Source organism: Rhamphochromis sp. 'chilingali' (genome assembly GCF_963969265.1).
Source record: "Rhamphochromis sp. 'chilingali' genome assembly, chromosome: 20".
Lineage (NCBI taxonomy): Eukaryota > Metazoa > Chordata > Actinopteri > Cichliformes > Cichlidae > Rhamphochromis > Rhamphochromis sp. 'chilingali'.
Genome location: NC_137947.1, coordinates 10,630,597 through 10,752,492, shown reverse-complemented (window position 1 = coordinate 10,752,492; position 121,896 = coordinate 10,630,597). Strand labels below are relative to the sequence as shown.

At 42.0% G+C, this 121,896-nt stretch overlaps 3 protein-coding genes across 5 annotated transcripts; 1 reads left to right on the top strand and 2 right to left on the bottom strand.

Annotated features, from left to right (window-relative positions):
- Nucleotides 1-997: 997 nt before the first annotated feature.
- Nucleotides 998-64,262, top strand: tasp1 (taspase, threonine aspartase, 1). Of its 2 annotated transcripts, none has more exons than XM_080868839.1 (14): nucleotides 998-1,170; nucleotides 1,652-1,856; nucleotides 2,050-2,117; nucleotides 3,426-3,494; nucleotides 5,717-5,837; nucleotides 6,579-6,663; nucleotides 6,740-6,819; nucleotides 6,980-7,086; nucleotides 10,793-10,912; nucleotides 13,536-13,614; nucleotides 52,880-52,990; nucleotides 55,639-55,746; nucleotides 57,023-57,096; nucleotides 64,035-64,262. In XM_080868839.1, exons 2-14 carry the CDS (start codon nucleotides 1,694-1,696, stop codon nucleotides 64,125-64,127), a joined length of 1,278 nt encoding a protein of 425 aa, XP_080724965.1. In that variant the 5' UTR covers nucleotides 998-1,170; nucleotides 1,652-1,693; the 3' UTR covers nucleotides 64,128-64,262. The 2 variants fall into 2 exon arrangements, with proteins under 2 accessions (XP_080724965.1, XP_080724966.1); XM_080868840.1 differs by having other exon boundaries at nucleotides 998-1,174.
- Nucleotides 64,263-69,226: 4,964 nt separating this feature from the next.
- Nucleotides 69,227-79,293, bottom strand: ism1 (isthmin 1). Its single transcript, XM_080868070.1, has 6 exons — nucleotides 79,017-79,293; nucleotides 73,785-74,000; nucleotides 72,696-72,957; nucleotides 71,149-71,292; nucleotides 70,914-71,003; nucleotides 69,227-70,607 (listed from the first exon to the last, which is right to left on the bottom strand). The coding sequence occupies exons 1-6, from the start codon at nucleotides 79,152-79,154 to the stop codon at nucleotides 70,090-70,092; spliced, it is 1,368 nt and encodes a 455-aa protein (XP_080724196.1). The 5' UTR covers nucleotides 79,155-79,293; the 3' UTR covers nucleotides 69,227-70,089.
- Nucleotides 79,294-83,026: 3,733 nt separating this feature from the next.
- sptlc3 (serine palmitoyltransferase, long chain base subunit 3) lies at nucleotides 83,027-103,603 on the bottom strand. Of its 2 annotated transcripts, none has more exons than XM_080869835.1 (12): nucleotides 103,394-103,603; nucleotides 99,925-100,116; nucleotides 99,041-99,195; nucleotides 97,587-97,735; nucleotides 94,118-94,242; nucleotides 92,799-92,892; nucleotides 90,793-90,898; nucleotides 89,290-89,509; nucleotides 86,891-87,017; nucleotides 85,007-85,142; nucleotides 83,821-83,950; nucleotides 83,027-83,735 (listed from the first exon to the last, which is right to left on the bottom strand). In XM_080869835.1, the coding sequence occupies exons 1-12, from the start codon at nucleotides 103,493-103,495 to the stop codon at nucleotides 83,622-83,624; spliced, it is 1,650 nt and encodes a 549-aa protein (XP_080725961.1). In that variant the 5' UTR covers nucleotides 103,496-103,603; the 3' UTR covers nucleotides 83,027-83,621. The 2 variants fall into 2 exon arrangements, with proteins under 2 accessions (XP_080725961.1, XP_080725962.1); XM_080869836.1 differs by lacking the exon at nucleotides 103,394-103,603 and adding an exon at nucleotides 102,918-103,067.
- Between the last annotated feature and the right edge of the window lie 18,293 nt (nucleotides 103,604-121,896).

Sequence of the window (121,896 nt, the reverse complement as noted above, 5' to 3'; positions counted from 1 at the left end):
TTTCCTTAATGTTTGTAGGCAACTGTCTTTACAACTTGGTCTAAAGGTATTATTATTACGATGACCACAGGGACATGTAAATGCTGAGCTAGTGACACGAACACATTAACAAGACTGCTGAGCTGTTATTACTCAGTCAAAAAAAACTGTTTGTCCTATTCTCTCAGTTTACAAACTAAAAGTTTGTAGAAGTAATATTGCTGACAACTGTGATAACAGGTTGTAAATACCTCAATTTCTTCTTAATGTAATTTATTATTTAATTAATCAGTTTGACTGAAATAAAACACTGATTTGTCCAGGGCTACAATATGTGCACAGACCCTTAAAGCAGGTCAGCTACTGTATATACTTTATTCAAGTATTATCATGGAAGGGAAATACTGCATCAGTATTCATGCCACTAAGCTTTATTATACATCAGCAGAAACTATAAGGACATCAGTTCATAGGGGAACAACACCAACATTGTTATGAACTTCTTCCTTAACCAGACGCTCTGCAGTATTGTAATTAAAGGAAATCCGATGATTTTTCAAGTAAGTACCTCAAAGATATAACAGAGTTCCTTCATCTATGTATTTCTGAAGTGGTAGATTCTGAAAAAGCACATAACATGGGCAAATAACAACAAAAACAACAATATAATAATACACAAAAACTAATCAGTTGAGTGAATGGCACTTAACCATAGGTTGCGGACGTTAACGCATGCGAGAATTAGAATAATTCGTTTTAACATTAGTTTCTGAATTGCATGAGAGACTAAATGAACTGAAATTGCTCTTGCTTTTCAAATGATAAAAAATATTGACGTCAAATTAATTTAAAAAAGCATTCAGCGATGACCTTATTTTCCTTTATTTTAAAGCTGTCACAAAGTTGCCAACATCAGTACCAGCGTTTACTCTTTATTCCTCTAAAAGTGAGTCTCATCCACGTGTACCAATGTTTGCGCTGAACGTACTTCCTTAGCAACGTGTATCTGAACCAGGAAGCACTTGTGTCCTTTAGCTAACTAGCTAGCCGTGGATAGCACAGAGTGAAACTGTCTGACAGTAAAGTTTGTCTCAGTTTGATTCATGCTACGTTTTTGCCTGTAAGACATATGCCAGGTGAACGTCGTGATTAGCAGACAGTCGTGTCGCTTACAGGAAAGAAGGGCACGTTGTAAGTAAGGATTGTTTTATTGGTGTGTTAGCGAGCTAACAAGCAAAACACAAGACTGCTAGCTTGACTCGAAGTAACTTATTTGCCTGCAGTGTCCTTCTTATCAACCGTGCACGTAACACAAACGGAATAACGCCTCTTTATTATAAAACAACGCAAATCATAAAGTGGCATGCTTTGCATTAAGTGAAACGACTGTTTTGAAAGTTATTGATAACGTGAACGTTAACGAGATGAGTGATGTCATGGGTGAGAATGGGTGCATGAAATGTGTTTTTTTTTTATCCACCTCTGGCCCCTGACGATTCAGGATGATCCCCGAAGTTGATTGTTTTTTGTAAATGTGCAAACAGTAACATTAAAAAGAATACAGTGCACGTGAAATTATAGTTTTAAGTCAATGGGAAATCTGTGTAGTTTAGAGCTACTTTGCTGGTATACAAGAGGTATACAAGAATGACAATGTCCTTTCCTCTTCCAGGTATGCGATGAAAATGATTTTCTTACCACTGTGTGATAGGCAATGATAGGCTTGACAAATTATGCGGGGGTTATGGAAAGTCTAATGAATTCTGCTGAAGAGAAGCAGCCCTCCTCTCCACTGACCAACTCATGGGCCAAAAAACAGGAATCAAGCAAGAGTCAAAAGCCAAATGGCGTTGGTGGCTTTGTTTTAGTGCATGCAGGTAACTATATATACCATAATTAGCAGGCAGAATCAAGCACAAATATAAATGCAAGTATATTTTTGTTGTATGATATTCACAAAACACCTGCTCACATTTTCTCTTTTCTCAAAAGTATTTCCTGGTTTTAGGGGGTCGTCTATGGTATTTTTAAAGCCTCTTTTGTTCTTTTTCTTTAACGATTTACTTTTAGGTGCAGGATACCATTCAGAATCTAAGGCCAAGGAGTACAAGCATGTATGCAAAAGAGCCTGCCAGCGAGTAAGTTTACCTTTATGCCTGCTATAGCAAACTGCAAACTTGCTATGCTACCCATAATCAGTTCAATGTTAGTAAATGTATTTCTTCTGTCTAAATAACTTGGCACTATTCTGCAAAATACTAGCTGATTACAGATAACCTCAACATGGACCATAATTTGAGGTAGCTTTTTATAAAGAATGACCTAATTTGCATGCACATTTACTTTAAACTGTAAATAAATATGTTGGTAGTCATATTTTGTTGACACCTTAGAGTCAATTTTTTTTACTACTGGTTTTCTACTCTTAATTTACTTTATGTAGAGATAGACTTAGTTGTTTTCTGTTTGAGATTGTTTACCAAACTTTTAGCATTTCATCCTAAAAATCAATTTATTGGGATTTTTTGTTTGCTCAGTTTCTCTCTGGTCAGATGGGGAGTCTCTCAGAGCACCTGTCTCCGCATATTTTTCTGTGTTTTGACTGTAGTACTCATACAGAATCATTCCAGTTTTTATTTGCCTGTGTTAATTTCATTTTACAGTGGGAAAGCCTTTGTTGTTTTGCATTCTAAAGCACCCTCTTTTACTTATGTTGAGTTTTATTTATTGTGCTTCCATCCTTAATATTGAGCCCCAGGTTATTTCCAGCACTGTTACAACAAAGCAATACAATAAAGCGGTAGATGCATAAGAAGCTTGTTTCAACAGGATGCAGAAACAGTTCCCTTTGAAAATGAGTCTTTTGCTTGTATGCCAATGATAATTTCTTTCCTTGTTAAAAGATTTTAGCAGTCTGTCTGAGTTCTTTTCCTCTCATACACAGACAGACGTGTATCTTTTGATTGATTTTACGGGGCAAAGTGAAAAACAGCATTTATCTAATCAAACGCATTCTTCATCAAACGAAAATGATGTGTCATGTGACAGAGATATTGTCACACACACTTAGATTAGAAAGAGTGATGTGTTATAATGTTCCATTATGAAATTCCTAATAGTTTCTTTAAGTAGTAAAACATGAATTGTGAAAACATAGTTTTGCCAGTTTTGAAGCAATGTGACTTTTAGACAAGTTGTGAGTCTTTTTAATCTAATGTTTACATCCTTTATGCCTCTTTTTACCTAAACCTGTTAATGTAGAGAGTTTTTTTGTATCTCTTTAGGTTATATTCAAAGTGTATTTGATAATTGCTTTAAGTTGGGTGCTTCAGGGATATTAAAAAATGTCTTGCTCATATAAATAACTGACATTATTGTTCATATGAACTGAGTTTAGTTATATATTTACTGTTTTTCACTATAAACCTGTTTTGTTTCTTTTGCAGGCTGTTGACCAGCTCAAAGCTGGGGCACTTGCCGTGGAGGCAGTGGCTGCAGCACTAGTTGAACTTGAGGTTGGTTGGTTCTGATCCAGATGATAGAAAATTAACTTATATTGACACAGTTTTCAGTTTCACGAGATCTACAAGTATGTTATGTCCCAGATACACCTTAAAAACAAGTTAACTTTGAAATCCCAGATCACTGGAATGGTTTGCCTTTCAGGTTCTTGAAATAGTCAGACTATTGAGGGGTGACCACTGCACAAATAAATGCTTATTGAGACTAACAACAGTGTCAAGAAAATGGCAGGAGAAGACAAATTTTAAATAAGTCCACTGGGAACCTATTTGACTGCCACCATACTCTTGAAATATACCCTCCCTGGAGTGTTGAGAAAGTACAAAGTCTCAAGTGTTTGGAGATGTGGCCAATGAAAGAAGGGTGAAACACAACTGCCACTAAATAAAATTCGTAACTTGAAGTACACTAGTAAGACCTGGCCAAGAAATACCCAGCGACAGATTTTCTTTTAAAAGATTTTATGGTCAGATGGCAAGAAAGTGAGTCTTGATGGACCAGACGGATGGGCTCCAGTTTGGATCACTAATATCCGCAGGGCAGCACTTTAAAGCGTAAAGTGTGATGGTATGAAGTGCTACCATTGAGGATGAGCTAACTGGACCTTTTTGTGTTGAATAGCGACTAAAATAAACCCCCAGTCTTACTGACAGTGTCTGGATAATACTTTCTTTAAACAGTAATACAAGTTTGCATTATTCAAGATAACCATAATCTTTGCTGGCTGTGGCAATCCTCCATTAAGATGAAGTTAAGATATACTTGAAGAAAAGCTTTTTTTAAAGTAGTAAAACAAAAAGCTAAAATAAGCAGAATGTATATATAGCTTAATAAATATACATTATATGCATTCAAATAATGGTCTTTTGGGCTGTTCTCAAATCCATTTGAAAGCCTTTGATTGGAGTGCTTCAGTGAAAGACAGTCTTACAGCGTGAGTGCTTTTAGGGCTCAGAGCAGCTATTCTATATAAATGAAGTGTGACTACACAAACTGTACTGACTGTTTTTGAATAACTGGCAAAATATTAAAAACTGTATTTTTATTTTGCATTATTTATTTGTTAAACTTCCTCTAAAAATTGAGCACAGCCTGTCTGGAATAAATGTATTTATGAACTGAACTATAGGCTTTTAAGGCAACAATAGTTGAAGTTATTACTTTAGCTCTCTTAGCAAATTATAGGCTGCTTTCTAACCTTCCTTTTATTTAAAAGAAATCTTGAAAGAGCAGTTGTTTCCTTTGCAAACTGATCATTTGCAAAGGAATGGTTTATTTGAAGAGTTTCTGTGCATCATAAGACAGAAACAGCAGTTACAAATTGCTGGACTTAACCTCGAGTACAGTTTGGATGAAGACCCACTGTGTGCAAGTTCTGACCAATACTGTAAAAGGAGTAGCGATTCTTGTGAATTGTGAATGGAATGATTGATAATGGCCGTCTTGCCACAGCATAAGCTCATCAGTCCTTTGGCCAAATGAGCTGACTCTTAATGAAACACTTTCCTCTTGATGTGTCCATATTTCATATTACATACTTGTTATTTTCTGATTTAAAAAATTATTTTTTGTAAGCTTTCCATGCTAGCTGAGATAGACGTACCCTTTTTGTCTTTGCGAAACTGAATACATAAGAAATTCCTTAGAAAGCAGGCAATTAAGAAGTAAATCTAGAATGAAATCACTGAATTGGCCTCAAAAACAAATCATAATTGGATGGTATGAAAAAACACAGGCATCTGCTTTATCATTCTCATTTCCCCAGAATCTCACAAAATGTACAGTCAGCAGAGTAATAACAGTGTGCGTGTCCCAGGGTCTGATTGCTATTGTGTCACAGAAAGAAGTTTCACAACAGCGGTTTTTGGTTCATAACACTTAAAGTGGTGCTAATTATCTTTCTTTGATTGTTGGTTTTTGGTTGATCATTGTAGCAGTTTTCCTTTAGCAGATCTGTTTTGAAAGTATCCGTGTGTTTGTAAGTGTTGTTGCCTAACCTTCTCTGTGGTAAACATGCTAAATCTGAACGATTTGACAAAGTGACATAGACTTACAATGACCAACTGAAGATCATAAAAAAACAAAGAATGAAGCTTTCTTTTGTGGTTAAAATTAAAAAAAAAAGAAAAATTTTTCTTCATCATATTCACACTGACAAAACGGTTCATGACAGGCACTGTCTTATTCTGGACTCTGTTCTTTTAATTGTCCTTAGGACTCTCCTTTCACAAATGCTGGCATGGGCTCCAACCTTAATTTGTCAGGGGAAATTGAGTGTGATGCAAGTATCATGGATGGAAAGTCTCTGCATTTTGGCGCCGTAGGAGCTCTTAGTGGTGAGTTACTACATGTGTGGTGATACTTGCATAATACTCATACATTATTGTGCTACATGCACTTCAGTCACCTGGACATATTGACAGTAAGACAAGAATCTAGGTCATATTTTCCTGACAGACTTTTCTACTATTTAAAAACCGCTGGCACCATTAATCATTCCAGTGTGGGATCACCTCATTTTTTTTTTTTTTTTAGATGAAGGGCAACCAGGAAGTGTTTTTAATATGTTAATGTTAATACAATCACTGTATTCTGTGTTTTTCTTTAAGGCTTTCAGCAAATGCTTTTTTTTCCCCTTCCTTTTTTTTCTGCTTTTGCAAGAACTCCAAACAACAGATAAGGTGTGAAAACTGACACTTACCATGCAGTCCAAAATACAACAGATTGTTTTGTTTTTTTTAGCCAGGTCTGCATCATGTTAAGCATTTGGCTTAGCTAGCCAACATGTGCTTTTTATAAAGTCTCGGAATTCTGAAAAAATGAGTTTAAATGGGCTGAAAGAGATTCAGAATTCATAGCTCTACATGTGTGACGATTACAAAACAAAAATATGTTACAAAGTAAAAATGTATATATTCATCTTCTAATCTGTTTAGTCTTTTTATTGATTTGCCTCAAGGGTCACAATGATATATGATGTTTAAAAAAAAAATAGTTTTGGTGTCTTGATTTATTCACACAGTAATACCATCACTTACTGTGAACTGCAAGCCCTGTAAAAATTCTTCTTCTTTCAGGTATAAGGAACCCAGTAATGGTTGCAAACCGTCTGCTGAGTGAAGCACAGAAAGGGAAACTTTCAGCTGGCAGAATACCACCCTGGTGATTATTGCGGTTAATGAATAACTTTGCGTTAATGTGATGGTGTCCACCCCTAATTTAATTGTTGTTTTCTCAGCTTTTTAGTGGGGCGGGGAGCACATGATTGGGCTGTCAGCCATGGAATACCGCCATGCCCTTCAGATAAAATGGCCACCAGTAAGTACTTTTGCACTGATTCGCAAACATAAATTATCCAAGACGCGAATTAACCGCAGTTATAAAGTGACCCCAAAATACTTGCATTTAAAAATATCTAGAAAAACATGGTTGAATTTCTGTGGATGCAGGAAAAAAAAAACTATTTTGTCACACCCAGAGTTCAGTTTATCTGCATACAAGAGGAACAAGCGAAAGATGGAGCTGGCAGAGAAAATGGACACAGGACATAATCAGACAAAGAAAAGACGACAATCAAGTGAAAACGTGAGTGATATGTTGTCAGTTAAAATTTTAACAGTAGTAAGTATATTCTTTCTCAGCTGTGTTATATCCATTCTAACAGTCAGCATGGATAGTTTGCTTTTATTCAGGTAGTTTTTCCTCTCAGCAATCAAATTGTCTTTTCTTCATTCCACAGATTTGACTGTTTTACCATTTATGTCAAACAAAATGCTCTGAACAAGTAGCATTCATTATAATAACAAGGTTATACAGACTTTAGCACTAGCAGTTTTAAAGTGATGGCAGGAAGGAACAGGGACTTTAAAAAATAAGACAGATGGAAAAGTAAGAGCAAAGTAGCAGTTTAACAAAATAAAAGCTTTCAAAAGTGGGATAACAGCCACATATCCACAAAATTCCTTCTGAATAATTCTGAATTTTATAAGACATTTGAAAAATGTAGCAGCTAGAACTGTTAAATAAACTTATAAAGGCAACATCTAATCAATATACTTGGAGCTGTTTGTAGCATTGAACAGAGCAAGCAGTACTCGGACTGTGCGCTGGAATGAAACCTAATGTGATAAACCCAAACCTTCAGACTAACAAAGGCTAGAAAGGGCAGAAACGACAAGAAAAAAGTGCATGTGATTATTATATCGGCAGAAAGTTGAGTCTTAAATGGTTTAATTAGAAATCAGCATGACTCCACATATGACGACTCCACTTGGTGTGTGTTTTTGGTGGTGATTGATGTGGTCAGAAACTCAGGTTATTAAAGGTTATGCAATAAGATATACAGTTCCTATAAAAGCTGTTTACCTATTTAGATTTTCCCCCTTTTGTTCATTAAAAAAAAATAATGGTCATTATAATTTGGCTTTTTTGTTTTTTATGAGAATTTACAAAAACACCTCTTTAATTTATTAAAAACACATGATGTAAAATAACTGAATATTTTCACCCCCTTTAAAGTGACTGACCTATTTCAACTGAGATCCAGCCAGTTGGTGCTAGCAGTCTCACAATTAGTTAAATGGAGGTAACCTGAGTACACTGAATGTGTCTCATGTGATTGTAGAATATAGACATCTGTATCTGGACTGTCCAGGCATAGGTTAATTGGCATTCCTGGCTACAATAACACCATGAAAATAAAACACTCCAAGCAGCTCTGAGAAAATGCAGTTAAAGAAGGAGTTCTTTAAGAAGCGGAGGATATATGGCATGTGTCGTCATAAACTGATTAACAAGGAGGAGACAAATGTGAGATGCCACTAAGACACCTGTGACTGCTCTGAACCTGTTGCCCAGGTTCTAATGGGACAGCAGCACAAACAAAGCCAGTCTGAATTAAAGTTTACCCAGAGGCATGTGGGAGACTCAAAAGTCAAGTGGAAGAACAGAAGGGGTTGTCTAAGAAAGAGTTTTGCGGGCATCAGACTCAATGCTGACACCAAACACCAAACACGTCTGCAAACACGCCACCCCATCGTGAAGCATCATGATGTGGGGATGCTTCTCAGCAGCAGGCCCTGGAAGGCTTCTAAAGGTAGAGAATAAAAGGGAAATCCTGGAGGACATTCAGACTCAGTCTGCAAGAGAACTGCTACTTTGCAGAAGATCTGTTTCTCACCAAGTCAGTCTCTTGAAGCACACTGCGAAAGCTACATGGAAGTGGTTTAAAGACAAAGTGAATGTTGCGGGGCGTCCGAGTCAAAGCTCAGATTTCAGTCTGATAGGGAATTTGTGGCGGTTTTTGAAAAGGGCTGTTCATGCCTGACACAAAGATACATTTTCTCAGTTCTCATGTTCTTCCCGGGGCATCAAAGACAATTGCATTACGAGACAGCTGTGTGGACATTTCCAGGAAAGATTGTTGAGAGTTAGTGCTGACTTTCAGGGCTCCTAGGAGCACAGCTGAAGGGTGGCCTCATGATGAGCTGAAACGCTAACTCCCTCTGCTCCAAACTCACGAGCAGAGGAAGCAGCACAGAAGAGGGTGGGAAAGTTTATCTTGGTTCAGATGTGATTTGTGTTAAATGGAGTAAAACGTGTAAACAGACACAGCCTGATTTGCTTCATTGGATCTGTTTTTGAATTCTATTGTGGTTTATTTAGTTCAGTTACATCAATCGTCTTTATTAATGATATATCCATTAAATGAAAGACTAACATCTAGGACCAGCTGTTTGTTGACTTAGCCGTGATCAAATGGGGTTTGATTCGGTGATTGATTTTTATGTCAAATAGCTAGTTTGCTTAATTAGAGTTAAAAGATTGAGTCACCCAGTTTTCATCTGTCTGCTATGTTTATTTAAAACTTACATATGACAAACACTTAAGATTAATAAGTGGCCATTTGGTGCAGTTAAAGCTGATCTGGAAATAGCTTGTACTCTGATGGGGACGGTCCATGTTGAGAATTTTAATATACTTTACCTCATCTTTAATGTTTCCTCTGCCACTGACATGTAAAATCAGCTAATAGGAAATAACATTATGTATCAAGAATGACTTATGAGAGAGGGATCTCAGAAAAGAATGTTATTGCAGCCTGGTTTTAATTTACATGCAAGGCCTTTTCTTTATGGCTCTGTCTTTTTGCCAGCCAGTAAAATCTTTCCAGGGTTGGTACCTGCGTCCTCATGGCGAGATTAAGTGTTATTTTTCCAAAGATGTTCACAAGTGTTACGGTCGTCATTTACTGTGGGGTTCAAATACACTGATCATGTATGACAGGATGGTGTCTGTAGCATTTGAAAATAGCTGGCCTTGGATCTTTTTGGCCTCTGGAGCTCAGGTCCCAGGGGTGATTTAGGAGAGCTGAAAGCAGAGGAGACAAGCTGATCCATTGTTGGTTTTTTTTAACTGTTGTCTTTTTAGTCCAAGGTGTAATCTTCAGTTTCTGGTAGAAGCTGGGTTGTGATCATGTGTAATAATGCCAGTTTGCACATTTGCCCTGTAGAAGTTCATTTGTCATGCAGTCTGACTCATGATGGTTCACAAGGAAGTCACTTCCAAAGCAAACTGCAATCAAGGAAGAAAACAGAGGACTGGAATTCCAGCAGCACATCTTTATGAAATGTGAAGAAAGTGCTGTCTTAATTTTGGAGTCAGTTCCCTTTTAAAATAGACAAGTAGGCAGCTGTTACCCACTAATGATAGCATTTACTTGAGTTTAGCACTATTGCCAGCATGCACAGTGTAGTGATATTCCATTTTCATTTTTTTCCCTATAAATTCTTTTACTGCGGTGCTAAAATTTGTTGATGTGTTTTCTAAACGCTTGTTAGTTTACGAGTGTTGGTGGATAACACAACATGTGCAGGGAAGTGTAGCCTAGGTCATTTTATGCCGTGCCCTAAAAACACATTATTGCAAGGTGCTAATATTTACTGAAATGGTGGTTAAAAAAGCCTAATAGAAAACAGTTTTTAACAAAAAATAGGAGAACAGCTCATTGACACTGTCACTTCTTCAGGACTGGACTTAAGAGGTGCGAATTAATGAATAGTTGTGAAGACGGTACAAGCAAACAGATGCATACAGAGGTTCCTTCACCTACTAGTGTGATTGTTAGTCAAAAGTTAACATCTCAAGTTCAGAAGGTGATGTTTTTTTGTTTTTTCATTTTGCCACCTCTTATAGTTATAGTTACTTAAAATTGTCATTTGAAGATGTCCTTTTGAATTTCTTAGCTCCTTTTTTGCAGTTCATGTGACTCTTTTCCTTTACTGTCATATAGGGAAATGGCTCAGGGTGCCTCGACACAGTTGGAGCTGTTGTTGTGGACCTGGAGGGGAATGTAGCTGCAGCAGTGTCCAGTGGAGGCTTGGCTATGAAACATCCCGGCAGGGTTGGCCAGGTAATGAAGCCCTTTCCTTCTTTTTATTACAATATCTTTGTCCAGATAATGTCTTTAAATAAATGTTTAATGTAACTCAATTAAATGATAACTAAAATTATATTTGATGCAGTTATTACTATAGACATCATTTCTTCTGTAGTGAAATATTTCAACATTGTGAGATATCGTTTCTATGTCGTGCATACAGGGCTCTATTTAGAGAACAAAATAAGTGCACTGTGCACCTACATACTGTTTGCGTTTAATGCTAATGTTATGCTGCTGCCTGTAATTGAAGCTCAAAAGATGTCTGTCCGTATCCAAATTATTGCCGTCTAAAAGAGGGAGAATTATTATTATTTTTTGCTCCAAATTATGGGCCTCTGGCTTGGGGATAATTTCAGTTTCATGTGTGGCAAGTCAGTAAATCCATTGGAAATGTTTGTTTTTAGTTTGCATGTTCTCCCCGTGTTTGCGTGGATTCTCTCCAGGCACTCGGGCTTCCTCCCAAAGACATGTAGTTAGTGGGGTTAGGTTAATTGGTATTTCTAAATTGTCCATAGGTGTGAATGTGAGTGTGAATGGTTGTCTGTCTCTTGTGTTAGCCCTGCGACAGACTGGCAACCTGTGCAGGGTGTAACCTGCCTCTCACCGTATGGTAGCTGGGATGGGCTCCATCCCCCCCATTGCGCCCCTGACAAGGCTAAGCAGGAGAGAATGGATGGACGTATGCCTGTTTGACTTTAACAGGCAAACATTTTCCTCTTCTTTAATACAGACTTCTTTTCTTCAAATAAAGGTGATATACTAATATAAAAAAAGGCTGAAAAGCTGTAATGTAACATTCTTCCGTGGAGGGGTAAATCTTGGTCTCAAAGCTAGTGTGCCTCCTTCAATTCTCCATAAATGTCCACTGGTCATTGATATTGTTGTAAGTAATTTTACCACCAATTTTTTTTTCAACATTTAGTTGGAAGAGATTTTGTTTTTATTGTTTGTTTGTTTGTTTTTTTGTTTTTTTTGCAAGTAGTGCCTGTTTAAAATCATCCAATTCATTGGGATTCAAATCTGGACTTTGATGGTGTTTGCATAACCTTCTATTTCTTCTTTTTTGACCCATTTCTCAGTGAATCTGTTAGACCCCTTATGATCATTATTCTGTTAGAAGAGCCAGCTTTGCTTTAACTTCAACTTTTGAACAGATGGTCTCACATTATCTTCAAGCACTCTTTGATACGATGCTGGTTTATAGTAAAACCGATGCCTGCAAGCTGTCCAGTCCCAAGGGCATCAAAGCACATTCACACCACGATGTTTTACAGCTGGCATGTAGTTCTTCTTTTTGAAAGTCTGTCTTTGCTCTGTGCCGAACATGTCTCCTCTCACTGTGGCCAAAAAAAACCTCACTCTTTGTTTTTCTCTACCTAGGTCACGTTATTCCCAGTGGTCTGTTCTTAGTTGTCCAAAAACAACAACAGAGCAGTACTATAGTTTTGCCAGTGAACATATAGAGACTTTTTCCTCTTTTTGACATCAGTGTGTTTCTGCAGCTTTTGTTTAATTTTTTTGTAATCAGTCAATTTTCCATGCTTATGTGTTTTTTTTTGTCTGAAGAACAGTGTTGCTTGAAAAAAAGTGTCATTTTTGCTTCAAATTTGCTGCAAGCTGTTAAAAGAATTCCAACCGTTAAACGCAGATATTTTTGGGCGACTTTGGTGGGGACCAAAGCAGAGCTAAAAAAGAGTTGTATATTAGCTTTTGCATTAGATTCCAATCCCATAGTTGGTGGGGAATCTGGGTATAATGAAACTGAAAGCTCAGCAACCATTAAGGACATGCTCTTTAAATGTAACCTGCTTTTGGAGGAAAGTCAAAAAGGATAGAGTTGGAGTGCAAAAAATCACCCTGGGCTTTTTAGACTTGACCAGAAATGTGTTATCAGTAGAGAGGTGGCGCGTCTGCAGTATGTTCTTTGTTAACTCACTATCCACTAAAATCATAGGAGGAAAACAGTGTGCCAGGGTTGTGTGTTACGTGAGTTTTGATCCCCTCTAGTGGCCATAAGTCTAACTGATCAGTGCACCTTATGAAGGGTTAAGGGCAGCAGATTGGACTTTTTCAGGAAGCAGCGGTTGCCAGTAAAGACCCCCAGAGTTTGGTTCCCTTTCTTGTATTTCTCCCATTGCTGCCTGTAATTAACAGAGCTGAAATTTTACTTTTTAATGGAGATAGTCAAAAATAACAACTAGTGGTCTGGGCTCTACTTAATGTTAATTCAAAACTTTTCTTTGAAGAAGAACTTTTACTTCGAGGAAACAAAGGAAGTTGTCATTTTCTATTAAAAGCAGCTTTACGGGAAAAAACAGCCATGTAACAGTTGAGGCTGAACAGAATGAATGAATCAGTGGGATTTACTGCCTCAACCTAATTATCACTTGTAGTGTTAGGAAAACCTGAAGCTCAGAGCAATAGAGCTAGAAAGCCTGGCATGCTGCTTTAGTTAAAGATGTGCAAATATAAATAAGTCTGCTATAACCAACCAGTAACCAAAGTTACTCTTTAAGAAATTATTCTGCTTATTTCAAGGCAAAAGCAATAATCCTTTTCATCTAAGATGTCTTTTTTGTTTTCCATTTCTCAGGCTGCTCACTATGGATGTGGCTGCTGGGCTGAAAATGCCTGTCATATGAACTCTTACTCTACAGCAGTGAGTACCTCAGGTAAACCAGCACATTCTCTGTAATCCACTTTTACAGTTGTGTGTGTTTGTGTGTGTTTGTTTCCACTCTGTTCACTCTGGGTTCACTATTAGCCTCTCTTTTGTTGTTGAGGATGATATGAATCAGTCCGAGCGAGTCAGGCTTCAAAAAGCCTGATAATACTTTCCGATGACCTTCAACTGTTCCCGCTGAGTGATTTCTCATCAGTCACTTCCTCAACTGATTGAGTCATCTTTCTCTACTCTGTGTTAGTCAGCTGCACGCCAGGTGCATTGCAGAGCTCTTTGGATTTTCAGTGACTTGTGACATGGGACACCTGTTGTAGATATGATTGAAGGAGAGCTGCTGGAAGGGCATTGCAGTGTTAAAATGGTGAATTTGTAAAGTGTACTTGTCCAGATTTGGATCATAACTTGACTGGTATAATAGTTGGCAGTTAAATCAAGTATCAACTTCTGCATTTCATGTACTTTTACTTAGCTTTTACTTAGAGTACATGTATAATATAAAAATCTAAATAAAACTAAAAACAAATGCCCCCCCCCCCCCCCAAAAAAAAACAACAACAAAAAAACAAACAAAAAACTATGTGGTCGAGCAGCACTCGACAGGACTTTTACTTGACATCATTATTGTAGTTCAGGATGGCCTAATATGCTTTCTGCTGTCCACAAGCCCTAGAATTTATGATTTGGGTGGTTAGTTCTGCAGTTATCTAGAACATTTCACTTAAATTATTAGCTGTCTTGTGGTTTTTATTGGAGCAAACAGTCATGTGAAAATGAATGCTTTTTCGAGGTTTTCTCTATCAGCATATAATTTAAAAAAATCATTTGGTCCTTATCAGGTTATCAGGTCTAAAATTATTTAAATACAACATCAAATAAATTGCAAACCATGACATACACACACAGGGTCATTTTTTATTTAACAAAAATGAAGCCAAAATGCAGAAGCAGTGTGTGAAAAACACACGCACACAAAATGATTTGGTATCTTGTAGAACCACCTTTAGCAGCAATAACTTAGTAACTTATAAGTAATCATTTTCTGTTTGTTTTTATCAGTGTCTCTTATCGTTGTAGAGATCATTTTGGCCACTTTTTACGCTTTTCAGACATTCCCACTGTTTTTTTTTAAGGTCCTTGCACAGTATTTAATTCAGGTTGAGGTTCAGACTTTGACTGGTCCATTGCAACATCTTGATTCTTTTCTTTTTCAGCCGTTCTGTTGTAGATTTGCTGCTGTGTTTGGAATCACTGTTTTCTCACAATATCCAATTTGGGTTAAGTTTTAGCTGTTGGACAGATGGCCTCACTTTGACTCCAGATACTTTGATATACAGAAGAGTTCATGGTTGACTCAAAGACTGCAAATAGCCAGAATCATAACTGTCGTTTGGTTATTGCTAAATGTGGTGCTGTGCATTAAGTCCAGACGTCTTGGTCTCGTTCTGTCCAAAGAACATCATTCCAAAAGTCTTTGTTCAGATCTAAACTGTGTTGCCACAGTGTTTTTAGAGAGAAGAGACTTTCTTCTGCAAAGCCACACTTATTCAATTTTTTTCCTAATTTTATTGCTATGAACTTTAACATTTAACATACTAACCGAGGCCTCTAGAGTCCGAGATGTAGCTTCATTGGGGCTTTTGCAGTTTGGTTTGACCTTGGGGTAAATTTGCTGGGAAGATCGGCACAAATGTTTTCCACTTGTAAATAAACTTTCTCACTGTAGAATTGATGGACTTTAAATTGTTTGGAAATGGCCTTATAACCCTTCCCAGATTGATAGGGAGCAACAGCTGCTTCTCTAAGATAATGGCTGATGTCTTTCCTCCTTGGCATTGAGCTAACATGCACCTGAATGCTCCAGACCAGCAAATTACCAAAACTTTTGCTTTTATAGAGGTGTCACACTACCTTAATTCCTATAGAAGCAGTAACAATTTACTTAGTTTTTCACAAATGCTTTTGGCGTCATTTTTGTTAAATGAATAAAGACATTTGACAAGTTTCATGTGTTGTTGTTCATCTGAAAGTGTATTTAACTAATTTTAAGACATGCTAAGGACTTTATGCTTTTTCATCCAGTCTGGTTTGGTGAGGATCTGTCATTTGCTTGCCGTCTGTAGGTTAAAGGTGATAGGCCGGATACATTTCAGCAGCTCTGTTCAGCATTTCTTACATTAAACAAGCAGTATATGACAACTGTTGTGGTAGTGGTCTGTTGTTCATTAATTATCCAAGAAGATCAAGTGTAGGCTGCATGTTTGATATTTGCGCTGTGTGCATTCTCACCCTGTCTTCCTATATTGTGGCTTTGTCTTTGAAGTGAGTGAAAAAAAGGAGCGAGCCGTATGGGTTCAGAGAGCATAACGTGTGTTCCAGTACAACACCTGTCTTTCATTTCCTAACATGAAAGATGTTTCCATCAAAAAGAAACAGAAAGAGTCATTTCCATTCTGACACAAGGAGTGTGATCCTCACCCCGAATGTCCCTTTCTTCCCTCCACCACACCAACACATTGCCCGTCCACGCACCCGCCCTCTCTCCTTCCCACCTCTTCCACTGTAGTCAGTTTTGTAATATGCGGCTCATGTGTGTCTTTGTTTTATTGCTTCATCTGGCCTTTACTTTGCTGCGGCCAGCGAGACAACAACTCACAAAGTTTACTGTTTACTCGTGCCGCTGTCGGCTGTCACATACTGTGTCCACATTTGTTGGTCTTTTTGGGTTTTTTTTTTCCTGGTGAGTTGCTGCTTTAGGTTTCTTTCTGCCGTCCTAATTCAACTGTGTTTGCGCTGCCATAATATCCAGTTCCCTTTAGACTCGTGGGGGTTTATGGTAAACACAGCACAAAAGGCACAGTACATTGCCAATACAGTTTTCTACTTGCCTTAAAAAAAGGACTTCAAATTGCTCCGGGCGTTTGTTCTCCACAGTTACTGACCTGCATTCAGTTCTGTTGTAGTTACCTGTTTTTTATGGGGCCTTCATTTGTGTTTACAGAAACAATGAGGCCATATTCTTCAGTCTTTATGGGTTTTCACAGGAGCCTTTGCCAGATGTGTTTTGTTTACAATTTAAGATTTTTTTGTCTTGTTCTCCGGTACGTGCAAACTTTACATGTGAGAAAGGCTTTATTGTAAGCATGCAGTTTGCATTCAGCAACTGTCTTTTCCTTAAAAACAGCAATATGTTGGATTTAATGTTTGCTCTTTAAGGAATAAGTAGCATATTATCTCTGATATAAAAAGGCACACCTGCTATGTTTTGACTTGGAAGTGGTCGAAGGTAATGTGAGAGACTGAGCAGGCTGCCCATGCTTTTATGGTTCCTGGTTTCCCTGAATTCTTAACAAAATGCTTTGTTTCTCTCCTTGGAGTATTTACCGCATGCACCATGAAGGAAGCACATCAGACAGATTCAGGTGGCTACCACAATCAATTGGAGCTAGCAGGGTTAGCGGGGTTAGGTTTTTCTTATAGCAAACAACCTCTATACTGCAGTTTTATTTCTGTGTACTCTAAAATTATTAGGGCCCGAGCACTGACAGTGCGAAGGCCCTATTGTAATTGCTCTGTTTATTATTTAGGGCCCGAGCACTGACAGTGCGAAGGCCCTATTGTAATTGCTCTGTTTATTATTATTATTATTATTATTATTATTAGGGCCCGAGCACTGACAGTGCGAAGGCCCTATTGTAATTGCTCTGTTTATTATTATTATTATTATTATTATTTCGGCAAATGAATCGGCCTTTTGAGGACCTAAACATGCTCGAAAACTCATGAAATTTTGCACACGCGTCAGGTCTGGTGAAAATTTACGTATTTTAATGTTCTCAGACATGGCCAGGGAAAATTAGCTCAGTAGCGCCACCTAGAAAAATGAAAAACGCGAGCCCCCGGTATGGGTATCACCTACATGTTTGAAAGTCGGTACACCTATATAACGTTCAGAGTCGAACAAAAAAGTCTATTATGGCAATGTCCTAAACCCAACAGGAAGTCCGCCATTTTGGATTGAATGTGACATTTTGGCTCTGATTTTACCGTTTCCATGCCTCGAACTTTAACGAACTCCTCCTTGGGGTTTGATTTCATAACCTTCATATTTGGTCAGTGCCAACTACACCCTTATGCCATGTTAAATTGCGGAGCTTTTGAGTTTTCACAATACCATGAGGCCGTGGCGCCACGGCGAATTTCGATGACTCGCCATGAAAATCTTATTGCCTCTCATTTTGTCATAGATTTTCTGACCTTGACCAAAGTGAACACATATGATAAGGCTCCACCCCTGAACATATTACAACTGCCATATTTTACATCAGGGACAGCGCCACCTAGTGGGAACAGGAAATGTCATGTTTTACACTTTGGGGTACAGTATAGTGATGGGTGACATCTGCAGCCTCAAATTTCTCCAGGAAAGCCTTAAGGAGTTGGTCTTGGGGTACAGTGAAAACTGTGGCTTTTCACAAAAGGGTGTGACCTCAGCAGCATGGCGAACTTTGATATCTCGCCATGAAGAAACAAATTAGTATAACTCCATGAAATCCAGTCTGATTAGTACCAGACTTTACAGGCATGATGTCACACCCGCCCTGAACAGATTGATGTGCCCATTGTCAGGAATATGAAGAGCGCCACCTAGTGGGAACAGGAAATGTCATGTCTTACACTTTGTTGTACTGATTTTCACAGGTTCATAGTGGCCACCTCAAAAGCGGTGAATATCACCATCAGTCCTTGATGATGCTTTAGTGCAAAAATTGTGACTTTAAACTGAACGGCGCACCCTGGTGGCAACGCTGTTCACCATGAAAAATGAAGTGTCTTTTGAGGGGCTTGGAAAGTTTATAGAGGCTTGAAATTTGGCACACACCTCCAATGTGATGAAGGCTTTGTTGTCATGTGATCATTTTCATTGAATAGCGCAAAATGGCTCCACAGCGCCCCCTACAAAATTTCAAAACATCAGCCCCAGCTCTGTGTTTTATGTATGAGTCTGAAACCTGGGAAGCTTATAGGAGATATCAAGATGTACAAAAAAGTCTCTTGGAGCAATATCCCAAATCCAACAGGAAGTCAGCCATTTTAAAATTAATGTGTAATTTTTGTGACATTTTCCCCTCTTTCCAGGCACCGTTCTTTGACGAACTCCTCCAAGGGATTTCATCATATTGAACCAATCTCCAGTGTGTGGAATCTAAAGACCTTTGTGATGTTAAATTGCGAAGGTTTTTACGTTCAGGGAAACGGGGTGGTCATGGCGGCATGTGGAGTTTCAGTCACTCGCCAAAAAGCAGTAATCTGCTGTCACTCAAAATCAAAATGTCCAATATGTCCCAAAGGTCGCAGGCGTGATGAGACTCGAGCTCGGAAATGTTTGTTATGCCATTTGTCAGTAATGGTTAGAGCGCCACCTAGTGGGACGACTATAATCATGATTGAATGAGATGAAATGTTAGCTGGTGGTTGAATGCATGAATGTCATTAATGTGACATCAGATCGGAGGTGCTGGTTGTAGGTGTTGGGCGTAGCTCGACGCGATGGGGTGCGAGGGCCCTCATAACGCTGCTTGCAGCTTTAATTATTATTATTATTATTATTATTATTATTATTATTATTATTCACCCCAAACAAGGGCCTTTTTGAGGGCCTAAACATGCTCAAAAACTCATGAAATTTTGCACACATGCCAGGTCTGGTGAAAAATTTTGTATTTTAATGGTTTTACTTATGAGCACTGGGAAATGGCTCTAGAGCGCCACCTATGCCTTGTTAAATGCAGCCCTACGACCACATGGTTTGAGCTACATGTATGAAATTTGGCACACATGTGTATCATGCCAAGACGAACAAAAAAGTCAGTGGGCCCATTGACGCAAACCCAACAGGAAGTCCGCCATTTGGAAGAGAAGGTGACATTTTGGCTCTAATTTTGCCATTTCCATGCCTCGAACTTTAACGAACTCCTCCTTGGGATTTGGTCCTATAAACTTCAAATTTGGACAGTGTCAACTACACCCTTGTGCCATGTTAAATTGCGGAGCTTTTGAGTTTTCACAATACCATGAGGCCGTGGCGCCATGGCGAATTTCGATGACTCGCCATGAAAATCTTATTGCCTCTCATTTTGTCATACATTTTCTGACCTTGACCAAAGTGAACACATATGATAAGGCTCCACCCCTGAACATATTTCAACTGCCATATTTGACATCAAGGACAGCGCCACCTAGTGGGAACAGGAAATGTCATGTTTTACACTTTGGGGTACAGTATTGTGATGGGTGACATCTGCAGCCTCAAATTTCTCCAGGAAAGCCTTAAGGAGTTGGTCTTGGGTTACAGTGAAAACTGTGAGTTTTCGCAAAAGGGTGTGACCCCAGCAGCATGGCGAACTTTGATGTCACGCCATGAAGAAACAAATTAGTATAACTCAATGAAATCCAGTCTGTTCAGTACCAGACTTTACAGGCATGATGTCAGACCCGCCCTGAAAAGATTGATGTGCCCATTGTCGGAAATACGGACAGCGCCACCTAGTGGCAACAGGAAATGTCATGGCTTTAATTTTGTTGTACTGATTTTCACAGGTTCATCGTGGCCACCTCAAAAGCGGTGAATATCAACATCAGTCCCTCGTGATGCATCAGTGCAAAAATTGTGACTTTAAACTGAACGGCGCACCCTGGTGGCAACGCAGTCCACCATGAAAGATGAAGTGGCTTTTGAGGGGCTTGGAAAGTATATAGAGGCTTTAAATTTAGCACACACCCCCAAATGGAGGAAAGCTTTGTTGTCATGTGATCATTTTCATTGAATAGCGCGAAATTGCTCCACAGCGCCCCCTACAAAATTTCAAAACCACAGCCCCAGCTCTGTGTTTTATGTATGAGTCTGAAACCTGGTAAGCTTATAGGAGATATCAAGATGTACAAAAAAGTCTCTTGGAGCAATATCCCAAATCCAACAGGAAGTCAGCCATTTTAAAATTAATGTGCAATTTTGGCAACATTTTCCCCGCTTTTCAGGCACCGTTCTTTGACGAACTCCTCCAAGGGATTTCATCACATTGATGCGATCTCCTGTGTGTGGAATCTAAAGACCTTTGTGATGTTAAATTGCGAAGCTTTTTACATTCAGGGAAACGGGGTGGTCATGGCGGCACATAGAGTTTCAATCACTCGCCAAAAAGCAGTAATCTGCTGTCACTCAAAAACACAATGTCCAATCTCTCCCAAAGCTCATAGGCGTGATGAGACTCGAGCTCGGAAATGTTTGTTATGCCATTTGTGCATAATGGTTAGAGCGCCACCTAGTGGAACGACTAACTAATCATAAATGAATGAGTTGAAATGTTAGCTGGTGGTTAAATGCATGAATTCCATCAATGTGACATCAGATCGGAGGTGCTGGTTTTAGGTGTTGGGCGTGGCTCGACGCGCCGGGGGTGCGAGGGCCCTCATAACGCTGCTTGCAGCTTTAATTAGGGCCCGAGCACTGATAGTGCGAAGGCCCTATTGTAATTGCTCTGTTTATTATTATTAGGGCCCGAGCACTGACAGTGCGAAGGCCCTATTGTAATTGCTCTGTTTATTATTATTATTAGGGCCCGAGCACTGACAGTGCGAAGGCCCTATTGTAATTGCTCTGTTTATTATTATTATTATTATTATTTCGGCAAATGAATTGGCCGTTTGAGGGCCTAAACATGCTCGAAAACTCATGAAATTTTGCACACATGCCAGGTCTGGTGAAAAATTTTGTATTTTAATGGTTTTACATATGAGCACTGGGAAATGGCTCTACAGCGCCACCTATGCCTTGTTAAATGCAGCCCTACGACCACATCGTTTCAGCTACATGTATGAAATTTGGCACACATGTGTATCATGCCGAGTCGAACAAAAAAGTCTGTGGGCCCATTGATGCAAACCCAACAGGAAGTCCGCCATTTGGAAGAGAAGGTGACATTTTGGCTCTAATTTTGCCATTTCCATGCCTCGAACTTTTGCGAACTCCTCCTTGGGATTTGGTTGTATAAGCTTCATCTTTGGTCAGTGTCAACTACACACCTGGGCCATGTTAAATTGCGGAGCTTTTGAGTTTTCACAATACTATGAGGCCGTGGCGCCATGGCGAATTTCGATGACTCGCCATGAAAATCTTATTGCCTCTCATTTTGTCATACATTTTCTGACCTTGACCAAAGTGAACACATATGATAAGGCTCCACCCCTGAACATATTTCAACTGCCATATTTGACACCAGGGACAGCGCCACCTAGTGGGAACAGGAAATGTCATGTTTTACACTTTGGGGTACAGTATTGTGATGGGTGACACCTGCAGCCTCAAATTTCTCCAGGAAAGCCTTAAGGAGTTGGTCTTGGGTTACAGTGAAAACTGTGACTTTTCGCAAAAGGGTGTGACCCCAGCAGCATGGCGAACTTTAATGTCACGCCATGAAGAAACAAATTAGTATAACTCAATGAAATCCAGTCTGTTCAGTACCAGACTTTACAGGCATGATGTCAGACCTGCCCTGAACAGATTGATGTGCCCATTGTCGGGAATACGTACAGCGCCACCTAGTGGCAACAGGAAATGTCATGGCTTTAATTTTGTTGTACTGATTTTCACAGGTTCATCGTGGCCACCTCAAAAGCGGTGAATATCAACATCAGTCCCTCGTGATGCTTCAGTGCAAAAATTGTGACTTTAAACTGAACGGCGCACCCTGGTGGCAACGCGGTCCACCATGAAAGATGAAGTGGCTTTTGAGGGGCTTGGAAAGTATATAGAGGCTTTAAATTTAGCACACCCCTCCAAATGGATGAAGGCTTTGTTGTCATGTGATCATTTTTATTGAATAGCGCGAAATGGCTCCACAGCGCCCCCTACAAAATTTCAAAACCACAGCCCCAGCTCTGTGTTTTATGTATGAGTCTGAAACCTGGTAAGCTTATAGGAGATATCAAGATGTACAAAAAAGTCTCTTGGAGCAATATCCAAAATCCAACAGGAAGTCAGCCATTTTAAAATTAATGTGCAATTTTGGCGACATTTTCCCCTCTTTTCAGGCTTCATACTTTGACGAACTCCTCCAAGGGATTTCATCATATTGAACCATTCTCCAGTGTGTGGAATCTAAAGACCTTTGTGATGTTAAATTGCGAAGCTTTTTACGTTCAAGGAAACGGGGTGGTCATGGCGGCACGTGGAGTTTCAATCACTCGCCAAAAAGCAGTAATCTGCTGTCACTCAAAGACACAAAGTCCAATCTCTCCCAAAGGTCGCAGGCGTGATGAGACTCGAGCTCGGAAATGTTTGTTATGCCATTTGTGCATAAGGGTTAGAGCGCCACCTAGTGGAACGACTAACAAATCATGAATGAATGAGTTGAAATGTTAGCTGGTGGTTAAATGCATGAATTCCATCAATGTGACATCACATCGGATGTGCTGGTTTTAGGTGTTGGGCGTGGCTCGACACGCCGGGGGTGCGAGGGCCCTCATAACGCTGCTTGCAGCTTTAATTATTATTATTATTATTATTCACCCCAAACAAGGGCCTTTTTGAGGGCCTAAACATGCTCAAAAACTCATGAAATTTTGCACACATGCCAGGTCTGGTGAAAAATTTTGTATTTTAATGGTTTTACATATGAGCACTGGGAAATGGCTCTACAGCGCCACCTATGCCTTGTTAAATGCAGCCCTACGACCACATCGTTTGGGCTACATGTATGAAATTTGGCACACATGTGTATCATGACAAGACAAACAAAAAAGTCAATGGGCCCATTGACGCAAACCCAACAGGAAGTCCGCCATTTTGGATTGAAGGTGACATTTTGGCTCTGATTTTACCGTTTCCATGCCTTGTACTTTAACGAACTCCTCCTTGGGATTTGGTCCTATAAACTTCAAATTTGGACAGTGTCAACTACACCCTTGTGCCATGTTAAATTGCGGAGCTTTTGAGTTTTCACAATACTATGAGGCCGTGGCGCCATGGCGAATTTCGATGACTCGCCATCAAAATCTTATTGCCTCTCATTTTGTCATACATTTTCTGACCTTGACCAAAGTGAACACATATGATAAGGCTCCACCCCTGAACATATTTCAACTGCCATATTTGACCTCAACGACAGCGCCACCTAGTGGGAACAGGAAATGTTATGTTTTACACTTTGGGGTACAGTATAGTGATGGGTGACATCTGCAGCCTCAAATTTCTCCAGGAAAGCCTTAAGGAGTTGGTCTTGGGTTACAGTGAAAACTGTGACTTTTTGCAAAAGGGTGTGACCCCAGCAGCATGGCGAACTTTGATGTCACGCCATGAAGAAACAAATTAGTATAACTCAATGAAATCCAGTCTGATCAGTACCAGACTTTACAGGCATGATGTCAGACCCGCCCTGAACAGATTGATGTGCCCATTGTCGGAAATACGGACAGCGCCACCTAGTGGCAACAGGAAATGTCATGGCTTTAATTTTGTTGTACTGATTTTCACAGGTTCATCGTGGCCACCTCAAAAGCGGTGAATATCACCATCAGTCCCTTGTGATGCTTCAGTGCAAAAATTGTGACTTTAAACTGAACGCCGCACCCTGGTGGCAACGCGGTTCACCATGAAAGATGAAGTGGCTTTTGAGGGGCTTGGAAAGTTTAAAAAGTCTTCAAATTTGGCCCACGCCTCCAATGTGGTTAAGGCTTTGTTGTTATGTGATCATTTTCATTGAATATCCCAAAATGGCTCCACAGCGCCCCCTACAAAATTTCAAAATCACAGCCCCTGCTCTGTGTTTTATGTATGAGTCTGAAACCTGGTAAGCTTATAGGAGATATCAAGATGTACAAAAAAGTCTCTTGGAGCAATATCCCAAATCCAACAGGAAGTCAGCCATTTTAAAATTAATGTGCAATTTTGGCAACATTTTCCCCTCTTTTCAGGCATCGTTCTTTGACGAACTCCTCCAAGGGATTTCATCATATTGCACTATTCTTCAGTGTGTGGAATCCAAAGACCTTTGTGTTGTTAAATTGCGAAGCTTTTTACGTTCAGGGAAACGGGGTGGTTATGGCGGCACGTAGACTCTCAATCACTCGCCAAAAAGCAGTAATCTGCTGTCACTCAAAAACACAATGTCCAATCTCTCCCAAAGCTCATAGGCGTGATGAGACTCGAGCTCGGAAATGTTTGTTATGCCATTTGTGCATAAGGGTTAGAGCGCCACCTAGTGGAACGACTAACAAATCATGAATGAATGAGTTGAAATGTTAGCTGGTGGTTAAATGCATGAATTCCATCAATGTGACATCAGATCGGACGTGCTGGTTTTAGGTGTTGGGCGTGGCTCGACGCGCCGGGGGTGCGAGGGCCCTCATAACGCTGCTTGCAGCTTTAATTATTATTATTATTATTATTATTATTATTATTCCGGCAAATGAATTGGCCGTTTGAGGGCCTAAACATGCTCGAAAACTCATGAAATTTTGCACACGCGTCAGGTCTGGTGAAAATTTACGTATTTTAATGTTCTCAGACATGGCCAGGGAAAATTAGCTCAGTAGCGCCACCTAGAAAAATGAAAAACGCGAGCCCCCGGTATGGGTATGACCTACATGTTTGAAAGTCGGTACACCTATAAAATGTTCAGAGTCGAACAAAAAAGTCTATTATGGCAATGTCCTAAACCCAACAGGAAGTCCGCCATTTTGGATTGAAGGTGACATTTTGGCTCTGATTTTACCATTTCCATGCCTCGAACTTTTGCGAACTCCTCCTTGGGGTTTGATTTCATAACCTTCATATTTGGTCAGTGTCAACTACACCCTTGTGCCATGTTAAATTGCGGAGCTTTTGAGTTTTCACAATACTATGAGGCCGTGGCGCCATGGCGAATTTCGATGACTCGCCATGAAAATCTTATTGCCTCTCATTTTGTCATACATTTTCTGACCTTGACCAAAGTGAACACATATGATAAGGCTCCACCCCTGAACATATTTCAACTGCCATATTTGACCTCAAGGATAGCGCCACCTAGTGGGAACAGGAAATGTCATGTTTTACACTTTGGGGTACAGTATAGTGATGGGTGACATCTGCAGCCTCAAATTTCTCCAGAAAAGCCTTAAGGAGTTGGTCTTGGGTTACAGTGAAAACTGTGAGTTTTCGCGAAAGGGTGTGACCCCAGCAGCATGGCGAACTTTGATGTCACGCCATGAAGAAACAAATTAGTATAACTCAATGAAATCCAGTCTGATCAGTACCAGACTTTACAGGCATGATGTCAGACCCGCCCTGAACAGATTGATGTGCCCATTGTCGGAAATACGGACAGCGCCACCTAGTGGCAACAGGAAATGTCATGGCTTTAATTTTGTTGTACTGATTTTCACAGGTTCATCGTGGCCACCTCAAAAGCGGTGAATATCACCATCAGTCCCTCGTGATGCTTCAGTGCAAAAATTGTGACTTTAAACTGAACGGCGCACCCTGGTGGCAACACGGTTCAACATGAAAGATGAAGTGGCTTTTGAGGGGCTTGGAAAGTTTATAGAGGCTTTAAATTTGGCACACACCTCCAATGTGATGAAGGCTTTGCTGTCATGTGATCATTTTCATTGAATATCCCAAAATGGCTCCACAGCGCCCCCTACAATATTTCAAAACCACAGCCCCTGCTCTGTGTTTTATGTATGAGTCTGAAACCTGGTAGGCTTATAGGAGATATCAAGATGTACAAAAAAGTCTCTTGGAGCAATATCGAAAATCCAACAGGAAGTCAGCCATTTTAAAATTAATGTGCAATTTTGGCAACATTTTCCCCTCTTTTCAGGCATCGTTCTTTGACGAACTCCTCCAAGGGATTTCATCAGATTGGACCGATCTGCAGTTTGTGGAATCTAAAGACCTTTGTGATGTTAAATTGCGAAGCTTTTTACGTCCAGGGAAACGGGGTGGTTATGGCGGCACTTAGAGTTTCAATCACTCGCCAAAAAGCAGTAATCTGCTGTCACTCAAAAACACAATGTCCAATCTCTCCCAAACGTCTCAGGTGTGATTAGACTCGAGCTCGGAAGTGTTTGTTATGCCATTTGTACATAATGGTTAGAGCGCCACCTAGTGGAACGACTAACTAATCATGAATGAATGAGTTGAAATGTTAGCTGGTGGTTAAATGCATGAATTCCATCAATGTGACATCAGATCGGAGGTGCTGGTTTTAGGTGTTGGGCGTGGCTCGACGCGCCGGGGGTGCGAGGGCCCTCATAACGCTGCTTGCAGCTTTAATTAGGGCCCGAGCACTGAGAGTGCGAAGGCCCTATTGTATCTGCTCCGTTTCTTATTATTATTATTATTATTATTATTATTATTCACCCCAAACAAGGGCCTTTTTGAGGGCCTAAACATGCTCAAAAACTCATGAAATTTTGCACACATGCCAGGTCTGGTGAAAAATTTTGTATTTTAATGGTTTTACTTATGAGCACTGGGAAATGGCTCTAGAGCGCCACCTATGCCTTGTTAAATGCAGCCCTACGACCACATGGTTTGAGCTACATGTATGAAATTTGGCACACATGTGTATCATTCCAAGACGAACAAAAAAGTCTGTGGGCCCATTGACGCAAACCCAACAGGAAGTCCGCCATTTGGAAGAGAAGGTGACATTTTGGCTCTAATTTTGCCATTTCCATGCCTCGAACTTTAACGAACTCCTCCTTGGGATTTGGTCCTATAAACTTCAAATTTGGACAGTGTCAACTACACCCTTGTGCCATGTTAAATTGCGGAGCTTTTGAGTTTTCACAATACCATGAGGCCGTGGCGCCATGGCGAATTTCGATGACTTGCCAAGAAAATCTTATTGCCTCTCATTTTGTCATACATTTTCTGACCTTGACCAAAGAGCACACATATGATAAGGCTCCGCCCCTGAACATATTTCAACTGCCATATTTGACATAAGGGCCAGCGCCACCTAGTGGGAACAGGAAATGTCATGTTTTACACTTTGGGGTACAGTATTGTGATGGGTGACATCTGCAGCCTCATATTTCTCCAGGAAAGCCTTAAGGAGTTGGTCTTGGGGTACAGTGAAAACTGTGAGTTTTCGCGAAAGGGTGTGACCCCAGCAGCATGGCGAACTTTGATGTCTCGCCATGAAGAAACAAATTAGTATAACTCAATGAAATCCAGTCTGATCAGTACCAGACTTTACAGGCATGATGTCAGACCCGCCCTGAACAGATTGATGTGCCCATTGTCGGGAATACGGACAGCGCCACCTAGTGGCAACAGGACATGTCATGTCTTACACTTTGTTGTACTGATTTTCACAGGTTCATCGTGGCCACCTCAAAAGCGGTGAATATCACCATCAGTCCCTCGTGATGCTTCAGTGCAAAAATTGTGACTTTAAACTGAACGGCGCACCCTGGTGGCAATGCGGTCCACCATGAAAGATGAAGTGGCTTTTGAGGGGCTTGGAAAGTCTATAGAGGCTTGAAATTTGGCACACACCTCCAATGTGATGAAGGCTTTGTTGTCATGTGATCATTTTCATTGAATAGCGCGAAATGGCTCCACAGCGCCCCCTACAATATTTCAAAACATCAGCCCTTGCTCTGTGTTTTCTCTATGAGTCTGAAACCTGGTAAGCTTATGGAAGATATTAAGATGTACAAAAAAGTCTCTTGGAGCAATATCCCAAATCCAACAGGAAGTCAGCCATTTTAAAATTAATGTGTAATTTTGGCGACATTTTCCCCTCTTTTCAGGCACCGTACTTTGACGAACTCCTCCAAGGGATTTCATCAGATTGGACCGATCTGAAGTTTGTGGAATCTAAAGACCTTTGTGATGTTAAATTGCGAAGCTTTTTACGTTCAGGGAAAAGGGGTGGTTATGGCGGCACTTAGAGTTTGAATCACTCGCCAAAAAGCAGTAATCTGCTGTCACTCAAAAACACAATGTCCAATCTCTCCCAAAGCTCATAGGCGTGATGAGACTCGAGCTCGGAAATGTTTGTTATGCCCTTTGTCTATAATGGTTAGAGCGCCACCTAGTGGGACGACTATACTCATGGTTGAACCAAATGAAATGTTAACTGGTGGTTAAATGCATGAATTCCATCAATGTGACATCAGATCGGACGTGCTGGTTTCAGGTGTTGGGCATGGCTCGACACGCCGGGGGTGCGAGGGCCCTCATAACGCTGCTTGCAGCTTTAATTAGGGCCCGAGCACTGAGAGTGCGAAGGCCCTATTGTATCTGCTCCGTTTCTTATTATTATTATTATTATTATTATTATTATTCACCCCAAACAAGGGCCTTTTTGAGGGTCTAAACATGCTCAAAAACTCATGAAATTTTGCACACATGCCAGGTTTGGTGAAAAATTTTGTATTTTAATGGTTTTACATATGAGCACTGGGAAATGGCTCTAGAGCGCCACCTATGCCTTGTTAAATGCAGCCCTATGACCACATCGTTTGAGCTACATGTATGAAATTTGGCACACATGTGTATCATGCCAAGACGAACAAAAAAGTCTGTGGGCCCATTGACGCAAACCCAACAGGAAGTCCGCCATTTGGAAGAGAAGGTGACATTTTGGCTCTAATTTTGCCATTTCCATGCCTCGAACTTTTGCGAACTCCTCCTTGGGGTTTCATTTCATAACCTTCAAATTTGGACAGTATCAACTACACCCTTGTGCCATGTTAAATTGCGGAGCTTTTGAGTTTTCACAATACTATGAGGCCGTGGCGCCATGGCGAATTTCGATGACTCGCCATGAAAATCTTATTGCCTCTCATTTTGTCATACATGTTCCGATCTGGACCAAAGAGCACACATATGATAAGGCTCCACCCCTGAACATATTTCAACTGCCATATTTGACATCAAGGACAGCGCCACCTAGTGGGAACGGGAAATGTCATGTTTTACACTTTGGGGTACAGTATAGTGATGGGTGACATCTGCAGCCTCAAATTTCTCCAGGAAAGCCTTAAGGAGTTGGTCTTGGGTTACAGTGAAAACTGTGAGTTTTCGCGAAAGGGTGTGACCCCAGCAGCATGGCGAACTTTGATGTCACGCCATGAAGAAACAAATTAGTATAACTCAATGAAATCCAGTCTGATCAGTACCAGACTTTACAGGCATGATGTCAGACCCACCCTGAACAGATTGATGTGTCCATTGTCGGAAATACGGACAGCGCCACCTAGTGGCAACAGGAAATGTCATGGCTTTAATTTTGTTGTACTGATTTTCACAGGTTCATCGTGGCCACCTCAAAAGCGGTGAATATCAACATCAGTCCCTCGTGATGCTTCAGTGCAAAAATTGTGACTTTAAACTGAACGGCGCACCCTGGTGGCAACGCGGTTCACCATGAAAGATGAAGTGGCTTTTGAGGGGCTTGGAAAGTTTATAGAGGCTTGAAATTTGGCACACACCTCCAAATGGATGTAGGCTTTGTTGTCATGTGATCATTTTCATTGAATAGCTCGAAATTGCTCCACAGCGCCCCCTACAAAATTTCAAAACAACAGCCCCTGCTCTGTGTTTCATCTATGAGTCTGAAACCTGGTAAGCTTATGGAAAATATCAAGATGTACAAAAAAGTCTCTTGGAGCAATATCCCAAATCCAACAGGAAGTCAGCCATTTTAAAATTAATGTGTAATTTTGGCGACATTTTCCCCTCTTTTCAGGCTTCATACTTTGACGAACTCCTCCAAGGGATTTCATCATATTGAACCATTCTCCAGTGTGTGGAATCTAAAGACCTTTGTGATGTTAAATTGCGAAGCTTTTTACGTTCAAGGAAACGGGGTGGTCATGGCGGCACGTGGAGTTTCAATCACTGGCCAAAAAGCAGTAATATGCTGTCACTCAAAGACACAAAGTCCAATCTCTCCCAAAGGTCGCAGGCGTGATGAGACTCGAGCTCGGAAATGTTTGTTATTCCCTTTGTCTATAATGGTTAGAGCGCCACCTAGTGGGACGACTATAATGATGACTGAATGAGATGAAATGTTAGCTGGTGGTTAAATGCATGAATTCCATCAATGTGACATCAGATCGGACGTGCTGGTTTCAGGTGTTGGGCGTGGCTCGACACGCCGGGGGTGCGAGGGCCCTCATAACGCTGCTTGCAGCTTTAATTATTATTATTATTATTATTTCGGCAAATGAATTGGCCGTTTGAGGGCCTAAACATGCTCGAAAACTCATGAAATTTTGCACACGCGTCAGGTCTGGTGAAAATTTACGTATTTTAATGTTCTCAGACATGGCCAGGGAAAATTAGCTCAGTAGCGCCACCTAGAAAAATGAAAAACGCGAGCCCCCGGTATGGGTATGACCTACATGTTTGAAAGTCGGTACACCTATATAACTTTCAGAGTCGAACAAAAAAGTCTATTATGGCAATGTCCTAAACCCAACAGGAAGTCCGCCATTTTGGATTGAAGGTGACATTTTGGCTCTGATTTTACCGTTTCCATGCCTCGAACTTTAACGAACTCCTCCTTGGGATTTGGTCCTATAAGCTTCAAATTTGGACAGTGTCAACTACACCCTTGTGCCATGTTAAATTGCGGAGCTTTTGAGTTTTCACAATACTATGAGGCCGTGGCGCCATGGCGAATTTCGATGACTCGCCATGAAAATCTTATTGCCTCTCATTTTGTCATACATTTTCTGACCTTGACCAAAGAGCACACATATGATAAGGCTCCACCCCTGAACATATTTCAACTGCCATATTTGACATAAGGGACAGCGCCACCTAGTGGGAACAGGAAATGTCATGTTTTACACTTTGGGGTACAGTATAGTGATGGGTGACATCTGCAGCCTCAAATTTCTCCAGAAAAGCCTTAAGCAGTTGGTCTTGGGTTACAGTGAAAACTGTGACTTTTCGCAAAAGGGTGTGACCCCAGCGGCGTGGCGAACTTTAATGTCACGCCATGAAGAAACAAATTAGTATAACTCAATGAAATCCAGTCTGATCAGTACCAGACTTTACAGGCATGATGTCAGACCCGCCCTGAACAGATTGATGTGCCCATTGTCGGAAATACAGATAGCGCCACCTAGTGGCAACAGGAAATGTCATGGCTTTAATTTTGTTGTACTGATTTTCACAGATTCATCTTGGCCACCTCAAAAGCGGTGAATATCACCATCAGTCCCTCGTGATGCTTCAGTGCAAAAATTGTGACTTTAAACTGAACGGCGCACCCTGGTGGCAACGCGGTTCACCATGAAAGATGAAGTGGCTTTTGAGGGGCTTGGAAAGTTTATAGAGGCTTGAAATTTGGCACACACCTCCAAATGGATGTAGGCTTTGTTGTCATGTGATCATTTTCATTGAATAGCGCGAAATTGCTCCACAGCGCCCCCTACAAAATTTCAAAACATCAGCCCCAGCTCTGTGTTTCATCTATGAGTCTGAAACCTGGTAAGCTTATGGAAAATATCAAGATGTACAAAAAAGTCTCTTGGAGCAATATCCCAAATCCAACAGGAAGTCAGCCATTTTAAAATTAATGTGTAATTTTGGCGACATTTTCCCCTCTTTTCAGGCTTCATACTTTGACGAACTCCTCCAAGGGATTTCATCATATTGAACCATTCTCCAGTGTGTGGAATCTAAAGACCTTTGTGATGTTAAATTGCGAAGCTTTTTACGTCCAGGGAAACGGGGTGGTTATGGTGGCACTTAGAGTTTGAATCACTCGCCAAAAAGCAGTAATCTGCTGTCACTCAAAAACACAATGTCCAATCTCTCCCAAACGTCTCAGGTGTGATGAGACTCGAGCTTGGAAGTGTTTGTTATGCCATTTGTACATAATGGTTAGAGCGCCACCTAGTGGAACGACTAACTAATCATGAATGAATGAGTTGAATTGTTAGCTGGTGGTTAAATGCATGAATTCCATCAATGTGACATCACATCGGACGTGCTGGTTTTAGGTGTTGGGCGTGGCTCGACACGCCGGGGTGCGAGGGCCCTCATAACGCTGCTTGCAGCTTTAATTATTAGGGCCCGAGCACTGATAGTGCGAAGGCCCTATTGTAATTGCTCTGTTTATTATTATTAGGGCCCGAGCACTGACAGTGCGAAGGCCCTATTGTAATTGCTCTGTTTATTATTATTATTATTATTATTATTATTTCGGCAAATGAATTGGCCGTTTGAGGGCCTAAACATGCTCGAAAACTCATGAAATTTTGCACACGCGTCAGGTCTGGTGAAAATTTACGTATTTTAATGTTCTCAGACATGGCCAGGGAAAATTAGCTCAGTAGCGCCACCTAGAAAAATGAAAAACGCGAGCCCCCGGTATGGGTATGACCTACATGTTTGAAAGTTGGTACACCTATATAACGTTCAGAGTCGAACAAAAAAGTCTATTATGGCAATGTCCTAAACCCAACAGGAAGTCAGCCATTTTGGATTGAAGGTGACATTTTGGGTCTGATTTTACCGTTTCCATGCCTTGTACTTTAACGAACTCCTCCTTGGGATTTGGTCCTATAAACTTCAAATTTGGTCAGTGTCAACTACACCCTTGTGCCATGTTAAATTGCGGAGCTTTTGAGTTTTCACAATACTATGAGGCCGTGGCGCCATGGCGAATTTTGATGACTCGCCATGAAAATCTTATTGCCTCTCATTCTGTCATACATGTTCCGATCTGGACCAAAGAGCACACATATGATAAGGCTCCACCCCTGAACATATTTCAACTGCCATATTTGACATCAAGGACAGCGCCACCTAGTGGGAACAGGAAATGTCATGTTTTACACTTTGGGGTACAGTATAGTGATGGGTGACATCTGCAGCCTCAAATTTCTCCAGGAAAGCCTTAAGGAGTTGGTCTTGGGTTACAGTGAAAACTGTGACTTTTCGCAAAAGGGTGTGACCCCAGCAGCATGGCGAACTTTGATGTCACACCATGAAGAAACAAATTAGTATAACTCAATGAAATCCAGTCTGATCAGTACCAGACTTTACAGGCATGATGTCAGACCCGCCCTGAACAGATTGATGTGCCCATTGTCGGGAATACGGACAGCGCCACCTAGTGGCAACAGGAAATGTCATGGCTTTAATTTTGTTGTACTGATTTTCACAGGTTCATCGTGGCCACCTCAAAAGCGGTGAATATCACCATCAGTCCCTCGTGATGCTTCAGTGCAAAAATTGTGACTTTAAACTGAACGGCGCACCCTGGTGGCAACGCTGTTCACCATGAAAGATGAAGTGGCTTTTGAGGGTCTTGGCAAGTTTATAGAGGCTTGAAATTTGGCACACACCTCCAAATGGATGAAGGCTTTGTTGGCATGTGATCATTTTCATTGAATAGCGCGAAATGGCTCCACAGCGCCCCCTACAAAATTTCAAAACCACAGCCCCTGCTCTGTGTTCTATGTATGATTCTGAAACCTGGTAAGCTTATAGGAGATATCAAGATGTACAAAAAAGTCTCTTGGTGCAATATCCCAAATCCAACAGGAAGTCAGCCATTTTAAAATGAATGTGCAATTTTGGCAACATCTTCCCCTCTTTCCAGGCACCGTTCTTTGACGAACTCCTCCAAGGGATTTCATTATATTGAACCAATCTCCAGTGTGTGGAATCTAAAGACCTTTGTGATGTTAAATTGCGAACGTTTTTACGTTCAGGGAAACGGGTGGTCATGGCGGCACGTGGAGTTTCAGTCACTCGCCAAAAAGCAGTAATCTGCTGTCACTCAAAATCAAAATGTCCAATATGTCCCAAAGGTCGCAGGCGTGATGAGACTCGAGCTGGGAAATGTTTGTTATGCCATTTGTCAGTAATGGTTAGAGCGCCACCTAGTGGGACGACTATAATCATGATTGAATGAGATGAAATGTTAGCTGGTGGTTGAATGCATGAATTTCATCAATGTGACATCAGATCGGACGTGCTGGTTGTAGGTGTTGGGCGTAGCTCGACGCGATGGGGTGCGAGGGCCCTCATAACGCTGCTTGCAGCTTTAATTAGGGCCCGAGCACTGATAGTGCGAAGGCCCTATTGTAATTGCTCTGTTTATTATTATTATTATTATTATTATTATTATTATTATTATTTCGGCAAATGAATTGGCCGTTTGAGGGCCTAAACATGCTCGAAAACTCATGAAATTTTGCACACGCGTCAGGTCTGGTGAAAATTTACGTATTTTAATGTTCTCAGACATGGCCAGGGAAAATTAGCTCAGTAGCGCCACCTAGAAAAATGAAAAACGCGAGCCCCCGGTATGGGTATGGCCTACAAGTTTGAAAGTCGGTGCACCTATATAACGTTCAGAGTCGAACAAAAAAGTCTATTATGGCAATGTCCTAAACCCAACAGGAAGTCCGCCATTTTGGATTGAAGGTGACATTTTGGCTCTGATTTTACCGTTTCCATGCCTTGTACTTTAACGAACTCCTCCTTGGGATTTGGTCCTATGAACTTCAAATTTGGACAGTGTCAACTACACCCTTGTGCCATGTAAAATTGCGGAGCTTTTGAGTTTTCACAATACTATGAGGCCGTGGCGCCATGGCGAATTTCGATGACTCGCCATGAAAATCTTATTGCCTCTCATTTTGTCATACTTTTTCTGACCTTGACCAAAGTGAACACATATGATAAGGCTCCACCCCTGAACATATTTCAACTGCCATATTTGACATCAAGGACAGCGCCACCTAGTGGGAACAGGAAATGTCATGTTTTACACTTTGGGGTACAGTATAGTGATGGGTGACATCTGCAGCCTCAAATTTCTCCAGAAAAGCCTTAAGGAGTTGGTCTTGGGTTACAGTGAAAACTGTGAGTTTTCGCAAAAGGGTGTGACCCCAGCAGCATGGCGAACTTTGATGTCACGCCATGAAGAAACAAATTAGTATAACTCAATGAAATCCAGTCTGATCAGTACCAGACTTTACAGGCATGATGTCAGACCCGCCCTGAACAGATTGATGTGCCCATTGTCGGAAATACGGACAGCGCCACCTAGTGGCAACAGGAAATGTCATGGCTTTAATTTTGTTGTACTGATTTTCACAGGTTCATCGTGGCCACCTCAAAAGCGGTGAATATCAACATCAGTCCCTCGTGATGCTTCAGTGCAAAAATTGTGACTTTAAACTGAACGGCGCACCCTGGTGGCAACGCTGTTCACCATGAAAAATGAAGTGGCTTTTGAGGGGCTTGGAAAGAATATAGAGGCTTGAAATTTGGCGCACACCTCCATTGTGCTTAAGGCTTTGTTGTCATGTGATCATTTTCATTGAATAGCGCAAAATGGCTCCACAGCGCCCCCTACAAAATTTCAAAACATCAGCCCCTGCTCTGTGTTTTATGTATGAATCTGAAACCTGGTAGGCTTATAGGAGATATCAAGATGTACAAAAAAGTCTCTTGGAGCAATATCCCAAATCCAACAGGAAGTCAGCCATTTTAAAATTAATGTGTAATTTTGGCGACATTTTCCCCTCTTTTCAGGCTTCATACTTTGACGAACTCCTCCAAGGGATTTCATCATATTGAACCATTCTCCAGTGTGTGGAATCTAAAGACCTTTGTGATGTTAAATTGCGAAGCTTTTTACGTTCAAGGAAACGGGGTGGTCATGGCGGCACGTGGAGTTTCAATCACTGGCCAAAAAGCAGTAATATGCTGTCACTCAAAGACACAAAGTCCAATCTCTCCCAAAGGTCGCAGGCGTGATGAGACTCGAGCTCGGAAATGTTTGTTATGCCCTTTGTCTATAATGGTTAGAGCGCCACCTAGTGGGACGACTATACTCATGGTTGAACCAAATGAAATGTTAACTGGTGGTTAAATGCATGAATTCCATCAATGTGACATCAGATCGGACGTGCTGGTTTCAGGTGTTGGGCATGGCTCGACACGCCGGGGGTGCGAGGGCCCTCATAACGCTGCTTGCAGCTTTATTATTATTAGGGCCCGAGCACTGATAGTGCGAAGGCCCTATTGTAATTGCTCTGTTTATTATTATTAGGGCCCGAGCACTGACAGTGCGAAGGCCCTATTGTAATTGCTCTGTTTATTATTATTATTATTATTATTATTATTATTATTATTATTATTATTTCGGCAAATGAATTGGCCGTTTGAGGGCCTAAACATGCTCGAAAACTCATGAAATTTTGCACACGCGTCAGGTCTGGTGAAAATTTACGTATTTTAATGTTCTCAGACATGGCCAGGGAAAATTAGCTCAGTAGCGCCACCTAGAAAAATGAAAAACGCGAGCCCCCGGTATGGGTATGACCTACATGTTTGAAAGTCGGTACACCTATATAATGTTCAGAGTCGAACAAAAAAGTCTATTATGGCAATGTCCTAAACCCAACAGGAAGTCCGCCATTTTGGATTGAAGGTGACATTTTGGCTCTGATTTTACCATTTCCATGCCTCGAACTTTGACGAACTCCTCCTTGGGGTTTGATTTCATAACCTTCATATTTGGTCAGTGCCAACTACACCCTTATGCCATGTTAAATTGCGGAGCTTTTGAGTTTTCACAATACCATGAGGCCGTGGTGCCATGGCGAATTTCGATGACTCGCCATGAAAATCTTATTGCCTCTCATTCTGTCATAGATTTTCTGACCTTGACCAAAGTGAACACATATGATAAGGCTCCATCCCTGAACATATTTCAACTGCCATATTTTACATCAGGGACAGCGCCACCTAGTGGGAACAGGAAATGTCATGTTTTACACTTTGGGGTACAGTATTGTGATGGGTGACATCTGCAGCCTCAAATTTCTCCAGGAAAGCCTTAAGGAGTTGGTCTTGGGTTACAGTGAAAACTGTGACTTTTCGCAAAAGGGTGTGACACCTGCGGCATGGCGAACTTTGATGTCACGCCATGAAGAAACAAATTAGTATAACTCAATGAAATCCAGTCTGATCAGTACCAGACTTTACAGGCATGATGTCAGACCCGCCCTGAACAGATTGATGTGCCCATTGTCGGGAATACGGACAGCGCCACCTAGTGGCAACAGGAAATGTCATGGCTTTAATTTTGTTGTACTGATTTTCACAGGTTCATCGTGGCCACCTCAAAAGCGGAGAATATCACCATCAGTCCCTCATGATGCTTCAGTGCAAAAATTGTGACTTTAAACTGAACGGCGCACCCTGGTGGCAACGCGGTCCACCATGAAAGATGAAGTGGCTTTTGAGGGGCTTGGAAAGTTTATAGAGGCTTGAAATTTGGCACACACCTCCAATGTGATGAAGGCTTTGTTGTTATGTGATCATTTTCATTGAATAGCGCGAAATGGCTCCACAGCGCCCCCTACAATATTTCAAAATATCAGCCCCTGCTCTGTGTTTTATGTATGATTCTGAAACCTGGTAAGCTTATAGGAGATATCAAGCTGTACAAAAAAGTCTCTTGGAGCAATATCCCAAATCCAACAGGAAGTCAGCCATTTTAAAATTAATGTGCAATTTTGGCAACATTTTCCCCTCTTTTCAGGCACCGTTCTTTGACGAACTCCTCCAAGGGATTTCATCAGATTGATGCGATCTCCTGTGTGTGGAATCTAAAGACCTTTGTGATGTTAAATTGCGAAGCTTTTTACATTCAGGGAAACGGGGTGGTCATGGCGGCACGTAGAGTTTCAATCACTCGCCAAAAAGCAGTAATCTGCTGTCACTCAAAGACACAATGTCCAATCTCTCCCAAAGCTCATAGGCGTGATGAGACTCGAGCTCGGAAATGTTTGTTATGCCATTTGTACATGATGGTTAGAGCGCCACCTAGTGGAACGACTAACTAATCATGAATGAATGAGTTGAAATGTTAGCTGGTGGTTAAATGCATGAATTCCATCAATGTGACATCAGATCGGACGTGCTGGTTTTAGGTGTTGGGCGTGGCTCGACGCGCCGGGGGTGCGAGGGCCCTCATAACGCTGCTTGCAGCTTTAATTATTATTATTATTATTATTATTATTAGGGCCCGAGCACTGATAGTGCGAAGGCCCTATTGTAATTGCTCTGTTTATTATTAGGGCCCGAGCACTGATAGTGCGAAGGCCCTATTGTAATTGCTCTGTTTATTATTATTATTATTAGGGCCCGAGCACTGACAGTGCGAAGGCCCTATTGTAATTGCTCTGTTTATTATTATTAGGGCCCGAGCACTGACAGTGCGAAGGCCCTATTGTAATTGCTCTGTTTATTATTATTATTATTATTATTATTATTAGGGCCCGAGCACTGACAGTGCGAAGGCCCTATTGTAATTGCTCTGTTTATTATTAGGGCCCGAGCACTGACAGTGCGAAGGCCCTATTGTAATTGCTCTGTTTATTATTATTATTATTATTATTATTATTATTATTATTATTTCGGCAAATGAATTGGCCGTTTGAGGGCCTAAACATGCTCGAAAACTCATGAAATTTTGCACACGCGTCAGGTCTGGTGAAAATTTACGTATTTTAATGTTCTCAGACATGGCCAGGGAAAATTAGCTCAGTAGCGCCACCTAGAAAAATGAAAAACGCGAGCCCCCGGTATGGGTATGACCTACATGTTTGAAAGTCGGTACACCTATATAACGTTCAGAGTCGAACAAAAAAGTCTATTATGGCAATGTCCTAAACCCAACAGGAAGTCCGCCATTTTGGATTGAAGGTGACATTTTGGCTCTGATTTTACCGTTTCCATGCCTTGTACTTTAACGAACTCCTCCTTGGGATTTGGTCCTATAAACTTCAAATTTGGACAGTGTCAACTACACCCTTGTGCCATGTTAAATTGCGGAGCTTTTGAGTTTTCACAATAGTATGAGGCCGTGGCGCCATGGCGAATTTTGATGACTCGCCATGAAAATCTTATTGCCTCTCATTCTGTCATACATGTTCTGATCTGGACCAAAGAGCACACATATGATAAGGCTCCACCCCTGAACATATTTCAACTGCCATATTTGACATCAAGGACAGCGCCACCTAGTGGGAACAGGAAATGTCATGTTTTACACTTTGGGGTACAGTATAGTGATGGGTGACATCTGCAGCCTCAAATTTCTCCAGGAAAGCCTTAAGGAGTTGGTCTTGGGTTACAGTGAAAACTGTGACTTTTCGCGAAAGGGTGTGACCCCAGCGGCGTGGCGAACTTTGATGTCACGCCATGAAGAAACAAATTAGTATAACTCAATGAAATCCAGTCTGATCAGTACCAGACTTTACAGGCATGATGTCAGACCCGCCCTGAACAGATTGATGTGCCCATTGTCGGAAATACGGACAGCGCCACCTAGTGGCAACAGGAAATGTCATGGCTTTAATTTTGTTGTACTGATTTTCACAGGTTCATCGTGGCCACCTCAAAAGCGGTGAATATCACCATCAGTCCCTCGTGATGCTTCAGTGCAAAAATTGTGAGTTTAAACTGAACGGCGCACCCTGGTGGCAACGCTGTTCAACATGAAAGATGAAGTGGCTTTTGAGGGTCTTGGCAAGTTTATAGAGGCTTGAAATTTGGCACACACCTCCAAATGGATGAAGGCTTTGTTGGCATGTGATCATTTTCATTGAATAGCGCGAAATTGCTCCACAGCGCCCCCTACAAAATTTCAAAACCACAGCCCCTGCTCTGTGTTCTATGTATGATTCTGAAACCTGGTAAGCTTATAGGAGATATCAAGATGTACAAAAAAGTCTCTTGGTGCAATATCCCAAATCCAACAGGAAGTCAGCCATTTTAAAATTAATGTGTAATTTTGGCAACATTTTCCCCTCTTTCCAGGCACCGTTCTTTGACGAACTCCTCCAAGGGATTTCATCATATTGAACCAATCTCCAGTGTGTGGAATCTAAAGACCTTTGTGATGTTAAATTGCGAAGCTTTTTACGTTCAGTGAAACGGGGTGGTTATGGTGGCACTTAGAGTTTGAATCACTCGCCAAAAAGCAGTAATCTGCTGTCACTCAAAAACACAATGTCCAATCTCTCCCAAAGCTCATAGGCGTGATGAGACTCGAGCTCGGAAATGTTTGTTATGCCATTTGTACATAATGGTTAGAGCGCCACCTAGTGGAACGACTAACTAATCATGAATGAATGAGTTGAAATGTTAGCTGGTGGTTAAATGCATGAATTCCATCAATGTGACATCAGATCGGAGGTGCTGGTTTTAGGTGTTGGGCTTGGCTCGACGTGCCGGGGGTGCGAGGGCCCTCGTAACGCTGCTTGCAGCTTTAATTAGGGCCCGAGCACTGACAGTGCGAAGGCCCTATTGTAATTGCTCTGTTTATTATTATTATTATTATTATTTCGGCAAATGAATTGGCCGTTTGAGGGCCTAAACATGCTCGAAAACTCATGAAATTTTGCACACATGCCAGGTCTGGTGAAAAATTTTGTATTTTAATGGTTTTACATATGAGCACTGGGAAATGGCTCTACAGCGCCACCTATGCCTTGTTAAATGCAGCCCTACGACCACATCGTTTCAGCTACATGTATGAAATTTGGCACACATGTGTATCATGCCGAGTCGAACAAAAAAGTCTGTGGGCCCATTGATGCAAACCCAACAGGAAGTCCGCCATTTGGAAGAGAAGGTGACATTTTGGCTCTAATTTTGCCATTTCCATGCCTCGAACTTTTGCGAACTCCTCCTTGGGATTTGGTTGTATAAGCTTCATCTTTGGTCAGTGTCAACTACACACCTGGGCCATGTTAAATTGCGGAGCTTTTGAGTTTTCACAATACTATGAGGCCGTGGCGCCATGGCGAATTTCGATGACTCGCCATGAAAATCTTATTGCCTCTCATTTTGTCATACATTTTCTGACCTTGACCAAAGTGAACACATATGATAAGGCTCCACCCCTGAACATATTTCAACTGCCATATTTGACACCAGGGACAGCGCCACCTAGTGGGAACAGGAAATGTCATGTTTTACACTTTGGGGTACAGTATTGTGATGGGTGACACCTGCAGCCTCAAATTTCTCCAGGAAAGCCTTAAGGAGTTGGTCTTGGGTTACAGTGAAAACTGTGACTTTTCGCAAAAGGGTGTGACCCCAGCAGCATGGCGAACTTTAATGTCACGCCATGAAGAAACAAATTAGTATAACTCAATGAAATCCAGTCTGTTCAGTACCAGACTTTACAGGCATGATGTCAGACCTGCCCTGAACAGATTGATGTGCCCATTGTCGGGAATACGTACAGCGCCACCTAGTGGCAACAGGAAATGTCATGGCTTTAATTTTGTTGTACTGATTTTCACAGGTTCATCGTGGCCACCTCAAAAGCGGTGAATATCAACATCAGTCCCTCGTGATGCTTCAGTGCAAAAATTGTGACTTTAAACTGAACGGCGCACCCTGGTGGCAACGCGGTCCACCATGAAAGATGAAGTGGCTTTTGAGGGGCTTGGAAAGTATATAGAGGCTTTAAATTTAGCACACCCCTCCAAATGGATGAAGGCTTTGTTGTCATGTGATCATTTTTATTGAATAGCGCGAAATGGCTCCACAGCGCCCCCTACAAAATTTCAAAACCACAGCCCCAGCTCTGTGTTTTATGTATGAGTCTGAAACCTGGTAAGCTTATAGGAGATATCAAGATGTACAAAAAAGTCTCTTGGAGCAATATCCAAAATCCAACAGGAAGTCAGCCATTTTAAAATTAATGTGCAATTTTGGCGACATTTTCCCCTCTTTTCAGGCTTCATACTTTGACGAACTCCTCCAAGGGATTTCATCATATTGAACCATTCTCCAGTGTGTGGAATCTAAAGACCTTTGTGATGTTAAATTGCGAAGCTTTTTACGTTCAAGGAAACGGGGTGGTCATGGCGGCACGTGGAGTTTCAATCACTCGCCAAAAAGCAGTAATCTGCTGTCACTCAAAGACACAAAGTCCAATCTCTCCCAAAGGTCGCAGGCGTGATGAGACTCGAGCTCGGAAATGTTTGTTATGCCATTTGTGCATAAGGGTTAGAGCGCCACCTAGTGGAACGACTAACAAATCATGAATGAATGAGTTGAAATGTTAGCTGGTGGTTAAATGCATGAATTCCATCAATGTGACATCACATCGGATGTGCTGGTTTTAGGTGTTGGGCGTGGCTCGACACGCCGGGGGTGCGAGGGCCCTCATAACGCTGCTTGCAGCTTTAATTATTATTATTATTATTATTTCGGCAAATGAATTGGCCGTTTGAGGGCCTAAACATGCTCGAAAACTCATGAAATTTTGCACACGCGTCAGGTCTGGTGAAAATTTACGTATTTTAATGTTCTCAGACATGGCCAGGGAAAATTAGCTCAGTAGCGCCACCTAGAAAAATGAAAAACGCGAGCCCCCGGTATGGGTATGACCTACATGTTTGAAAGTCGGTACACCTATATAACTTTCAGAGTCGAACAAAAAAGTCTATTATGGCAATGTCCTAAACCCAACAGGAAGTCCGCCATTTTGGATTAAAGGTGACATTTTGGCTCTGATTTTACCGTTTCCATGCCTCGAACTTTAACGAACTCCTCCTTGGGATTTGGTCCTATAAGCTTCAAATTTGGACAGTGTCAACTACACCCTTGTGCCATGTTAAATTGCGGAGCTTTTGAGTTTTCACAATACTATGAGGCCGTGGCGCCATGGCGAATTTCGATGACTCGCCATGAAAATCTTATTGCCTCTCATTTTGTCATACATTTTCTGACCTTGACCAAAGAGCACACATATGATAAGGCTCCACCCCTGAACATATTTCAACTGCCATATTTGACATAAGGGACAGCGCCACCTAGTGGGAACAGGAAATGTCATGTTTTACACTTTGGGGTACAGTATAGTGATGGGTGACATCTGCAGCCTCAAATTTCTCCAGAAAAGCCTTAAGGAGTTGGTCTTGGGTTACAGTGAAAACTGTGACTTTTCGCAAAAGGGTGTGACCCCAGCGGCGTGGCGAACTTTAATGTCACGCCATGAAGAAACAAATTAGTATAACTCAATGAAATCCAGTCTGATCAGTACCAGACTTTACAGGCATGATGTCAGACCCGCCCTGAACAGATTGATGTGCCCATTGTCGGAAATACGGACAGCGCCACCTAGTGGCAACAGGAAATGTCATGGCTTTAATTTTGTTGTACTGATTTTCACAGATTCATCTTGGCCACCTCAAAAGCGGTGAATATCACCATCAGTCCCTCGTGATGCTTCAGTGCAAAAATTGTGACTTTAAACTGAACGGCGCACCCTGGTGGCAACGCGGTTCACCATGAAAGATGAAGTGGCTTTTGAGGGGCTTGGAAAGTTTATAGAGGCTTGAAATTTGGCACACACCTCCAAATGGATGTAGGCTTTGTTGTCATGTGATCATTTTCATTGAATAGCGCGAAATTGCTCCACAGCGCCCCCTACAAAATTTCAAAACATCAGCCCCAGCTCTGTGTTTCATCTATGAGTCTGAAACCTGGTAAGCTTATGGAAAATATCAAGATGTACAAAAAAGTCTCTTGGAGCAATATCCCAAATCCAACAGGAAGTCAGCCATTTTAAAATTAATGTGTAATTTTGGCGACATTTTCCCCTCTTTTCAGGCTTCATACTTTGACGAACTCCTCCAAGGGATTTCATCATATTGAACCATTCTCCAGTGTGTGGAATCTAAAGACCTTTGTGATGTTAAATTGCGAAGCTTTTTACGTCCAGGGAAACGGGGTGGTTATGGTGGCACTTAGAGTTTGAATCACTCGCCAAAAAGCAGTAATCTGCTGTCACTCAAAGTCACAATGTCCAATCTCTCCCAAAGCTCATAGGAGTGATGAGACTCGAGCTCGGAAATGTTTGTTATGCCATTTGTCAGTAATGGTTAGAGCGCCACCTAGTGGGACGACTATAATCATGATTGAATGTGATGAAATGTTAGCTGGTGGTTGAATGCATGAATTTCATCAATGTGACATCAGATCGGACGTGCTGGTTGTAGGTGTTGGGCGTAGCTCGACGCGATGGGGTGCGAGGGCCCTCATAACGCTGCTTGCAGCTTTAATTATTATTATTATTATTATTATTATTATTATTCCGGCAAATGAATTGGCCGTTTGAGGGCCTAAACATGCTCGAAAACTCATGAAATTTTGCACACGCGTCAGGTCTGGTGAAAATTTACGTATTTTAATGTTCTCAGACATGGCCAGGGAAAATTAGCTCAGTAGCGCCACCTAGAAAAATGAAAAACGCGAGCCCCCGGTATGGGTATGACCTACATGTTTGAAAGTCGGTACACCTATATAACGTTCAGAGTCAAACAAAAAAGTCTATTATGGCAATGTCCTAAACCCAACAGGAAGTCCGCCATTTTGGATTGAAGGTGACATTTTGGGTCTGATTTTACCGTTTCCATGCCTTGTACTTTAACGAACTCCTCCTTGGGATTTGGTCCTATAAACTTCAAATTTGGACAGTGTCAACTACACCCTTGTGCCATGTTAAATTGCGGAGCTTTTGAGTTTTCACAATAGTATGAGGCCGTGGCGCCATGGCGAATTTCGATGACTCGCCATGAAAATCTTATTGCCTCTCATTCTGTCATACATGTTCCGATCTGGACCAAAGAGCACACATATGATAAGGCTCCACCCCTGAACATATTTCAACTGCCATATTTGACATCAAGGACAGCGCCACCTAGTGGGAACAGGAAATGTCATGTTTTACACTTTGGGGTACAGTATAGTGATGGGTGACATCTGCAGCCTCAAATTTCTCCAGGAAAGCCTTAAGGAGTTGGTCTTGGGTTACAGTGAAAACTGTGACTTTTCGCAAAAGGGTGTGACCCCAGCGGCGTGGCGAACTTTGATGTCACGCCATGAAGAAACAAATTAGTATAACTCAATGAAATCCAGTCTGATCAGTACCAGACTTTACAGGCATGATGTCAGACCCGCCCTGAACAGATTGATGTGCCCATTGTCGGAAATACGGACAGCGCCACCTAGTGGCAACAGGAAATGTCATGGCTTTAATTTTGTTGTACTGATTTTCACAGGTTCATCTTGGCCACCTCAAAAGCGGTGAATATCACCATCAGTCCCTCGTGATGCTTCAGTGCAAAAATTGTGAGTTTAAACTGAACGGCGCACCCTGGTGGCAACGCTGTTCAACATGAAAGATGAAGTGGCTTTTGAGGGTCTTGGCAAGTTTATAGAGGCTTGAAATTTGGCACACACCTCCAAATGGATGAAGGCTTTGTTGGCATGTGATCATTTTCATTGAATAGCGCGAAATTGCTCCACAGCGCCCCCTACAAAATTTCAAAACCACAGCCCCTGCTCTGTGTTCTATGTATGATTCTGAAACCTGGTAAGGTTATAGGAGATATCAAGATGTACAAAAAAGTCTCTTGGAGCAATATCCCAAATCCAACAGGAAGTCAGCCATTTTAAAATTAATGTGTAATTTTGGCAACATTTTCCCCTCTTTCCAGGCACCGTTCTTTGACGAACTCCTCCAAGGGATTTCATCATATTGAACCAATCTCCAGTGTGTGGAATCTAAAGACCTTTGTGATGTTAAATTGCGAAGCTTTTTACGTTCAGTGAAACGGGGTGGTTATGGTGGCACTTAGAGTTTGAATCACTCGCCAAAAAGCAGTAATCTGCTGTCACTCAAAAACACAATGTCCAATCTCTCCCAAACGTCAGATCGGAGGTGCTGGTTTTAGGTGTTGGGCTTGGCTCGACGCGCCGGGGGTGCGAGGGCCCTCGTAACGCTGCTTGCAGCTTTAATTATTATTATTATTATTTCGGCAAATGAATTGGCCGTTTGAGAGCCTAAACATGCTCGAAAACTCATGAAATTTTGCACACGCGTCAGGTCTGGTGAAAATTTACGTATTTTAATGTTCTCAGACATGGCCAGGGAAAATTAGCTCAGTAGCGCCACCTAGAAAAATGAAAAACGCGAGCCCCCGGTATGGGTATGACCTACACGTTTGAAAGTCGGTACACCTATATAACGTTCAGAGTCGAACAAAAAAGTCTATTATGGCAATGTCCTAAACCCAACAGGAAGTCCGCCATTTTGGATTGAAGGTGACATTTTGGGTCTGATTTTACCGTTTCCATGCCTTGTACTTTAACGAACTCCTCCTTGGGATTTGGTCCTATAAACTTCAAATTTGGACAGTATCAACTACACCGTTGTGCCATGTTAAATTGCGGAGCTTTTGAGTTTTCACAATACTATGAGGCCGTGGCGCCATGGCGAATTTCGATGACTCGCCATGAAAATCTTATTGCCTCTCATTCTGTCATACATGTTCCGATCTGGACCAAAGAGCACACATATGATAAGGCTCCACCCCTGAACATATTTCAACTGCCATATTTGACATCAAGGACAGCGCCACCTAGTGGGAACAGGAAATGTCATGTTTTACACTTTGGGGTACAGTATAGTGATGGGTGACATCTGCAGCCTCAAATTTCTCCAGGAAAGCCTTAAGGAGTTGGTCTTGGGTTACAGTGAAAACTGTGACTTTTCGCAAAAGGGTGTGACCCCAGCAGCATGGCGAACTTTGATGTCACGCCATGAAGAAACAAATTAGTATAACTCAATGAAATCCAGTCTGATCAGTACCAGACTTTACAGGCATGATATCAGACCCACCCTGAACAGATTGATGTGCCCATTGTCGGAAATACGGACAGCGCCACCTAGTGGCAACAGGAAATGTCATGGCTTTAATTTTGTTGTACTGATTTTCACAGGTTCATCGTGGCCACCTCAAAAGCGGTGAATATCAACATCAGTCCCTCGTGATGCTTCAGTGCGAAAATTGTGACTTTAAACTGAACGGCGCACCCTGGTGGCAACGCGGTTCACCATGAAAGATGAAGTGGCTTTTGAGGGACTTGGAAAGTTTATAGAGGCTTGAAATTTGGCACACACCTCCAAATGGATGTAGGCTTTGTTGTCATGTGATCATTTTCATTGAATAGCTCGAAATTGCTCCACAGCGCCCCCTACAAAATTTCAAAACAACAGCCCCTGCTCTGTGTTTCATCTATGAGTCTGAAACCTGGTAAGCTTATGGAAAATATCAAGATGTACAAAAAAGTCTCTTGGAGCAATATCCCAAATCCAACAGGAAGTCAGCCATTTTAAAGTTAATGTGTAATTTTGGCGACATTTTCCCCTCTTTTCAGGCTTCATACTTTGACGAACTCCTCCAAGGGATTTCATCATATTGAACCATTCTCCAGTGTGTGGAATCTAAAGACCTTTGTGATGTTAAATTGCGAAGCTTTTTACGTCCAGGGAAACGGGGTGGTTATGGCGGCACTTAGAGTTTCAATCACTCGCCAAAAAGCAGTAATCTGCTGTCACTCAAAAACACAATGTCCAATCTCTCCCAAACGTCTCAGGTGTGATGAGACTCGAGCTTGGAAGTGTTTGTTATGCCATTTGTACATAATGGTTAGAGCGCCACCTAGTGGAACGACTAACTAATCATGAATGAATGAGTTGAAATGTTAGCTGGTGGTTAAATGCATGAATTCCATCAATGTGACATCAGATCGGACGTGCTGGTTTTAGGTGTTGGGCGTGGCTCGACGCGCCGGGGGTGCGAGGGCCCTCATAACGCTGCTTGCAGCTTTAATTATTATTATTATTATTATTATTATTTCGGCAAATGAATTGGCCGTTTGAGGGCCTAAACATGCTCGAAAACTCATGAAATTTTGCACATGCGTCAGGTCTGGTGAAAATTTACGTATTTTACTGTTCTCAGACATGGCCAGGGAAAATTAGCTCAGTAGCGCCACCTAGAAAAATGAAAAAGGCGAGCCCCCGGTATGAGTATGGCCTACATGTTTGAAAGTCGGTACACTTATATAACGTTGAGAGTCGAACAAAAAAGTCTATTATGGCAATGTCCTAAACCCAACAGGAAGTCCGCCATTTGGAAGAGAAGGTGACATTTTGGCTCTAATTTTGCCATTTCCATGCCTCGAACTTTTGCGAACTCCTCCTTGGGGTTTCATTTCATAAACTTCAAATTTGGACAGTGTCAACTACACCCTTGTGCCATGTTAAATTGCGGAGCTTTTGAGTTTTCACAATACCATGAGGCCGTGGCGCCATGGCGAATTTCGATGACTCGCCAAGAAAATCTTATTGCCTCTCATTTTGTCATACATTTTCTGACCTTGACCAAAGAGCACACATATGATAAGGCTCCACCCCTGAACATATTTCAAGTGCCATATTTGACATAAGGGCCAGCGCCACCTAGTGGGAACAGGAAATGTCATGTTTTACACTTTGGGGTACAGTATTGTGATGGGTGACATCTGCAGCCTCATATTTCTCCAGGAAAGCCTTAAGGAGTTGGTCTTGGGGTACAGTGAAAACTGTGAGTTTTCGCGAAAGGGTGTGACCCCAGCAGCATGGCGAACTTTGATATCTCGCCATGAAGAAACAAATTAGTATAACTCAATGAAATCCAGTCTGATCAGTACCAGACTTTACAGGCGTGATGTCAGACCCGCCCTGAACAGATTGATGTGCCCATTGTCAGGAATATGAAGAGCGCCACCTAGTGGGAACAGGAAATGTCATGTCTTACACTTTGTTGTACTGATTTTCACAGGTTCATCGTGGCCACCTCAAAAGCGGTGAATATCAACATCAGTCCCTCGTGATGTTTCAGTGCAAAAATTGTGACTTTAAACTGAACGGCGCACCCTGGTGGCAACGCTGTTCACCATGAAAGATGAAGTGGCTTTTGAGGGTCTTGGCAAGTTTATAGAGGCTTGAAATTTGGCACACACCTCCAATGTGATGAAGGCTTTGTTGTCATGCGATCATTTTCATTGAATATCCCAAAATGGCTCCACAGCGCCCCCTACAAATTTTCAAAACCACAGCCCCAGCTCTGTGTTTTATGTATGAATCTGAAACCTGGTAGGCTTATAGGAGATATCAAGATGTACAAAAAAGTCTCTTGGAGCAATATCCCAAATCCAACAGGAAGTCAGCCATTTTAAAATTAATGTGCAATTTTGGCGACATTTTCCCCTCTTTTCAGGCTTCATACTTTGACGAACTCCTCCAAGGGATTTCATCATATTGAACCATTCTCCAGTGTGTGGAATCTAAAGACCTTTGTGATGTTAAATTGCGAAGCTTTTTACGTTCAGGGAAACGGGGTGGTCATGGCGGCACGTAGAGTTTCAATCACTCGCCAAAAAGCAGTAATCTGCTGTCACTCAAAAACACAATGTCCAATCTCTCCCAAAGCTCATAGGCGGGATGAGACTCGAGCTCGGAAATGTTTGTTATGCCATTTGTACATAATGGTTAGAGCCCCACCTAGTGGAACGACTAACTAATCATGAATGAATGAGTTGAAATGTTAGCTGGTGGTTAAATGCATGAATTCCATCAATGTGACATCAGATCGGACGTGCTGGTTTTAGGTGTTGGGCGTGGCTCGACGCGCCGGGGGTGCGAGGGCCCTCATAACGCTGCTTGCAGCTTTAATATTATTATTATTATTATTATTTCGGCAAATGAATTGGCCGTTTGAGGGCCTAAACATGCTCGAAAACTCATGAAATTTTGCACACGCGTCAGGTCTGGTGAAAATTTACGTATTTTAATGTTCTCAGACATGGCCAGGGAAAATTAGCTCAGTAGCGCCACCTAGAAAAATGAAAAACGCGAGCCCCCGGTATGGGTATGACCTACATGTTTGAAAGTCGGTACACCTATATAACGTTCAGAGTCGAACAAAAAAGTCTATTATGGCAATGTCCTAAACCCAACAGGAAGTCCGCCATTTTGGATTGAAGGTAAAATTTTGGGTCTGATTTTACCGTTTCCATGCCTTGTACTTTAACGAACTCCTCCTTGGGATTTGGTCCTATAAACTTCAAATTTGGACAGTGTCAACTACACCCTTGTGCCATGTTAAATTGCGGAGCTTTTGAGTTTTCACAATAGTATGAGGCCGTGGCGCCATGGCGAATTTTGATGACTCGCCATGAAAATCTTATTGCCTCTCATTCTGTCATACATGTTCCGATCTGGACCAAAGAGCACACATATGATAAGGCTCCACCCCTGAACATATTTCAACTGCCATATTTGACATCAAGGACAGCGCCACCTAGTGGGAACAGGAAATGTCATGTTTTACACTTTGGGGTACAGTATAGTGATGGGTGACATCTGCAGCCTCAAATTTCTCCAGGAAAGCCTTAAGGAGTTGGTCTTGGGTTACAGTGAAAACTGTGACTTTTCGCAAAAGGGTGTGACCCCAGCGGCATGGCGAACTTTGATGTCACGCCATGAAGAAACAAATTAGTATAACTCAATGAAATCCAGTCTGATCAGTACCAGACTTTACAGGCATGATGTCAGACCCGCCCTGAACAGATTGATGTGCCCATTGTCGGAAATACAGATAGCGCCACCTAGTGGCAACAGGAAATGTCATGTCTTACACTTTGTTGTACTGATTTTCACAGGTTCATTGTGGCCACCTCAAAAGCGGTGAATATCACCATCAGTCCTTCATGATGGTTTAGTGCGAAAACTGTGACTTTAAACTGAACGGCGCACCCTGGTGGCAGCGCATTTCACCATGAAAGATGAAGTTGCTTTTGAGGGCCTTGGAAAGTTTATAGAGGCTTTAAATTTGGCCCACGCCTCCAATGTGATGAAGGCTTTGTTGTTATGTAACCATTTTCCTTGAATAGCGCAAAATGGCTCCACAGCGCCCCCTACAAAATTCCAAAATATCAGCCCCTGCTCTGTGTTTTATCTATGAGTCTGAAACTTGGTAAGCTTATGGAAGATCTTAAGATGTACAAAAAAGTCTCTTGGAGCAATATCCCAAATCCAACAGGAAGTCAGCCATTTTAAAGTTAATGTGTAATTTTGGCGACATTTTCCCATCTTTTCAGGCACCGTACTTTGACGAACTCCTCCAAGGGATTTCATCAGATTGGACCGATCTGCAGTTTGTGGAATCTAAAGACCTTTGTGATGTTAAATTGCGAAGCTTTTTACGTCCAGGGAAACGGGGTGGTTATGGCGGCACTTAGAGTTTGAATCACTCGCCAAAAAGCAGTAATCTGCTGTCACTCAAAAACACATGTCCAATCTCTCCCAAACGTCTCAGGTGTGATGAGACTCGAGCTTGGAAGTGTTTGTTATGCCATTTGTACATAATGGTTAGAGCGCCACCTAGTGGAACGACTAACTAATCATGAATGAAATGAGTTGAAATGTTAGCTGGTGGTTAAATGCATGAATTCCATCAATGTGACATCAGATCGGACGTGCTGGTTTTAGGTGTTGGGCGTGGCTCGACGCGCCGGGGGTGCGAGGGCCCTCATAACGCTGCTTGCAGCTTTAATTATTATTATTATTTCTATTTAGTTGTACATGCAGTCACTACACTGCTTTTATAAATATTAAACAGTGATCTGATCAAAAATAGTTTCTTTTCCTTAGACAAACTTGTAAAATCTTGTTTCTAAAAATGCATATTACAGTAACATAGAAATTCTAAACCTGTTTAAATAAAAATGATGCGTGAATGTGTCATGACGATAGAAGTAAGTATGGCTCTCTGCACACCCTGCAGTTGTGCCGGGAGCCAGCTACAGCACAGGATTTACAGAGGGGGAATTAATACTGGGTGTTTGGCAGTTTTAAAGCTCCAAAACTAGCTGGGATCAAGGCAGGGAAAACTGAAACAAAAACCCTCTCTTTGTAATCACTGTCAGTGTACCCATGAGCAAGGCAGCTGTACTTTAGAAGTGATTTCAGTATTACCTGAAATAAAAACTGCCTAATTACACTTGTGAGAATATGCCAAAGGATTGCATTATCATTTTTATTTTTATTTGAACTCAATAAACAAAACGTAACCCTTTGATATTTAGAATAGCTTCCATTATATACCTAATAACCAGATAAATAATATAATCTAATAATAAATAAAGATATTTTTTTTTACAAGTTTTAAAAGACTTTTTTAAGACTTTCACGTGCTTTGGATTTGAAAGGAAGTTGTTTAGTCTAGATGTGCCAAAAGTCTCTAAAAGTTAACTCTGTTTATTATGTGTGTCATTTTGTGTCTTTTGCCAGGCTGCGGGGAGCATCTGATTCGCACCATGCTGGCACGGGAATGCTCTGCTGCCATGCAGTCTGAAGATGCCCACCAAGCCCTGCTGGAGGCTATGCAAAACAAGTTCATCAGTGAGTCACACACATGTAGCCTGATTACCGCTCTTTTCCATACACACAGATTTGTCAGCCAAGAACGTGTTTGTGAGAAACACGTGGAGAGAATTATACAAACAGATGTTGCATAACATAAGAAATGAGAGAACAACTGGAAACGTTGGAAATTATAGAATCAGAGACAGCTTTTGATTTATGGTTCCTTTTCACTGTTTAAAAAGGGCCTTCAAATGGTGCACACATCATAGCTGACAGCCACAGATAATTTTGGAAGACATGCTTGTTTTGTTGAAAGTTTATAGGTTTATATGAAGAGCTTTTTTTAGTTTTTTGACTTATTCTCAGAAGTGGTCAGTTTTTGAAAGCCTTGTTAACCGTGTTTGCTGTGCCTGTGAATGACCACTGGGATAGTTCAGAGCAGAGGGAAAAAGGACATATGGAAACATGTGGTGGTTTCTGCCTTGTTCCGGCCTTCTTTAGAAGTCCGTCTCGATTTGGCTTCGTCCGTCTCAATTTATTCAAACAAAGCTGCGCAAATCCTGTCTTTGCAGAACGCATGTTAACAGTAGGAATGAGACAGGAATGTTGTTATGTTATTAATATTGCCACAACATCATATTAATGTTGCTTCTGTACAGTCATGGCAATTTACCCGTTGCATTGTTAAGATGTCATAGGTTTGTGTCAAATACAAAAATGTGATTTATGCAGCAGTGGGACAATGACAAACTCAGCATGTTCCTGTTGGATAAATGGATCAAACAGGACTTTCGCCCTGGACACTGCGGTTTGATTTTGATTTGCATTTTTTTGCATTTTTAAAATGTTGCCTGGTTAAGGTTAAGATCCTGATTTTTCACTCTCTTTGTTCTTGTATGTGACCATTTTCAGAGGAATGTTTTGTTTGTTTGTTAAGCCATGGAAGTTATTAAGGGATGAGCAATTTTAAATAGTATTTTTGGGCAAAAACACATCATTTGTTCCCATTTCTTTAGTTGAATAGATGCAAAATCCCAAATCTAACATAGTTTAACAGGCATAAAAAAGTTTTTTTTTTTGTACCAAAAAGGTAATTTCCAAAGAGTTATATACCCAAACCTTGGCATATCTCAGCGTTGTGTGCAGTGTGCCGTTAAAAATTTTGATGAAACTCGTCAAGTGGGTTACAAAAGAAAAGTGAAAAGAAAGACAAAAGAAGTGGCAGGTCTAAAAAAACAGTATCTATAGCAAATGAACAGCATCTGAAAGTAAGAAACAGGAAAAAATCCAACACAGACCTGACACAGGACCTGAGGGATACATCTGACTAACAGCTGATCCATCTACTGTTCACCAAAGCCTCATCAGAAATTGTCTCAGTGGAAGGGTGGTTGTCAAGAAGCCATTCTTAATGAAGGGAAACGGGGAGAAAAACTGAAAATCTGCAAGAAGTGGACTGAAAATCAGTGATAACAGGTCTTATGAAATGTTACATTTCTGGTTCAGTGTATGAAGTGTCAGAAAAGGGAGAGTGAGTTTTGTGTTTTACAGCCATATTTAAAACATGATGGTGGCTCAAAACCTTTACACAAAACCGTAGATAGAACACGGCAATGTCAGGTGATTCAGTCTATAGCAGCGGTCCCCAACCCCCAGGCCCTGGACCGGTACCGGTCCGCTGGTCTACAGAATAAAACACTTTTAAACACTTTAAAAAAATATTTTGGTTTAATGCTAATAAAAGATTGTAGTGCCATAGACACACCTGCCAAGTACATATCGAATGGGGTGATATTTCAAAAATGTTCATTTCTGTTTATTTATTGTTAAATTCTTGCTGCAGGCTAAATAATGGAGTTTTTGATGGAATATTTTGCCTTTTTGAAAATGTAGAACAAATATCTGTTCTTGTGTGTGAACGCTGTCCAAGCTACACAAACACAGACACACACACACACACACACACACAGTGTTTTATAGAGTGAAGGGAACATTACGACATGGAACCAAAATCTGAGTGAAATGCAACAAAAGAACAATGGTATGCAGACACAACAATATTTATATCAGTTGCACCAAATAGTCCTGTTTTCCTTTGCTCATTGCTGTGTTGAGACATTTCAAGTCATGCTATAGCTGTTTATAGATTGTTTTTTTCCAAACCGAGCCCTTTCTTCTTTTATTGCGCTAGGCTAATGGCCGCGTCCAAGTTTTTCTGTATATACAACACCTCATTGAAGTTTGTCTCTCCTGGAATTTAGTCAGGGAGCAAGAACGGCCCTTTCTTTATGTGTTATTAAAGTCAGCTGAAACATATTTGAGCATTATTTAGATCTTAAAATGAAGCCTTGTGTTATAACAGTACATACAGTATGTAGAGTTAAAATGACACTACCTGTTATTCACTATTTCTGGGTTAAATCCTGATAAAACTGATGTAATTATTTCAATTTGTATAATTTGGATATAAAGGGAGAGAATTGGATTGGAAAGTTTTGTTGCTCGTACATCAAAGGTTGTGTATTGCCTAATTATGTCATGCTATGCTTGGTTTTATGTTTTAGGGTTGGAAAACGAAAAAAGTATGAGACATTATTGATTAACGAGAACCTTTCTTTTCCTTTTTTTAAACACATATGCCATTTTCAATCATCTTAAATGTATTGTTTTTCCTCTGTGTCCAGGTTCACCCATTCTGGCCAGTGAAGATCGTGTTTTGGGGGGAGTAATTGTCTTGCGATGTTGCAGATGTGTGGAGGCTCAGCCGTCTCAAAATTTTCAGGGTATACTGGGTAAGATGTTAATAATTTCAAGACTTGGCTGGTTAAATTGACAGGTTGGTAATAAAATGGATAAACAGACAAAAGTCGTCTCTTTTCGTGGCAGCTGCCAGCATCAGATGGTTCGTGAGCCATATATAAAAACTTTAAATCCAAGCAGACGGTAGTAACACTGGTGTCCAGTCCATCTCCTCCGTGCCTGCGACGGCATCATTACAGAAAATTACGTTACATTTTTTTGATTGGCAGCTGGAATTTAATTTACAGCTGTTCCCTAAATGCCGCACATGACTGCAGTAGTTATGAAAGTACAAAAACAAGAAAAAGACAACTTTGATCCAGACTTCAAACTCGACACTGCAATTCTTTGGGTTCCTTGTAGTGCACCCACCAAGAGTGAAGTGGTTAGGATGAAGTGTTGTTGAGAAATGTGAAGAAAGCACAGACATAGGGTGACTCCTTGATTTATTAGTGAGATGTTAAGACAGAAGAGAAGGCACTGTGGCTTTCCTGGCAGGTGGTCTGTGTTTTAACTTGCACAATCAGGCTTTGGTTTCACACCCTTCATCTCAGATTTAAGCAGAGACCTCCCACTATGGAATCAACCACTAATCTTCAGAGAAGTGGAGGCCTTCTGAATACTGCCAACTGATTGTATTGATAGATTTGGTTTCTCTGCCCAGAGCTTAGGAGAATGATCCTACTTTCTGGATTTCTACTATTATGGAGTTGACCTCAGTGCTCATTGTGTCCAGTTCAAAGTTTGGGCTCTTTATGTTTTCATAAATCTTTTGTTTTAACTCCAAATCATGGAGTGCAACATAAAACATTAAGTCTGCATGGATAATAAAATATTTTCAGTTGACACTGAATGATGTGCAGACCCCGTTTTGATGTTGTGTACGTAGCGCAGCTTTTGTGCTGTGTCACCTACCACAGATTGCTGTTGATTTACATGAATAAACATCATGTCGACCACATCCTTTTGGTGCAGTAATTGAGTTTACATTTCACCTCTCAAGTTCTGCTATTCTATGCAATTATGTCACAACTGCCAGTCATATATTTTCATTGTAATGGGCATGTTCGGTGCTAAGTCCACCGGCTCACCCGCCTGATGTTCTTCTTCGGCAGGATTACTCATTTCTGTTCGCTTTAGGAAATCGAACCTTTCGTTCTGTATGGTTTCCTGTTTCTATCAAACCTTTGCTCCGGCTGCTAAATCTGTGTATGGATATTTGTGTATGAAGACTTGGTGTTTGTAACCTGTATCTGTCTTTATTTACAGTGGAGTTCCTGTGGAGTCACACCACAGAAAGCATGTGTGTTGGCTACATGTCTGCTCAAGATAGCAAAGCAAAGGTGAGATTTGAATTAGCCAACCAACTAAACTGAAACATATTATAATTAAATACAGTCTTAAAGTGAGCTTACAATGGTTGCATCTTTGACCAATGCCAAAGGCTGGCTTTAAATAGCTTGTCTCCTTTTTTAGCTTTCAGTTCAAAGATTTTTTGGTAGTTTGTGGAATATGCTTCGGTCCTGTGCATTGTGACGGGAACTTTTGCCCACGTTCACCAAACAGGAGCCACATGGGTCCACCCTCCTCCCTCAAGAGGGTCCAGTGCTTTATGAGTTGAGTGAATGAAATGAAGCATATTTTTGTATTTTAGCCGAGCACTTTTTATTTAATTTCTTATGAAAAACAAAAAACTTTTTCTTTTCTTTTTTTTGCGGTGGGGTGCATTGTGTATTGGTATGGTATACTGGGTAATAAATGTCACTTTTATGTCTGCTGTCATAGAATGATATTTAAAAAAGGCATCTCTGAGCCTTTTTAAGATATTGTTTTACATAAATGCTGTGGTTTCTTAAGCAGTAGGGGCCAGTGGCCTGGTCTCCTGGCTCTAAGTGGAGTCTCAGCTCGCACTGATTTGTTTGGCTAATGTATCTTTGTCACTCTGTATGAAGAGAGGGCACTGTTGTTGAAGTCTGGTTCAGATTTCAAAGTGTTTGTCCTGTGTCCCCTGGCTCCACCTCACTCACCCGTCTTTTCCACCCTCTCTCTCTCTCTTTCTTTCCCTTTATTTCTCTCTCTCGTGGTCTGCCTCTCTCATCACCCTCTCTCTGTGGCCACTACCTGGTCTTAAAGTACCATAAAGTTTACAGAAAGTCATGCGCCACTGGGGATATCAGTATCAATCTGCATATTTGTCAGATGTGCTCTGTGCATGGGGCTCTGGGATGGAATGTGAGCTTGCACGCTGTCCTGTCATGGCAGTGCCAATAGAGAGAGGTAAGCAGAGGACAGTGAACATAAAGTCCCTGTTTGTAACTCTGTTTTGTTTGCTTTGTTATAATCAATTTGCAGTCCTCCACCCGCTCTCCCTCCGCCCCACACACTCACATAAAGTTAACATGTGGGGTGGGTTTACTGCTGCTACAGCAAAATGTCAGTTCCATAATCATTTGTGAATGATTCAGCCATAAATAAAGTACAACATCAAAATCCATCTGCTGCTATTTTTTTAATGTCAGTGACAGGTAGGAGGCATTAAATCATCACGTGACTACTGAAGCACAATATGTTTTGATATTAACCAGATAATAGAGAAGAATTTGATTCCCAAGACAGCTAGCGTCATGAAAGCAGGATTCAAATGTGGTGGTCTTTTACTGTTCCACACATTTTCTTTTTGCCCCTTTGGCTCAAGCTGCTGTGTTGACAGAGTTCGAAGTAGTGCAGTGTGCTCGGGAAGAGCATTTGTAGGCTACCCTTTAATCGAAACAGCAGAAACGTCTAGGGTCTGGGTCCCAAAGAAGCACTCAAGTAGCTTTAAAATCTACTGTGGTGAAGTCACCAAGCATCACTCCATTGAGATATGCATGCAAAAATGTTCTTTGTAAAGTGCTTGTGCTCAGTGGGTGGAGATCCAGAAATATCATCTGTCAGTAGTGGTTTCTGGGTCTCTTGGGGGAGGGTATCCACTTCCTCTTGTGGGGCGATTGGTGATACAGTGATATTGGAGAGTGCAGCCAAGAAGACAGCTGCTCCACCAAATCTCACACGGCTCTAACAGAGACTGAGTAGCTTGTTGTTGTGAAACTGAAGTTATGATGTGTCTCTGTGCCTGACCATCTGCATACCAGAGCAATGTGGCAATCCTGTCCTTTATGCCTACTGAGAACAGAGCCAAAGAGGAGCACTTTAATGCTGCCGGGCTCCAGTCGTGTCTCCTGTGGTCTCTAGAGTATGGAGGCACAGGAAGTGCCACCTGCGTGTCTTTACGGCAGACCTGTGATGATTCTGGCTAACAGGCAGGAAGCAGAAGAGAATAGGCTATGAGTTTGGGGGACATAAGTCATCTTGAGAGGGAGTATTCAGTTCAGTTTAGGTCTTACTTTGTAAGAAGAAAATTTTTAATTTTAATAGTATTTTGGATTTATCAAGGAGCCAATTGAGAGAAGCTAATATGGGAGAAATATGATTTCCTTTTCACGTCCTGCTGAGTACTTTTGCTTAATAATGCATTACAGTAGTCCAGTTTAGAATTTTAAACCTTCGGACCGAACAGGATGTTTCTAATTTTAGCAGTAGAGAGCAGATGGAGGAAGGCAGTCCAGTGTATTTGTTTAATGGGACTGTTATAGGATATATCCTCGTCAAAAATGCTCCAAAGCGCCTCACACTAATATGGAAGGCTAAGGTCAAGCTATCAAGAATTAAGAACCAGGTTAGAAGGCCAAGTCTGATAACTTTTGTCTGAATTTGAAAGCAGAAAATTAAACATCATTCAGGTCTTTATGCCTTTAAGAGTTGCCCGTACTTTAACTAATGTATTTGTAGCATTTGACTTCATAGATAAATACAGTAGGGTGTTATCTGCATAGTAATGGCATTTTCAAATAAAATTGGCTAGGGGAAGCAAGTATAATGCAAAGCCTTAGTCTTAGAGTCTAAATCTTGCTCTTTAGCACCAGGAGCAGAGCAAGTAACAGGGAATGAGTGCCTCTAGTGAAGATTTGGCTGACTGTGTTGCTGTAAATCTGTTATAAAGAAAATCAGTTGTATGGAGTCATATTTTGATTTGATTTTAGTCGGCTGGCCTAACATTTCTGAGTTTAAGCCAATTTTCTGTGCATTTGGTTGCCTGTTTTCTAAGCATAAAGAGTCACAGCCTTACACTGACTCAGCTGCTGTTCAGCAGACATTCCTCCCATTCCTATTCGCTGGGCATTTCAAACCACCCAGAGTCCATCTACCGCTGCTTTTCCATGATAAGAACATGAAAGAGCTGAGCAGGAGTATTTAGGCCAGAGGTCAGGTTGGATTTCTATTCTTTTACAGTGTTTTAGTGAGATTTAAATGCATGTATTTTTTATGACCGATCAATATCTAGATTGAATTGCTGCAGGCCAGTCAAAAAAAATCTCAGGCCAGATTGTTTGACACTGCTGGAAACTCTGCTCCGGTTTTTCTTTCTTCTCAGTCAGATGTTGTTTCTAAGGAAAGTCGAGTCTGCGTCCTAATCTTTTAGACGTTAGACTGTGAAATGGCAGCGGTGCAGAAGAGTGAGAGCATCTGGTTTTATTCAAACACTCACCTTTGTTTGCATTGGATAGACATCAGAACATCAAGCTGTGTTTTACAGAAACACACAAAACTGCACGGACAAGCCAGTGGCGGTACTTCTGAAACGGACCATTGTTATATGATGATTGTCATGATTGGACAGATGAAAGAGAAGTAAAGGATCCACAACACAGCGAATATGGCTCGGTTTCCTCCTTGTGGACATCATTACCACTATAAAGATTTTTAAGGCCAGACACAATCAAATGGCGTGCAACTCAGGCCTTATGGTTATTGTCTGCTTTGTGTATTACACGACAGACGTCTTTTCTTATGTTACATGCTGTTTTTATTATCCATTTTGCAGGGAGAATAAATAGCATATGATTGTTTTTGTTATTTATTTTTATATTTTCAAAGAATGTGGAAACCACAAGAGAAAAACAACAGCGTAGTCATAGAGCTAAATTTACCCTTTGGTCTATGCTGTGGTGTTAATGAGTGGCTTCTCCTCACTCCTAAACACATTCATATCTCCAAAGAATGTTGTTTTTCTCTGACAGATACAATGGAAATGTGTTTTTCATGTGATATTTTAACTCAGTCGTAGTCCTGTCATGTGGTCACTTTAGTCACAGGGTAACAAACTGACAAGAGGCTCACTGTAGGTTTGCATGCTGTCATTTTCTTTCTGTCTGTCCTGCCCCGCTGTCACATAATTCTACATCTCATTGCTTTACTTTTAACCTGTCTGGCTTTTATATTTAGCTTGTGCTGCTTTTTGCAAGCCTGGGTTTTGCATCAAGGAATCATTGCAAACTAAACTGGAAGACAAGTTATGTTGGGGATCGCCAACAGATGGTGTTACAATCACAGTTACAAGCTCCTGTTTTTAATTAAACTGGTTATCACCGGTTGCTGTGAAGTGAATTGGTCACTGATATTGACTAGCACAGCGACAAGGTTTGAGTCTTAGCATTTGTATTAATGAGCATAATAGCTAAAAGAATGTATTGTTTTTGTTCTTGTGAGTCAAATTACTGCTGCAGACTAAAATAAGTTATTATCAAGGTGATAAGGAGTATTTTTTCAACTGATGGTAGTCACTAAGTTTGGAAAAGGCCTGTATACACTCACCGTCCACTTCATTGGCTACTTTTGCCAATGAAAAGTCTGAAGGCAAAAGGGCCTCGTGGCGTAGATTCAACGAGATGCCGGACATTTTTCATCAGAGAGCATTTTTTCAGTCTTCTATTGTTCCATTTTTGTGAGCCCATGTGATCTCTAGCCCTGGTTTCCTGTTCCTAGCTAATTGCATTGACATCGAGTGTGGTCTTGTGCTGTTATAGCCCATCTGCTTCAAGGTTCAGCAGTCAAAGATGCTCTTCTGCATACATTGGTTGTGGTTATTTGAGTTACAGTTGCCTTAGGTCAGCTTGAAGCAGTTTGACTATTCGCTTCTGACATCGACGAGACCTTTTTACCCAAAGAACTGCTGCTCACACGATGTTTTCTCTTTTTCAGACCATTCTCTGACAACCCTAGAGATAACTATGTGGGAAAATCCAAGCACATCAGCAGTTTCTGAAATGCAGGCCAGGCTGTCTGGCACCAGCAAACATGGCACATTCAAAGTCACTTAAACCACGTTGCATTCTGCATTCGTCAACATTCTGCTGCTCAATTTGAATTTCAGCAGGTCGCCTTGACCATGTCTGCATGCCATGTGATTGGCTGATTAGGTATTTGCATTAATGAGCAATTGAAGTACCAGCCCATAAACCGTTAAGCATTTAACCAAACATCGAGGTGGAACGGTTGTTTATTTACAGTATTTCTGTTTGCAGTTGTTTCTCCACACTTCACAGGTTGTAGTGTATTTTTTTTCATTCATACCTCCCTTTTTAAAAACGAATATTTATACCTTTTTAGTTTTTGATTATTCCTCCAGATAGAGAGAGACCTTTTAAATATGAGTGAGCTTTTTATTGTTTGCACATAAGGCTGCAGCGTTATTTGTCCGACTTGTGCCACCAAAGTGTCGGGACATCTGTTGTGTGATTTCTGAGCCTGAAGCATCCTCGCTACTTTGTCCCAGTTCATGTAAAACACATGCAGTGCTCTTGGCCCTGCAGTGCTGTCATTACTCACTTGTTTGGTTTACTGAGCCTTTGACTCTTCCTGCTGACTAAGTCGCGCTGTCCTTTCTGTCAGCTAAAAGCAAAATTAAGATCTTAACATGTGGCACGAATTTGAATCGGAGTGGGAGCAGGGCACAAGATCATTGTCAGACACAAGCACGGATATATGCATTGAGAAAGCTAGCAGGTAACTGCACACAGTTTGAGCTGTATAGTCAGTGAGGTAAAGACGTGTTTTTTTCTCCTTGGCATGCAAACATCTGAAGGAAAACATTTAGCTTGTCAACATTAGTTTATTATAACTCACTACAGACCTTCACTCAAAACCATTTAAATTAGGGCTTTCCTTAACCTTGTCCTCAGAAAATGAAGGGAAGAAGATGAGTCCAGAAACGTGTACTGGAGGCAGAATGGGCCCCTCAGAGTGTTACCATGTGTGCGTGGCCTTGTCTGGCTGTTGTCCCATTGAAGTGACAGTTGCCCTCAGGGTGCTCTGGGCCATAGTCGCTGGCTACACAGAAAAAGACCAGTAGAGTCCTGGAACTGAAAGAGAGATGTCAGGCCAGTTCAGTGCCCCGGTAAATAAGTGGCTGTATTATTCCCCTAAGGCTAGAGCCAGCGTTACCCTCTGTGGGAAGAGAGGAAGGAGCATGACAGCCATTATTGGCGCAGGGAGTGTCGGTCACCTTTGATCCCCCAGTGGAAGTATCACTCCCGTCTTCACAGCTGTGTTTGCCCCTTCCCTCCTCTTCTTACTCCTTTTCAGTGTTTGCTCAAACGAAAGAAAAGAAACTCAAAAAAGAAAACACCAGCAGTTTGTTCTCTTTCTCCGTTTACTCTGTGTCTCTGCAAACACCGACTTGGCACCTTTGGACTTCAAAGGTAAAATTGCATGATGGCACAGTAGTAGTGTGTGTTTTTGCTCCCTCTGATTGCATTGTATTTATTTTTTCTAGCTTCTACTTAGATGTGTCCTTTCATGTAGCGGTTTACACATTTGCCTAAAAAGGGAAAGATCCTTGGTTTGATCCCAGGAGGAGACACGAATTCCTTGTGGGATTGTGTCAGGAAGGGCATCCAGCGTAAAGATCGGTCACATCAAACACGCAGAGCTATCTGCTGTAGGGACCCCTTGAATGATCCAAAAGTAGCTTCTTACGTAGATACTTTCTCAACATTTCTGTTTACCCACCAAGCAGTTAAAAACTTCATTGTGGTTGTGTGGTTTGGTTGTGCCACTAATCTCCGGGAGCTGTGCAGCATCAGGCGTAATGGGTTTGGGTGCTGGTGTTGGATTTGGAGTTCACTGAGTGGGATGCAGTAGTTAAGCTCGGTGCTAAGCCACTCTCACCAAATACTGGCTCAGAGGAAATTGTTGGGCTTTTCTCTGAAATCGGTATTAGAAGACCTTAGTTTGTAAAGTGCCCTGATAAAGCTTATGTTGTTCTTTGGTGCCAATTGAACTGAACTTTGATGATTGTACAGGAATCTAAGAAATCAAAATCCTATCAGCATTTCTTTTTCTCCATATAGATCTGCCTTTTTCTTTTTCTCATTGTGTGAATGTTTTCTTTTGCTGCCTGCAGACACACATATCCAGATTGCCACCTGGGACAGTTCCTGGACAGTCTTTGGCCATCGAGGGAGGGGTGTGTCGGCTGACGGGTGTAGTGGAGTGAAGCGTGTTTTCCTTCCTTCTGGGCTTCTTCAGCAATACTCCAATATAAACTCTTCCATCCACCCTCAAATACACACACACACACACACACACACACACACACCACCCTCACCTCCCCATGGCCTTTGTGATGCCAGAAGTAATAAGGTTTCGCTGTTTAAACAGGTGTCCAGGAAGGAGGGAGGAGTGTTGGCTTCTACTTAGTGCACTTACAGGACTTCCCTTTGCCACTGTCTGCCTCCAGCATGTACTCTATGCCAATTTATCCCCGAGCTCTCCAGTGTCACCTGGACTAGACTTGATGCACCATTGCCTTGATGCGCCGTTTTATGTTCTTTTCTTCGTTACTGTTTTTCAACTAAAAGTGGCTTCTTTCCTTTTGTATATAAGCTATAATTTTGTTTTTTTTGGCAAAACAGGGTGGATATTCATATTATTTTATATTACTGAACAGATGTGACTATTTTCAAACTTTTAGGAATTTCAAATGCAAAACCTTGTTGCGTTTTTCAAATACTTTTCAATGTTAAAAAGATGTCAGATTGCACCGAGTGGAATGCCTGCGACTCGAGGTTATCAGGAATTAAGAATTAAAGCTGCAAGGGTTGGACGGTGACACAAAGCCTACTTAGTTTTCCACGTACAACTTCCACACATACTCGTACACACATGCTCTTATTAATCCTCCAGCGTATTGTTTAATGTAGCATCATGTGCATCTTTGATGAACTTTCTAACCGTTTCAGCCATAGACTTTGCTTTGCTTTATTTTTGTTTTTTAAATGTGAATACTTAGATACTGCATGTGCAAAATCCACAATAAGCCACTTTCTTTTCTCTGATGTGCAGAAATGCTCAAGAAGCAGGAAGCTATGCACTTCCAGAGTGATGCTTATATATACATATATATCTATATATAGTGCTCAGGCAGCAACATTTGACCCAAGCGCCAAACAGGACTGTTAGTCATCATATAGAAATCGCAGTTTATATTTGTACAGTCCCAGTGACAGAGACGTGTATTTTCTTGCTAAAACAAAGTACAGTTAAAAACTAATGTATGCATCAAGCCCATGAAATGGTGCCGTCGAGAATTGTACTTGAAAAGAATAATGGTCTGAATTGAAACTTTTGTTGGGATATTTGGTTTCTCTGGTTTTGCTTCTTTTCTTTTTTTCTTTGCTCAGACTTTCAGTCCCAGCGAAACCACGGTATAGCTTGTTTATTGTTTACTTGAAAAAATGCAACTAATATAAAATGGTATAAGCTATGTAAATCATACGTGCACCGCTTTCTAAAGTGCTCAGAAGGTAAAATAAAATGTATGTTGCTACGTATCCGCGTCTGTCTTTGAGTCCTTTTAAACTCCATGGCATGAGGCGTATTCTCCCAGCCGTACCTTTTTTCCGCAATAAGACGCTCACTGCTATTTGGAGAGCAGTTTGTGTAAGCCCTCGCAGACAGAATAAATATAATCTAAAGTGTGGACTCCCAAAAATGTATAGTCTGAGAATAAATTACATGCTGGAAAGTAACTGAAATGGGAACAGAAAATCTGCAGGAGGAGGAAAGAAAAAGTAGAAGAAGAAAAGAAATCTGTGTTGGTGAAGGCATTGAAATTTTCCATTTTAAATGTTTCTCAAAATGTGTTTTCTTCTTAAGTTGTATTGTTTTGATCCCTCATAAATAAACATTTCGAGCCTCTGATTGGAGAGAGAAGCTATTTATGTGATTTGTATCAGGCTCCGGGGCAGGGTTCGTCAAAGTGCTAGCCCTCGCTCTGGATTGTGGTCACTGTAGTGTCTAGGAGGAATGTGCAATATAGCTGCTCAAGAAGATAAATATATATTTGTTGTTTGAAGGCTGAAATGCCTCCCTGTCAGTGCACCGTACCTGCTTGTGGAATGCTTCCCAGCCAGTTTTCCAATCACATGGAACAGGTTACAGTCATTAGATGTTGGTGAAGTGGAATAATATGCAGGAGTTGGATGGCGAGGTTGCTTTGGGAGGTGCTGTGCGTGTTTGTTTTTATTCCACACTTGCCTCACCCTGGGTTTCATCTCGAGAGTCCATCCAAATGGACACGTGTTACCTTTCCCCTCACCCACCCTCCCAACATTGTCCGTCAGCTCGATCATGTGTTATTACAGAGCGCCCCCCTTTTCATCAAAGCTAATCTGTGTTGCCGGGAGACCCTCTGCCCCATTCAGCTCCAAACCTTCGCCTTCAAACATCATCCCTCTTCGTCCTGAATCCCCTTAGCTTTGAAAAAGGATCCTGGGTCTTTAAAAAGTGGACCGTGATCCTGAGCCATTCAAGGTGTATCCAGTGCCTCGCGCTCAGCAAGGCTCTTAAATGCAAAACAGACGGTGGAGCAAATAAAGATCAAAGGCAGCAGCCTTGCCTGTCTGGCTTGCTGTCCTCACATGCCAAGCGGTGCTGTCACAGTGAGTCATGGCCTTGCAGCTTCCGTGCTCATGCTGACTCCCCTCCTTCACCACCTCAGGGACACCATCCCGTCGACACCGCTTTTGCTACTTTGTGCCAGTGTCTAACATCAACACGTATTCACAGAGGGGGTTGAAACCAGGCAGTGCACGTGGCTCCCTTAGAAACGAGCCACGGTTTCAATAGTTCTGCAATAGTTTTACTCACTGAGACCTCACAGCTTTTATTTCCCTTGTTTCCTATATTGATTTCAAAGATGTTGTGTGTGGTACTTGCATTATTATTATTTCTTTGTTAAGATCCGATTGATTTAAAATGAACTCTGTCTTTTCAAATACTCTACGTTTGCTGTTTTTTTTAAAAATGTATTTATTGTCTCATATCATTTTTTTTGTTTGTTTAAATTGTGCATCTCTTAAAAAATCAGTTCTGCAAAGTTGTGATCAGTGCACAGTTAAAACCAGCAGATCTTCAAGTGGACCAGACTTTGCCAGTACAGAGCTTGTATGTCTTTAAGGCACTTCCAGTGTCATCTCTGTAACTGGAAGACCGTACTCCATGTATGTTTTGTAGAAGGTGTCTGTGGGATGGACACGTGCATGTGGATTTACTTTTGACCTATAGAGGGAATGAGACAAGAGCAGGTGTCACAAAATGTGTGTTCATGAAGTTGCTCTGTCATCGTTCTGCCTCAGATGCTATAGCCGAGGATCATGCCCTCTCAGCAATGTCATCGCAGCAGGGGTTGAGCAAGGCACCGTTCTCAGAAGTTCCATATCTGCTCGACCTGTTTGTTCAGCTGTACGAGCAGGCACTTACGCCCCTATGCCCCCATGACCCACTCCCTCCTGTGTCGCTGTGCCACAGATGAGAGCCTGTGACGGGCAGAGTGCCAACGGCCCGTCCTGTGTTACAAGCGGAGCATTGCTGGCGAAGGTTGGGGTTGGGAGGTGGAGGGAAGGTGGCTGCTAGATAAGCAAACGCCTGATCCAGGTCAGCTATTCCAGATTAGAAGACGAAAGACTAACCTTTTAATTAAGTTTGCCGTGCAATTAGAGCCCTGCGGTATTGTGGCCCAGACACTTCCTGCATTGTGCTACACCACCCATAAAGTAGCAGAGCTAAGGCGGCGAGTGAAGGAAAGTGAGAGAGAGAAAGAGAGAGGCTAAAAATGGCCCCACCACATCTGCACCACACCACAAAACAAAGAGATGCCCAATTGCCACCATATAACCGGGCTCTTTAACTCCCAAAGCATGGCAAACAAACCACCTGAACTTGTCTTAATGTGAACCATTTCTAGGAAAAAACCCACAGCAGAACACCTAAAGCTTATCTTGATGTACTACGTGAACACATCCAAGTTTCCACTGCTTTCTTCTTTCTTTCTTTTTTGTTTTGTTTTTTACTCCCGCAGTTCGCTGAGAACTCCCAGAGCCGACCCTGTCAAACTTGGTCTAAAATTGTTTAAGTACATTGGACGTGATTTCCTTCTCATAACAAAAATAGAGACAAAATCCCAACAATCATATCTTGGTGATGCTTAATGAGCCCTTTCGGATCCTTGACAATATACCACTAATATGGTGCTTTGCGTCCTTTGAAACATACCAGAGTAGACTCGTGGAAATAGTAACACAAAAGCGAGGCCTCGCTGACACCCTACGGTCAGCACAGTTTATACATTTTCATGCCAGTTACTCTCACAACACTCAATCTGCTACGCGGGCCAAAATTGTGCCTTGTGTTCGCGGGGGAGGGGAGACAAAACGAGAGATGAAAAATGAGTCGGGTGTACGAGTAATCGCCTGCTCTGGAGACAAGTGGAGCCTGTCTGGAGAAGAGATACTGGGTTAAGGTGGGGTTGGAGGTATGTCATCAATTTGAGCTTGGCACTAATGGTTCAAAATAAAGACGAACACCCCGCTTTGATCTTCGTGGCCTGTTCACTAGACCTGCTGCTAAAGATAACGATCCATGCAGGTTACTGTAATCTTAGCCTTAAACCGCTCAGGAGGAGGACAGGAGAACAGGGGAAGAATATCTACATTTTAATGGAATGTAATTTGCAGCGAGTATTTGAAGGTGGGCTGCTGATAAAGCATCGTGTTTGAGGAAAAACAAGACGAAAAAGGCGTGCGGAGAAAATTTCTACGAATAGTGGGAGAAGAAAAAAAACTAGGCGTTTGCGAGTTGTGCCTGAGGGGTGTGGAACGTGCTGGGGCCTGCTGCATTATAAAGACAAGCCCTACACCCAGCCAGCTGTGCTGCACACAAAACTGCAGGAATGAGGGCACCATGAATGGCTTTCACTGTGTGACAATGACTGCAGCATTCAGTGGAAAGGCAACGGTCAGGGGTCTCAGCTGCAGAGATGCAGCACCGAGTGTGTGTGTCTGTGTGCGTGTGTACACTGAGAAATTACCCAGGAATGTGAGGATACATGCCAAAGACAAAGAATTTGCATTCTCCTCGCCCTCTGAAGAAATATCACAATCCCATCAAAAAGCCTGTCCCGACAGCCACACTGGATAGAACTAATTAAAGTCTTGTGATCGGCTAAAGATGCTTTTTCTTTTCCCGCTGATGCCAAGGGAGAACTGTTAGGACTGTGTGATATGGCTTGAAATTTCAATTTTCTATCATCTTACACATTCACTGGCTTTAAAAAAATTTATTTATAGATTTATATCTCAAAATAACAAAAAAAGAAACATTGTCGCGTACAGTTCACACATTCTTTCTGCTCTATTTAACCCTAACTTGAGACATGGATACGCACCCTGATGGCGAAGCATGAGCCAGAGAGGAATCTCAACTTTGGCCACAGACGCTCGACTTAAACTCAGCTACGACTTAATAAATACTTTACAAAAATAATGCAGGCTTTTTTTTTTTACAATGAAGATCTGCCTCAGAGACACACAGTTAAATTACGGGGGGGTAAATGAATGAAAATGAAAACGTGTGCATGCTAAATAAACAATCAAGCGTACAAAAAAACCTGGATAACTGTGAATGACAAAGTTAAGGGAAACTGGGTAACACATTCCTGAGGGAGGTGTCGTTATTCTATTACCACAGGTCTCTCCGATCCGAACGAGCCACACGCACACAATCGACACGGGCACGATAACAATAACAGTTCTACAATGACAGTTTTCCCTTTTAAGAATATGAAGTCAGTCCTCCCTTTAGTAACCAAATCTCGAGTTACAATTGGCAACATAATTACTGACAAAATTTCATTTTCATTTATTAAAAGTGTAAAAACCAAATAAAAAAATAATCAGATAAAAAAGACTTTCACGCCTGGTTGTGATGATGTTGAGAGAAGTTCCTTGTGAGAAAAAACAGGTTCTGACTCTGTTAGAATTCTTTGTGGTTCAATAAGAGCAGTATGTCTGTCCTCAGAGCCTAAAAGTTCATGTGTTAATTGACCTAAAACAGAATTAAAAAGGGTTTCAGCGCCATTTCTGAGGTTTAGCTGGATATATGGGCAGTGTTTTTGCGGGCTAGAATTCCCTTGCCTCTTCAAACTGTTTGTAATAGTCCTCATCCTGAGGGTTTTCTGGACACGTCTGCCCATTGTTTGGTGGCCTTGCCTGGTTGTAGCGGCTCCAGTCACCTTTGCAGATGATCCAAGGCAGGATGTCCACCTTGTAGTGAAGGTCGGCAGAGAACTCGGTGCTGATTAGATTGGGTGTGCCGGCTCCTTTGCCGCGGGTGATGAGCTTCATGTTGTCGTCGTAGCAGCAGTGCTGCGCAGCCAGCGTGGTGGATTCAAGGGTCAGCATGGAGCGGATGCAGTAACGAGCCGTCGGCTTGTAGATCTCCAGCTTCTCTTTGGGACCGCTGGCGTCTTTCCAGCGGAAATTTCTGCGCGTGGGGGCGTCGTATACGTCCGCCGTGCTGTAAGCCACCTCGGTCGGGTAAGAGCAAGGGCAGCTGGGAAGGTCGTTTGCCACCTTGGTCATGTATTTCTTCAAGAAATCACTCTTGCAGTTCATCCAGCGCTCACAACTGTCTGTGTCTGGAAGAAATCAGGACACAATTTCTAACACTTTCCAACTGCAGAGGATGAAACCAGAAGTGAGATGTTTAAAATCAAGGTGTGCTCGCTGAGTTTAGTAAGAACAGAAAGCAAAGAGGGAGTGGGCAGCTGCATGCTGTGCTCTTCCTGTCCTGTTGCACAGTAATGGAGCACAGCATGAGCATGAGGAATGCTGAGAGTGTGCAGGAGCACTGCTGCCAGATGGAAGAAAAATACCTTTGATAGAGTAAGAACATCTGAATGAAGGATAGTGTGGAGTAACACATGAGGAGGCAAAAATCTTACCAACTCCAAAGAGCTCTGTGGCATTGAACTCATCTGTTCCAGCTAACAGGCTCACTTCAGTAGCTGCCGTCCTGAAGGCATCTTCAATACCTTCAGAGAGATGAAAGTACAGTGAAAGCTGGATCAAAAGATGAAAGACCACTAAATCAACACATGGACATACATACCATGTGTCCTTACTATGAATAATGTATTTAGTGATGTGGGTTTTTGTCTGCTATTGATAAGATTTTACCTGGGCAGTTAGGCATGTCGCAAGTTCTGGACTCGGTGGCTGTGCAGGCATAACCGCATGACCTCGTTCTCTTCTGGTTTCCGTTTCCACAAGTGACACTGCACGCTGACCAGCTACTCCAGTCCCCCTCTCCATCCATGTAGTCTTGGATCAGAGAGAAAGAAAGAAACATCCTCAGCCCTGTTGCAGGCCATATGCTGAACTTACATCAGTCTAGCCTGGACAGTTTTGGATACGGGCAAGTGAGGGGGTTCGCTCTATAGTGTGCTCCTCAAAGCACATACAACATACGCTCATCTATCCACATGCACGTGCTCTCTGTGCTGATGCAAAATTATTGTGTCAATGTGCAATTTCAGTGAGCCAGTTAAAGCATTTTGGAAATTCCATAAAAAGCTTCTGTGCATCCAGGAGACAATTTAAAAATCAACGTTTTCTTTGCTACCTAAGCATCCCAGGCACAAAAGCACCGGATGCCACTGAGCTGCTCTGTCTGTGATATATTAGTTTGAAAATGGGAAGTGAAATGGGAAGAAATTATTGTTTAAGTTCAATTATCATTGAGCCCATCACCGTTATGCACATAATGTGGGCATTTTGAGGTGGAAGTATTTCTGGCTTGGTTCCAACCTTCCTATAGGCCCCCCGCTGCCATCTGCCCCTCATTATGAGCTTTTTTTGTATGAATACAGGCCAGATAGGCTTCTTCTACTGCTGCCCTTTCTCCCCTTTTAAAGCATATTACAGAGCTGGGTGCCAACACTAACCAGAAATCAAGGAAAAAAATAGATAATAACCTGTGCTGAGACCACAGATGAGACGATTGAGTGGATGATCCTCACTGCCTGTCCACAATTATGCTTATAAAGTTTAAAGCCGAGACAGTAATGATGATAAAATATTCCCTCGTCCATTTGTGTGGTATGAAATGACCGACGAATGAGATCTGACCACAGCGATAAGCCAGAAACATTAATCGCGGGCTTTGGTTTTACAAAAAAACAAAAAACATTATATCTCTGGCAGCCTAATCACTGTAGTGCAAGTGAATAAAATGAGATTTTCCACAGCACACGCATTCCTGTTCAACCACGTTGGTTTGGGCATGCTACAACACGGGCCGGACGCATACTGCCTGACAGCGAGCGTAAATCCTTCACCGGCAGATTTATCTGTGGGGTTACTTTGGGAGAGTCTTGCGAGGACGGTGTGGCGACTTTAACGGCGCCTCTGGCCCGGCTCCTGCTCCCGAACTTTGATGTAGCGAGGCGTTCAAACCGTGTCACATAGCGAGCTCCACAACACAGAGGAATCCATCTCATAAAAGAGTGTTAAAGGCTTCAATCAAGGGCTCCCAAAGGCTCGCCTGGGATGACTGCACTTATTATGGTGACAGCTTAAATCAGCAAATCTGCAAATTACAGATTCCACGTCAGACGACAGCCATGTGTTGAAACGCCGAGGACTGGTGCTCGAATAAGACGCGGCCAAATATTGTGCAGCGTGCGTAAATTTCCCTGTAAACACACACACACTGTAATCCTCACCATATTCCGTTTGAGCTTTGCTTCCCCTCCTGTCCCAATCTGCCGGTGGCCTGAGGAAGTTGCTGTCCTCTGTGTTGCTCCCATAAGAGCGCTCATTCTCCTCTGTTTGATGAGTGGAGGAAGACGAGGAGTAGGAGGACGACGACGAAGTGTGAGGCCACCAGTTCCTCCAGTTTGGCGAAGCCCAGTTGGGCTTGGTTTCCTTTCGGAGGCCTTTCTCTGGTTCATGGCCCTCTAGTCCATCCACCACTTCAATGGTCACCTGCATTAAGAGAAGTCGACTCAAAGTCAGTAAGAATTGAAGAATTGAACTATCGATGGTGGCACTTCCTGGTACCCCGACACACAGAGTTACCCACTCCCTGTTTTCTGTCCTCACACATGTGCCTCCCAGATGAGGGGGGAACTCTACCCCTGCCCCGCAGTCACCCTCCCACCTCTCGGGCTCTCTCCACCTAAACACAAAGTTCAAAGGGCGATTCAGCCTCCTCCAGACCATGAAAGCCAGATGAATCTCAGGATCAAAGACACCCCCCCACCCGACCCCCCCTTCTCCCATAGCCTCACGCCCTTGCTCAATTGGTTGCTCTGCTCTCTTCCCACATCTTGAGATGTTAATACACTTTGTTCGTGCTCAGATCTGGCAGCGATGCCCTCAGAAATGGAAAGACCCCCTTGCTAGATTAGACAGGAGAATGATTTAAACATGGCAGCGGTTACTCGACCATCTGCATCACTGAGGGACTTATGGGCAAGGGTCTGCCGCACATTTACATAAGCTGCTGTCTGTCTCCCATCACACGGGTTAGCAGTGAAGCATTGCCGGTTAGCATCTGCTTTTCAGCTGTCATTATGATCGACGTGAGACTTCACCGTGTCTCTTCAGCTTTGCTGCGAGCCAGGAAGTGTGAAAAGGGACAAGGGGGGCAAAAGGAAGGAGGAAAGGCGACAGAAGGGGGTTAACGACGTGCGCCAAACTATCCTCCTTCTTCCTGTTTGATCTTCCTGTCCTGTGTGCTTGAGTAGTCTTGTCTTAAGCGGCAAAAAGCGGCAAAGCATGCTGGCAGATGGGGAAACACGTGCGTTTACCTGAATGTTGGGATTCTGTCCGTTGATGTCAGCTTTGGAGAGGTCGGGGAAGTTGTGCAGATCTAGGAGGAAAGCGCCGGGGCCGTCCTTGTGTACGCTGCCGCCCTGTGCCCAGGGGAGGGTTGCAGGCCGATGGGCCAGTCGGTGTTCTGGACCAGACCGTCGGTCTTGAGGGGCCAGCTGGGCTGAGGAGCTGCTTTTTGCATTTATGTTGTTCTGTTGAAGACAGAAAGGAGGGAAATGTTAATTTGTCATCACTTCTTTAAAAAATCGAATTGGTTTGGTTTGGCTGTAAAAACTAAGTAGCCCTATATGTAAGAAATCCAGGGTTTGCACACTCAGCAACATTAAGATTGATCTCTCGTGTTGACAGAGGTTCACTCAACCATGACCTCTGTCATAAATCCTGCAGACAGTGGACTACTGGGAGCCCAGAAAGAAGGAGCCACTGGGATAAACATTCTGTGTGTCTGCCTGCTTAAACCAAAATATAATCTGTCAAGAACTTGCATTCAGAGCCAATGTCACAGCTAGACTGTATATTTTTCCATTTTTAACTGACAGAGTATACTTCTGCTTTACCATAGAAATATAACGTAGACATATATAGCATGTGCTGATGGTGGCTGGGAGAAAAGAGCCATGTAGGACCTATGGTTTTCCTGCTTTGGGGCTACACAGAGAAACCTAAGCAAACATTGCAAAAATAATTACATCTGCCATCTTGTAGGCAGAAAAACATTTGGTGCACTGACAGGAGTGTTGTAAATTCATCCCAGAAGGACACTTGAGGCGTTTGTCCCCTATCAGGTATGCACAGAAGGAGCAATTGGACAGCCGTAAGCAGTCGGCAATCATCCCCGTTGTGGGGTGGCAGAAAATAAGATCAAAAAAAGCCATCAATCACGCTCCTTGTTTTCTTTTTTCACGTCCCGTTTCTTCCTGCCTAGTGTTTTTGTGGCCAGGCTGAAGCCTGAGAATATGGCAGCGGCGCTGTACGGTTGCGGTGGCCAGTCACAGACAAAGTGTCAGTTCAGCCACATTGTGGTGGGTATAAAAGCCCCCAGTGGAGCTGTTTGTGTCCAGCCAAGGTGCACTCCGGGGCAATATAGGCGCTGTAAATGGAACGGCACAGCAAGGGAGGAAGGATTATAAATGTAACTTGTATTCAAGCGAGGCGGCTGCACAGAAAGACTTCCACATCCACTGAGCACTGCGTTCCTTAGTTCAAAACCAGATGGAGATAATGTGATAATGGATTTCAAAGAATTTTAAAACGTTCAAATCCCATCTCTTAATTTGAGCGATTGCTTTAATTACAACGATTATACCGCTGGCCATAACTTTGAGAAAGAAGAGCAGATGCATCTAAATTGTTGCTTTGAACCACACACACAAAAAAAAGGTTATAACTTACATATGACGACAAGGTTTTAATGACAATTTATGTCCATAATTGTAAAATTTGACATTCTGAAAAAGGAGATTCCAGCTAAAAACCACAGACGTCTTCACAACCAGCCAATTACGGCAGAGAGCTCAGTACTGGAAAACATCATTCCAACAGCGTCGGCTATCGACCCTTTATGCGAACATCACAGGGCTCTCTTTGGATGTATCACAAGTACTTGGACTTTGAGATGCCCATGTGATAACCCTGCCTTTCAAGTTCCCAGTCTTCAGATTTCAGTGGCTGTAATTGAGCCCCGCTGAGGGAGGAGGAGGAGGAGGAGGGAACGAGGGGGGGCAGCCCTGAATGCAACACTCACAGCTTCAGTCCACTGTGTAAATGCAAGCACACATCTGTAAACAAATTAAACAGGTGTGGTTGATCTTATCTGGGAGGCCACCTCTTTTTTTATACAAATGCTACGAAAAGTTACTTTTTTGCCGTTTCCCTACAACTCATCGTTTATGGAAACTTATCCAAAGACTCTAAGACGATTAATCAAAGCACAAAAATGACTTTTCCCCACGTGTTTGTCTTGCAAAAGAAAGCATGGAGGTAGAAATCTTTTTTTTTAACCATGAAAACCCAGTCGCAGTGTTTACAAAGAGATTATTCCTCAATTATGCCATCTAGTCATATCAGAATCTTCTGTTGTTTCATATTATGGGTATTTACAGACTTATTATTTAGTCTTGACACAAATATGAATACTTTACAGTCAAGCTTTAACATGTTCTCCATTATGCTGGAGTCACTGCTGCTCAGTGTTGAAGCTTGCTGAGCTGCAACTCGATTGTAAACACAGAGTTTGGCAGCTAATAGGCAAATATTGGTAGTTTATCAGCACTAATTCCACCTAATCTATGGCTTAAACATTAATTATATTGCAAACAAGGGGGGGGGAAGCACTATATTACAGAACTTTTTTCCATTTTTTTCCATTTCAAACTGAAATAAATGTGAACTATTGTGCTGCACTAAAAATAAAAGCAGTCATTTACTATCAAATTGCATTCAGTAAATTTTCCACTGTATCCATTTGCAGTAAGAGCCATCTTAAAGATAGTTTCCAGACTAGATCATTTAAAGATTGTTGCTCAAATGTCACAGAAAATGGAAGGAGAGCTTTTGCTTTGCTGTGATGGCAAATTGTGTCTCTGTACATGTGGTAGACCTGCAGTAGATTAAAAACTGAGCTAGGATCACATACAGAAGTTAAAAACGTGGAATTCCCAGCCTGTAGATACTTCACTTCAACATCTCTGTTATTTACAAATCACTTGGTCTTATCGTTTCTCTCTCTGCCACCAAAGACCAAAGAAACATTTACTTTTTCTGGCCGTCCTCACAAAGTTGCAGCCGTCAGCTTGACTTAATAATTCATGTTGTTTCATGCTTTCCTTTTGCCTTTGAACAGCCGGCTTCTCGCTTTCCTTGGTGCCACGAGCAGAGATGATGGTTTTCTGACTGCCATTGAGCATTGAACAGCATTCTGACATCATCGGTCACCAATATAAGCTGCTTTTTGTCGCTCTAGATTTCCGTGTTATGAGCTCGGCAGTGTTGAAGGACAAGTCATGAAATGTTACACCCCCAAATTATTGATTTTATGTTTTTTTCCCTACTTGCCACTCCAAGAATGTGCTTTTTTTCTACGTCTAACTTTGCTCTCATACAGTAACAGTACACAGAAAAAACTCATTTGAATGTTAAAAAAATCAGCAGTGTTCCCGATCACTCATCTGAGATCTGCCTCGACAAAGTAAAATGCTTTAATTTGAAGATCAAAAGTCACACACAAGTCTTTGGTTCATCTGGGGGGCCTCCCAGGATGCCCCCACCACCACCCCACCCCAAAAAAAGCCATTAATGAACACTTGCACACACAAGCCACCCCCTTTACATCCTCACAGTATCTCTTCTTCTTGTCCCGCTTCCCCCTTTTTCACTTTGTGAGGGCTGCTTAAAGGGGCATGACTCTATTTTCAATTGGGAGCAACTCAGGGGTCCTTCCCCCTGGGAAGCTGGCAGGAAATGAAGGCCGTCCACATTGTGCCAGATGCTTTTCAACACTACGCTTCTGTAGGTGGAAGAGAAAATCATCCTTTCCCTAGTCACATGGCGTACCCAAATGTTTGCTTACATGAAGAAACGGTGAAGATACAAGCCATGGAGGACCTCTTGAAAAGAAAAGCACAATTTCATAAAATCTGACTGCATGCATTTTCATTTTTAAATTTAACTGATTTCCCGCAGCCACAGAGGCCTTCCTGCTCCAGCGATGATAATAAGCCTCAGACAAAAGAGTTTTCTCTTTCCACTTCAGGTGCATGGAGCTGCATCCTGACAATTGTTCTTCTGTGAATGGCACTTTAAATATGACACCTCGGGATGACAATACACCCCTTGGGCTGTGACAAGCACGGCTGAAAGATGACATCACGGTCTTCAGCGGAGGGTCAGTGAAGCGTATCTGCAGTTAGTCGCAGCGTTCGTGAGCAAAGAAAATTTACAAAAAAGAAACCTCAAGGCTCGTCTGGCTTCTTCTCCCTTGTAAATCTGGACGAATGTCAAACGGGATCCTGAAGCTGGGATATAAGTTGGCATGAATGAAGTTTATTTATTTATTTTTACTGCGATTCAGCTGGAGAAACTCCCTGCTACTCCTCATCCGATCCAGCATTTGGCCATGTGACAAATATTCAATAAATTCCTGGAATATTTCCTCAGCTTTGCATGGCCTTATATCCCACACAACACGGGCTTGTTTGGCATATACGCGGGTGTCACAACGATGGCAGTGATCTGGTGAAGTAAAAATTCTTTCCATTCATTTCCCCTAAGCCCCATTAAAGCATTTACACAGGGATACCATTCCAGTAGGCATAAATACCCATTTATCACCAGGAGAAGAACAAAGTATTTCAGTAGCATGCTAAATATACATCAAAAAGCAGCTGAAGGATGCTTAACACTCTCTAAAAAAGCCTGTTGATCCCAGACCCGTCTTAACCCGCAGGTCAGGATTTGGGGCTCTGCTGGAGACTGTGCGCTTTATGCTTTATGTTAAAATGGGCAGTTAAAACCATTAAACCTGCCTTAAGTGCTGTCGTGTTGACAAATGTCTCCTCCAGTGAACTTTTGTTGGGACGCCTTCTAAAGTGGACCATAAGCTTTTAGCAAAACTGTCTTTTGACCATAGTGTCTTGAGATTTCCAAACTTTACAGTCTTGCTTACACTAGATTACACCAGATTTAAAAAGTGAAGTTTAAGGTTTGACCTGAAGCGGGTAAATGTCATGACTTGTCCTGCAAACACACCCTGGGCAGGAAGTGGGCACCTTTAGGGCTTCAGCTCTGACCCCTCTGCCTTATCAAGTGTTGGCCTGGATGACAGTGATGAGCCTGTGATGACAGAGGAGTGCCTGCAGCTAGCATTTAAATCCCCGACAACAGGGAGGTGTGTCTGGTGTGGGGCACTGATCTCTGACCCTGCCTCATCTTCTACCCCTCGGCTGGCTCACCACAGATCCCCGGGGGACATCCCGTGCGTATGTCAATCTCCATTCACTCATAGGACAACCCCCCCAGGTAATGAAGGTTTGTTTTACCTGGGCTGCATAATCATATGAACATTTGATCAGAACCATCTGCGAGTGGACACCCCTCAGATTTCCCAAATTTAGTGTCAAATTTCCCTGAAGATGTCTCCTTATGGAAAAACTAAACTAAACAAAACAAAAAAACAGCAACGAGGCTACTCACAGATTTCCCCCACTCACCTCTGTAAGCGCTGTGCTCTGATCCAGGCTCACAGTTACATTCCCTTGGGGAAGCGGATTGCTCCGCAGCACCGTGATGTGCAAGGTAAGGAGAAGAAGTCCCAGGAGCAAGAGCAGTTCCGCCGCCAGTCGCACCATCCTCTTGACGCGACCGCTCTTTGGAGCCCGCGGTGTGGTCGGAGCTCCGACTCCGCCTCCTCCCGGTGCAGAGACTCCAATCTCCGGATCCGCCGGGGACGAGGAGCCGCAACACCACTTCGAAGCCACTTCGGGAATCACAATTGCAAAAAAATAAAAATAAAAAAATAACAAAGAATGAAGGGAAACGGAGCGGAGGTGGGGCAGCAAAAATAGTTGAGAGAGAGAGAGAGAAAGAGTTTTTAGTTTGGATCCAGTGTTTTTTCTCTGCAGATGTTTGTATTGTCCTGCGTGAAGGTTGTCCCTCTCACTGAAGGTTCACAAAGTTTGATCTGAAGACAAACGCGGTGAGCCAACGCTGATGTGCCAATCAGTGCGGTGCAGCGAATCCTGCAGGGCCGATCCAGCGTGCAGCATTAACGCTTTCCTTTCTCCGAGCTCGGGAAACTTGCAGCCCCGTGTCTCCCCCACACGCTGAGCCTCATGCTTCAGTTTCCCCAACTTCCACCTCAGCCGCTTTACGCATTTCTCGTCATGTGCGCGCTCCGCGTTAACCGGCGCATTCTCCGGTGAGCCCTAACTTTGGAGGGAATAAAGCAAAGTGCAGGTAGTTTAAAAAGTAGCTCTTCACTGTTCAAACTTCTCAACGGAGTTGTGTCTGCTTCATAAACAGCGCGCATCCATCCCGCGGGCCCCGCAGAAACGGAAGACTCAGGCTCGCGTGCGTCTTAACGAGTCGTAGGCCGCTGGTGGAGAGAAACCGAATCACACTACCGACACACGCTGTACTTGTTGTGCGCTCTTGAGGTGGTTTTATACCAAACGCCCCCGTGCAGGCGCCCTCCCCCCGGTTAACTCTTTCGTCCCTCTGAACCAGTCCTCGCAAAACTGAAATCCGGTGGAGCTTTTCACGTCCACAGCATTCCTGAGAAAGGTGAAAACTGAAACACCCAGAAAGTATATTGGTACCCTCTGCTTTCCGCTGCAGGCGATTTCCAAAAGTGCGCTCTGGTCACCTGATCAAAATATTTAAAACAGAAGTAAATTTTATAAGTTACATTTTCTTAAAGGAGCATGTTTGATATGTGAGATTAATTAATATGACATAATTTCTTATCAAATCAGACAAGCAGGAAACCCCCCACTATGTTTGGACAATGGAGACTTTAAGTATCCACGGTGGTCCTGGGAGGCTCTGTGGTATACGCAAGCGCCTCGCAGCGCAGAGGTAGACACCCAAAGCGGCTCTGCAGGAGGTCTGCACATGTTGGCGTGTGTGCAGCAACAGCAGCAGCAGCCACGTCTCAGATTGTGGAGAAGGTGTTGTAACATCTCACTTAAGCAGGACAAATGGTACATAATGTGATTAGCTGTTGTGAGACTATTTATTGTCCGCTTCAAAGGACAGGCCGCTGTGTCAAATTATGCACCAAGCAGGGCCGCTCGCTGCTTTAACGTGGGTGACAGCTCTGCTTGATCCACTTGGCCCGGAAAAGACCACGCTTTCCGTGTCATCTATCACCTGACGACGACTAACAAGATCCTATTACCTAGCGGTCATAAATGATTTGTAAGCGCCGTAACAGCTAAAATAAGAATCATCCTGACATTGGTTTTCGTGGCACAATTCAACCCGCAGGAGAAAGACGCTTTATTTCTGTGCATGCGTAATCTGGGATCTTGGTGTAGGATAGCGATGAGTTAGAAAAATCCACAGGTCTGGTGAACTGAAGCCTTGAGTTTACCTCTACTGGTGTAGCTGCAGAGTCTCCTGATGCCCGTTTGCACCAGAACGCATCATGGTCATTCCAAAGAAATCTAATGACCAACGTTAGGGAATAAAGAGCAGGTGCTTGAGGAGTTCAACAACTTAAATATTTAATAGAGTACCCCTGACATCATGTATAGAACCCCATGAATATCTGATGAGGCTGAGTTGGGTTTAAAACACACAATAAATGCTTTCAGCTGTCTTCTGCATTATTGCCCCAACCTTGACCTTTTTCATTATTTTCCCTTATATCAGTAGTTTCCAGCCCAGCTCTATTCCAGGCTTCAGTCTTTCTTAGCCCAGGAGAAGCATAGCTGTCCAAAGCGTGCAAGTTCTGTCCTGTTTCACTTCAGATCTCTCGCTCTCTTTTTTAGACTAGAAAAATCTCTGTCTAAATGGAAAACAGAGAGCGGTAAGAATGGCTTGCCTGCTTTGGACACAGTGGTGGACATCAAAGGCGTAGCAGAGGATCCCTCTTCAGAATAGCAGCTACATGCCGTTCCAATAAGTGCAGTGTATTTGGATCTGCAGTTCAAAAGAGGCTGGTGCAGGCAGGCAGGCAGGTCTCTGGGGCCTTGCCACCAGTAGTCTGGCTGCACAGATGTTTTGAATGCCAGCGCAGACCATTTGCCACTTTTGCTGAAGCTGAAGGCAGTTACAAGTGACTGGAAAGAAGCTCGGAAAGACTCGCGCTCCCCACCTTGCCTGGCAGTCAGTGTGTATTACTGAACTCTTGTCAGTTTGCCTCAGGAGCCTGTTTGAACTTGACATTTTTTGGAGTAGATTTTTTTTTTTAAAGTCCATATGTCAGTGACAGCTGTAGCTTTAAAAGTAGGTCGATTGCCAGCATGATTGCTTTTTTATCTAAACAGTCTTTTAAAGATTAGGACACATTTAACTAAAAATGACAGTTTTGTTGCTCATAGCTGTAGGATTTTACAAAAATAAATAAATAAATAAAATAAATTATGCAATCTGCTTCAAGTAAAGTAGAACTTTTCTTTTTTCATGTTTTAGGGCCATGAGTCCGTTGAAATGTATCCTGCAGCAGTCACTGTCATTCAGTTTCTTAACATGTTAGTGTTGCATAATGAATAATGCAACAAAAAGATGGGAAAAAAAGCCACAGATAGGCTGTCCTCTCCCAGCTTAATTTTAAGCTCAAAAGTCATCGTCAAATATCAGATTTTTGGAGTAAACCTTTCTCCAGCTGTGCAGCTATGCAAAAATATTGCCGGTAAGTCTCGGCACGTTAGAGTTTGCCTTTCTGCATAATAACACTGGAGCTTAGTATTTGAAGACTCCATGTCTGTGACGCACCGCGTTAGGGCAGAGGATGAATTCAAGCTTTTCAGCTTCTATCTCCACACGTCTCCCTCCTGCTGCAAACCCACGCTGAATTTTTAACACTGCTCACGTTTAGAGTTAAGGTGAATGCAAACAAAAATGAATAACAGGCATCCGTTAGACGTTAGAGCACCCCGCTGGGGTGAGGCCACCTTTCCCCATCTCCTCCAGATCTTTATGAAACAGCACATTGGTATGACATCACAGATTTGCGGATTAAAGAAACTGTTTTCCATTGTTGCTGGCTATAGGAGCCAGATGTGAGATATTCACTTACAGCACAAAGCGATCAAGTACAGAGAACAGATTTCAAGAGTTAGCTGGTTTTTTTTGGAAACTTTTATCTATGTTTGTACTTCATTATGTTTCCCAAGAACTGCATATTGTTTTTTTTAATCTCCTCTTGTAAAATGTTATCACTATGCTGTTTATGGCGAGGTAAACACAAACATAGAAACATCCCGAGGAAAAACAAGTGCAGACAAGACCAAATCCGACACACTGTGAACACACATTCATCATCTATCTATAATCCTTCCTGTGTTAATCAAATGATTACCACATACCACGAGAATTTAGAGTTCAGAGCTAATTGCTGGGTAAGGTTTCTGTTGGCTCAGGTGCTGCATGCTCGGCATGCTTACCTTCACGACTGTAACGCAGTGTTGTGCATGAAAGGGAACAGCAGGTCTTTAAAACATCAACAATTAAGCTGTTAAGACGTGGTGAATAAGAGCAGTCTCGCCACAAAACAAGCCATAACACCTTTTTTATTCTGCACGCGGGCTGTTGAGATTTAACTGCATGTCAAAGAAGTAATTGCTGCATGATCTATTATTTACAGAAAGGCTATCATTTACTGTGGAGATGAAAGTGGTGTTTCACTGGGGACGTTTTTATAAAAACAGTTCACCGTGGAACACAAAATCTTCCTTTTGCTTGATCTGTTCAGCCACAAGTAGTGTAAACATTCATGCATCAGGATATAAGTTACAAAGGGAAGACTCTTTGGGAAAAAAACAAAAGAAAACATGCCATCTGGAAGGTGAATTTATTATTTGAAAGGCATTCGTGCACAGCATTTGGGAACAATGGGTATAATGGCTCGTGCATTCATTTCACATATACATATATTCATAAAGAAACGGCATTTCAAGAGTTCAAAACATTTGTCTTTTAAAAAAGAACGAATACACAGTCCAACATTATGATTTAACACACATAAAAAACAAAAAAAAAACCCAAACAGCTGCCAAATATTTGGCTCTTCTCCTGCTGGCTGATGAATTCACTGTGTGCTTATGATTGCTCAGTTTAGACACTGTGAAGTCAAAGGGTCAAAGATCATATCAGCTGTCCAGCTCGAAGTCTGTCTCATCGCACAGGTCGGGCTGAGGGGAATATTTCCGCCGCGAGAACTTCAGGCAGAGAAGATCTCCCACCTCATTCATACAATCGAGCACCTGAGGACAATGGAAAGTCTCAGAGCATGTATGTTTCATATATATCCAAAGTATCAAAGTGGGAAACGCTCGTGTGTGTTTGTACCTGGTTCAGCATATCCCGGGTGTGTGCAGCAGATACACAGAAGCGAGCTCGGGCCTCTGTGATCGGCGTTGCTGGAAAGCCGACCACAACTACGCCGATTTTTCTCGCCAGCATTTCTCGCGCAAACGCCCTGATCAGCATAAAAAAAGAGAAACGGGTTAAACACGAAGCACACAAATGACTTTAGCAACAGGAGGGCTTTTTTTCTACTTCTACTTCTTCTTTTTTTGAGTCCTCCTTTTCCGACTGAATGCAGTCAGTTATAATGTTGTCACATATTTGTTACAGCACCTACATAACACGGCAGTGTAACTCATATTTACGAGTTCTGAGTTCACCGAAATGAGCATGCAAGTCACATTACGATGGGAAATGTTTTGGTGCTATGCCTCATCAAATGTAAAATCCATAGGAACGCTGTTCCTTCTAGCCTTTCCAAATGTTTAAATATGCAATCGGGACGTGTGGTTTGCGAGGCTTGTGATAATTTCTGCAAAGTACCATAAATTAAAAAGGGTGCAGTAATTGTTTTGACGACCTCAGAGCAAGTCTGTTCATTTTAACAAAGCCAACCTGCTCTGGCGCACTTTACCGTGGACAGTTTGAAGAGGTAAAAACCTTCAAACAAGTTCTGAAAGTGGTTTGATGAATCTGACCCGGTATATTTTATATAAACATGGTGATGAGTATCTACAGAAATATGTTCAATGCTAATAAACGGACTTCAGTGTTGTTATAGGAATAAATATTATGGCTCTGGAAAAAAAATCATTTTTTTTTTTGAAACAAGGTTTGGGGACCTGTGAAATTTCAACTTTATTACAATTAACACTGATACTCACGATAGCAGAGCGATCTAAAATCACAGGCTATATGATGATGCCATCTGATTAAGGCAATAACTGAGCAGAATTTGTATTTGTGCAGATATTAATGTTGACTGTCATATAATCAAGGACACTTGATTATATACCAGCGTGGGAGTCTAGGGTTATACCAAATCAGTACCCGATGTTGCCTCTTAAGAGGTTAAAGACATCATAACACTGCACAAATGATTGATGGAAACTCTGGAGACACAGCTGATCAGAAGACGCACGTGATGCTATACTGAAGCTAAGAACAAGGAACATCGTGATCATCTGGCTCTGTAAAAGTGTTTTCATGAGTGTTTCTGTGTGCTTACACCACTTTGGCTGGCATGTAGAGCAGCACTGGAACCACAGGTGAGTCATTATTGCCGTAGATGATGAAGCCCATCTCCTTCAGTCTGGATCTGAAGTATTTGGTGTTCTCTGCCAGTTGGCGAATCCGTCTCAATCCTCCAATTAAAACAAGGACACCAGCAGATGTACATGAGTAAAGCACCTTTTTTCACTGAATTTCCCCTCTATATTTGTACCGCGCCCTGTAGGGAAGGACATTAACTGTCAGTAGTAGCTAATGTACTGTGAGTCCTGTGCAGTGCCATCTCATTTTGAGTCCTGCACCTCCATCTGGGCCATTCCAGCCTCCTCTATGAAGTTGTTCATGATTACAGCTCAGCTGCAGCAGCAGATGGTTCAGTTTTGTCCGCCTGACAGCATGGTATATGCGCTTGCATGTTGCCAGAGTGGGGGTCTCGCAAATTGGATATGATGGATTTTGCGTGGAATTAGTGACTGTGGGCTGCCACGTGAATGTAGCCGTGACATATAGTGAACACGAATAATGCTTAAGCATCACACGCATTTCCTATAAATTCACTGCACTAGAAGATAAATCACAGGCAGCAAAGGCGGCTTGTTCTGCTGACCCTCTGTGTTCCCGAACAATGCGAATCACTGGGGAGCCCGCTTGCTCTGTAGCTGCTGCAGAGTTTGGCATGGCCGGCCTTGGAACACAGCTCTGTTTCCCTCTGATTACCTGGGAACAGATTGGCAGTTCTTTCAAAGGGACGTAAGAGAGCACTTTAAATCCCCTTATCTCAGAAGAGGGAGAAGGAGAGAGAGGGAGAGAAAAGGGGGGGGGGGCATAACATTCGGACATCTGCCAAAAAAGCCCAGGCCCCATTTTGTAAATTGTTTCTCTCTGCTAAGATAGAGGTCACGAAGGTCAAAAACCTGCTGCCAGACACAGGAATCGTACGAGCAGGCGAGAACGTGTGGACGTTGCTGTCTGTCGGACTTGTGTGAAATTCAACATCAAAGAGAAAAGATGAAGAAGACAGAGGAGGACTTGGAGGAAGAGGAATAAAGACTTATGACACAGATATTCAAGGGCTCTGTTAGGTTTCTTGTCACAGTGAGATTTTAAAGTTGTTGTTTCTTTTTTTTCTATGGACACTGGGACTGATGTTTAGAAAAACTGCCTTCCCTCTCATCTATAAGACAGGTCAAGGCAATTACTACGTCAGATACAAAGCATGTCTGCTTCAGAGTCAGATGAAAAAGTTACTCATCTCAGCAAGAAACTGCAGCATCTACCTCGACCGCAACACAGCAGGGTCTAGTCCTTGAAGTGATGACAGAAGCGTTTCATTTTGTTTGTCACGGCTGCCTAGCTTTGCCTCATGGCGCATGCTGTAAATACTGTAAATTTGGTATAACTCTAATGTGTAATCTGTCATTACTTACTAGGCACTAGATGCACTAATGCTACTCCCGTTAGCACTCCTTCCATTACCAGGAGCACAGCTACAATAACTCAAGAGAGAATTGCCCCGGTGGTATCGCGTCTGGTCTGGTAACGACCGCTTCCCCTGCCCTCGTGTCTGATGCCATTAGAGCAGCAACTTTTCAGAGCAGCAGCGTTCTCTACAACACACACATGAAAATGATTTCCTCCACGATAGGGTCACGTGTGCTCAGGGACTGCACGTCTCCCTGCTCCTTACCGCTGCAGACCCCTGTAATTGCTTCCACATTTTCTGACCAGCTGTTTGCATTTCCCTGCAGGTCTCACTGCTAATGTTAACATCGGTGGTGTCCTCTGGATTCCGTTTGCTGTTGTTTCCATAAAAATTATATAAAGGTGTAGAAATTTTTTTAAACCAGACATGCAAAGAACGTGTGACGGCTGCTATACTTACCCTCTGTGCTTCCATCTTTTCCCATGATGCACTTCATTGCACGTATTATCTGCTCAGTCGCAGGAGGGGACATGGCCGTGGCGTATACTGCACTGTGAGAATGTGTCCGCAGGTAGTCCACCAGTTCCTGCAACATGGGATACAGAGTCAAACGCTGAAAAAGCACAACTGCACAACTATTCACAGAAAACAAAGCAACAGTTCTGAACCTCTTGTGTGACCCTGCAGTATATTCAAACACCACTAGGGAGAGCTCATGTATAATCAACACCTGAGAAGCAATTAAAATACTTCAAGTCGTTTCTCTGTCACTGTGACTGTCTTGGCACTGACTGTAAAATAGTCCTGGATCCTTTCCTGCTCTCCACTCTGGGGTGGGGGAAGCCAACACATGAATATGAGAAAGAACCAAAGTCAAAATGAGCCAGAATGAGGTCTGTCGTGCTCATTATTCCTAAATGTCAGCAGGAGATTAATTCTGCTAGTGGCTGACAAGAGAAGAGGAGGATTTCAGGAAACCGATTTGGTCACGGGTCCCTAGAGCGTATGTGTGTAAGCGGCCTGAGGTTGGGGAGCTGTGACGGGCTGCTGCTCGGTGGCAAGCCGGGGTTGCGGGGTGATGACACGTAAGCCGGAGATGCTGTCTGGCCACCGCTTCCACTCACCACCATCTGTCCCTGCTGGGCGGTGGCTGCGGCTTCCTCAAGCGCACGAGGGGGAAAGGATTTCAGGGGAAGTGCTTGAATGTAGGATAAGAACCCTGAAACAACCTGACATCTGTTTTCGTTTAAGGCGGGAGATTTTCACAGCTTTGTGGTCCTGCAGGATTACGGTGCAACCAAGATAAACCGTTTAAGAGGACACGTCCAAAATTCATCTCATGCTTGGGGCACAGACTGACAGCTCAGAGGGTTTCCTCAGCCGCACGGTGGCCACAGCACCGATGTGGGAATACGTGTTCACAAAGCCCTGGAGTAGAGGCGCTTCCAGAACAGCAAGCCCACTTGAACTTCAACAGATTTATTTAATAACCTAATTTCAATCTCATCCACATTTTCAGAGATGGCCTAATGAATAAAGACTCCTAAATATAAGTTTGCAGTGACATAGAAATAACTCTGGGTGTATTTATTGGGGTATTTATTTTTGGTACCCTCATAAAATAGCTATAACATGACTGTTTTCCAGAGCACATCTGCACAGTCTTTTGTTGGTCAACCCAAATCCAGTTAATGTAGGACTTGGGGTATTTCACCACAACAACAAATACGTCAAATCTAAAGGTTCTCTCTCTTTTCCTGCCTTTTTTCCTTTAGGACTTTACTGCAGCCAGCTGTCACACCAGGAAGAGTGTTCATACTTCAAACATTATCATGCTTGTTAAAAGTCATCCTGTTAAATCTGGAGCGCAGTTCTGATGCCTGCCACAAGAAGGGGCTGGCCCTCTGCCAGCTTTACCTTCTTATTATGGCAGAGCAGGGCTGGGGGAAACTGAAGGGGAAAGAAGGAAGGGTCCCTCTCTGAATACCTAATTCAAACAACATGGTCGTTTCTGTTGTTGCTTTCTAATCAACTGCCACAAAACTGGTGTGGTTATGTACCAAAGTGTACTATTTAATGGAGTAAAAAAAAAGAAAAGGAAAAAAAAGTGCCCAGAGACGCAGCCTGGGGAACATTTGTGGGACATGTGAGGGCTAAGCGAGAGGGAGTGCGTATAATTGACTTCCATACATTTTTAATAAACAGCCGTGGCGCAGAATATAACATGCATCATAAAAATTTACATTTCAAAATCTAAATATTTGAAAATACTCTTGTGTGATGTTTAAACCTGCTCCGGAGCCAGAAGGGTTAATTGTGTTACACAGTGCTTGTCAGGTTATTTAAACCATGTCAGGATTTAAAAAGCCGGCTCATTAATTTGATTTTCTGTGATGCTAATTCACCCAAGGCTGTTGGGATTGTTTCAGTGCGATTAATCCAATCAGCTTATTTTCTTAAAACATTCTGTCACGACCCTATTTTGTCCAAGGAGTGTTCTTTCCATTTTTAATTCTTCTGTAAAGCAACAGGTCTGCAGCAGTTCTTCCCTTTCACAAGATTGCTATGAACTGGCGATGTGGAGGGAAATGAAAACAGCGATGATGGATCGTATTCTTTTGAGAAAGCCAGGGAAGCTGATAAATGTAACAACATCACTGCCGTGTTGACGATAGAGTCTTATCTGTCCAGTACCCCTAAAAAGGTCAGAAAAGTGTCAAGTCTGGAGTGTCCTGGAAAGCTTATATGCATTGGGAAGCAGCACTGAGGACCATGACTGCTTACTTGGTCCCTTGTATGTAACATAAATACACGAATACTGAGAAGCACTGATCAAATGAGAGTAAACTTGCAGTAACCTTTTTCCCTGCGATATAGCCTCCAGACGCCCCGAAGCTCTTTGTAAAAGTCCCCATCATCACGTCCACATCAGCCGGGTTCACATTAAATAGCTCGGTCACACCCCTCCCTGTTTGGCCCACTGCTCCGATGCTGTGGGCTTCATCCAGGTACAGGTACGCTTTATATTTCTTCTTCAGAGCGATGACTTCAGGCAGTAGCACCACTGAACCCTCCATGCTATTGGCAGAGAATCGCACACACACACAAAGCATACGTGTAAAAAGGGATCAACATGGACACACACTTTTAAGAAATTACAAATCAAATTGTTAAAGTGATTAACTTTAAAAGGAAAGAGTCTGACCCTGAACTAACCATATCCACAGCAGAGCATCTCTGCTTCTACAAATGCATATTATATAATCTGACACGCCACAGTCTTCCAAGAATCTTTCCTGCTGGCCTCTTTCACTTTACTCCCACCTTTCTTCCTTTTCTTCCTCCCCTCAGATGCAAACCTTTTAAGGCTACAAATAGACAGCATGAGTGATTATACGGCTGGGGACTGGAGCAATCCCAGACCTGCTCTGGTTGCTATGGCTGAGAACGTCTGCAGCCCAAATGACATAAGACAGGGTTTCACCAGGACCGATGTGGACATCAAAGGCAGACTCGGGCTATAGCTAAAGCATGCGTACTCTTTATCCAAGCCTTTTGATGTTGCTGGGAGGTGATAGACGGAGCATTAGTTCTTTCTGTGCTTTACTGAAAGGCGCCATTTCATTCTCATGTCTTAGACATTACTGTCTGACAAAGACAGTCTGAGGATGTGCAATTAGGTTGTCTTTCAAAGTACCAGGATTGTTGTGGGACTAATTACATTATATTAAGACCAGCTGATGGCCACGTTTAAGGCTTTCTTCTTTTTTTGATGAAAAAAAATTGACATAAAACAAGTAATTTTCACAGCATCATATTTTACTTTAGGAGGACTAAAATGCAAGTGCAGCTGAGAGCAAAAAGAGGGAAGAAAGGAGAACAGAAAATGGCCATGATAAACAGTTGGAGCTGGGGGTGTAGCCAAGTCAATCTCTATGGCTCCATTTGGCCTTGATTTGGAGCTAATGAGCAGATGGAGAGGGTCACTAAGACTCAGGATAGCTCACTGGCAGGAGAGGCAGACAATACCTTTCTCCTTTCTACGGTAATCAAATGGTACCCGACCACATGCACATGCACACACACACCCATGCACTGCCATACGCTTGCATACACACAGACAATCTATTATTCAAGAGCGCAGAAAAGGAAGCGATTGAAAAAGAGACCATAACAGGGACGGCTAAGCACAGGATCACCTCAGGTTATAAATTACAATTTCTACTCAAATCGGGCTGTGCAAAACCCTCCGATAGACCACCCGGAAGCTCATAGTTAGAAAGACTGATACAAGAGACCCAAGACATGTGTCTGTGAAAGTAGCTATGTTATAATGTGTGTGGGGTGTAATGATGGCTGACCTGTAGATGCCTTCCACCACGATGAGAATCTTTTTCCAGGGCCTGTGGGTCCGAGGCTGTCCTGAGCAAACTGCTTCTTTTAGCATCTTCTCCAGACTCTGCATGTCTGACATAGGTGCACACAAAACATCACATAAGGGAGAATAAGAGGAAGAGACACAGCAAAAGAAGACAGACCCTAACAATAAAAAAAAGTATGCCGGCAATCCTAGTTTGGATATGTGTTATGACACAGCATACAGGATAGCACTCCAGTGCTATAGCTTGTGCGGAACACCGAACATCAACGCAAACCCGAGAGTGGGAAGAAATCATTTCCACTGGGGCAGATAGTTCACGGATTTCACAAGACACTACTTTATTTGCCAAAGACACCTTTCACAAACAACACACCGGAAATACCCTTGCACTGTGACGCTTACAAACACCTGAGATATCTAACTAGGTTAAAAATGTGGCTAAGCCTGTGCGATCTGCATATCTGCATTGTTTTTGTTACAAAAAATTTACATGGCAAAAACATTTCCCGGTGACTAAAACTCAGTTATGACAATACTAATGATCCTTTAGTGCATACCAGCAGATGGCAGTATTAAACAGCTCCAGTTGTTATGAAAGTGTGTTATTCAAAGTATGACTGCAATCCAACCATTTCCTGCTGAGGAGTGAGGAAAGCTGTCGTGGCTAATAATCTTTCATAGATGATTGATGCTCCTACTTCAAAACAAAAACAGGTTCACTTAAGAGGCAACAGATGCTCCGCTGCTAAAATTCCTTCCCGAGGCTTAGCAGAACAATGTCTCGGCTGAGGAAAGCAGAAATGAAAAAAAGGAATTCACTGTGGCTTTCTGTCTGCACAGTCAAGAGTGAGCAAAAGATTATTTCACAGTGAAACACTGATATAAGATAAGCCACAGCGTGATATGAGATACTGTATGACTGAGGATGGTTATCTTCCGCTTCGATCCATAAAATGATTCCACGATATCTTATCTGTGCTCTCACCTTCGGGGTACACACCACGCTACTGGCTTAATAAATAAAACATAAATACATTTGATTATTCGAAAGAGTAGGACTACTGTCTGTGCATTATAACTAAACAACGTGGTAATTCTCACGCACATGTATGACAAATCTGCTGGACAAACCAGTTTGTCTGCTCCATAGTATGAGTTCCATCTCTGCTAAAAATAATCCTTGAGAGATTTTAGAGAGTGCTTGCACCAATAAGTATCACTACAAAAAAATACAAGCATTGGAGTTGTTCATAAATCTTTTGTTGTGGCATAACCCTCTATGCAAATATTAGAAATAAAAGAGTTTCTGAGTGCCTAGCGCAGGAGGATTAGTGGCAAGGAGGGGTCAGCAGCTCAGGTGCCTGAGGGCTCTTTGCCTTTAGACAGGCCTCTGGGATCTGCTTTGAGGACCCATAACTGACTCTGCTTGTACCTGTCAGGAAAAATTTGCTGCCAGAGGACTGGCTCATTTGTGCTGTCTGCTGAAAGGACAGGGATGTATCTAATGCGAGCAATGGATGTTGTACCATCCACGCTTGATATTTTTCCTCTTGACAATATACCAGAGAACAAAAAGTTTAAGTAAAGATGATGTTTTGTTTAAAAAAAAAACCTCAACCCCCCCCAACCAACTTCACTATTGCTTCACGGCTGCTGCTGCTGCTGCTGCTGAATAAAACATAAGCATGATTTCAAACCAAACCTATTGCATTAAACACAGAATGTAGGTCTTTCCTAAGGTAAATCCTGTACCACACAAAAGAACAGGAACTTGCTTCTCACAGCAGCACCAGTATGCAATTAGGTGAAGAAAACACCCGATACTGTGAGCAGAAGTGGCTGCAAACAGTAACTGAAACTTTCTCAAGAGTCAGTTTGATGACAAAAAGGCACAAAAAGGTTAAACGTAAGAATAATAATAATAAAAAAGGTGTTGTTTTGTACTATGATGCATGGACTATTTATGTACTAGGTGATTGGACTCACTGTTATGTTTGAACACTCGGATGGTTGCTCCTGACAGTCTGGCTCCCAAGATGAGAGAAGTGTGATTGAGCTCATCGCTTAGTATCAAACAACCCTGGAGAACAGCAAAGAGAAAAGACTTTATTTAAATTTCACAAGGTATGCTTTGTGCTTTTGGGGTAATAGTCAATTGTTTTGCTACTGCAATGCTGAATCAAAAATTTCTAATCTAATGCTCAAAATGCCTCTGCAAACACATTAAATGGGGTATATGACATACATTTTTCATTACAGATAAAAAGGTAAAACTTGATCTGTTGATCTTTTCTTTCTAACTGAAGAATGTGTGGCTAAATAAAGGTAGTTCACACCTCTTCACCTGCCCCTTAATCCAGGCCTCAATCATAATCAGGTCTGGTTCTCTGTGCAAAATAAGTTGTATGTACTGCATGTTAGCAGTTTTTTACTTCTTTGATGTCTGAAGTTCTGACCCACAGACGCATTGCAATTTTCATAACCGACAGCACAGTACTCCATGTTCCTTAAAAAAATCAGTATGCAAATTAATTCAGTTGTTCCACTGAAAACCTCTCTGGTGCATTAGCATATATATACGGCACAAGCTCTAAGCATTTGACTTCATTAGTCTGAATGAGTCTTGTAGAGGCTATGTTGACACTGTCTCAGTGACAGATCTGCTTGGTTTGGCCTCGGGTCCAGCCAGCCTGCTCCCTGGTCTACCAGCAGCTGTCACTCTAATGTTGTTCTGCCTGCACAGCAAGGCCTGTCCTGGCACAGCCTGTCCCTGTAGGATAGAGCTGGCAGTGAGGGTTGACCTCCAGCCTCTGCAGGGTTACTGCGGGGGGCTGCAGCCTAAGGGGCTGCTACACCTCTTGAGCTGCATAAACGACCCTGTTCTCATCACTTAAACAGTCAACCTCCTCTTCCTCCTGTCCAGTCCAATCACAGATATTCATGCTGTGTGTTGCCCCTGGTAACCCACAGGCCTCTGCATCAGCCACTCTGGTGCACCGAGAGGCCAGAGGATGGGTAATCCCACCCTTGAGGAGTGCTCTTAACAAAAACTGCCCTTCCTTGTATATCTGACTGAAAGCAGCTATGCATGCCCAGATCCTCATCCTTCTGGCTACTGTTTTGTGTAATTATGATTTTAATTAGCAGCTGTGGGTCAGACTGTTTGCAGTTAAGTTTATTTGACTGTTCATTAATTGAGACAATACCACAGAAGAGAAAAAATCCAGACTGATATCTGCTGCATTGTGAAAATTACACTTGCAAAGATGTTCTGTATAATGCTGAGTGTATAAAATCTCACATACCCTGCCCACAAGTGCTGGAATATTCATTGAGTTGGTGGCGAAACCCATCCCATAAGTCATAGCGGACTCGACTCCAAGGAAATTGGCCACAAGTTGTTCTAGCATTTCATGGATGCTCAGGTTGCCTATATGATAGAAATCAGAAAAAGATGACTCACCCCGACAACATCACTGTACCTGTTGGCACATCTGGTAATCCTTTAGTCTCTAGGCTTTGCCGGTCTTTGTCACCCAATCACAAGGTTTGTCAGAGATGAATGTCTCCTGATAAAAAAGTAAGAGACCCAGAAGCAAACGCCTGGATCAGCATCAGCGGCTCTTGCTGTCTGGGGATCTGAGGAGATTTATAAAGATCCAAGATGGGGTAAATTTGTAATTTAGTTCAACTGCCGTATTTCATCCCAGTAATATTAAGGGAGGTCTAGCGAGGACTGAAATGGTTCTGTTGTACATTTTAGGACTGAGCCAGCTCAGGTGGTGATAACCCTATGTGACAGGTGGAGACCAGAATTCATTTGGAAAATTGATGAGATTGCAATCTGTCACCTGATGTGGCATTTTTTCAATTTTGTACAATAAAGTGGGATTTTCAGGTACCTGCCCTTGTGCTTATCTGATAAACAGAAGAATTGCTGTTATAATTGTGAGCTATGGGGGGAGAAGTGGGCAATAAAAGGTGCACGTACACTGTATTTTATCTCTGCAGGGATGATGTTGTATTCTGTACGGCACAAAAACATTACAACATTTCAGTGCATCTGTGTTTACTGTAATACTACATTGTAGTTACCAGGTATTGCACACTGAATTAAAGCTACTTTGTAAAGCAACTTTCTAATGAGTGCTTATATAATACAATATATCACTACTGCATTAACATTTAAAAAACGGGGCATTAATTGCACACACGTGGGACACTAATCAATAACAGTCAGTAACCACAGAGAGCGAGCTTCAAACAGCCAGGATGGTTTAGGAAGGACTGGAGAAATGGTTATTGAGTTATGTGTATAAAAAAAACATAACGCAGAGAAGCAGTTCTGTCTTTATGGCGATTCCTATTCACTGCTTTCCATCAGGCCTTACGCCAAAATCGATTCATACATTTCCTCGACCGCTCAGGCTCACAGGCCCTGCCGGCATGTGCAGCGTCTTCTTCTTCTTCTTCTTTTTTTTAAATCAGGCTGCATTGACATTTGCTCTCTTAATACAACATTTTACTGAGCTGTGGCTTTTTAAGCGTGCCATGCCTTCTTATTGATATGTTAACCTCAGAAGGCCACTCTAGGTCCCGATACTCTACAGATAAGACAGTCAGGACGTAGCCTGATCACTTTGCTTAAAATAAAACCTACACACCTTTTAAAAATTGGTCACTGTTCCTCTGAGTTACCATGGTCACCTTTGTGCTATCAAGGCTGGTTGATGAGAAGGGCAGCCACAGTGAAGACTGTGCATGCAAATCTGATAGTTCTCATAGTTAAATCTGTTCCTTTTATTGGGAACTATATGACCGAGGAATTTTTAAGGACAAGAAAAGAGACAGAATAACAAAGGTTAATCATTTCTGACACAAACCTTGAGTCAGCGAACCATTATAAAGTTAGTGTAGCATGTTTTAATATATAAAAAGGCACAACAGCCCTATTGCACTAGTATACTAATACCAGAATTTTACTACCTTGTGTTTGATAGCTGTACCCAGTATATTTTTATGCATCTGAATGTTTGACATTATTATCTATTAATGATTACAGGAAAAGCAGTGCCAATAAGCTACCCATTAAGGTAACTCTATGAATGTTTGACATGGGTGTTTATTCACAGGGTGTGCTTTCAGTGCACTTTGTGTGTAGTTCAAAATGCCTTATTGATAATAAAAAAAAGAAAAACACTCCCTGTGTGGGCTCGAACCATATTGTGAGTCATTTTTATTTAGATGTTCGGAACTGGAAGTTGACCTAAGTGTTTAACTGCATTTTCTAAGATGATTTAATATTGGAAAAGGTGAGAGGCGAGATGAGATGAAATTAAATTAATGATGTCAATGACTGACAAGAGTGAAATAGAAAAAAAAAGAATTACATGTCTAAATGTTTTTTTAATTGCATTTTTTGTATTTTTTCTAAATTGCTGACAATTCAGTCAAAAGCAATGCTGACAATTTGACTTTGAAGATTTTCCACATGTCAACAGTAAAAACTGCTGTGTGTGCATCACTAGTGCAACAGAGACGCTGGGATCTTTAATAATTTATGCACAATAATGTCTCATGGGAAGAACGCTTGTTATTTCTTAAGCTTCCCGGTGAGCCAGCTAAAACACGCATTAGAAACCCAGGCTAAAACAGTTGAATTTTGAAAGGGAAATAAACATATAAATAAATCACATAGATGAATAATAGATGGTGTGAAGTGTGCATGTGCACACTCCACACCATCCATGTGTGTGTGTGTGTGTGTGTGTGTGTGTGTGTGTGGGGGGGCTTCAGCTTGTAGTCATACTTGCTCTGCCAAACATACGCATAACTAACAATCACATGTCCTTAAGTTCCTCTGATTTTCTCTCCTCTTGTCAAATAGCTGGTATCCTGCAACGCTCAGTGACTCCGCTTGATCTGAACTTGCATGTCAGCTAACCTACTGCTAGCCTGCTCTCTGCAGAAATAGCACATTGGTCTCTGAAGTGTCACAACGCAAACCTCGCTGAGAGGTTTGCTTTGTGAGAGAGAGAAACACTTTTCTGCGTCGCCTGTTCCTCAAGCTCTGTAAAGTGTATCAGCGGGGCTTTGGTGAAGAAACACCCAATTGATGGCCAATCATTCGATTTCCTCGCCGCACCATTGCAATTCTAGAATGTTACATCCACATAGACACTTAAATACCATCAAATCCAGAATGAAGTTCAAAGGACTTTCATCAGAAGCCACAGATCCCATTTACTTTCTGATCCTTGCTGTTATAACGGTTCCTTTGCATGCATGTACATATAGGTTTTTAATGTCAAGAGTGCTTTACAATGTTAGGTTCCACAAGACTGTAGCCCCCCAGCTTCTCACTTTGGACCGATATATAATGATCTCAACATATGCCCAAATGCTATATAATTTAGCAAAAGGTGAATAATTCATACAACACTGAAGCCACTGGCAGATATTTAAATGTGCACGCCGTATGCAGGAAACCTAAAAAATGACGGTGACAAGTTTCATTTTCAGTTTGATACTCTGACCATTCAGCGTCAACAAGGCCTGACAGATAGCTTTTTTAAATAGAGGCACATATAAGATATGTAAGGATAATAAACACTACCATATAGCTGTTATGTTTTTGTTGTATGGTGGACTTTTTTCCTCCCTAAATCAAATCAACTGCCACAAACCAGCTCACAGAGAGAAGTGACACAAAGCAAAGTGGCAATAGTTTTTTTTTTTTTCATCATTACAACAGAATCTTAACCACAAACTCACCTATTTCCTGTCTTGTGCTGCAAACCCCAACCCCATACTGGCGCACTTTGTCTGCCACAGTTTTCAGGAAATCAGCATTGTTCTCAGCAAAGCCAAGGTAGTTGTACGAGCCCATATTGATAACATTGTGTATTGTCTTCCCGGTAAACCTGCAATTACACAAACATCAGGACTCAATTAGTTTGTCTGTTTTTTCCTGATTCATACACATGCCCAGTGAATTCATTACATATCAAATTTTTAAATAGCATATTCAATTAAATATGTTATTTGCTAATCAAAAACTCCACTTATTCTATTGATAGGAGTCTGCTAATGGGAAATAGAATTATAAAACATGTTTTGAAGACAACAGTGGCACTGACTGGATCCACAAGCAGTAGTAGTTATGTATTGTACAAAGAACATTTTAGTGTTAATTAAGAGATTATGCTTCACTATAAAATGTAGGATTGTGTGTGTACACTGGGAACTGTTGTAATCATTTCAGGCACTAAAGCAAGTTCAGGTAAACATCACACGAGTTCAAGAGTGCGCATCCCTATCAGAGGTAATCTGAATCTAAAACTATCTAAAAAGAATTTTTCCTTTTTGTCATCTGACCTACTTCTTCTCAAACTTCACGTACCCCTTTATACCGCTACGAAACCAATCAAAACTATGCACCACAGTACCACGTCTCTACTTTTTCCAGTCACATTAAACATGTTTAAATATGTAATCCACGTTTACGTCACACTCATAATGTCATATTTCTACCCTGTGGCTCCCTTCATACTCTTTTCCATACTATATTTCTCCAACCCTGTTCTGTAGCAAAGAGGAATATCAACTATGACCCAGATTCTTTGGAGTGGCATATCTTTACTGATGACAAATAACCATGTTTCCACCTTTGCAAACAGCTTATAGAGGTTACCAAGCTAGTTAAATCTGGGATGTCCACTCTTTACCCTCAGAAGAGAGATGATTTTGTGCAAAAAGACTGTCTGGCGAGTTTTAAGCATTTTTAAGGTGAGCGGTATACACTGATAAGCCAAAACACTTTAAGCCAGCATGCTATTAGCCTTTTGTGTGCTGCCCAAAAAAGGTCCACCCCACTGAGCTATGGACTCTACGAGACCTTGGCGGATGCCCTGTGGTATCTGGAGCTAGGATGCACCACATCCTTTCAGATTTTTTCCAGCAAATTACCCAAAACCCAGTGGGGTCAGCTCACAAGCCTTGTCGTTTTGGAGGTGCTCCAACCCAGTCGACTGGCCATAACAATTTGGCCCTTACTAGACTAACTCAGTTCTTCACACCTGTCCATGTATCTCAGACCTCGACATGTGCTTTTAACAGGACACAATGTTTTTCACCTTATCTGTGAGTGATCGTAATGACTCACCTCCTCCATGATACTGTTTATGCTATTTACAGTATGTCTATCATAGATCAATCGATTGCAGTACCTGAATGTCCAGTTGTAGTCATCAGATACCCTTTCCATCAGGTCAAAGACAGGTCCTGGTAGGCTGCATATGGGGCGGTTCCAGTTGTCTCGTACCCTCATGTACAGGTTTCGAGTGTAAAAGTTCTCAAAATCTTGATAAAGTGGGACAAAATCCTAAGGAGGAAAAGCATAAGCAGGATTCATTTAATAACTGGTACTAGATCTAGCATTTTTGTGTTTTTATGTTTTCATTCTAGTCCAAGAAATCTTCATTGATCCAATATCCAATGTTTGAGTATTTTCAAGATTATGTGAGACTTAGTCTTTACGGTATGCCCATATGCCATATCATAAAGTGACTCCTGTCCAAAAACAGGGCAGAACTCACTGGTTATTTCTTTTTAGGTTTCTGACTAAAGAAATAGTCACAGAAATAAGGACAGGGTACTGCTTCAGATTTTTCTTAAAGGCTTTTACCTTTTTAATAAGGCCTAGACAAAAACAAATCTGACAACAACAAACATCCTAACTCTAATTTCTGGATTTGGAAAATCAAATCTGTGGCAACACAAAGGCTACTATGGCAATGCCAAGGCCTTATCTAAAATCTGAAGCACAGTAACAAAGAAGGCGCTTGAATCCTCTGAGATTTAATTAGATCTTCAACAGATATTCTCTGTGGTGTCCTGCCTCACTCATGGCAACGTTATAGTGTAGAGGAACACAGAGGATGAAAACAGAGGGAGAGCTTAAGGAAAAAATTGACATAATTAGAGGAAAACAAAACGTACTGACACCACATGCATGTTACTCTACTCCAACTGTCTGCATGGGTATTTGTGTCTGCATTTTGTGTGAGACCCTACAATATGCCTGTTTGTACTATTTGCATGTGTAACCTACCTTCTGTTTCTCTCTTTCCTGGGCAATGTTGCACTTCTCCAAACCCACAGCTCTGAGGAAGTCTCTGAGGTAGCCAAACAGGGTGACAATGCCAAAGCCCAGGTATGTTAGCACGGCAACATACATGGGAGCCTGCTCAAAAGGCTCATGCTTGTGGCATCTGGAGGCAACGTCGGTCCCCTGGCCGTTTTTCTATACAACAAAAAGCCCACATAAGCTGTCTTACATTCTACACAAGAACACAGACACACACTTTGAGTTCAAATAAAGGGTTTGTAGTTAACGTGCCAATTAACCTGAAAAATAGAGAGACTGTGGCCTAGTCTTCAGTAACATGTAGACTAGGCCTATTATTACAAAAGAAACCCCTACAAGATCATCCACAGAAATGATAACTGGACAAAAATACATTTTTCTGGAAATGTTGAATTTGTTATAATATTATATACTACATGTAATAGGTTTTTCCTTCACAAAAAGAGTTCTGGCAACTGACTGTCGAATCTATGCCTAAAACTGGAATCACAAGGATAAATATTGTAAATGTTTTGTTATGAAGAATACATTTTAAATAGATAATATTCAGTTTATACATTTTGGTTTAATAACTTTGGTCTAAGTACTGTTTACCAATTTAATGCTGCTTTACTCTGTGGACATGTTTGTCAGCAAAATCGTGAAAGAAGAAAGCAATGCCATACATACGTCATACCAGAGGTATTTAGTAGAAAATTTGATTATGCCTCATTACATATATTTGCATATTAGTGAGATATGTGCATATTGAAGTACTTGTGCTGCCTTTGTGCAGGAAGACAGCAGCATGAGTTAAAGGAAAGGTTTACAAGATAGTAGTGAAAACTCCTGTGATGTATGGTTTGGAGATGGTTGCATTAACAAAAAGACAGGACACCGAGCTGGAGGTGGCAGCGCTGAAGATGTTGGGATTTTCATTGATTTTCAATGGACAATATTAGAAGTGAGTATATCCGGGAGGCAGCTCAGGCTGAGCAGTTTGGACATGAGAGGCAAGGTTGAGATGGTTTGGACTTGTGCAGATTAGAGACAGTAGAAACACTGGACAAATAATATGGAATTGGCAGCTCCACATTGAATATGGAGCTGCAGGCAGGAGGAAAGGAGGAAGACCACAAAGGAGGTTTATAGATGTAGTGAAGGAGGAGGGCTGAGGCCTGATGAGACCCCTAAAGGGAGCAGCTGGAAGAAGAAGGATTACTTCTCCTTCACTTTGTGTTTGTATTTAATTCAATTCAATTTTATTTATATAGTGCCAATTCACAACACCAGTTGTCCCGCATCCCCAACTGGTCAGGGGAGTTGAGGGTGAGGGGAAGAAGACAGGAAAAAGACACGCTGTGGAAGAGAGCCAGAGAATAATAATAATAAATGCATGCATGGGTATAAAAGGTGAATGAAAAAGAAACACTGTGCACATCAGTGCATGATGAGAATCCTCCATCATCCTAGACCTATTGCAGTGTAACTACATGGGAAGTCAGGTTCAACTGATCCAGCTCTATAAGCTTTACCAAAAAGGAAAGTTTTAAGCCTAATCTTAAAAGTAGAGATGTCGTCTGTCTCCTGTCTCGGGTTCCACAGAAGAGGGGCCTGAAATCTAAAGGCTGCTCCTCCCATTCTAGTTTTAAATAAATACTCTAGGAACCACAAATAAACCTGCAGTCTGAGAACTAAGTGCTCTGTTGGGTTGACACAATAAGGTCATTAAGATAAGATGGCACGTGATTAATCAAGATGTATGTACGTGATGAGAAGGATTCTGGATTTAACAGGAAGCCAACAAAGATAAGCCAGTATAGGTGAAGTATGCTCTCTCTTTGTAGTTCCTGACAGTAATCTTGCTTTTTGGACATCCTGCTGTACATAATAACGAATTAGGCTACGTTCACACTGCAGGTCTCAATGGTCAATTCCGATTTTTTTGATCAAATCCGATTTTCTTGTCTGCTTGTTCACACTACAAACAAAATATGACAGCAAACGCGCGCTAGTGTGAACGCTCAAAGCGGCCCGCATGCGCAAAAGAAGACGTCACTCACGCGCTCTGTTTAGACCCAGAGCAAACAATATTGTTTGACTGATGGCCCTTAATATAAAGACTATTTACATAATAATGTAAATAACATTATAATTGGCGTCTGTCTCGTGTCAGTGACGTAAAAGACGGATTTAAGGCGACATGACCGTTCAAACAGCAGTCGCTTTCTAAAACATCGGATATGTATCGGATTCAGTACCACATACGAAAGTGACCCAGATCGGATTTGAAAATTTGTACCATTCACACTGTCATACCACGATCGGATGTGGGTCACATAGGGTCAAAAAAAAAAATCGGATTTGACGCGCTTTCGCCTGCAGTGTGAACATAGCCTAGAGTCGTCCAGCCTAGAAGTATTAAATGCATAAACTAGCATTCTTAATAACAAACTAGAACAAGCATAGTGGTTGCATGTGTGTCATTGGGGTTTTTGAAGGGCACAAGGCAACCAGAAAGTCTTGTTTTACGTTGTAAAACCAGCACGGAGGCCTTGTTGAAGCAATATGGCCGACAGCTAACCCACTACACCACAAGCCAGCACAGATATTTATCTTCAGGCAGGTTATGTCAAGCTAAAGACATTTTTTAAATTCTTTTATGACATTTTAACAGAAACATTTTCAGGAGTGCGAAGAACCCTTAAGACAGTGACTCAACAGTAGGTAGTACTGGAAATAGCTACAAAAAAACTAGCAACCACAAAAATGATGCTAAGCCATAGCTTGTATACTGTATACTGTCAATTTAGCAAACTATGCTACGACATAGATTGTTTGTATGTAGGGTTATACAAACTTAACTTGTAAGGCAGTTAAGACTGTCCACGTTTTCAATTATTCAACTATTAAACAATATGGACATTGCTTGAACCTTCATGTAGTTGGCTCAGATAAATCAGCTACATCTCACTCACCAGCGACTCACCAACCAGCATCCTACACAAGGTTTCAGGGCGGGGTATTGCATTATTATTGCTCTTTACATTGTCCATTTTTATATGCAGGGGAACTAAACAGCACTCATCATCCTGCTGTCGATATTTTACAGTTTAAATCGATTGTAAACTAAGCACTGGCACATTATAAAACTCGTATGGCATATTACAGTTGTAACGACACAGTTATGCTGTTGCAGTTGTGGGTGTTGCCTAACTTTCGTAGTGGTGTGATACTTTTTTTTTTAAAGTAGGTGAACACTTACAAAACATGCCGACGTCATATTTGTCTTGTTTAGCGAAGAAGAGCTCAAAATAAAAGCAAACTTCCTGTGTTATTTTTATTGTGTTAAAATTCTTGCCACTGCTGTAAAGCCGGCAGTCACGCATAGAGCGCACGAAATAAAACAAATTATCTTCATAAATACACTGCGCTGACAGGCAGACAGACATACCTCCTTGTGGTTATGATAGCCGTTTTTCCCGATATGTTCGCGTTTCACTCCATTCTTTCTCAAGTATGGTTTTAAGTTTCCGTCAGCAGCAGTTGTTGCCATGTTCTTGAAAGCACGGGCTCAGCTCTGACTGACAGGTATAACCGGTGTGCTGTGCCCAACTTCCAAAGGTGACTTCCTCCTTCTCTCTTACGCTGGTTAAGCCTCTTTTGAAACGCTTCAGCTTTTACTGACGGCTTCTCCAAAACAAAGTCACGCTTCCGATTCTTACTGTTTCGATTTTGTTTAAATAGGACGACTTCTCCCTTATTTTGAACCCCCCCCCCCCCCCCCCCAAACTTCCGCTTATTACAAAATGCTGCATTACAAAATGAACGCTATACAACTGCTTTAATTCTTAAAATATTATTTTTATTAAAAAATAATTGGAAAGTAAAACACATTTACTCAGGCTGCGTTAGTGATTAGAGTTCTAGTAATTTGAGTACTTACATTTAACGGAGCCTAATAATAGAATACTAGCTAAGCATTGTGGTGGACTGGTAACGTGTACTGGTAATCTGGGACAAGCTCCAGCACCCACTGCCATTCTCAGTTAGATAAATTCTTATGGATAGGTGCAACTTAATATATACTCTCATATTTGCACTCTTCATTTACTACATTATTAGTTATTTGTTACCTAGCAGATGAATAGTCTACATATGGTAACCTGTTCAGTAGTTGTCTAACATTGTTTTACAACAATATAACCTACTTGAAATGAACTCCACCTACTTATGACACCTTAATGCAGCATCATCATCAATGAAATCCAGAAATATAACTGATAATACAGCATAGCTATCAGTGTTGACATTCATATCAAGTACTTGTCCTTTGCTTTTGATGCTTAACTCATATTTTGCTAATTTTAATCAGACTTTTAGATTAACAAGCTTTTAAAAACAGTCCTTTTACTGCAATATAGCATTTTGACACTGAGATAGTTGTGTAAGAGTAAATATTAATAGAGGTTTACGGTGGTAGTCATTCAGCTACACCAGACAATGAAATAACACATGATTAGAGTGTAGCAAAGCAATTTTTATATCTTGTGTCTAGTTTGCAGACGTCATTTCCTCTAGCTTTATCTTACATTTGAGTGTGTGGTGTACTAGCATTGCTTAACAACTTTTATCATTAGCAGCTTTATTGCCCACATTAATCTGATCACAGTGTAATAGTAGTAATAAAATTCACAATCATGCTAAACACATTACTTATTACGTTTAGGCTTTCTATCAGCATTGCACAATTCAGTACCAAACTGTATTATTTTGACATAAAACAGCTCAAAAAAGAATATATGATAGTCAACATGGGTTTTTTTCTCAGCGCATTCACGGGTTAGAAGACCTGTTCAGGTTCATCTCTAGCTGATAAACTGTCTCAATCTGACTCAAGGATCATCGAGGCGCCATTCTTCCTCATACCCGAGCTTGAACTTGTTGGACTGTCACTAAGCAAGTATTAAGTTTGCAGAGCACAGAGAGCCGAAAAGTGCGCGACAATTATCGGTCACCGCAGTTAGCCTTGGTAGTTGATGATCTACCAAAGCGTCATAAATCAGACACACTGTTTCTGACATAAGCCAAATCAAAACAGCCTCGTAAACGTACTGCTGCATGCGGGCTGCTGACAGTTTGGTGTCTGCCTGCATTTTTGAGATTTTCCCCTTTGGGCAAACACAAAGCGATTGTTTGTTGGTGAAAGGTCAGCACCTACACAGTGGTCTTGTGGCGGACTTAAGTTTTCTGTGCATTGTAAATCAGAATATCGGAGGTGCTGTGGCAGTAAATGTGATGAGAGATATAATGAGGGTTTTTTTCCTTGGCGTGTTCTTTAGGAGAGTTTGTCTCAGTGGGTGTTCACAAGCTGAACATGTGAACCAGAACAGTGATAGTGTTAAGAGGAACTTGTAGTTTGGAATGCAAGTGCGTGTCTGAACATTATGCTAGGAAGTGTTTTGTATACTAGCTTCTTTCTTTCTTTCTTTCTGGCTCTTCTGCTGGCAGTGTTTGAACTGCAATATGGGGCATTTTGCACCATCTGATACTTTTCATTTTCATGTCATTTAAACACCAATCACTTATAACTATAGATATGAGACTATAGCTTTCACATTCATTTGACAGACATCATTTCTTCCTTTCCCAACCCAGGGCAATCAGAAATTGTGCTGTCTGTTTGACGTGTGTCTAGATTTCTTAAAGTCTTCATTTAAATTGCAAAGCTGCTAGAATCAGATCTTCTTTGAATGCATTGTGTGATGTTTTGGCTGAAAACACTAAAGCCCTTTGGGATGACATGTGTCATCCACCATCATCTCAGAGCTGCCTTTTCATGACACTAACTGATGAGGTTTGGTGTTGTCTAATAACTCAAGACTGCTGTCAGGGAGGGAGGGGGGGAAACACAGGCTGACACTTGCATGAGGGTAAACTAGGAAAGCTGACAGAAGAGTGCTGGGAGACGGTGGGTATTGCAGTTTGAGTGAAGCGTAGAGAAAAGGACGTGATGAATCCAGACCAGTCAGCCTTGCATCCAATCGTTACGGAGAGAATGATTGAATGGAGGGTAGCATTCAGCAGGCTGAGTAAATTAAAGGTATCCGCAGCTCTCACCTCCTCTTAGCTTAGCTTGGAGTCTTAAATGGAGGATTGCTTTTTACCAGTGGGACCAGATGTAACCTACATCTGTCAGGCTTCATTAGCTACGTCAATCTGGAAAGTACTGTTCCTTTTGGGTTTACAAATATTATTATTTATTAATTTTTCAATCAGTTCGCACTTTTAGGCAAACACAATTTACAGTTTGAAGTTTCCAGCACTGAACCTTTAGATATATTTCAGCTTGCACTTGAGCGTGCTGTCGCTCTGAGTTTAACTAAAGGTGATCAGTCTTTAAGGAGGATCACAGAATTAGACTAATTTCCACAGGGAGAACTGAATGTTACACTTCACTGAGCATTTTTCGTGCTATGCGGTGTGACTGAGGATTGGACTTAAATTCGTCACTTGAAACCTGTCCTGTTAAATACCCTATTGATGTTTTAGGTCTTTTACAGCATGTCTTCTTGTATTCATCACCTTGACGTCTCTTCTCTCAATTCCACATTATTGCATTACTGGTGTTTTGTTAATTAAGATTTGGTGGTTAAACCATTTTTGAGGCTCAGCACATGAGTTTTCCTAACATGAATACAGATGATTGGTGAGGCACTATACAGGGAATAAGCTGCCTGGTGGGTTTTTGAACACACTGATTCCATATGAATGTAAAATAAGACGGGTTTTTCTTAAAAAAACAAAATAACATGATGAATGCTAATCCATATTTATTCTGCTTGCATGTTTTTCAATAAACCTTCATTCACTGGGTTACTAGCTTAACTAATTACATTTTTTCTCATTTATTTCTATGTGACTCTTGTGAAAGAGGAGCAAGGATGAACACACTAATAAAGATTTTTCATGTGGAGCAGATGTGTGTTGTCCTGCCACCTTGTGGCAGTGCAGTAACAGCACCATAACATGTACAGCCACACACAGAGCCTTCACTTTCCTTCACCCACACCCATGTTTTCCCTATAATGAAATGAATGAGCAAATGTGTTTACAATAGCAGATGAGCACGTCATCCCTATCATGCAATATTTGCTCACAGTAATACTTAAAGCCAAGCCCATCCAGGCTTTGGACACTTGTTTATGGATGAACTGATGTCCTGCTGTGCCGTCGGAGGCTAGTTGGAATGCAGAGCTATATTTAAACTTCCCCTGGGGTGCCATTAAATCATGTAATTTCTTCGTCAGGCCTGGCTGACCCCATTACCCACATCAGAGAGAATTAAGAAAGAAAAATCATTATTTGTTGAATATTGAAATTGTATCTATGTGCTATGCTACATTTTAAATTTAAGCACTACTGTAGACATTCACATCGTGTGAGACTAACAAACAGAATAAGCTCCAATTCCTTAGATGTGGATGTTGGAATGGTAGGAGAGGTGTATTCAGTTTTGGCTGGTTTTTCCAGTTGGGGCTTTGCCATATCCTACCACTCTTAGTAACAATCCCAATATAAATCAAAAAAGTGCAAATGAGCTGCTTTTTCAAGTGTGCGTTGTTAGATGATGCCAACAGTTAAGTAGAAACTCACACATAGAACCTTCGAATAAACTAACCTGGAGTAGTTTATAGATATGGACCAGACATAAACAAATAATGCTCTCTGTTTTAAATATTACATAATTATCACATAAATTATCCCTGTGACAGACTGGTGACCTGTCCAGGGTGTACCTCCTCTGGCCCAGTGACAGTTTGTATTGATGGATGGCTTCAGATATAATTAAGAATATTACATAGTTTGAATGATTCATTAGAGAAAACAATGCAATCACTCTTTTCTCAGGGTGACTCCTTATAAGTCTTAAGTGTTTTTGTGTTTTTCTTTGAGTTTGCTAGGAGGTATAGATCATCAGATCAAAAGAAATCAATCCTTTTAAACCACCAAGAGAAATGAGAAAATGACAAAACTTTGATGCATAAAAGGAAGATGTTGTTGCTTTTGCTTTGCAGGGGTAAGAATACAAACTGTGCTTTCACTCAGCAAAATGGGATGTACAAGTTTAATTGTGTTTCTGCTGTATTATTTTGGAGAAAGCGGGAACAGAATGAAAAATTAAAGAATTTAATCCAGCTATAGTTTTTTTTGGCTTTTTGTTTTTTTGGTAGATAAGTGACTTAGTACTTGGCAGTGAGGGCTATTAATGCAATGGCCTGTACAAATGTCTTAAGTTCTATGTGATGGTTAAAAGCCTGATCTGTTAGCTCCTGCATCTGTAGTACTCCTAACCTTGAGTGGGTGTTCAGATCCACAGGGGATAGAAGATTCCCCTGTTCTCTTCAGAAGCAAGCGGGAGAAGTGGGGAAAAAGACTGTCTCAGAGACAGATATTTATAGAGAGAGTGGGAGAAAGTGAGATTGTGGCTTGAAAGGTTAGAGTAAAAGAGAGCGGCGGAATGACAGAGAGGGAGAATGACAGAGTTGTCGAGTGAAACAGGGAGATGGTGGAGAATATGAAGCAGGAAGATTTAGAAATAGATAATGCTGCAGACACCACCAGAGGCTGTGTGGACCCTGCTGTAAATTTCTGGGCCTCTGTAGGTCAGGGTGGCACTTTATTGTCTATGTTGACCCTAATTAAATCCTGCAGATATTGCGAATGAGTCACTAAAGGGCTTGAGAAACTATCTTCTCAGGGTATGTCATGTATTTATGTGCCTATTGTTTCCCTATTGTCTCATCTTGGTCTACACCACACGAGTTTATTGCAGTGATCTTAAACACAGATTATTAACATCATGAGAGAATTTAAAATATCCTTTAAGAATAATATAGGTAGCTAAGCATTTTGTGAAGTTAAATTGGCTCTTCTGAAGTGTTATTAATCTTAAATAACTCATACACAAGTAATAATGTCAACGTAAAGTCTTAATGTTCCCATCTGGGTAGAATTATGGGACTAAGTAGACAGCTAAACCACTAAATCACCTCCTCTGAAGTCAAATTTGCTCAAATCTGTAGCTCTTTTTCTGCTCTGACAGCTGAAGCAACCAGGTACCCAGGAATCTATTGGCCTTATGACACTGAATCTCTGCAAGGCTCCAGACTCTCAGTGAGCCTTCTAGCTGTAATTACGGTTTCCCATCTACTGGGATTGTTCAGACCAGGCCCACTGAGACTCTGCTCTAAATCTCCTTGATGTTGTCAGTTGGCCGTCCAGATAGGTAGCTGGATAGGCACAAAAAAGGGAGGGCCTCCTGGAAGCGAGCTCCACTCCAGGGCAGCTGATGTATGGACCGTCGTGGGCCGAATAACAGATGATTTCTCCTCACACACTAGGCCGTTCTGAAGTCATTGTCAAACTCGGCAAAACGTGTCCGGGAGGATAGATGGGAGTTTGCTGCGTTCAGGATAACGTCGAAAAAATGTTGTCTCCTGTGATGAGACACACAGTGGCACAGATAGCCATTTTCCCGCTGTAAAAAGGAAGGAGTTTATAGGAGCTGGGCTGTCAAGAAAAAGGAGTAAATGAGGATATGTGGAGGGAAGTGGTAGCTCAGCCTCAGATGTTAGTCATTATACTTCTGTTTGTGGTTTTAGTGTCCAAACAGAGCAACTATATAACAGTTTAATCAGTTATTCTTTTGCAAGAAAAAAAGCTGATTGAATCAGCAGCACAACACTCAGGACATGCTGTTTTAGAAATAAAAATTAATGAAGCAATTTCAAAACAATAGAAATGAACAGAGGAGAGTAGACCTTTTTAACGTTTGGCTGTTATGAACAATTCAAACTACGTACCGATGGAGCTTCCACACACTGAATTAACCTTAAATAAATGAACAAAGTCTGAAATTTGTGGCTCCACGAGTGCCTCCAATTAAGTCCTCTGTTAACTTGTTACAAACAACGATTCTATGTTGTTAGGTAGATCTATATTCAGTCACAGTTTAAAGGAAATTTTATATTGTAGACGTAATATCACCATATGCTCTATTAATTCACCAAAAGCTTGCATAAATTATATAGAGTGGTATAAACTGTTGCTCACATTGTGTCCAATGTCAGCTGGAAGTGCCACCTTTGCAGCTGCAAATGTATGCTTGGTAATTAGATTGTTAACTTTGTTTTTACTGTGTGTCATATTGAGCAAAACCTCGAAATGTAGCCTGATAAGAAGTGAACTCTAGTTCTGAATTATTTCATTTAGTCCATCCAACGATTTACAGTCAACTGTGTTTTTGCCTTCGACGACAGTATTTTGTTCTGAAATCCAGCAGGACTTTTGTTTCTGCTGCTTTTCTCCTGATCGAATGTACAACTCGTGCGATGTAACCATTGTTTCCACTCCAAACTAGCCTATAGAGAGTTTAGCGTGAAAACTGTCTCCACGATCGATTTGCATTTTCACGTATTTGAACTAGCATGTATTTATATAGATGGCTTTCTGACTGAGAGCACAATTGTTGTTTTCTAAGCTTCCTGCTTCCTTTATGTTAAAAAAAATGTCTGTTTACAGGAGCATGAATTAGACTAAGATGTAAAACATTTCATGGAGCTTTGTTGCAGACTGAGATGGGCTGATTGCCTCAGTCTCTCCAGTTTGAAATATTGATTTGTTTTTATGTTGTTGTTCAAAAGTAAATTAAACAACTTTCAAATCAAATCAGTGTGTGGCTTTTGCAAAGAAAAGATAAAAGGACAAATATTCAGACTTTCTCTGTGAAACTAAACCAGCGCTCTGTTCCAACCACACCGCCATTGTGTGTGTGTAACAAAAGTTGATTAAAACAAGACACTAAAGTGACACTGTACACACTATGCAGATATATTAAACGGCAATATTTCATTATATGCAATCACTCACGGCTGTGCACATCACGTCAGGCTACAAGATAAGTGAGACCAGTTGTGGTTGGAGTTGCCATGCAGTCGAAGTGAAAGAGAAATAAAAAGAGCAGGAAAGACAGATAGCTGAAGGGTTTTGTTTTTTGTTTGTTTTTTTTACAGTGGAGCATGATTATTATGAGAGCATCAATCCACATTATGACACACTGCAGTTCCACTCATTTTCAACACTTTGCCTCAATGGAAAACTAAAGTACTGCATTTTATATTCACTGTTTGTTATTATTCCAACTACAGCTGGAAATTACTGTTTTATTTTTTTTTTGTTTTGTTTTGTTTTTTTGGCCTGTCCCGTTTGGCTCTTTTGCCATCAGAATTGTTGTCTAAAGGCAAAGAAAGATGCCCAACGGATTTACTTTACCAAACTGACCATCCCAGCCTTGCCGTAATGGTCCATTTGATTCACCTTTTATTGTTTATTTTATTTTCACTTACTGAATACGGGACAGACTTGACTGGGGGAAAGAAGGGGAGAAAGAAAGAGGGAAAGAGAAACAGCTGAGAAGAGGGACGGGGGAGAAGGGCAAAAGACAAAAACCAACAGAACGGGCAGAGAAAAAAAAAATGCATATATCAATCACCTGGATCACCTGCTGAGAAAGAAAAAAGAAAGCAAGCAGAAGAGAACAAGAGTATTAGAATAAACAACATCACAATGATATATGGGAATATGACAGTAAATACTAAATGTTAAACATTATTGTGCAGCACATAAGATCAACAGAACACAGTGTGCTTTGAGGTAGGAGCCAAAAAGGGTGTAGTTTGTGGGTGTGATCACCCGTGTGTACACCTGTGAGCATGGACGCGCTTGTTTTTTGTTTTTTAAAAGGTTCCTTCATGTAATAATCTGCTAGAGGGTGTGGGGGGGCCACAGCCCCGTCCTCCAGGGCGTGAAGCAGGTGTGGAGGAGATCAAAACTCCAGACATCCAGAGGCCCCCAGAACACAAGAGACCAAGGAAGACCAACAGAGGGGCAGCTGCGCCACTGTCCCGGAAAGAGCTGAGGAGAGTCCCAGATGAGGGCTCACTCAGCAGCCGCGGAGCAGAAGCCAGGGGGAGTTGCAGTGACGCGCCCGTGAGCTCCGCCGGCAGCCAGCTGCGCCTGAGTGACCGAGCCCCAGGCCGAGAGGCCGGGGGCACCCCACCTCCGAAGTGGCCCGAGCGAGCCCCAGGCTCCAGGCCCCGATAAGCGGCCGCCAAGGAGTGAGCCGGTGTGTACCTGGACGCCCATCCCCGGACACAAAGAACCACCAACGCACCGATGTCTGAGGGGGTCCGCCACTGGCAGGGGAAGTGGTGGTAGGGGGAGATAGGCCTCCAAACCTTGGAGGGCCTGAGATGTCCCCAGAGAGGTGGCGCCTGACACCCAACCTGACATATAGACACAGACATACAGGCACACACAGATACAAACATCCATTCCCACCCTCATGCTCTCATATGCACTTACTCCACACTCAACCAACGTGGAGACAGACATAAAGAGACGTTGTACACACGATCACACTCCCCAAGCGTACTCTACAAACCGGGTCTAGGTGCCCCCGCCCCTGGAGGGGGGAACTGCACCCAGACCCAGGTGGTGTTTCCCTTTTCCCTGCGGTGGGGGGAGGCAGACCGCCCCGACTCCGCAGCAGCAGGAAGGCTCCACACTCCAGACCGCAGTCGGACGGCCAACTCCTCCTCCTAGTCCCAGCCCCCCTGCTCCAGCAGGTCGCAGAGAATGGGGGTGAGAGAAGACTCCAAACCTCCCTCCACCCGCTCATTGTAATGTTGATGCATGTGTGTTCTAAGGTGCATTTAAAACCCAGGAGGGCTTGGAGCTACCTGCCAGAGAGCAGCAGGTAAGCGCATGGTCCCTCCTGCTAGCCCTCAATGTCTACGTGTATTTAAAATTGAGAGGTGGGCAACGATGCCAGGGGTGGGGTGTACACCTTGATGGTACTTTGGACTCCGTGTATCGTGCCCACCCCCAAGATCCTATATGTATGTGTAATGAGAGTGTGAGTAATGTGAATGTCTAAGTTGTGGGATAAAATTGAGGCAGAGGCAGCCAGAAGGGGACGGGGGGGGGGGGGGGGGGGGGGGGGGGGGGGTAGCCTCCTCTGCACCCTGGTGACATACCCCTACTCCAAGGCCCTGCATGTGTGGGTGGTTGTGGTGGAGCAGGAAGAGGGAGGCAGCTGGAGATGGGGAGGGAAGGAAGGGAGGGGCAAGTGACCCCTCCCTGGGGCCAGCTCCCCCGCTGACCCCAGTAGGCACCCCCATACTCCGCGACCCGCCAGGGAAAGGGGGCCCAGGCCCATCCAGACCGGGCCCAGTGCAGCAGCGCCGCCCGGCCCCACAGAGCCCGGGACAGTCCACCCAACCCCACCACAGAGAAAACTGCACCCACCCCACCATCCACTCATCTTCCAGACTACATAAGACAATAAACACCCAGGCTGAGATCTTCCTCCACCTCTCCTGTATCTCCCCCTCCTGCAGAGGGAGCTCCTGAGGAGAGGAAAGCTCCTGCAAGATGTGACAATCTCCCCCACCAGTTGAAGAGCCCCCCAGGTGGCTCGACGCACCGGCGGCACCCTGCTCCAGGGCTGGGCCCCCATGCACCCACCCGCCCACAACCCCGGCAACACACCAACCAGGACCCAAGCCCCCGAGGCCCGGTCCGGGTCCCAGCCCAGAGACGGAGCGCCCCCAGAACCTCACGCCCATCCCGGACCCACCCAGGGGCAGCCAGGCTACCAGGTCAGTAACCCACGTCCGTCAGCACAGACCCTCCCCTAGCCCCGCTGCACGCAGCCGCGAGGAAACAGTCACCTGAGAGCCAACAGAGCCCCTAACCGGACATGACCGCTACCCCGGGTTGAGCCCCCCAAGGAAGATGCCTCCGGGGAACCCCCCGACGCCCTAAGCCTGTCCCTACCCCCACACCAATCACAACAGTGAAGGCGGGACCAAACTATGACCCCCCCACCCCCACTAGGTGATGGAGCTGATCAAAGGAGCCCAGAGCAATTGATCTGATGTGGTGGCAGAGGCTGTATCAAGACTAATGTAATCTAATAGATAGTTTCTATATTGGTTAGAATTAAGATTATTTTTATTTTTCCAGTTCATGAGGACTGTTTTCTTGGCTATGCATAGGGCAGTGAAAACCATATGGGCGATATTCTTTTCTGAAGTGACATTATCTAAGCTGCCCAACAAACACACTAAGGGGGAAGTTGGAATGTTACATTTCAGACACTTCGATAAGTCTTCACATATCTCGCGCCAAAACTTCTGAACTGGTGGACAGAACCAAAGAGCGTGGATATAATTGTCCGGTGAATTGGTTTGGCAGTGTGAGCAGTTGTTGGTAGACGAAAAGCCAATCTTGAACATCCGATGACCTGTATAGTGCACTCTATGTAATATTTTGTATTGAATTAATTGAAGACTGGGATTTCAAATTAGATGAAAGGTTTTTAAGCAAATCTGAGACCAGAAGTTTAGGTCTAAGTTAACTGATAAATCCGCTTCCCATTTTGCAATAGGAAGTGATATTGATTCATCTGTTTTAGAAAGCATTCTGTATATTTTGGATAGTAATTTGGGGGGTTTAAGAGTAAGAAATTGAACCACACTTGGTGGTGTTTGTAGTTCAACTTGACCCGGTTTAAATTTCTTTTTTACTATGGATTTAATTTGTTGATATTCTAAAAATCTTTTCTTGTTGATCCCATATTGTGTAACTAGTCCGTCAAATGAAATAAATTCTGTTCCTTCTAGTATATGTTCTAAATATTTGATTCCTTTATCACTCCAATCTGAAAAGTTTATCATATTATTGTTTTGTAATATGTCAGGGTTGTTCCAGATAGGTGTGCGTTTGCATGGGATTAATGAAGACGCCGTCAATTTTAGAAACTCCCACCATGCTGTCAGAGAAGAGCTGATGTTGATGCTTTTAAAGCATTCATGTCGTTGGATGTTTGAGCTGATAAATGGTAGGTCTGAGATCTCTAGATTATTGCAGAGTGCTTGTTCTACATCTAGCCAAGGTTCATCTAAGAGGGTGTGTTTTAGCCATCCTGAGATAAACTGAAGCCTGTTGGCTAAGAAGTAGTGCTGAAAGTTAGGCAGTTCTAGTCCTCCTTTATCCTTGGTCTTTTGTAGTGTTTTTAAGCTTATACGTGGGGGTTTATTTTTCCAAAGGAATTTGGACATACATGAATCTAGAGATCTGAACCAATCTTGTGGCGGTTTAGTTGGGATCATTGAGAATAAATAATTTATTTTTGGTAAGACCATCATTTTTATAGCGGCAACCCTTCCCATGAGTGATATGGGTAGACATTTCCATCTAGCCAGATCATCTTCTACCTTCTTTAAAAGTGGGATATGGTTTAATTTAGTTAGATCTGCAAGCTTGGGAGAAACATTAATACCTAAATATTTTATATTTCCCGATTGCAGTGGTGTAGAAGAGGAATTATGGAAGGAGCAATTAATCGGTAGGACTGTAGATTTTGACCAGTTAATTGAGTAATCTGATATTCTTGCAAAAGAGTTTATCAATTCAATCACCCCAGAGATATTGGTTTGTGAATTTTGGAGAAAGAGTAACACATCATCCGCATAAAGGCTGATTTTATGTTCCACGTTCTTGCATTTTATGCCCTTAATTACTGAATTCTGTCTAATTACTGCTGCTAGTGGTTCAATAAAAATTGCAAATAGTGAAGGGGAGAGTGGGCATCCCTGCCTGGTGCCCCTCAAGAGACAGAAGCTGGAGGATGTCTGGTCATTTGTTCTAACACAAGCTGTTGGGGAATTATATAATATTTTTAACCAGTTTATGAAAGAGGATCCAAAACCAAATTTGTGTAAAGTTGCAAATAGAAATTTCCAGTTAACTCTGTCAAATGCTTTTTCTGCGTCTAAAGAGAATATTGTAGTTTCTAGGTTTTTACTGTATGAGTAGTCTATCAAATTAAGTAATCTACGTGTATTTGTTGATGAGTGCCTACCTTTTATGAAACCAGTTTGGTCAGGATGAATTAAGAGGGGGGTTATTTTCTCCAGTCTCTTTGAGAGAGCTTTGCAGATTATTTTAAGGTCTACATTTATAAGGGATATTGGACGATAGCTTGAGGGATATACAGGGTCTTTGCCTGGTTTTAGCAGGAGATTAATGTTTGCAGAATTCATATTTGATGGAAGTCTGCCCTTTTCTTTAATTTCCAACAACGTTCTGTAGAAAACTGGTGCTAGAATCGACCAGAATTCTTTGTAGAATTCTGCAGGAAAGCCATCTGGACCTGGAGCCTTATTATTGTGCATACTTATCAGGGCTTCCTGGAGTTCACCTGGTGTCAGTGGTGAATCCAGTGCCATTGCTTGAGTGTCCAATAATTTTGGAAGAGTTATGTTGTCCAAAAACTGATCAATTTCTTTTTTAGATGGGTTTATTTGTGGTGAATACAACGTTTTATAGAAATCCCTGAAAATGTTGTTTATTTGTATCGGTTCATATAATGTGTTCCCAGATGAATCTTGAACAGCACATATAGTTGTTTTTTTCTTTATTTATTTTTAGCTGGTTTGCTAGAAATTGACCGGATTTATTACCATGTTTATAATTTTGTAGGCGTAGTCTTTGTACTAAGAATTTTGTTTTTTTATCAATTATCTCATTTAATTCTAGTTTTGTTTTGCGTATTTTGTTCAATGTTTCCTGATCTTGGTGGGACGCGTAGGCTTCTTCTAGTGATTTGATGTTTTTTTCTAATTCCTGAATATTTTTGTTTTCTTTTTTCTTTTTATGTGATGAGAAAGAAATTATTTTACCTCTCATCACAGCTTTCCCTGCTTCCCATAGAACAGAAGCTGATGTTTCGGGAGTGTCATTATAGTCCAAATATGAAGTCCACTCTTTTTTAAAATATTTAATAAAGTCTTCATCTTTAAGTAGTGATATATTAAATCTCCAGTTTTTTCTTGGCGTAGTATTATTCTTGTGCATTAGTGTTAAAGATACAGGACCATGATCGCTGACAGCTATAGGGTGAATCTCAGTGTCTGAAATGTCGTTCAGCAGTGAGCTGCTGACCAAAAAATTATCCAGACGAGAGTAGGAGTGATGGACATGTGAGAAAAAAGTATATTCCTTACTGGTGGGGTGAAGGGAGCGCCATGCATCGCAAAGACCAAAGTCACTCATATACTGTTTGATTATATTTGTGGACTGCCAATTACGCTGAGTTCCCGCTGTATTGAGCCTATCCATGTCTTCATTTAGTCCAAGGTTGAGGTCACCTCCAAGAACAAGTGTGCCATCTAAGTGTTCAGAGAGTGCACTGAAAAAACCGTGAAAGAATGAGGGATCATCAACATTTGGACCATATACACTTGCAATACATAGCTTTTTATCACGTATAGATAGTTTAATGATTAAGAATCTGCCCTCTGGATCTATAACTGTATCGAGTACTGTGAAATTAATATTTTTATGTATTAAAATTGCTGCTCCCCTTTGTCTAGAATTATAACAAGCTGAGAACACATTGGGAAACTCAGGTGTTTTAAGTTCATTCGAACCTCTAAGAGGTCTGTGGGTCTCTTGTAATAGGACAACATCCGCCTGTAGTTTTTTGAGTTGGTTAAATATTTTTAACCTCTTTTCTCTGGAGCCAGCTCCATTTATATTCCATGTAATGAACCTCAGTGTACCCATAGATGTTTGTGTATAACTAGGGATGTATGCTGTGTGCGTCGCTTAGACAGGTGGAGAGAATACGTCACTTGTTCATAAATAAAGACAAGGAGAGAGAGAAAAAATGTGTGGCGAGATGCTCCCTGAGTCTGACTTTGTGTATGCATAGTTACTAATATGAGTAGGCTTGGCTTAAGTGTGTGTGTATCTTATATGACTGTGTGCGCTGTCTGACTGATGTAAATGTGCTGCCGTTGAGCGCATGGTGCGTATGTGTCGAAATAAAGGATGTTTGTGGATGAGTGTCGAAGCAGGTGATCGAGGCAGTGAAAGGAATAAAGAAAGAAACCAAGGACAGGGGTGAGCAGCATAAAACCAAGAGGGGGAAAAGAGAGGAGGAAAAAAAAAACGAGAAGAAAAAAAAAACAGAAACAAAACGTAAACATTCCAATTAAATCACTGACGGAGAGTGACGGTGTTAATTCTGCTATGAAATCACACTTTAAGATGCGATTTGATACTGGTAAGTTAAACAGATGTTAATGCAAGTTAGTGTGAGTGGATAGGGAAATGGTGTAGCTGATTCTTATCTGGTGTGAGGTTAATACAGCCACGGAGTGATGTTGGGGTCGCGGTGGAGCTGTCCGTCCACGTACAGCCGGTCCACAGCGATGACAGCGCGGGAGCCCTTCTGGATGAAGCCACGTCGGATTGGGAAGAGGACCCTGCGTCGTTCCAAGATCTCTTTGGGGAACTGGTCGTTCACGCTGAAGTCCGTTCCTTTTAATTCCCTGCCGCGGCTTTTCACATGTTGCTTTTGTTTGAAGTGGCCGAATTTGGCCACGATAGGACGTGGTCTCCCGGCCGTAGCCCGAATGGGGCCGAGGCGATGTACCCGATCGAAGACGATGTTCTTCACAGTGTCCTCCGGCAGCTTCAGGTGGGTTTTGATGAAGCTTTTTACCGTGGTCTCCGCGTCCTCTCCAGCGGCTTCTGGAATACCAGAAAATACCAGATTATCACGCATGCTACGAGCTTGTAGATCGATAACTGTTTCTTTTATTTTTTTATTTTCTCTATTGAGCTGGGTAACATTATCTCTGAGACATTTCACCGACTCCCTTAGCGTGGCATTTTCAGCAGCAAGCGTTTCCACCTGCTGCTGGCTGTACTCCAGGGATTCTCGCAAGCATTTAAATTCTCGGTGAAGAATCTCCACCAAGGACAGCCTTGCGTCGAAACTGGACAATCGCTTGTCGATTGACTCCAATATGTCGGCAATATCTTTGCCGGCTGGCGATGTTGAGCCGGGGGAATCTGCCGGGCGTTGTCTTTTCGACGACGGCGTCTCAGCTTTGGCCGGGGAAGCTGCACACGGGGTCTTCTTCATCACGAGATCCTGAAAGCACTGATCGATGTAATCTTGGAGAGTCTCTAAACTCTCCTCGTTGTTCTCCAGGGTGTTGGAGATTATTTAGACAAATAGTGTTAGTTATAAGACAATTGATAAGTGTATTTGGTAATGCTGAAGCTTAAATGAATTTGTTCAAATCTAAACTACCATTTGCTTTAATTTTCCGCCAAAATCTCCGGCGTCTGACGTCAGTTACAACATGAGTCGCTTACCTTGTCCGTCACTTCCGTCACTTACTCACCTGCTGCCCGTCCTCCTGTCTCCAGGACAGGCTTACCCCTCCAGGACAGGCTTACCCAAGATAAGTGAGACCAGTTGTGGTTGGAGTTGCCATGCAGTCGAAGTGAAAGAGAAATAAAAAGAGCAGGAAAGACAGATAGCTGAAGGGTTTTTTTTTTTTTTTTGGTTTTTTTTTTACAGTGGAGCATGATTATTATGAGAGCATCAATCCACATTATGACACACTGCAGTTCCACTCATTTTCAACACTTTGCCTCAATGGAAAACTAAAGTACTGCATTTTATATTCACTGTTTGTTATTATTCCAACTACAGCTGGAAATTACTGTTAGTAAGCCTTATAAGCTATGTGGGGCTTTGCACTTTCCTGGGTTGTGTGACGCAACCCTGAAAGCTTGATGTTCGTGTCCCTCATTTACCTAAAACTGGGCGCAAATGCAATTACCAATGCAAATATTTAGATTGTGGGAAAGAAGAGGAATGTGCCAGCGGTTGGCGTTCTGGGAAGCTTGAGGAAAGAGCCAGTTGACTTAAAAAACACATGAAATTCTCAGTCTCTATGTTGTTCAGTGCTTCTTGTCGTTTGTGGACATTTGAGTGGCTGGTCACACTTTGGAAGAATCCCAAAGTCAATACAGGAAACTCCTAAAGCAAAGAAAGACGTTAATGGTTCACCTTCACACCATGAAATAAAGATCAATGCAAACAAATGGATGCATTTAGCACAGTTTTTCTCAAGCGTCTAGCACGTCCTCTAGCTAAGCTCCTGTTACTGTTAGTGCATAAAGTAAATCTACTACTCGGTCAACTACACCAAGGGAAAAGATGTCACAGTACTACTCTGTCTTGTTTTACAGTGGTCACAGATTCTGTGAACAAACTTACATCAGTAGGTGATGCTTTTTTAAAATCGTGCCTCTTTATTTGATACTAAAAGCTGCAGTATTAGTAGTAGTCAGTAACGCTCTGAGTTGAGTTGGAGAAATTGCACCGCTGTGCTCCACCTATGTGCCACCAGACTGCATTCGTTGTAGCTCAGGCTTCACATGAATATCATTATCGTATGCTGATATAAAGATACTAGCTATTTTCAGGCTACCTTTGCAATTTCATTTTAGAAAGAGCCAGACAAAATAAAAAACAAGCGCCTCTTCAGAGCTGCTTTCCTCCAGCGATATTGGACCGACTGGTAAATAGATTTACTAGCACTGAAAAATACATATTTGATTCTGGCATATGGAGATTTTCATATTCTTTATTTTGCTGTGCCGTTTCTCAGTTTGCATTTGGAAGAAGGGAAAAAGAGACGTCGAGACTGATGCCAGCTGGCTGTGACACTGGTGGCAACAGGCCTGCGAGTGTGAAGGCGATGGGGGAGGGTTGTGTGCATTCGGAAGAGGGGCAGAAGGAGAGGTGATTGACTGACGGGCATGTGTCAACCCTTCTCCGATAGTAAATGTTAAGGGGGGACAAGAGTGTCTGGTTAATTAGGGCGAGATGTAAAAGTCCCTGTCACTCATCATCATCTTCACTAATATGTTTGGAGGCTAAAGTCAGCTGAAGCATAGAACTGAATGGTTAGTCACTACGGAGTGAGGGGCAGCTAAGGGAAGGATTGCATTACCACTCAAAACATCTTATCTGGACATTTAATACAGCTAAGATCTGTACTACACTGTTCGCTGAATAGAAAGCTCTCTACTTTAGTTACTGAACGTTTGTACACTTAATTTGAAAGGCAATTTTAGAGTGCATCCCTGTGAGACCAAGCCTTGTCTCTTTTTTTTCCTCCGTTTTTTGTTTTAACAAACCCATCCAACTTAATATCAGCAATGATTGTCATAGAGGCCATAATAGAGTACAGGTCTTAGCCTTTCAGTGTCTATAATTTTTCATTGACCTTGATTTGTCCCCTGCTTTTAGAAGCCCTCGTGTGGTGCCCTGAGGGAAATAATGGCAAGAGAAGAAGAGTGCCATTCAGCCTCTGGAATTGACTGTGAAATTAACAGGAGACACGTTATTCCAGAATGCCAGTGTGAAAAACAGATAGTGACAGCGATAAGTCCTCGTGCTACTGTTTTGTTTACCATGTGCTCCAGTTTCTCAATCTTGCCAGAATACAGCTGAATAACAATGATGCTGCTTCAGCAATTGCAGTAGCATGGAAAGGGTTTGTTTAATGAGAACACGTTCAAGTTACATTTTAAATGTTTTTTAATTAATTCTTTTCCACAAATAAAATGATGTATTAAAAAGCTGCAACACTATAGGCTATAAGAATGTTTCAACAGGTACAATTAAGCTTAATTGAGCGTGTAATTAGATTAATATGTTACCGAGATTCCCTAATTCATTTAAATGAACATTTAATACTAATATCATAGTTGGCACGGAGCAATTCCTGCTCTTGAATCTAACAGTTCAAACAAAGCTGACCAGTTATAAAGCATGGTCTAATTTGAGTGGCACTTAAGATCTCATTTCCATAACCCTCTAACTGGGAAAACAACAGCAATTATAGCACTGGTATTAGGATGAAATGACACCCCTGAACTGCAGTCATGCAGCAGGTGGGTAATTGGCCCTGAGCTGCACTGTGGAACTGTCCTTGTCTCTTGATGGTGACA

Bases quoted from the DNA above. Each gene is read 5' to 3' on its own strand.
- ism1 (XM_080868070.1), bottom strand. From the start codon at position 79,154: ATGGTGCGACTGGCGGCGGAACTGCTCTTGCTCCTGGGACTTCTTCTC. The intron at 71,293-72,695 runs GTGAGGATTACA...CTCTGATCCAAG, and splicing joins CAAAGCTCAAACGGAATATG to ACTACATGGATGGAGAGGGG. The intron at 70,608-70,913 runs GTAAGATTTTTG...GATTTCTTCCAG, and splicing joins CACAGAGCTCTTTGGAGTTG to ACACAGACAGTTGTGAGCGC.
- sptlc3 (XM_080869835.1), bottom strand. From the start codon at position 103,495: ATGGCAACAACTGCTGCTGACGGAAACTTAAAACCATACTTGAGAAAG. The intron at 99,196-99,924 runs GTAGGTTACACA...TTTCCTCCTTAG, and splicing joins AGGAAAGAGAGAAACAGAAG to GATTTTGTCCCACTTTATCA. The intron at 90,899-92,798 runs GTGAGTCCAATC...CACCTATGTCAG, and splicing joins CCGAGTGTTCAAACATAACA to ACATGCAGAGTCTGGAGAAG.
- tasp1 (XM_080868839.1), top strand. From the start codon at position 1,694: ATGATAGGCTTGACAAATTATGCGGGGGTTATGGAAAGTCTAATGAAT. The intron at 2,118-3,425 runs GTAAGTTTACCT...TTTCTTTTGCAG, and splicing joins GCAAAAGAGCCTGCCAGCGA to GCTGTTGACCAGCTCAAAGC. The intron at 13,615-52,879 runs GTAAACCAGCAC...GTCTTTTGCCAG, and splicing joins TACAGCAGTGAGTACCTCAG to GCTGCGGGGAGCATCTGATT.